Raw genomic sequence first — 115,427 nt, 5'->3', positions numbered from 1 at the left:
GAGTGTTCACTCTGCCAGGCCCTTTAAGGCATTATCTCATTTAATCCCCGCTGTCTTCTGCTAGCATAGGGTGGCAAAGCTTACTTCCCTACACCAAGTAGAGTAGATGTAAGCTGATATAGAGGCAAGAGTACTGGGTTTGGAGTTAGAAGATTTAGGTTCACATCCTAAACCCTCCACTTCTTAGCTTGGCCACCTCGGGCAAGTGACTGAAACTGTGAGTCAGCTTTCTCATCAGGGCTAATATACTTCCTTCAAGATTGTTGAAGGATTGGATAGAACAACAGAATAATGTTGTCGTGGACCGGATAGCACATTGTAAACTGCCAAGTGTGCTCAGAGTACAAGGGAGGAATCATAAGGAGAGCCCCCTCTCAGAATGCTCAGGGTGCAGTAGGATTGAATGGGACAATGGGTAAAAAGGTGTAGCCCAGGAAAGTTGCTAGATCATATTATTAGTGGAAGGAAGACATGAGCATAACTAACACCCCAGTTGAATATTAGGACATGACAGAGGGCACTGCTGGAGTCTGAAGGAGAGAGGTGTTTTGGGATTGGGGTGGGGGTGGGCACCCTTGGAGGGAGTGCTGTTGGAGCCGGTCCTGTGACTCAAAATCTTCAATATACATGAAACTCACCTGAGGTCTCATCTCAGACTTACTGAGTTAGAACCTTGGGGAAGGGTCCAGGAATCTACATTTCTTAGAAGCTCTCAAGAATATTCTGATGGAGGTGGCCTGGGGAACAAACTTGAGAAAAACTGAACCAGGACTTCAAAGGATAAGGAAGAATTCCTTTCATTGGATTTTATTGACCCCAAACTTGCCAACTTAGAGCCTTTCCTCTGAGGAAGAAAAGAAAATGTCATGATGAAGAGTGCACGTGCTGCATTCTAGCAAACTTGGCTTTGAGTCCTGGCTCTGCCACTGGACTTGGACAAGTCCATTTAACCTTGGACAAGTCACCTGGCCTCTCTGTCTCCACTTCCTTACCTGTAAAAGGAAGGAAATAATAGTATCTGATTCAAGGCTGTTGTGAGATATTATTCACTTGAAGCATTTAGCACAATGTTTGGCACATGAAAGCATTTGATAAATGTTCCTGGGGGTTATTGTAAAGATTAAATAAGAAACATCATATGTAAAACATCTAGACTGGCTCATAGTACATGCTTAAAAAGTGTTTGTACTTATTTTTATTATTAGAGAAAGTTGGTGTTCCATGGTGGGACTTGGTCCCGCAATACACTCACAAACACACACAAATACCCAGTCTTGCTTATCTTCTATTTTCACAGTGACCCACAGTTCTACTTCTGCTGGAAGACTCCCTAGGTGACATTGAGCTGTTGACATTATCTTCTATACTAAATCGTTTCCTCTGAATTTCCTGGGCATCTTAGCCAGGAAGTGTGGAGAATTACCCAGCAGGTCTTCCTCTTTGGGGGCTGGACTTAGTCCCCTGTCCATCCTGATAGGCCTCACTTTTGGCCTAGGACATCAGCTCTTGGTGGAACTGTGTCAACAACCTTCTTCCTGAGATTCTCTCCCTTCTTTTTCCCTCCCCACTTCCTTCTTTCTCAGGCCTCCAGAATGACTTTTTTTTTTTTCCTAGCAGAAAGACCAGATTTTGTCTTTCCCTTGCTTAAAGTCCTTCCATGATTCCTCAAAACTCAGGGAGAACCGTAAACTACAGTTCTTTGTAGAACACTGTGAACTGTTGATATATTAAACTTGTAAATAAAACTATGATTCTATGCTAGTTCTAACATTCTCTCACACTACTAACACATTCTAAATTCTTCAGAAAAATATGTGGAGGAAAAACACCTTAAAATGACAACCAAAACTTTCTATTCGTTGTAATTAATCTACCTTCTTGCAAATTAGAAAAATATGGCTGTGGTTTTAATTCAACAGTAGGACGCCTCAGCTTGGCTTGAGGAACACCAGGGTTTCCGCAGGGGCACAGTTTGAGAACCACTGAGTGAAAGGTTCAGGTCCAATTGTCCTGGCCTTGCATTTAAGACCCTTTGTACCCCAACCTCCACACTGTCTTTATCTCCTGCTATTGGGCCATGTAGAGACTATGATGCAACCATACCTGACACCCACCTTTCCCAGTACTTCCATGTCTTGTGCCTTTATTCAGTCTGCTCCTTCTGCCTGAAATGCTCTTCTCTGCCTTGCCTGTCTAGGAAACTCCAGGCTCAGATATCCCTTCTTTGATGTTGTTTTCCACTCCCCTAGGCTGAGTTAACCCCTGCTGCCTTTGTGTTTTCTTTGGACTGGTGTTATGACCTTTAGGACATAGTCTCTTATTTATTTATGTGCCATTTCCCCCTCCAGGCAAGAGTGGGGCCATGTTTAGCGCATCTCCATGACACCAGCACCCAATATGGGGCCTGGCACAGGGTAGGTGTCATGAATATTCCATGAGTTGAAAGTGATTGAATTTCCTCATGGCCTGGCCCTGTCTGTGGTACCATCTCCTTTTCCCTAGATTTGGGCCAGTGACTCCCGGCCAAGACTTTCTGTTTCCCTTCCTTCTTCTCTCAAGGATTATAGAAGCTTGTGGTCTTTTTCAAGTGGAGCAGAATGTTCTCTTTTCATCTGTCCATCTGTTACTTGTGTTCCTTTTCTCCCTCCATCACAGTCTCTGCCCATAGTCTTCCCCTGCACAAAGAGCAGAGAGCTGTGGAATGTCTGATCTAGGTCTGAGCTCTGGACCCACCATTTACTAGCTGTGTGACCTTGGGGAAGTGCCTTATGATTTCTGAGCCTCAGTTTCCACATCCTCCCAAATAGGACCAATGGTAAACTCCTGCCATGAGGCTCCTGCAAGAGTCCTCTGGAAACAGCAGCATCCTTGGTTGTTTCTTTTTTTCATCAGATGTTTCTCCTTGAGTTTCCTTTTCTGGATGATCCTTTCTGTCTCTTCTCTGCATGTTTGCTATTGGTCTCTCCCCCTAAAATGTAGGCTTCATGAAGGCAATAACAATGTCTACATTCATTCATTTATCTAATCATCCATTCAATATTTATTGAGTGCTGACTACATGCCAGATACCAAGCAGTGGGATATAAGACAGAGTCCTTGCCCTTAGGGGGCTCATGTTCTAGAGGTGCAGACACATAATGAATGTGTCATATAGCAGGTGCTCTGTTTAAAACTACAATAATTCCCTTCCCCCTTACTGTTTCTCTCCCCCACTTCTCTAGTATATTACTGTCTCACATACCAGATAATTTGCTTTTTTGGGTTGTTTATTGTTCTTGTCTTTCCATTGGAATATAAGCTCCGTGAGGGTAGGGATTTTTGTCTGTTTTATGTCTCCACTTCGGCTTAGAGTAAGTGTTGAACAGATGAATCAGTATCCAGTGTTCGTTGATTTGTTCCATATGGAAGACAGGTCTCAGCTTCTATTCAATTCAAGCTGGATAGCCTTGATTCAAATCTTGGTGCTGCTGCATACTTCATAACCTTGGAAAAGTCACTTTCTGTCTCTGTACCTTAATTTTCTCAAGTGTGTAATGAGAATAATAGTGGTGGGGATTAAATGAGTCTATGTGGGTGAAGCACATAGAAGGTGCCTGGTCTTATGTACTAATGGACAGCTAGTTTGTGGTCATTGTACAAGAGCTTATACTGGGCAGATGCCCAAATGGACTTAAGCTGTGTATCCAGGGGATAGACTAGAATCAATGAGAGTCAGTGAGGGGGCCAGATTTCACGGCATAAAGAGGAAGAACTTTTTAAAAGCCAGCATTGCAAGGAGAAATAGCTGAATCCACTATTACAGTTGGAGACTTCAACATCTCTCTGTCAGAAATGAACATAGGACTTCCCTGGTGGCGCAGTGATTGAGAATCCACCTGCTGATGCAGGGGACATGGGTTTGAGCCCTGGTCTGGGAGGATCCCACGTGCCGTGGAGCAACTAAGCCCATGCGCCACGACTACTGAGCCTGTGCTCTAGAGCCCATGAGCCACAACTACTGAAGCTCGCATGCCACAACTACTGAAGCCCACATGCCACAGCTACTGAAGCCTGCACACATAGAGCCCGTGCTCCGCAACAAGAGAAGCCACTGCAAGGAGAAGCCCGTGCACCGCAACGAAGAGCAGCCCCCGCTTGCCGCAACTAGAGAAAGCCCATGCACAGCAACGAAGCCCAGCACAGCCAAAAATAAATAAGTAAATAAATAAATAAATAAAAAGAAATGAACATATCCAGCAGGCAGAAAATCAGAAAGGACGTAGTTGAACTCCACAACACCATCAATCAACTAAATATAGAGGTCATCTAAAGACTACTTCATCCAACAACAGCAGAATACACATTCTTCCCAAGATCACATGGAGTTTTCACCAAGATAGACCACCTACTGGGTCATAAAACACACCTTAACAAATTAAAAAGAAAAGAATCATACAGTGATTGCTCTCAGACCATAGTGGAATTAACTAGAATTCAATAACAGAAAGAGAGTTGAAAAATCCCCCAATATTGGAGATTAGCACACTTCTAAATAACACATGGGTCAAAGGAGAAATCTCAAGAGGAATTTTAAAATTTCAAACTAAATGAAAACTGAATGAAAATGAAAACACAACTTATCAAAATTTGGGGGACGTGGGGAAAGCAGTGCACAGAGGGAAATTTATAGCACTGAATGCATATATGAGAAAAGAAGAAAGATCTGCAATTGGTCGTCTAAACTAGCTTCTGCCTTAGGAAACTAGAAAAAGAAGAGCAAATTGAATGCCAAGGAAGCAGGAAAATAACAAAAATTAGAGCTGAAATCAGTGAAGTGGAAAATGGGGAATCAATAGAGAAAAATCAGCCGAACCAGAAGCTGGTTCTTTGAAAAGATCAATACATCGATAAGCCTCTAGCCAGACCAAGAAAAGACGAGAGAGGACACAAATTACTAATATCAGAAATGAAAGGGGGGACATCACTACTGATCCCATGGACTTTAAAAGGATGGTAAAGGAATACTATGAACGACGTTAAAAGCTAGCTTTCCCAAAGACCCCACCACCCGCTTTTGGTAGGTGATGAGCTCCCTGTCCTTGGAAGTATGTACGGATGTGCATTTGACGGGATCTAGGTAGAGGGGATTCAAGCGTTGGATGGAACTGAGAGGCCGGGTGTCCCTGGTCTCTGTCCTGGAGAGCTGTGTGGGAGCTAGGCGCGGGCAGTGAGCAGAGGCGTGGATCTGCTCACCTAAGAATGTCGGTGCCCGGTGGGTGCAGAGGCTGGTGGGCGTCCGGGCCCAGCCCGGGATCTCCAGGGGGTCCGGGAGTGGGGGAGGGGCGCGTCAGGGCCGCGGGCGACCGAACCGGGCAGCGGCGCGCGCGGCTGCCAGCAGGGGGCGCCTCGAGACCGAGGAACGCGCGTCCGAGCCTGACGTCAGCGCCCCGCTTGCTTGGGCTCCCGCTCTGGACTCGGCGCCAGTCCCGCTCCGCGCCGCGCCGCTTCGCTCCGGCTTTGGCTCGCCTCGGGCCCGGCTCGGGCTCCGGCGGCTGCGCCCCCCGCGCCGGGCCCCCGGGGCAGCCTGCAGCGCACCATGGCCCGCGCCCAGGCTCTCGTCCTGGCGCTCACCTTCCAGCTCTGCGCACCAGAGACCGAGACTCCGGCAGGTAAGCGCGAGTCGGTCGGACCCATCTTGCCCCGCGGAGCCCCCGGCGCCCGTGGCGTAGCTCGAAAGAAAGTGGGAGTGTTGGGTGACCGGACGTTGCGAGCCTGCTCCCTGTGTGTCTGAGTGTTGGATGTGCGATCGTGTGCTCAGGGTGTTGTGTGCCTGCGAATGGTGTGTGTCCTGAGTTATGTGTAAGAAGAGGTGCTGTGTGTGTTGTGTGTCCACGAGTATGTTGGGGTGAATGTTGTGTGCATCGAGGAGGCATGGAGTGTGCGCTGAGTGTCTTGTGTCTCTGCCACTGTGTAGTGTGTGTGGGGCCAAGTAGGATTGTGTGCCTGTTGTTTGTACATTTGAGTTTGGTTGTGTGGCAGGAGTTGTGTCTGCTAATGTGTTGCATTTGTGGGCATTTTATGTGCCCTAGCCCGGAGTGTTTGCTGTGTGTCCGAGAATGGCTCGTGTGTTTGTGTTCTGCGTGTGGCGAAGAGTGCTCTGTGGATTCTGCCCGCATGTGGAACAGGGAACGCGTGTGCGGTGTGTGTGCTTGTGAGATCCGTGTACGTGTGTGAAGGCGTGGGAACGGGTCCGGAACGTGTGTGTCCGTGCGCCGTGTGCGCAATGTGTACGTGTGGGAGTGTCTGGGGTTGGTGGTGTGCGCCGCCGGGGGGCTGCGCGGGTCCGAGTGAATGCCAAGTGTGCCGGGAATGCGTGTGTAGGAGCGTTTCTGGAACGGATGTGAGTGTGTTCGTGCGTGCTGGCTGCGTGTCCGGGAATGTTGCGAGTGTGGTGTGCGCCTGGGCCGTGGCTGAGTGTGTGCACGGGGCCCGGGGCCGCCCGAGGGGGCGGTGGCAGGGTGTGTGTGTGTGTGTGTGTGTCCCTCGGGTGTGCGTGTGGGGCGCGCGGGCCCGGAACAAGTTGTCGTGGCGGCGCCCCCTCCCTTCTCCTCCCCTCTCCTCCCGGGTCGGGCCGGGCCTGAGGCTCGCCAGGGAGGGGTGGGGGCCCGGCGGCCGCCGACTCCGACATTTCGGGCTGTTTGTTGTTTCGCAAGTTCGGCGCGGCGCTGGCTGGCGGCAGATCCGAGGCGGCGCCGGGGCTGCGGGGCGCCCGGACCGGGGCTGGGGAGGGCCCGGCGCGGGGGGGTGGCGGACGCGGGGGGCCGCGGGACGAGCCGAGGCCGGCGGGAGGGGAAGGCCGGGCGGCCGGGCGCTCCTGCGGGGGCCGGGCCGTGGCTGCTCCAGGGCAGCTGGGCGGGGGTGAGTCCGGGCGGGCCGGGCCTGGCTCTGGGCGGCCGGACGGCGCCCCCTCCCGTTGCGCGCTGGGGGCGCCGCGAACGCAAGGGTCTCCCGGGACATCCCCTCAGTCGACTCCGCAACTTTGTGCGGCCTCCCCGCCGGCCGGGACGGCCGTGAGTGAGTGTACGTGTGTGAGCGTGTGTCTCCGTGCTTCTGTGTGCTGTATGACCGCGCTGTCTCCGGGTGTGTTTTGGAGTCTGAAGTCTTTTGGGCTGTGTTGTGTGTGTGTGTGTAGTTGTACGTGTGATAGCGTTTCTGAATGTGTGTATCTAAAGCTGTGTCTGTGTACCCGTGTGTGCTGTGGGCCGTGTGTGGTCTGTGTGTGTGTTGGTGTGTCTGTCCACCCCCCTCCCAACCCCCCATCCTACCCTGAGGCCTGGGATCCCAGACTGCGGCCCTCTCCTGCGGAGTAGCGCCCGATGCCTCCCCTGGGGCGGGGGTGGCCGGTCCCTTACCGGTGGCGGCCTCAGCACCCCTACCCCCTCCAGTTGGGCGGCTTCAGCCTGGTACCCGGGACGCTGAGTAATGGGGAGACGCCCCAGACGGGTACCCGAGCCAAGACACAGGCAGAAGCACGTCGGACCCAGAGACTCCTTCAGGCCGCCGGTCTCCGAGGAACTGGTCTCTCCCGATCGCGTTCGCTGCCCCGCTGCTCCCTCCGGCCCCTCGGGCGGAGCTCCCTGGGCACCTGCAGCCGCTCCGGCCACCGGCTCTGAGCTCGGCCGGGCCCAGCGGCCCCAGACCATCGCGCACAGCTTTAGCTTTGACCGCTCGGTGCCTGAGAGGACGCCTAAGGCGACCTCCCTCCTTATCCTGCCCCAATCCCTCCACCTGTCCTGCAGCAACTTTGTCCCCCTCCCCCACCCTGAGATCAAACCAAGGGTACATGCTCCCCCATCCCTGCCACCATCATCTTGATTCCAAGAACCCTCAGGTGCCCCAACTCCTGCCAGTAGGGGAGACTGTCAAAGACTGAGGTTTGGGAGTGAGATCTTGAGTGGGTTACTTCCATTCTTGGGGCCGCCGTTTCCTCACCTGCCCCATGGGCTTCATAATGAAGGTGTATGGTACTTGGTAGATTGTAAACTAAAGCTCTGTTTGTGAGTACCAGGGAACAAAAGATGATTTTGAGGACTGCTACAGAGCCAGAGACTGTGATTTGAAGCCAGGGGGACCTGGGTGCAAATCTGTCTCTGCCACATGCTGTCCCTGTGACCTTGGGCAAGTCACTTCACTTCTACAGTTCCTGGCACCTGTAGCTATTACTGTTGAGCTTAATTCAGAAGCCCTTAGTAGAAGGGGTGTGATCTCCCCTTGTCCCCAAGTTGGTTAGAGTCAGCCCAGCTCCCTGAAGGCCTCCTGAGTCTCCCTCCCCACAAAGGGTGGGTGGTGATGTCTCTGAGCCATGCAAATCTGGCAGTAATTTATTCTGCTGCGTTCTAGCTCTCATTTTGTCCTTTTGGTTGCTGGAGTTGTGGACAGCAGGAATGAGGGAGAGGCTGCCCAGTGGTTTCAGGTTGGGCAATAAAGGCTTGTCTGGGCAGCTGGCCCTTCTCCCTGGGGGTGGGGGAGGGACTCAGCAGGAAGATGTGCGAGTGGCCAGAGTGGGGGTGGTGCTGAGCTCCTGCACGGCCTCCCTCCTAGCTCTGGTGTCAGGGAAGATCCAGGGTGGACACCCTGCTTGCTCCAGGCATGCTGCCATCCTTCCATGCCTTCATCAGCTAAGCTAGAATGGGGTGGGTGGTGGCTTTTCATGCAGGGCTGGGTTAGCTAGAGTTGCTGGGGTACCTTGTGCCCTCCTTCCTCTTTTAAGCCCCTCGCTCCTCCAAGCTGCTCTCCCTGCATCCTGATGCAGCCTACCTTTATGCCATCTCAGGATCTCTCTCATCTGTCCCCTTCTCTCCATCCTCATCCATCTTTCACAGGCAGGAAGGCTCCAGCCTCTTCCTCCACCCCTCCCTCCATAGTGTCAGGGATCTTCCTAAAACATATGTTTGAAACCTTGGTTTGAAACCTTTTGAAGGCTCCCCGTTACCTCCTGGGTTAAGTCCCTCCCCCATGTCCTCTTGCCTGCTCTAACCCCTGCCTGCCTGTCCAGTCCCATCAGCTTTGCATTACTTGCCTTGCATCCTATGCTGTGACCAGTCTAACCCACTTACTAATACCCACTAAATGTCCACTCCTGCCATCTCTCTGGGCCTTTGCACAAGCTATATTTTCTCCCCAGAGCTCTCTAACTCCACCTCTTCATTGGGTGAGCTCCTGCTCCTCCTTCGGATTTTAGCTTAGACATCACCTCCTCTCTGAAGTCTTCCTTGGTTACTCCCCCTTCTAGCCTAAAAAGGGAGGGTGGGGGTTGATTAGATTTTTCCATAACACTGTAATTATTGTAATTACAGTTTATTTGTCCTTTCTCCCTTACAGACCATGAGCTCTGTGGGGACAGGGACTGGGTATTTAGTTCCCTTCTGAATCTTTAGTGCCAGGTACGAGGCCTGGCCCACTCCTGCTGAGTAAATACACCCAGCATGAAAGAATGAGTGATGGGCTTCCCTGGTGGCGCAGTGGTTGAGAGTCCGCCTGCCGATGCAGGGGACACGGGTTTGTGCCCCGGTCCGGGAGGATCCCACATGCCGCGGAGCGGCTGGGCCCGTGAGCCATGGCCGCTGAGCCTGCGCGTCCGGAACCTGTGCTCCACAACGGGAGAGGCCACAACAATGAGAGGCCCGCGTACCGCAAAAAAAAAAAAAAAAAAAAGAATGAGTGATGTCCAGTTGGTCAGGTTCTGAGCTGGAGATGCCAGATGGGGGCGCACTGACTCCACTGAAAGTAGAGATTACAGATAATAGGTTTCCCTCCAGGAATCTGGAAAATTCTGCTGGGGGATGGTGTGTGTGAAAAGGCCATGCAGAGAGTGTTGTCTGGGAGCTGTGAGTTGGAGAGATCAACTCTCTGCCTGCCAGCCCCTCCCCCCAGCCACCGTCCTCCGTGCCCCCCTCCCCCAGCCCCACCCCCACTGCCCTTGCCCCCCAGCAGCTGGCAGGGCCTGTCCGGCCCCTGGTCTCAGCTCTTTGTGCTGGAGGTTCGGCAGTTGGTGAGAGGCATCTGAGTCCCAACTGTCAGTCTGAGCGTCTGGGGAGGAGGGGGAGGGCCCTGCAGTGGGAGCACAGACTCTGTCCTCTGTCTCAGCCCCAGTCCTGGCTGCTTGTGAGCCCAGGAAGGGAGGAGAGCTGCCCCCTGTGTTGACCCCTGCAGGTGGGGTTTGGGGAGGAGGCTGAGGTGTGATTCTGACATCTGGGCAGTCAGAGAGAGAGAGAGAGAGAGAGAGAGAGAGAGAGAGAGAGAGTGTGTGTGTGTGTGTGTGTGTGTGTGTGTGTGTTTGTGATTGCAGCCTGGGGCACAGGACACATGTGTGGCTTCTCAGGGAGTCCAGCCATCTGGTTACCCTGTGTGGCAGGATCTGAATTTGGAGTAAGGAGGCGACAAGCTGGTCTGAACCTGGGGAGCCTGATGCTGGGGTGTCTGGGTATCCAAGTGTCAGATTCCAGGAGTTTGGGGGTGGAGCTATGTGGGTGGGTGGTGTCTCAGGTTCTGGGTGTGGGTGTCCCAGTACCAGGATGTGGGAGGAACCGGGTGTGTCAACATAAGGATATCCCAGTGTCTCTGGATCTGGAGGTGGGTGTATCCAGGTGTCTGGGAGTCCTCAGGTTAATGGGTGTGTGGGAGTGTAGCCGTGTTGTGTCCAGCTGTGGGGCTGCCCAGGCTGCCCAGGTGCCTGGGTGTCTGGGTGTGGGTACCCAAGTGTCCGGGTGTGGGGTATCTATGTATCCAGCAGTGGGATGCGCATGCATTGGAGTACCCGGGTGTTTGTGAGTTTGGCTGTGGGGTGCCCGGTGGTCTGTGTGTCTATTTGTGTATTTAGGTGTCTGCGTCTCCTGGAAAGGGATAAGCATGTTTGGGTGGGGAGTGTCCCGGTGACCGTGCGCAGCTATGGATCAGGGACTGGGGCTGTGCCCGCTCAGCCTGTGACACCGCCTGCCCTGGGGCTTGCCTTCTCACCTCCCTACAGCAGCCAGAGGGTGCTGCCACTGGAGGAGACCCCAGCGGTTCTGCTTCTCTATGGTTTGTCGTTCTAGAGCTGTGTTATCCAATAGAACCTTCTAAAATGATGGAAATGTTCTCTACCTGCTCTCTTCAGTATGGTGGCCACTTACATGTGGCCACTTAGCTACAGTTCATTAAAATAAACATTCGGTCCCTCAGTTCACCAGCCAGATTGCAAGTCCTCAAGAGTCGCCTGTTGCTAGTAGCTATGGAATTGGTCAGTCCGTGAAGGTAGAGAGCATTTCCATCACAACAAAAAATTCTATAGACAGTGCTGGTCTAGAGGTGCAAGGCCTACAGCATCTTTAGTGAGGCCTGGGCACCTCAAGGAGTGGATGGCCTGTCACTCAGTGGCCACTGAAGAAGGTTTTGCTGAATCCATGTCCCCTTCTCTCCAGCCCCATCATTTCTTGCCTGGACCATTGCAGCAGCCCCCTCCTTGGTCTCCATTCTGCCATCAGTTTGCCAGTGCTTCTACCACCCCAGGATCTGAATGACCTCTCAGGCAGGCATAGGATCCTGCCACTCCCTTCTTCTAAGCTGAAGGCTCTCCAGCACCCAGGGACCAAAGCCTAACATGACAGATAAGGCCCTGTATGACCCAGCCTCTGCTTTCCATGACAGCTTCATGCTTATGCCTCTCCTCCCCTGACCCCACTCCCCACGTCCGCCTTATGATCCAGGCTCACCAGGCCAATGTTGGTCCCAGAACCTGCCAGGCCCTTTCATGCCTCTCTGTCTTTGCACGTGCTGTGCCTTCTGCCGAGAACACCACTCCCACCCGTCTTGCTTCCTGGAGGCCTGGCTACTCGCTCAGCCTTCAAAAGTTCAGCTCTGGGCTTCCCTGGTGGCGCAGTGGTTGAGAGTCCGCCTGCCGATGCAGGGGACACGGTTTCGTGCCCTGGTCCGGGAGGATCCCACATGCCGCAGAGCGGCTGGGCCCGTGAGCCATGGCTGCTGAGCCTGCGCGTCCGGAGCCTGTGCTCCGCAACGGGAGAGGCCACAGCAGTGAGAGGCCCGCGTACTGCAAAAAAAAAAAAAAAGTCCAGCTCTGATGTCACTTCCCCAGGAAAGCCTTCCCAGACGCCAACCGATACGGCTGGCCAGGTTTCTTCCACCATGCACATGTGTCAGCGGGCTGCAGTGTTTTCCGTCTCCTTCCCCACTAGGCTGGGAGGAAAGGCTGGGCTGGGTCATTGTCATCTCCCGTCCCCAGGGCCTTGTACATGGCATGTGCCTACTCAGTGTTTGCATTGATGTGGACCCCTGGGTACACAGGGAAGGCTCGGAGTGGGAGTGGAGCTGGGGCTCCAGAGGGCAGTCATGGTTGGGGGCCGGTATCCCCCCTTGGCTGGCCCTGGGTGGGGCTGCCATTGCCTGAAGAATGGCTGGGGAGGACCCCTGGGGTTGACAACTCAGAAGGCAGCTGTTACTGGATGACTCAGGAGGTCTTGAGCAGATTCCCAGGGTGCAGACCCCAGGACCTGGTGGTGAATCTGAAGGGATGAGGAAAAGGGGGGCCTGAGGTTTGGGAGCTGAGTATAGGTGGGGAGGATGAAGGATTGGGATAGGGACGTTGGGAAGGGGTGTTGGAGATATTTGATGAGCAAGATCACAGCTGGGGTGGGGTGACAACTTGGGGGTGGGGGACAACGGGGGGGATGGGAGGTTACTTGCAATAAAGATATATCTGGGGGGTGGGAACAGCTGGGAATGAGGGGACAGGTGGTGTTGGGGGAACAACTGAGGGTTGGGGGACAGGTGAGGGACGGATAGAAGGGGGATATGGGACAGCTGAGGGGGGATAAGAGGTGACAACTGGGAGGTATCAGAAACCTATCTGGACAGGACAGGTGGGTCTCAGCTGGGAGAGTGGGAAATACATTGCTCAGGATGTGTCTATGTGCGTATGTGTGTGTTTGCATGTGTGTATGTGTACACCCTTGTGGTTGTGCGTGTGTGCCTGTGTGTTTGTACCTAGAGTGTGGTGGTGAAAAGCATGGACTTGGGAGCCACACCATCTGGGTTCGAATCCTCACTCTACCACTGCTAGCCATGTAACCCTTGGGCAAGTTACTTGACCTCTCTGGGCCTTTAGTGTTCTCATCTGTGAGATGGGGATAATAATGGAACGAACCCACTGCATGGGGTTGCTGTGAGGATATATTTTATATACATACGTATATCGTTTAGAACAGGTTCTGGCATGTAGTAAGCACTGTATGTACTAAACTATTATTAAGGGTGTGTGTATGTGTGCAGCATCCTGTGTGCTCAGAAAAGTTTGTTCTTGGCTTCTGATGAAATCCAGGCCTGGGAGGGGTAATGGTGGCTGGGAGTGCTGGAGTGACCATCCAGGTCATTGGGTCTGGCTCGCCTCTCACCCCCTCCCCTCCGTTCATTCCACTTCCTGCCCACCCTGTGCCAGGGCCTAATTCAATAGGTCTCCCTCTGCGTCTCTCTCTCTCTTGTCCTGCCCCACACTGCCTGGCCCTGGGCTGGTGGCCAGGGGATGTGCTTTAATTGTCCAAAAGCTTTTCAGCAGAATCTGAATTCATTGTTCCCCTGCCTGCGTGCTGGGCCCTGCTCAGATAGAAATACCTGGACAATGTGCTCAGTTCTGGCTGTCTGCCCCACGGGTGGCAGTGGCTTCATCCTGTGCCCTTGGAGAGTCCCTGGGGTGGAAGATACTGGGAGCGGGAGGTGAGGTGGGGGGAAGCCCCCGGGGCAGATGAGGCCTCACCCCAACCCATGGGGTAGCCAGCCCACCCAGGCAGAGCTGTAGGCACAAGGGTTTCTGGGGGTCCTGGCTTCCCTGCTCTCCAGTGCATCATAGGGAGAAGTGTGCCACGTCTTCACCTCACACTAAGAACTGCTCTGCATCAAAGCCCTGGATAGCTCTGGGTGTGTGCTCTCTGGGGAGTCCTGGACCCATCACCTCAGGACTGGGCCATTGCATTGCATCCTTGCACTGCACTGCATCTCAGCCCTATGCTGCATGGCTGCACTGTGTGAGATTCCGCATTACATTGGCTGTGTGGACTCTCCTGCGTGTCTGTATGCTCCACCCGCATTGTCCCATTGTGCTGTACCTCTGTTCTGCAGTTGTGCTGCACCTCTGTTCTGCAGTTGTGCTGCCATTTGTGTCTTTGCGGCTCTCTTCTGTGCTGTGTGACTCTATTGGATGACGATGTTGTGTTGGGCTGGTGGACCCTCCTGGGATTGTGCACAGCCCCTGGCAACGCACCACTGCACTGTGCCAACAGATGCCGTGCTACCACGACACTGCATCTGCATCACATGGCCTCTCTGTACTGCACTGCATTGTTGTAGTGGGCATCTGCACTGCATCGCGTATGGCTGGGCACAGCCTGTCTGCAGTCCACCGTCGCGCTGTACAAACACAGTGCCCCTTTGCCCGGCACAGCACTTCTGTCCCACTGCTTCACTGCACTGCACTGGAGATGCGCATCTCCTGGCCCAGCCCGTCATACTGTACCACTGCCGCTGTAACGCCGCCCTCTAGGTTACCTCACCCTGTATAGCCACTGAGGTGTCAGCTGGTGTCCCTCCCCAGGTTTCTGTTGGCAGCCCCAGTTGAGCAACATCTTTGCTTCAAGTGGCCTCACTGCAGTGTTCCTCTGGCCCCCACTGCTCACTGCCTGAGGAGTCAGTAGCTACACTGCAGCCTGAGGCCATTTTGTTGGGCTCGGGACTGGCGTGGGTTTTTGCAGGCATTACCTTTGCAAGTAGCTGGTGTTGCGTCTGTGCACTGCACATGGTCACTGTCCTGGGCCTCTACCCTGCACTATACCTGTTCACTGTTGGGTTGTGTGCATTCTACTGGATTTCAAGATGCAGAGCTCTTGCGCTGAATTCCCTGTTTCACATGGTGTCTTTACTACATTCCATTTTGGTGCCACTTTCTACCCCTGCTCTCAAGTCTACACTTACTGTACTCCTTGGGACTGTATTGAGCACCCAGCAATTCCGCACTGCACCACGTCTTTCTCTTCCCTATATCTCTGCATGTTCTGCGTGCCTCCACTAGACGTCCTTTCAGTGAGAATTCATGGAGCTCCAACTATGTGCCAAGCCTAGTGAGGCTTGGACATACCCCCTCGGTGTTCCTGCATACACCTATCCCTTGGTGCTGAGCGCCAGCCCAATGTACCACTAAGTGCTCACTGCTGCACTGTGCCTCTGTGCAGCTCTGGGTCATGGCCACGATGGATGGGACACCTCTCCACTGGCACCGACCAGTCCTGCCGTGCTGTGCCAGGTGTTGTGTGGGGGACTGTGTACACTTCTCTGCTCCCCTGCATCGTATAACTGCGTTCTGAGGAGCTGCTGCATTGCACCTGCAACATGCCACACCACGGCCACGTAGCCCTCTCTTGCCACTGGACCGTTAGAAAGTTCAGATCTTTGCACTGTACATGTTCGTGTACAGCCCTCTGCCTCTCTACGCTGCACTGTGTTTTTGTATGACACACGGTGTCTGCACTACAGGGGTCTGTGTACCCTTTGCCCGCTGTACCTCTGCAAAGAACAACCCTCCATTCAGCCCTTTGCCTCTGTATGGAGTCTGGCCCCGCCCTGTGCCTTCCCCTTACACTACCAACCTGGCAGCCCTGCTGTTAACTTTGGGATTTGCTGGGCATGTTGATCCGGGAGATGGGGAGTGAGCCTGGCCGAAGTTTCCCCTGCTGTAGTTGGCTTCCTTCTATTCTCAGTAGAGATGGAAGGATGTTGGCATCGCTGGGTTCTGTATTGGCTCCTGTAGGGGATATCAGCTCAGCTTTCTCTCCCTGTGGCCTGGCCCTGGGTGTTCTTGGTTGCAGCTCTGCTGAATGCTGGGTGATTAAAAGGTGGGCATATTGCTGCCAGCCCTGCCCTTGTTAATTGCACATCAATTATTCAGGGCTCTGGAGGGCAGCTCCGGGGAGCCCTAGCCAAGGTCTGGTTGTGTTGATCTGGACCAGGAGAGCAGTGAAGTGGGCTGGGCCAGGTCTCTGGGCTGGAGTCATGGTCCTTGAGCCTGGGTCCTTGAGCCTAGATCAGACTAGCTGGAATCATGGGGTCGATAAGTCCAGCCACTGTTGGCATTCTACTATACACAGGGCTTGGGGATGGGGCTCAAAGGCATTAAGAGACAGTCTCTGATCTCAAGAAGGGAGGAGGTAGGGGTTAGACAGGCCTGAGACGGAGCTGTTGTTGTGGTGGAGAACATGGGATGAGGCTGGGTTGGGCAGGAATGTGCAAGGGTGAGCCTGTGTTGGTTCTAGGGTTGGGTTGGGCTACCTAGAAAGGGGGTGTGGCTTCAGGTGGTGAAATAGACCAGTGTTATCCTTGGCGTTGTATTTGGGTTCCCCAGGCAAGGGTTGGGGCTATGCCAGGGGTTGGGTATGGTGCCAGCCCCTAAATTTGTAATCTGTTGGGAGGAGTTTTGTTTCTCCTGGGGCCGTCCCTTGGGAACTGAATGTTCTATTGACAAACCAGAGGGAACAAAAATCTCATTGCAAACAGCCTCTGTTTACCTAGGGTCTTCGGAAAACACTGATGGTGGCTGGCAGCCACACTTGGCACAGAACACCATTCCCTGTCTGGTGGCGAGGAAGTCTGGTGCTTCCATGCTTGTGGTGCCCACGTGCACACGCGCACGCACACGCACACACGCACGCACGCATGACTCCCCTCTACCTGCCGTGTACGCTCACCTCCCCCTTAGGCACATGCTTACTGCTGAATGTGCCCATATATCTCTGCAGATAAACGTACAGCCACACACCCACAACTTCACAGCACAGTGCCTGAGGGACCTACACTTTGAGAGCCACACTCACCCTCACCTCTCCCCTATAGTATCTCTCTGCCTTCAAGTTATTCTTGCCCACATGCATGCTCACACGAATGGAATCAGAATTCTAGAGGTGGAACAGCCTTAGGGGTCACCAAGGTCCCCATTCTCATTTCATAGGTGAGGAAGCAGGGCTTCGGAAAGGACAAGCCACCTGCCCAGGGTCACACAGGAAGTTAGAGGCTCAGCAGGAATTAGATCCAGGCCTTCTGCCTCCCAGTCGAGTACTCACAAGTCAGTACCAGGCTATCAGTCTCACAGCCATGTACACGTGTACTCACGCGCGCGCGCGCACACACACACACAGGTCTGCATATGGAAGTACAAGCATATGGAGGGGTGGAGACCCTCACTCCAGGGAGACGCCCTCCTGCACTCTGGCTCCTCCTGCAGAGGTTGCTTTGCCCCTTACCTCACCCCATCCAGAGCCCAGCGGATGTGGATAAACCATCATCCTGCCTTCCCAAATTGTGGCTGACGGTTGCTCAGGCAACCGCCTGCCAGATTGTGGAGATTAGCTGAGGAATGTAGCTGGGCCAGTTTGCGCTGAGTCTGGGGGAGCTGCTGGGGGTCCTGGGTTGATTCAGCCCACCCTCTCAGGGAGGCCCTGGCAGAGATGGCGTACCCACGGAGGGGTCTGGTTTTCTCCCTGTCCCCAGCCCAGCTGAGACTGTGTCCCCAAGGCTTAGACGAGGCTGGGGGGAGAGAGTGTGTGTATGTGAACACTGAGTGTGTGTGTTGTGCATCTCTGTCGGTGTGATTGGAGCGCGTGCCATTTGCACCCAGGAAAGGGACTTGAGGCCCCTTCCTCACCAGTTCCTGACATCTGACTCCAGACCCCTTGATGGCTTGTCCCACTTCTGATCCTACAGTGCCGTCTGGAGAAGCCACCTGCCCTCCTCATGGCTTATAGGATGTGTCACTTGTCTCATCTGAATCCAGGTGCTTCTCTGCTCAAATACCTAGTGTGGTTTCCCCCCTTAAAATGAGGCTGGACTTCTCACCCTGGCACTTGGCTGTCCGTAATCTGGCCTCAGCCTCCTTCCCTCCCATCTTATCTACCATTGTTTGGCCAGTTTGGGCTCCTCTCTGTGCCCTGGACCACCTGTGTTTACTCACTACCTTCCTTCGCTCCTGCTGGGCCCTTTACCTCAGATGCCCCTCTCTCCATCTCTACTGGCCAGAATGGTACCTATCCTTCCATCCCTCTGCTCAGATGCACCCACCTCCAGGAAGCCTTCCCCCTGTACCCACCCTCCTCCCCGGACTCCCCTTGTGGCCTTGACCCTTCTCTGCTTTGTCTCATTCCCTTACCTCCACTCAGACTAGGGGGTCCTTGAGGGCAGAGCAGAGTCTTAACCATTCTTGTGCCTCTACTAGTGCCAACCTGGGGCCTGCTTTGTACTGTCAGTGAATGAATGTCCAATGAATGGAACCGAATTTGCACATGTGGCCAGCAGAATACCAGGGCCTTGCTTTGTTTGTGCCTAGTCTCCTTGCATAAAGATAGGTGGTGTAATTTCCACTAAGATCAGGAACAAGACAAGGTTGCCCACTCTCACCACTCTTATTCAACATTGTTTTGGAAGTTTTAGCCACAGCAATCAGAGAAGAAAAAGAAATAAAAGGAATTCAAATCGGAAAAGAAGGAGTAAAACTGTCCCTGTTTGCAGATGACACGATACTATACATAGAGAATCCTAAAGACGCTACCAGAAAACTACTAGAGCTAATCAATGAATTTGGTAAAGTAGCAGGATACAAAATTAATGCACAGAAATCTCTGGCATGCCTATACACTAATGATGAAAAATCTGAAAGTGAAATTAAGAAAACACTCCCATTTACCATTGCAACAAAAAGAATAAAGTATCTAGGAATAAACCTACCTAAGGAGACAAAAGACCTGTATGCAGAAAATTATAAGACATGGATGAAAGAAATTAAAGATGATACAAATAGATGGAGAGATATACCATGTTCTTGGATTGGAAGAATCAACATTGTGAAAATGACTCTACTACTCAAAGCAATCTACAGATTCAATGCAATCCCTATCAAACTACCACTGGCATTTTTCACAGAACTAGAACAAAAAAATTTCACAATTTGTATGGAAACACAAAAGACCCCGAATAGCCAAAGCAATCTTGAGAACGAAAAACGGAGCTGGAGGCATCAGGCTCCCTGACTTCAGACTATACTACAAAGCTACAGTAATCAAGACAGTATGGTACTGGCACAAAAACAGAAATATAGATCAGTGGAACAGGATAGAAAGCCCAGAGATAAACCCACGCACATATGGTCACCTTATCTTTGATAAAAGAGGCAGGAAGGTACAGTGGAGAAAAGACAGCCTCTTCAATAAGTGATGCTGGGAAAACTGGACAGGTACATGTAAAAGTATGAGATTAGAACACTCCCTGACACTGTACACAAAAATAAGCTCAAAATGGATTAAAGACCTAAATGTAAGGCCAGAAACTATCAAACTCTTAGAGGAAAACATAGGCAGAACACTCTATGACATAAATCACAGCAAGATCCTTTTGGACCCACCTCCTAGAGAAATGGAAATAAAAACAAAAATAAACAAATGGGACCTAATGAAACTTAAAAACTTTTGCACAGCAAAGGAAACCATAAACAAGACAAAAAGACAACCCTCAGAATGGGAGAAAATATTTGCAAATGAAGCAACTGACAAAGGATTAATCTCCAAAATTTACAAGCAGCTCATGCAGCTCAATAACAAAAAACCAAACAACCCAATCCAAAAATGGGCAGAAGACCTAAATAGACAGTTCTCCAAAGAAGATATACAGATTGCCAACAAACACATGAAAGAATGCTCAACATCATTAATCATTAGAGAAATGCAAATCAAAACTACAATGAGATATCTCACACAGGTCAGAATGGCCATCATCAAGAAATCTAGAAACAATAAATGCTGGAGAGGGTGTGGAGAAAAGGGAACACTCTTGCACTGCTGGTGGGAATGTGAATTGGTACAGCCACTATGGAGAACAGTATGGAGGTTCCTTAAAAAACTACAAATAGAACAACCATATGACCCAGCAATCCCACTACTGGGCATATACCCTGAGAAAACCATAATTCAAAAAGAGTCATGTACCAAAGTGTTCATTGCAGCTCTATTTACAATAGCCAAGAGATGGAAGCAACCTAAGTGTCCATCATTGGACGAATAGATAAAGAAGATGTGGCACATATATACAGTGGAATATTACTCAGCCATGAAAAGAAACAAAATTGAGTTATTTGTAGTGAGGTGGATGGACCTAGAGTCTGTCATACAGAGTGAAGTAAGTCAGAAAGAGAAAGACAAATACCGTATGCTAACACATATATATGGAATCTAAGAAAAAAAAAATGTCATGAAGAACCTAGGGGTAAGATGGGAATAAAGACACAGACCTACTAGAGAATGGACTTGAGGATATGGGGAGGGGGAAGGGTAAACTGTGACAAAGTGAGAGAGTGACACGGACATATATACACTACCAAATGTAAAACAGATAGCTATTGGGAAGCAGCCGCATCACACAGGGAGATCAGCTCGGTGTTTTGTGACCACCTAGAGGGGTGGGATAGGGAGGGTGGGAGGGAGGGAGATGCAAGAGGGCAGAGATATAGGAACATATGTATATGTATAACTGATTCACTTTGTTATAAAGCAGAAACTAACACACCATTGTAAAGCAATTATACTCCAATAAAGATAAAAAAAAAAAACGATAGGTGGTGTAAATCCCAGCTTCTGGTACTTAAGATGTGGCCTTGAGCAAGCCACCTCATCTCTCTGTGCCTCGGTGTCCATCTGTAAAATAGGAATAATAATAGTACTGACCTTGTGAGTTATTATGAGGAATCAGTGGCACAGGGGTCATGGTGGTAAGTGGCAGCCCTCTTGTGATGGTGTTGATGTGTGTGTGCATATCTGTGCCCACGTCTGTGTTGATGGAGTCGAGAGGTATTCCCTGACCATTCTTGCTCTCGACAAAGTCTGGTCTATTTTTTTTCCCCCTGGGCTGGCGGCCCCTAGCAGGAGTTGAGTCTCTAGTAGAAGCGGGGACTTGGCATTGGGACTCCGAGCTCCTGAGCCATCCAGACTGGAGGTGATGGGGCTTTTCCCAGGATCCAGGAGGGCTGATTGTTCCCATCCCAGGGTGAGCTGGGGAGCAGGTGGGGGTGGGGCTCACCTTGGAGAACCTGGCCCCAGAGATGTTACCCACTGAGAGCTGTGGCTGGAATGGGCCTGGCCCAGAAACACAGGGCTGGGGATGGGCATGGATCAGGGAGAGGGAATCATTCTGCCTCCGGAAGGGGGTACTCTGGATGGGAATGGTCAGCTGGGGAGATCACCCTGGCTTAGGACAGGTGCAGGACTTCCGTTTTGACAGAAGTCAGGGATCACTCTGGACATGGTCAGCTGGTCTGGGCTCAGTCAGTCAGTCTGGTGGTCATTCTGGCCGAAGTCAGATGGTCTGGTGGTCATCTGGATGATGATGGGGCCACTCTGGCTCAGGTCTATCTGTCTGGGGGTCACTGACCTGCATCAGGCAATCTCAGGGTTACTCTGGCCAAGGTCAGACAGTCTGGGGGTCCCTCTGACCAGGTCAGTCAGGCTGGGAGTCCTGGAAACTCACGTGGCCTGGCTCAGAATGGATGGGAGGAAGCCAAGGAGCTGGCATTCCCAGGCTCGCCGCAGGGCCATGGGTGAGACATCTGGGGCAGCTGCCTTGTTACTTGAGAAGGAACAGGAAGGATCTGAGCCCCAGCAAGACTCTAGATCCTGGGGTTCCCTCTCTGGTAATTTGGAGGCTCAGGGAGGCCTTGGCTAAGACCCTCAGGCACAGACTCAGCTCAGGCTGAATGAAGTCAGCTGTCCCCTCCTCCAGGAAGCCCTCCCTGATCATCCCTACTAGCTATGTTCTCTCTCCATGCTGTGCTATGGATCATTTTCTAGGGGGAGAGCTGAGGCCTCCCCAGCACAGATGGAGTTAAAACCCACCTCCACAGGCCATAGGGCACATGCTGACCAGGGGTCTTCACACAATGAGGCAAAGAGCTCAGCCAATGTCCTACCCCAGCTCTGGAGAGAGGCTGCTGTTATTTCATCCCATCCACCTGGTGCCAGCCTTTTGCCCACCTTTTACTGTTTTACACTCTGATGGGGTCCATAAAGAGGAAAGGGAGACCCCCCCCCACCACCAATAGTGGCAAGCCCCTTGTGCCTGGCTGTGCATTTCGAGATGCTGCTTCATATGATCCGCAAAAACCTGGAGAAGTCCCTGCTGCAGATGAAACAGCAGAGCCTCCTGAAAGTGAGGTCACCAGCAGTGCGTGCAGATGCCCACCGTTGTGCCTGGCATGTGGCACTCACTCTCCAGTTACTCTCTGTTTCTTGTCCCTCCTCTTCTTGAGGCTGGGAAGCAGCTAAAACTTGCTGCTTCTCACAGTGAAGGCTTTTCTGGTGAGAAATGCGGACTTCGGCCTCTGACCGCCATGGATGCAAATCCTGCTTCTGTTACTCAGGTGGCTCAGGTGGAACAGGTGCAGAGCTGCTATCTCCTGAGTGCTTGCATGTGCTAGACATTGTGCTAAGTGGACCCCGCACTGAAACCTCAACATCTCCACTTGTGGGTAGGGAAACTGAAGATGAGAAAGGATCACCATCACAGGGCTGGCAAATTGCAGAGTCAAGGTTCAATCCCAAGTCTGTCTGATGCCAAAGCCCACTTGCTTATCTACCACCGTATACTGTGGATGAATTCCTTCACCCCTCAGAGCCTCAGTCACCTCATCTGTCAAGTGGGGAGAAGTACCAGTGGCTGATAGGCACCCAGGACAGGGCCTGGCACGATTTGTGCCTGCTTCCTCGCCACTTGTCCATGCATTTTTCCGGGTCTCAGATGCCTCCATTTACCCCTGATGGGGCTCCAGACACTAAGGTTCAGGAGTGAGTGCAGGGACCTGTCTGCAGTTACTTTCTGAACCAGTGGTGTTCTCAAGTGTATTATGTCCAACTCAGGGCTTTGATGAGCCAGCTAAGATACATGGACCTCATTACCAACCAAAGGACTCACATCCATTTCAATCCCCGCCTTATTTAAACTATGTATATTGGTTCCAAATCATGGAAATTTGCTTCCTCTAGTCATATGTGTCCTCAGTCCACACATGACTGTTTTGCCTGCCACATTCCTGCAGGCAGAGACCTCAGTTGGGTGACTTTGGATAATGTGCATCATTTAAGCCTATCTGTCAAGTAGGAATAAATACAGTAGTGGTACCTCCTTAGAAGGCGAGGCCTAAATGGGACTCCATGCTTAAAGCATTTAGCACTGTGCAGGGCTTGTCGTAAGCCTGATGTCATCAGTGGACATTGTTCTTATTTTTAAGGAGATACCATCAGGGCTGACCTAGGGCATTCATTACCCTGCCAGTCCTGGGGCCCACTGTCTGTCCTCTCTGCAAAGATGGAGGGGCGGGTGATGGAACACTGACCAGCAGTTGGCGGATCTTGGTCCAAACCCCATCTCTGTCATTAACCTGCTGTGTGACCTTAAGGAGGTCACAGCCTCTTTGGGCCTCAGTTTCCTCATCTGTAAAGTGGGGATAATTCTAGCTTTGATTTCATGAGTTGTTGAGAGGCTTTAATGGATAGTAATGATAACTGGTTTTTGTTGAGGAGGGTCTTTGATTGGTGGTTGAGCAGTGGGGGGTCCTGGGGAGTACTGGGGGGTGGGCAATGTGGGGAGGTCTTGGCATTGGGAGGAGACAATGAAAAGAAGGAGAGGGTGGGGGAGGGAGTGTTTGGTTAGAGGGAGGGAGCAGTGGGGGGAGGGCTTGAGGAGACGGAGGGGATGAGGGTGGGCCTGGGTAGGAAGGGACAGTGGGGGGCACCTAGAGGGTAGCCCCAGGAGCCCTTCTGGCTAGCAGCCCTGCTCTAGCCTGGGCTAAGCAGGCCCTTCCCTCACAGCCGGCTGCACCTTCGAGGAGGCGAGTGACCCAGCAGTGCCCTGTGAGTACAGCCAGGCCCAGTATGACGACTTCCAGTGGGAGCAAGTGAGGATCCACCCTGGCACCCGGGCTCCTGCGGACCTGCCCCATGGTGAGCCTACTCTCAATCACCATTCCCCCTTCACCTCCTTCCAGGGGCATGCTGCCCACCTGCTGTGTTACCTTGGGTACATTGCCTAATCTTTCTGGGCCTCCATCTGCTCTGGCATCTGTAATGACACAAATGACACTGTGAATATGGAGCTCTCCGGACCCTAACTAATTGTGTACTTCAGGTAGTTTTACCTGTAAAATGGGTGCAGGTTCAAGTAATCAAAGACCCTTGCAAACTGTAAGATAAAGCCCACCTCCCATTACTCCTATGGCAGCTTAGTTCAGGATCCACCTTCCTCCTGCCAGGTCTTCGTAAACCCTCCACCTTCAGGGAGGCTCTCTTCTCCCTGTGAGCCTCTGAATCCTGGTCTCCCAGGACTTGAAGATGCTGACAGAGCAGTAACCTTGGGGGCTGGCTGTGTGTAAAACCTTTCTGCCTCTGCCCCTTTCTTCCTGGATCTTTCCCGACTTTGGCCCTGCCCTGCCCCTCTTTCAGGATGGGGAATATTTGGCGTCGTGAACACTGGACTGAGAGGAGACTAATCATGTAGATTCTATTCCTGGCCTTCTACCCTGATGATGGCCTCTAGTGTACTGGTTCCAGAGTCATGAAGGCTGGGCTTCAGATCTTTGCTTCATCACTTACCATCTTTGTGACTCTGGGCAAGTCACCTAACTTCTCTGAGCTTCCATTTCCTTAACTATAAAATGGAGAGCACAATAATCCATTTCATAGGATTATTAGATAATGCCTATAAAGTACATAACATGGGGGTGGCATGTAAGGGTTCAATTAATGCTTAGATGCTATTGTTGGAGATATTTGAGGGGGTCCAACTACTAGCACTCCTCTTCACTGGGTACAGAAGCAACTGGGGATTAAGAAAAGGATAAGACAGGTGGAGGCCAAATTATCGCCTTTATTACGATGAAGGCTGAGTCGGAGGACACAGCATAGTGCGAGGACCAAAAGGGCTTGCTGTGGGAAGCCAGAATGGGACAGCCTATGGCCCCTGCCCTTTGCCCTGTCATAGTAGTGGGCCAGGGCCTTTGCTGCTCAGCTCACAGCATGGCCGAGATCGCATCTGCTGTCAAGGGTGCGTGGGAGGGGCAGCAAAGGTTCTCAGTGTGGGACCAGGACTTGAAGCCAGCAGGAGAGAGGCCCTCCACGACCTGGCACAGGCAGCCTCCGCAGCCTGGGCTCCTGCCCCTCACCTCGACTCCCGGAGGCCCCCCTGCCTCCCCTCTTCTGTGCATTTGCTCACACTGTGCCCTCCCTGGGGCATTCCTCTCCGCCTTCCCAGGGCTCTCAGCTCCTTGTTTGACCTCTGTCCTGGCAGGTATCAAAGTCTGACCTGTGTGACAGTGATCTGTCAAGGTGCCCACCATGGCAGGGATGCTGAGCGGGCCGATTCCATATCCCCAGGGCCCAGCCTTGGCCTGGTACAGGTTAGCATTCGGGTACAGGTTGCTGATTTGAATTCACCTCTTACAGTCCTGACCACCCTGTGTGGGCTCTGCTTCTCTCTCTCCCCCACACAAGCAGAGACATACCCAGTGATGAAAAAGGGAGAGAAATTTTGTATGTAGTGTGGGCCTTGGGCTGGATCCTGGGGATGCAGTGGTGAGCCAGATGGACAGTCTCTCTGCTGTGTTGGTGCTCACATTCTGGGGAAGAGTTGGAGGTGGAGAGAGGAGGAAGGAGGGAGATTCACACTCAGAGTCAGAGAGCAGGAGAGAGGAGAAGGAGGGGTGACGGATGAAGGGAGTAAATGGAAGAGAGGTGGAGGGATGCAGAGTGAGAAAAGACTAGGGAAGAAGAAGGGAGAGAGGCAGGGCGAGCAGGAGGAAGAGGCAAGACCAAAGTGTCAGGTTGAAAGGGGGAGAGAGACACACCCACAGCTCACAGGGAGAGGAGAGAGGATGGAGGAGTGGGCCAAGGGAGACTGTGCGGGGGCTGGGATGCGCCCCTTCCTGGCGGGGAATGGGGACCTGGAGTTTTGTTTACTACCCCACCAGGACTGATGCAGGAGCTGCCTTCTTCACAGGCTTCTGGCTCCCAGAGATGAATGCGGTTCCCTCCAGCAGAGTCCCTGGAGAGCCCTCCTGGAGCAGGGAGCCTATTGGTTTGGGATCTGAATGGGCTTGTGTGGGCTGGCAGCCAGGCCTGGGAGGGGGCGGCCCTGGGTGGCTGCAGGCACCCCGTTAGCAGCTGCTGGGGCCTTCTCCCCACAGGAGGGAAGCCATAATCCCCCAGCCAGGTCCTGAGGAGTCCAGCCCCCTTTCTCCCTCTCCCCCTCTCCCCCACTCCCAGCATACAGCTTGGATCTCTGGGGAAGGGGCAGGGCTGCCTTTCTCCAGGTTCGAAATCAAAAGAGTTGTATCCTAGGAGTTTAGATTGAGGGGCTGGGGGCTGGAAGGGAAGTTAGAGCCCTTTCATTCCATCTGTGTTCTGTAAGTTCATTCAGCTTGCAGACCTGTGCTGGGGACGCAGCGGAGCCCTGAGGCATCACAGGCTGGTGGGGAGAGCGATACATACTTTATTAATGATCCAAGGGCCAGGAGAGACACCCATAGAGGGTTGGAGTGGGAGGGCTTCAGAAGAGGTGGATGTTGAGGGCCTGTCATGTGCCGGACTCTTGACTCCTGAGATGAATGTCCTAGTCCTTGCCTCCCAGGACAGCTCAGAATGTGGGGAAAGCTGTGGATTAGCACAAGCTTGGACTGGGATCATAAAGGGTGAGGTGAGGAGCCAGAAAGGGGTTTTGGCACAGCCAGATTTGTGTGTTTTTTTGCTGCTCCAAGTCTTTACTTTGGGAAACAGATGCAGGGAAATGAAGGGACTTACCCAGTGAGTCAGAGCTGGGACCAGAACTCAGGCCCCTGACTCCAGATGGGTCCAAATGCCTGGACTCCTTTGTTTCTGCCTCCTCCTCTGTGCCCACCTGACCCTGGTCCTCCCCTGAGTTCTCAGCTCCTGCCTCTTCCTCCTTTCTTTCCAGGCTCCTACTTGATGGTCAATGCTTCCCAGCATGCTCCAGGCCAGCGGGCCCATGTCATCTTCCAGAGTCTGAGTGAGAATGACACCCACTGTGTGCAGTTCAGCTACTTCCTGTACAGCCGGGATGGGCACAGCCCGGGCACTTTGGGCATCTATGTGCGTGTCAATGGGGGTCCCCTGGGCAGTGCCGTCTGGAATATGACTGGATCCCACGGCCGCCAGTGGCACCAGGCTGAGCTGGCTGTCAGCACCTTCTGGCCCAATGAATATCAGGTGGGCTGGGTTCAGTCTGCGGTCAGTCTGTGCTTGGGGGTGTGGGTAGAGGGGTGTCAGCATGAGATCAGAGTAAGCAAGTGGCCAAGGTTGGAATTAGTTTGTGTCAGCATCAGGAGTCAGTCTGTGGTCAAGGTCAGTGGCCAGTCTGTGGTCAGCACTGGGTTCTTCAGTGATGGTTCAGTCTGGTTCAGTGTCAGAGGTCATTGTTATTAGGAATAGTTTATGGTTGGGGTCGAGGTGAGTTGGAATAGTGCTGACTTGGAAACCCTGTCTGGCTGGGAAGTTTTGTGGCTTGAAGGTAACTGTCCAGGATTGGGATGGAACCTCTGGCCTTGACCTTGTTAGCTCTGGGTGCTGACACCCCCTTCCACAACAAGCTGTCTTGGTATGGAGGGTAACTGTGAGCTGGGCTGCTTGTTGAGGAGGATGGGGCTGGAGCACAGCTGAAAGGGGGCTCTTGTGGGCATCTCCCCAGGCAGGGCTGGAGGGATGTCAGCATGACAGGGACCCTCCCACCTCCCCCAGGTGCTGTTTGAGGCCCTCATCTCCTCAGACCGCAGGGGCTACATGGGCCTAGATGACATCCTGCTTCTCAGCTACCCCTGCGGTGAGTCCCAGCCCACTGGGGTGCAGGGTGAGGGGTACGGGAGGCTGCGGCTCCTGCTGACAGGGGGCGCGAGCCCAGCTCACGCCAAGGCTCTGTTCTGGCAGCAAAGGCCCCGCACTTCTCCCGCCTGGGTGACGTGGAGGTCAACGCGGGCCAGAACGCCTCGTTCCAGTGCATGGCTGCTGGCAGAGCAGCGGAGGCCGAGCGCTTCCTTCTGCAGGTGAGGTGGGTGGGGTGGGAGTGCGGGGGCACCTTGGCCAACTTCTTATGAAAAGTTCTGGCTCCTCTGCGGAATGCTGAGTCCTTCCGTTATTCTCCAGCACCCAAACACATGCGTCCTGGCTCTCCCTAGGCTCTGCTCTGCCCTCTTGGGTGCCCCATCCCCCGAGGACAGAGAGCGGCTCCAGGATCCTCCAACCACACCTTCCATCAAAGGCAGAGCGACCACATTCCCTTAATCAGACCCACACCTTCCTGTGGCAGAGCTGGTTCCAGGAACCCCAAATGCCCCTGTGTAGTAGGGATGGCTAAATGGGGCCGGGACATTTACCACTCCCCTCGCCCGGGTCACAGCGAGATCTGGACCTTTCTTCCCCGGCGCCCATGACCCATTGGCCCCTCTCCCCGCTCAGCGACAGAGCGGGGCACTGGTGCCCGCGGCCGGCGTGAGGCACATCAGCCACCGGCGCTTCCTGGCCACCTTCCCGCTGGCCGCCGTGCGCCGCGCGGAGCAGGACCTGTACCGCTGCGTGTCCCAGGCCCCGCGTGGCGTGGGCGTCTCCAACTTCGCAGAGCTGATCGTCAAAGGTGAGCTCTGGGACGCTTGCGGAGGGCGGGCCTCCGAGGGGCGGGGCGAGCGGAGGGTGGGGGCGCAGTTTCTACCAGGGGGCGGAGTCTTGTCAGGGGGCGTGGCCCATGGACGGGTAGGGAAGGAAGGGTTTGACCGGGGGCGTGGTCTGACCGCGGGGCGGGGCTTGCGGAGGGGCACAATCTCACCCGCGATCAGGTTCAACTGGAGGTGAGGGGATGTGACTGAGAGGTGGGCCCGCGTGGGGACTGGGTCAAGGTGTGAGCCCGGCGAGGCGGGATCTGGATATTGGGCCCTAGGGTTGACCGGAGCGGGCAAGCGGTCAGTCCTTGCAGGCGAGGACTTGGGGATTCAGAAGGGAGTGAGGGAGAGGGTGTAGGCTGAGGGGTGAGGTCGGGGTCAGCTTTTGGAGTGGGGAGCTTCTTAGGGCCTGGGGATGTAGTGGGGAGAGGCAGTCTAGTCTAGGGCTTGGGGGCTGCGTGAGGAGCCTGGGGGGACAGGAGGGCTCTTGGGTTTTTGGGTGTGGTGGGGTGCGGAGCTGAGGGCCAGGGATTCATAGCGGCATCCGCGGGCTCCGTCTCTCTCCCATCTCCTTGCAGAGCCCCCTACCCCCATTGCGCCCCCGCAGCTGCTGCGCGCTGGTCCCACCTACCTCATCATCCAGCTCAACACCAACTCCATCATTGGCGACGGGCCGATCGTGCGTAAGGAGATTGAGTACCGCATGGCGCGCGGCCCGTGGGCGGAGGTGCACGCGGTCAGCCTGCAGACCTACAAGCTGTGGCACCTCGACCCCGACACGGAGTACGAGATCAGCGTCCTGCTCACGCGCCCCGGTGACGGCGGCACCGGCCGCCCCGGGCCGCCCCTCGTCAGCCGCACCAAGTGCGCAGGTGGGTGCCTCCTGGCTCCACTCCCTCCTCCAGATACCCGGGTATGGACTCAGGGCAACCGAGGGGCGAAGGGTACATTCCGAGCGGTAGTATGGCCTCGATCTGTGCTTCTAAAACTTTCTAAAACATCGTGACCTTCCTTCAATCCTAGTTATGGTAAAGAAAATAATGATAGCTAACATTTCACTTTGTGATGGACATTTATACATATATTGTGTGTGTGTCATTTATTGACTTAAAACTCAGAACAACACCATGATCTAGGTAGTCTTGTCATACCCGTTTTACAGATGAGGTGTAAAATCTGTAACCTCTGTACAGATCATTATTAACAGAGATGTTAAGTGACTGGCTCAAAGTCACACAGCTAGTAAGCAGCAGAGCAGTAAGGGATTGGAACCCTTGACCGGCTGTCTTCAGAATCTGTGTTCTTAATTCTACATTATATCATCTAGATAAAATAAACAACTAAACACCATAAAATAAAAGTGTTATTAAATTCTAGCTGGGTTCTCTTGTCTGGGCAATTGAGCCTGAAGTCTGCTTTTGCTTGTTTCAAAGGGTAATGCAGCTGTTACGAGCAATGGCACACCTGCACCAGGGGAGACTTTATTGTTTAATCAGAAGAGAAATTGACAACAGAACAATTTTCTTACTCTGTGATTTCAGCGTTTTTGTTGTTGTTGAATTTTTATTGAGATATAAAAGATTCATATGTGGTTGTAAGAAAAAATGTAAGAGAAATTTCCTTATACACTTTACCCTGTTGCCTGCATTTTGCAAAACTGTAGTGTAAATCACACTCAAGATACTGACATTGTTAAAATCTACAGATCTTATTCAGACTTCCCCAGTTTAATTTGTCCTGATTTGTGTGTATCTGTGTATATTTAGTTCTATACAGTTTATCACATGTGTTGGTTGCTTTGTGTATTTATCACCACAGTCAAGATAGTGAACAGTTCAATCAACTTAAGGATCCTTTGTTGCTCTTTTTTTTTTTTTTTGCGGTACCCTGGCCTCTCATTGTTGTGGCCTCTCCCGTTGCGGAGCACAGGCTCCGGACGCACAGGCTCAGCGGCCATGGCTCACAGGCCCAGCTGCTCCACGGCATGTGGGATCTTCCCAGACCAGGGCACGAACCCGCGTCCCCTGCATCGGCAGGCGGACTCTCAACCACTGCGCCACCAGGGAAGTCCCCTTCGTTGCTCTTTTATATCATTTCTGTCCCTTCCTCTACCCCCAACCCCTGGTTACCACTAATTTGTCCTTCATTTCTAAAATTTTGTCACTTTAGAAATGTTATATAGATAATGAAATCATACAGTGTATAACCTTTTGAATCGGCTTTTTTATTTGGTAACAGCTTTATGAGATATAATTCACACCTCATACATTTCACTCATTAGAGTGTACAATTCAATGGTTTTTAGTATATTCACAGAGTTGTGCAACCATCACCACAATCAATTTTAGAACATTTTTCATCTCCCCCAAAGGAAACCTTGTATTCTTTTGCAGTCCACCCCTCCCCTCATTTCCCCCTAATTCCTTCGGCTCAAGGCAGCCACTAATTTACTTTTTGTCTCTATAGATTTGCCTCTTTGTGGACATTTCATATAAATGGAGTCATACAATATGTAGTCTTTAGTGACTGGCTTCTTTCACTTAGCACAATTTTTCAAGGTTTATCCACGTTGTGGCATGCATTAGTATTTTTTAAAATACATTTATTTATTTTATTTTTGGCTGCGTTGGGTCTTTGTTGCTGCACACGGGCTTTCTCTAGTTGCTGCAAGCAAAGGCTACTCTTCTTGTGGTGCACAGGCTTCTCACTGTGGTGGCTTCTTTTGTTGCGAAGCATGGGCTCTAGGCGTGCGGGCTTCAGTAGTTGTGGCTCGCGGGCTCTAGAGTGCAGGCTCAATAGTTGTGATGCATAGGCTTAGTTGCTCCACGGCATGTGGGATCTTCCTGGACCAGGGCTCGAACCTGCATCCTCTGCATTGGCAGGCGTATTCTTAACCACTGTGCCTCCAGGGAAATCCTGCCACCAGGAAAGTCCCAGTACTTTTTTTTTTTTTTTTTGCGGTATGTGGGCCTCTCACTGTTGTGGCCTCTCCCGTTGCGGAGCACAGGCTCTGGACGCGCAGGCCCAGCGGCCATGGCTCACGGGCCCAGCCGCTCCGCGGCATGTGGGATCCTCCCAGACCGGGGCACGAACCCGTGTCCCCTGCATCGGCAGGCGGACTCTCAACCACTGTGCCACCAGGGAAGCCCTACTTTTTATTGTTGAATAATATTTTGTTTTGTAGACATACCATAATTTACTTATCCATTCATTGGTAGGCATTTGCGTTGTTTATACTTGTTGGTTATTATGAACAGTATTCTTATGAATATTAAAGTACAGGGTTTGGTATGGACGTATGTTTTCATTTCTCCTGGGTGTGTGTATATATATATATAGTATGGTAACTATGTTCAACCATTTAGGGAACTGCTGGAGTGTTTTCCAAAGCAACCACTCCACTTTACATTCTCATCAGCAGTGTATGGGAGTTCCAGTTTCTCTACATTCTCACTAACACTCGTTATTACCTGTCTTCTGATTATAACCGTCCTAGTGGGTATGAAGTGGTGTCTCATTTTGGTGTTGCATTTCCCTGATGGTTAATGATATTGGACTTTTTTCATGTGCTTATTGGCCATTTATATGTCTTCTCTGTAGAAATGTCTATTCAGATCCTTTACTCATTTTTAAGTTCAGTTTTTTATTATTGAGTTGTAAAAGTTCTTTATATGTTCTGGATACTAAACCCTTTTCAGATATATTTGCAAGTGTTTTCTTCCATTCTGTGGGTTGTCTTTTAGTTTTCTTGATGGTGTCCTTTGAAGCACAAAGGTTTTTAATTTTGATGAAGTGGAATTTATCTATTTTTTCTTTTGTTTGTGCTTTCAATGTCATATCTAAAAGAACATTGCCTAATCCAAAGTCACGAAGATTTACCCTTATTTTTTTCTAAGAGTTTTATAGTTTTAGCTCTTACATTTAGGTCCTTGATCCATTTTGAGTGAATTTTTGTATATGGTGTGAGGTAGGAGTCCAATCTCATTCTTTTGCTTGCAGATGTCCACTTGTTCCAGCACCATTTATTGAAAAGACTATTCTTTTCCCATTGAATTGTCTTGGCACTGAGATTTGCTTTTTTGCTTATTGTAATTTCCTGGAGATTCATCCAAGTTGTTGTATAAATCAATATTTCATTCCTTTTTAATGCTGAGTAGTATTCCATGGTGTGGATATACCAGAGTGTGTTTAACCATTTATCTGTTGAAGGACACTTGAACTGGTCCCAGTTTTTGGTTATTACAAGTAGAGCTGCTATGAACATTTATTTACAAGTTTTTCATGAACGTAATTTTTCATATTTTTCTGGGATAGATGCCTGAGGGTACAATTAATGGATCATATGGTAATTGAATATTTAGTTTTATTGGAAACTGTCAGAGAGGCTGTATTGTTTTACATTCTCACCAGCAATATATGAGTGATCCAGTTTTCTACATCCTTACCGGCATTTGGTGCTGTCATTATTATTATTTAAAAAAAAAATTTTAGCCATTCTGAGAGGTGTGTAGTAATATCCTATCCTGGTCTTAATTTGCATTTCTTTAATGCCTTGTGATGTTAAACATCTTTTCATGTGCTGTTTGCCATCTGTGTATCCTCTTTGGTGAATTATTCATGTCCTTGCCCATTTAAAATTAATTAATTAATTAATTAATTTTTGGCTGCATTGGGTCTTCGTTGCTGCACGCGGGCTTTTCTCTAGTTGTGGTGAGCGGGGGCTACTCTTTGTTGCGGTGCACAGGCTTCTCATTGTGGTGGCTTCTCTTGTTGTGGAGCATGGGCTCTAGGCGTGTGGGCTTCAGTAGTTGTGGCAGTCGGGCTCAGTAGTTGTGGCTCGTGGGCTCTAGAGCACAGGCTCAGTAGTTGTGACGCACAGGCTTAGTTACTCCGCAGCATGTGGGATCTTCCCGGATCAGGGCTTGAACCCATGTCCCCTGCCTTGGCAAGCGGATTCCTTTTTTTCTCTCTTTTTTATTGATCTTTATTGGAGTATAATTGCTTCACAATACTGTGTTAGTTTCTTTTGTACACCACAGTGAATCAGCCATATGTATACATATGTCCCCATGTCCCCTCCCTCTTGAGCCTCCCTCCCATCCTCCCTATCCCACCCCTGTAGGTCATCGTAAAGCTCTGAGCTGATCTCCCTGTGCTGTGCAGCTGCTTCCCACTAGCTAACTGTTTTACATCCGGTCGTGTATATATGTTGATGTTACTCTCACTTCACCCCAGCTTCCCCCTCCCACCCCGTGTCCTCAAGTCCATTGTCTATGTCTACATCTTTATTCCTGCCCTGCAACTAGGTTCATCAGTACCATTTTTTTATTTTTAGATTCCATATATATGTGTTAGCATATGGTATTTGTTTTTCTCTTTCTGACTTAGTTCACTCTGTATGACAGACACTAGGTCCATCTACCTCACTACAAATAACTCAATTTCGTTTCTTTTTATGGCTGAGTAATATTCCATTGTATGTACGGCAGGCAGATTCTTAACCACCGTGCCACCAGGGAAGTCCCTGTCCTTGCCCATTTTCTAATTGGATTATTCACTTTATATTGTTGAGCCTTGAGAGTTCTTTTCACATTCTAGATACTAGTCTTTTTTTGGGTGTGTAGTTTGTAAATGTTTTCCCCTGGCTTTTAGCTTGTCTTTTTATCCTCTTCACCTGAGCTTTCATGGAGCAACCATTTTTAATTTTGATGAGGGCCAATTTATCAAAATTTTCTTTTATGAATTGTGCTTTTGATGTCAAATTTAAGAACTCCTTGCCTAGCCCTAGATCCCCAAAATTTTCTCCTTTAAAAAAAAAAAAAGAAAAGTGTTATAGTTTTACATGCAAGTCTGTGATCCATTTTGAGTTAATTTTTGGATAAGCTACATGCTTAGGGTCGAGGTTTATTTATTTTTTGCCGATCAATATGCTTAAGGGTTTTAAAAAGCTGATCCGGGAACCATCTAAAATATAGTTTAATGCCATATTTAGAGAGACCCTTGGGTGTTGGGTAAGAGTATTCCAGTGGAAGTTACTTTCTAGCTGAGTCAGGTTACTTAACCTCCCCAAGCTTTAGTCCCCTTGTTTTATAACATGAGAATGATAATAATCCTTACCATACAGGGTAAGTGTGAAGATTCATTCAACACATGTTTATTGAGTGCCTATTATGTGTCACGTACTGTTTAGTTGCTAGGGATATAAGACTGTGACCAAGACAGACAAAAGCCACTAGTGAGTGAGTTCCTCGTGCCGGAGCTCTGCATGGACCTCACATTCTGGCGGAGGAGACAGTAAACAAGTGAAATATATGGATAGTCAGATGGTGACCAGGGCTGTGAAGGTTAAAGCAGGAAGGGGGATGGGGTGTGGGGGCAGGAGAATTGTCATTTCAAAAAGGCTCAGGAACCCTTTTGCCGAGAAGGGGACATTTGAGCAGAGACCTGAAGGAGGTGAGGGACAGTGCCACGCAGGAAGCTGGAGGAATTGCTGGGGGAAGGGGCATTCCAGGCAGATGTAATAGCAAGGAAGTCTGTATAGAGTGCTTGGCACGTGTGAGGAGCAGCAAGGAGACCAGTAGAACTGTGGTCCAGTGACTGAGGGGGAGCTGGCAGGAGAGAAGGTCAGAGTCACGCTGGGGATGTGGGACTCAGAGCCATTTTACGCTGGGTGGGCTGGGGAGCCATTGCGGGTTTGGAGAGCAGGAATGACATCACTTACTATGTTTAAAAGGATCACTTTGGTCCTTTTGTGGAGAACAGATTCCAGGAGGGCAAGGGGACCAGAGGAGAGACCAGTGAGGAGGCTACTGCAACAATTCAGCTGGGACATGGTGGAGGCTGGGAGCTGGGAGGAAGTAGTGGTGGTGGTGGTGAAAAGTGGTTTATTTTCTGGGTTTGTTTTGAAGGTAGAGCTAACTGCATTTGTTCATGGATTGGATGTGCAGTGAGAGAAGGAAATAGAAGTCAAGATGGCTCCAGGGTGTTTTGCTTGAGCAGCTGGAAGGATGGAGTTATCATTTACTGCAAGGGAGCTGACTGCGGGAGGGGCAGGTGTAGTAGACGGAGTGCCACAGATAAGGAGTTCTGTGCTGGAAATGTTGACTTTAAAATGCGTATTAGACGTTCAAGTGGAGATATCTATCAGGTGGATGGTTTTACGAGTATGGAGTTCAGGGAAGAGGTTCGGGCTGCAGATATAAATTTGAAAGTCATCAGTATAGACATGGTGTAGATGGTATTTACATCCATGACACTGGATGAGATCTCTTATGCTGGTGGTCCTCAACTGGGGGGTGATTTTGTCTCCCAGGAGACATCTGCAGGGTCTGGAGACATATTGGTTGTAACAACTGGGGGTGGGGTGTTAATGGCGTCTAAGGGGTAGAGGAAGCCAGAGAAGCTGATAAACATCCCACAGTGTATAAACAGCCTCTTCAACAAAGAATTATCTAGTCCGAAACGTCAATAATGCTGAGGTTGAGAACCCCTGATTTAGTCCTTAGATTTTAGGAAATAAGTGTAGGTGGAAAAGAGAAAAGCAGTGAAGCCTGAACCGGGGGACCCTCCAGTGTTTTGGGTTAAATGCAGGTGATGGCATGCAAATGCATTAAATGCCTGTGAAGTATAGCACCTAACACACAGTGAGCACTCAGTAAATGACAACTATTGTTGCTATGGTGTTTTTAACTCTTCAAAGCCAGTTCTGGTCAGGTACTTAGAATAAAAGAAATCAGAGCCTGGGATCCACAGAGAATCTCTCTTCTACTCTCCTTAATGTACAGATGAAACCCAGAGAGAGGAAGGCACTTGCCTGTGATCATACAGTGGGTTAAGAACGCATGTTTTATGGTGACAGCTGTTGTTCGTTCCCATTTCACAGATGAGAAAACTGAGATTTAGAGATTTAGTCACTTGCCCAAATCTACGCAGTGAGCCTGTAGCAGAGTCAGAACCAAAGTTGGAATGTCCTGCCTTCCAGTCTAGTGTTTGAAACTACCACCACCATCATGACCACACCATCAGGAACAGCAGCAGCAGCTGCCATTGTGGGCTGAGTGCCCACTTTGTGCCAGCACTGCTGAACACTTTACATAGGCTGGCTGGGATGGGACCTGGGGCAGGGACCAGGCAGACAGGATCCGGACAGCTCACCCTGCCTTCTCTTCGTTGGCATCACCACCCCTCCTTGCTTAGGCGCCTTGGCCCATAGTTGTTTTGCTATTGGCCAGCTGTGTAGTCATCTCCCTGGTCCCCATGAAACTCCGCTCCCACAATATTATTTAATGTAAAAACAATAATGTGACGTCAGTAGAAGGCATTTAAAAGAAATCACTCTAAATCTTACCATCCTAGCCCAACAGCTGTTTTAGTTTTCCTGCCTTCTTCAAATCTCTGCCCACATGCCTACAGTACACATTTCACACCCTTGTCATTGGGATGTAGAAAGCATTCTGTATTCTGCTTCCTTTTCTTGGTGGTGTTACATGTGTTATGTTGTTTATAATTATGTTTATTGGCTCTAGGAGTCCACTGAGTGTCTCCATATGGCTGGGCTATTTGTCTCTAGATTCCTATTATTGTGAATAAGACTGTATTGAAAAATTTAGTGCTTATCGTGCTTTGTTTCCTCCTTGAGTTATTTCTTTCAGATAAGTAGTCAGGGGTGGTTTAAGAAAGGACTTTGACATATATTGCTTTAAAAATGGTTGCACTAATTTATACTGTTACTATAAAGGGTGCTGCTATATAGAAGGGTGTATCTCACCCTTAGCGTGCACATATTAATTAATTAACTACTATAAGTTAGACCATCTCGTGTAACTCTCACACTTGCTTTTCAAAGTAGGTGTTACTATATCTCCATCTTTTAGTCAAGGAACTTGATGTTCAAAAGGGGGTTAAATCACTTGCCTGAAGTCACAGAACTAATGAGAGGTGGAGATGATAGGATTTGAACTCTGGAGCCCCCGACCCCACTCCAAAGGCCCTTCCTCAAGAAACAGTTAATGTCTCAAGGTTATTGAATCCTCCTTAACATCATTAAAATCAACACATTTTGGCCTAATTTAACAGATGTTAACTGTTAGCCTTCTTGTTTTAATGTGCATTTTGACCTTTGATCTCTGAGTAGCCTACAGCCATATGGAATTTAGAGAGATGGGGCTTTGAGGTCCCCAAGTTCTGTTTTGCCAGTGTGTGCTGGCAGCTGAAGAGAGTGTGTCTGGGTGCCAGATGGTTTTTGGAAACACAGAGAGACTCATGAATTCACACCCCTCAATCAACATATCAGCCTTTAGTCAACAAACTATTTGAGCCCCTGGATCTGCCCAGATTTGCTCAGGGTGGGGAGGGAAAGAGAAGTGAGCTTTCTTTTCAAGGACCCCTTCTTCTAGCCAGGCGGATGGCGGCTAACACAGCTGTTGGAGAATGAGATACCCAGCCACAACCAGACCATCCAGGAATGTGTGACGATAGAGCGGAGTGTCAGCCGCTACACCATCAAGAACCTACTGCCCTACTGGAAGCACGAGGGTGAAAGTTTCTTCCTCCAAGTTAGAGGTTACCATTTTGTGCCCTGCAAAGTGGTTTTAAGAAACCTGAGTAGGTTGCCAGTATTTAAAAATCTGGAGATTTCACACACACAAATCGGAATTTCTGGCTTCTCTTAAGAAATGGGAGGATCTGGCAACCCTGAGCCTGTAGTCCTGCATGGCGATATCGCCTGGAACTGAGTGGCAGCTGCCCCTTTTGGATGGGACACTTACAGTGTTGTTGGTCATAGTCCCCACCCAGCCTGTGTTACCAGTTTATATTTAACGTTTCATGTCCTTCTCTAAATGCTGCCAGATGGTGAAGGAAGCAGTGCATTTTGGCCAAACCTGGAAGGATGGCAAAGAATGTGGAGCAGGTGTTCCCGGGGGTGGGGATGGTGTGAGCAGAGCTGCAGGGAAACGAGATCCACTCTCACTAGTGCAAATAAAGCCATGGTACTTGGCTTTAGTAGACATAGACACAGACATAGACATAGACATAGACATAGACACAGACATAGACATAGACACCGACATAGACATAGACACCTTGGGACAGGACACATTGGGCAGCCAGGACCAAAGCCAGAAAGGAAATAAAGCAAGGATCTCTGAACAAGATGGCAGAGTGAGCACACACAAAATCCTCCCACTCCTCTCCAAACACATAAGAACGATGGGTTAAAACAAAACTATATGGAAAACCATTAGGAAAATCTCTGTGGGCCAGGAATGGGAGAGAAAACACAAGTGTGGTAAGTGGGCTTGCAGCCAGCAACCCTCAGGCTGCAGTGAGCAGGGAGCCAGCCCTTTAACGTTTTTGTCGGGTGGGGATCTGGTCTGCCTCGTTTGTGGGGAGAAGAGAGCCAGGCTCTCTGTAAGAAGTCAAGAGGTGGGCCTTGCTCTTAGCATGTGCTGAAATCTCTCTTTGGTGGTCTGATGTATGACTGGAGACTGCCACTTGCCTCTGGTCCAAGGGAGGAAGGAAAGCTCCTGGGCGGAAACAAACTTGCATTGTGCTGTCCTTGGGACCAGTGTCTAAAGCTGTGCCACCTACCCAGGCATTCCCAAGTAAAGAGCAGCCTGATGTTTCTCTTTGTGTCATCTTTGTAAAGAGCATTCTGAGCAAATTAATCATATAAAAATGATAATAGGGTCATATTTAATGATCTTAAGAGGCCAAGCAGTAGTGCTTTCTTTCCTGTTCATTAAGGTGTGTCCTGAGGTCCTCTAACTGGGGAAACTTTGCAGGTGTCACAGAACCTGCACAGTCAGGGGGCAAGAGAGAAGAGGATCATTAGTAATCTTGGCTTTTTCCATCATTTTATAGATGAGGAAACTGAGGCCCAGAGATTTGCTTAGGATCACACAGCTGGTCAATGCAGATGCAGGACGGGGCTGAGCCCCCTGGGCTCCATCCTGGCTTTGCTTCAGAAGCCTTGATTTCTTTACTTATAAAATGAGGATAACTTCTGGTTTTATGGAATCATCAAGAGGCTGTAAAGCAGAGTAATACACACCTCCCTTGTGTTGGGGTAGCTGCCTCTCCAGAGGCATCGGTGTGATTTATTTTTATTTTTTGGACAGTGAATTCCTCATGGGGAGGCAGGGTAGTGGTGGTTAAGAGTGTGGATTCTGAAGCCAGCCTGTCCAGGTTTGGATCCCAGCTTTACCACTTACTGTCTGTGCGACTGTGGGCAAGTTACTTATCTTTCCTGTGTGCCTCCATTTCTACATGTGTGTAACAGGGCTAATGATCACACCTGTCTATTGGATTACAGAGAGGATTAAATAAGATAAAGCATTTTAAAGCCTCTGAACAATGCCTAGCACATACAAAGCCTCTAATAAATGTTAACAGCCATTATCATCATCATCATCATTATCATCATCTAACAGATTGTATTTCCCTTTTTGCTTTGGCAGCCAGGAAACTCACCACCTAATTTGAATCTTATCTTTAGCTCCACATAGAACCTAATGACATGCATTTCTATTTTCCTAACATTCTCTGGCATTATTTAACTATTTGCCTCTCATTTCCCCCATCATCCTGACTTCTCTATACTATTGTATCGTATATATTACTATAAGCTGTTTTAGAACAAGTTTGGAATTAATAAATAAAGGAAAATACAGCAGTTGGTTGATTCAGACTGTCTTGACGTCCTCCATCATGATCTTGAAATAGGAGGTGAACTGTATTATTAAAAAAATTATAGCTAAAATTTTCGAGGGCCTGTTGTGTATTAGCCATTATTGCACATGCTTTGCATGTATTACCTTAAACCTCACAGCCATCCTATGACGTAGGGCCTATTATCCCATTTTGCAGTTAAAGCTCAGAGAGGTGAAGCAGCTTAGCCAGTGGTTGCCAGCTGCAAGTAGCAGAGCCAGGATTCAGATGTGGCCCCGCCTGACTCCAAACACACTTTTACGCACTGTTTGCTCTTCTAGGGGGTCTCTTGGACTCTTGGGGGCAAAGGAAGGTTGATATCAGTCAGCTGAATGATGTTTTCTCTCCCATCTACTCTTCTTTTCCCATTTCTTCTACCTTTTCTTTCTGCTTCCTGGGTTGCCCAGAGCCCATGAGGGCCCCCAAAGGCCTGGCTTTTGCTGAGATCCAGGCCCGCCAGCTGACCCTGCAGTGGGAACCACTGGGCTACAACGTGACACGTTGCCACACCTACACTGTGTCCCTGTGCTATCACTACACCCTGGGCAGCAGCCACAACCAGACCATCCGGGAATGTGTGAAGATAGAGCAGGGTGTCAGCCGCTACACCATCAAGAACCTGCTGCCCTACCGGAATGTCCACGTGCGGCTCGTCCTCACTAACCCCGAGGGGCGCAAGGAGGGCAAGGAGGTCACGTTCCAGACGGACGAGGATGGTAAGAGGCCCCCTTATTCCCAGTGTCCTCAGTGCCTCCCACAGACGCTGCATGTCTGAGACTGAAATTGCTATAGGAAATTATTTGCTTAGGATTAAACCGACTGTGTAACAGTAAAGTAATACCGATATCTATTCCCCTGAAGACTTTGGGTTAAGTTGGTATATTTCTTCCTTAATTGTTTGGGAGCATTTAGCAGTGAAGTCATTTGGGCCTGGAGTTTTCTTTGTGGCAGGGTTTTTTAATAGTAGTTTTAATTTTCAAAACAGATATTGGAATATTCAGGTTTTCTACTCTTGTATCAGTTTTGGTATACTGCGTTTTTAAGGAGTTTGATCATTTCACCTAAATTGTCAAATTTCTTGCCATAAAGTCGGTTATAATACTATCTTATTATATTTATTGAACATCGGTAGGAGCTATAGCGCTATTCCCTTTTTCATTCCTGATATTGGTAATTTGTGTCTTCTCTCTTATTCTCATGTTTCTCATGGTAAGGGTGTATAAATTTTATTAATCTTTCCAAAGAGCCAACTTTTGGCCTAGTTATTTTCTTTCTTTCTTTCTTTTTTAAAATTTGTTTATTTTATTTATGTATTTTTGACTGCGTTGGGTCTTCATTGCTGTGCACGGGCTTTCTCTAGTTGCAGCGAGCAGGGGCTACTCTTCATTGCAGCTCACGGGCCTCTCATTGTGGTGGCCTCTCTTGTTGTGGAGCACGGGCTCTAGGCTCACCGGCTCTAGAGTGCAGGCTCAGCAGTTGTGGCACACGGGCTCAGTTGCTTCCACGGCATGTGGGATCTTCCCGGACCAGGGCTCAAACCTGTGACCCCTGCATTGGCAGGCAGATTCTTAACCACTGCGCCACCAGAGAAGCCCCTAGTTTATTTTCTTTATTGAATATTTTCTATTCTTTATTTCTTTTTTTAAAAAAATACTTTCTTTGGATTTGATCAGCTTTTCTTTTAGCTTTTTGAGATAGAAACTTATTAGATCATTGATTTTGAGCATTTCTTTATTTCTAATATATACATTTAAAGCTATAAATTTCCCTCTAAGCCCTGCTTTAGCTGCATCCCACAGGTTCTGATATATCCTATCTTCAGTATCATTCAGTTTAAAATATTTTCTAATTTCTGTTATGATTTCTTCTTTGACCCAAGAGTTATTTAGAATTACATTGCTTGATTTCTAAGCAATTGGGATTTTTCTAATTATCTTTTTGTTATTGATTTTTAGCTTACTTTCACTATGGTCAGAGTATATACTCTAGTTTTGGTCTTTTGAAATTTGATCCTTGCTTTATGGCCTGACATATGGTTAAATTTTGATAAATGTTCCATATCTATTTGAAAAAAATAGGCGTTCTGTCCTTGTTGGGTGTACTGTTCTACTTATGTCAAGCTAATATTTATTAAGCACTTACTATATGTCAAGCACTATTCTGAATGCTTTTCATGTATTAATGCATATGATCCTCATGACAACCCTATTTGGTTATTTACTATTACCATTCCCATTTTACAGATGAGGGCACATAGCTAGTAGATGGGTAGCAGAGCTGGGTTTCAAACCTGGCCATCTGTTTGAGAGTTGTTTTTCTTAACAGCTACACTCTAATGCCAGCAAAAGCGTTCTCCAGATTGCTGTAAAATCCCAGGTAACCCCAAGCTCCTTGGTTAATAGTTTTTTGTTTTGTTTTGTTTTTTGCTTCCTCACATATGCAGTTTTCTGTTCTGCACAGCAGCATCCCAGATATAAAATTCAACTCCTTCCTTGATTTCCAGAAAACCCCACTCACCTGAGGCAATGTGTATCCACTATGCCCTGCACTGATGCGCTGAGGATTTGCTGGGGATGGGAGTGAGGACTAGAGGCGTTTACCCTGAATCATTGCAAATGTAGGAAAGGAAAAACTTAACTTTTTTCTTCTACTCATCTTAGGTTCATTGGTTGGGGCCTTGTAAATTAGATGGAGAAAAGACAGATTAACAAGAGAAAAATAAACAGGAGTTTATGTTTATTTTTATTTATTTATTTTATTAAAAAGTTTTAAATTGAGTTATAATTGATTTACAATATTGTGTTAGTTTCAGGTGTACAGCAAAGTGATTCAGATATAAGATATATATATATACATATACTTATTTTTTTGGATTATTTTCCATTCTAGGAAATAGTAGTTTATGAACACATGCATCACCCATAACAGGGAAATGCTCAGTGATTAGTAACTCAAAGGGATGGTGAGAACTTGGACTTATATAGTGTCCTAACAAAAGAACAATGAATTTTTAGAGAAGTGACAAGACAAAGGAAAAGGACTTTGAGCTTCTAGGGGCAGCAAATTAGGGTAAGTCAAATATATGGGGAAACTAATGGTAGTCTGTAAAGTTTGTTAGGTAGATTTCTCCAGGCTGATAAGGGTCTAGTTTTCTCAGTGATTAACTTCTCTCCTTCCTGGCAGAGAGGGGAAGGGGGCACCTTTACAAATTTATGTCCTACTTTTAGGCAAATAGGGGGAGGGCAGAGAATTTTTTCTCATGTATGCTCCTACATTGCCTTCTCAATTCAGCTCAAAATAATCCTTATACCAAGTGGCATATTTTGGGTAGCATATACTGATACCCTTATTAAGTAACCTCAAACTGAATATCAGACTGCTCCATTCTTAAAATCTGTTGACCTTTCCCCTCACCCCCTGCTAGGTACGTTGTTGTGGCTGCTTTACACCCCCTCCCCCAACCCTGGCCAGGCCTCACTTGGGTTACTTGGTTTTCTTTCTTCTTTCTCTGTCCCTCTTCTCCCCCTCCCTCTGATAACTGCTCATTATTTAATATTTTTTACTTTTCACTGAAGTACTAGTATCATACTTACGGGAAGTGTGCTTATCTTAAGTGGTCAGCTCAAAGCATACTCAAAGATGGCACACATCAGGATAACCACACCCAGACCAAGAAAAAGCATTACCAGCAGCCCAGAAGCCCCCCCTTTATGCACCTTCCCCCTCACAACCTTCCAAAGGTAGGCATTATCCTGACCTGTAATGCCACAGATTAATTTCTGCTTGGTTTTGAACATTGCATCAGTGGAATCATACAGTGTGTACTCTTTTTATGACTGGCTTCTTTCTCTCAGCTTTATGCTTGAGAGATTCAGCCATGTTGTGTGTACAGTTCTAGAGAATTCATTCTCAATGCTGAATGGTCCATTATGTGAATATGCCACATTTATTTTTCTTATTTACTATTGTTGGGCATTTGGGTTGTTTTCAACTATTTTAAATTGTGCTGCAAATAAAATTCTTGTAGATTCTCTTTTTTTTGGTAGATATATACATTTCTGATGGGTTTATGCCTAGGAGTAGAATGGCTAGGTTATAGGGTATGTGTTCATAATAAGTAGATACATCCAGTTTTCCCAAGTGGTTGTATCAGTTTATGCTCCCACTAGCAGTGTGTGAAAATTTCGGTTGCTCTGCATCCTCACCAACACTTGGAATTGTCTTTTTCCTTTTATCATTTTGTTGGGTGGATAGTGGTGTTGCCTTGTTAACTGTTCATTTTAACACAAGGCACTTGAGCTGTCCCTGATTGTTACCTGGGTTTCTGCTTTCCTCTATCTTAGGAGTTCAGCTTCCCCACAATGGTTTATCAAGGTGTCTTCCCAAACAAAGGCTGTTCACTTCCTAGAAGAAATTCCTTGAGCCTGCTGTTAAGATGATTCCTTAAAACAAAACAAAACAAAAACAAAACCATACCTGAAAGGGCTTCTGCTGAAATGTTGACAGTATTTATCTCTGGGTGATGGAATTGTAGGTGCCATTAATTTTCTTTATGCCTCTTTTGATTTTCTACATTGAACATATTGTTTGTGTAATTGGTAATTTTTAGACAAGAAAACAGCTCCACCCATAATCCTGCCACTCTCATGCGGTTGTTTTCATTTTTCTGGCAAATGTTTATATTTTCTGAAAACCACTCAACTGGAACAAAATAGGAGCATTCATTCTTCTCTGCCAAATGCATCCTGCACAGTGATGAAAGTGCCAGCTGCCCTTTTCGAGTACTCAGGCGTAGACTGAACCATATGAGAGTGCTGATATTTATTTGCCTTGGGGCTTTATGTACATCACATCATTTAATTCTGGTGAGGGAGGTGTTATTATCATCCCCATTTCACAGATGAGGAAGCTGAGGCTCAGAGAGGCTGAGTGGTCCAAGCATTCCAGCTAGGAAATAGCAAAGCTGGAATCTGAACTCAGGTATCTTGTTCCGAAGCTTGCTTTTCCCTGCCCCATATCGCCTGTCCCTTGCAGTGCCTGGCGGGATTGCGGCTGAGTCCCTGACCTTCACTCCACTGGAGGACATGATCTTCCTCAAGTGGGAGGAGCCCCAGGAGCCCAATGGCCTCATCACTCAGTATGAGGTGGGTTTGGACCCTATTACAACTGGGGCCCCTGGTGGAAGGTGGGCCCACAGGTTGGAGAGGGAAGTGTATGGGGCGGAGGAACAGAGGTGATCATCGGGATTCCTTCCACTATGGCTGGGGTCTGTGCCCCATGTGTTATGGGGACAGGGGCCCTGAAGGCAGAAGAGAGAGGCAAAGGTGCCCAGAGGCCTGGACTAGGGGCATCCACGGTCCCCCCACCAAGCTTCTCCCCTTTGCCCAACCTTATCCCTAGCTCACCTGAACCATGATGGGTGGGAGGCTACGGGACTAGTGATGCCCTTCCCCATCCCTGTGCCCGCCTACCTGCCCATCCTGCCCCCAGATCAGCTACCAGAGCATCGAGTCGTCAGACCCGGCGGTGAATGTGCCGGGCCCACGGCGTACCATCTCCAAGCTCCGCAATGAGACCTACCACGTCTTCTCCAACCTGCACCCGGGCACCACCTACCTGTTCTCCGTGCGGGCCCGCACGGGCAAAGGCTTTGGCCAGGCGGCGCTCACCGAGATCACCACCAACATCTCAGGTGAGCCCCGCCTGACCCGCCCTGGCCCCTTTGGAGGAAGCACAGAGTCTCAGGGTTCCATGGGTAGGGGGTGAGGCTTCCTGGGGGTGGTGATGGAGGGCTCCTGCTGAGATAAACATACCATTTAGAGGTTGAGGCCAGGGGTCAGGGAAGATTAAATCAGAGGAGTCTAGAGACTACGATCGGTGGAATCCAAGGGCTGAGGTCAGGGGTCAGGGAAGCTCAGGTCAGAGGGAACAAGGAGGTGAAGGCTGAAGGGGAAGAGATCTGAGGACAGGGGTCAAGGATGCTGGAGGCCTGACCTTCCTGGTCCAGTGGCCAGGCTCTGTGCTTATGTCCTGTCCCCTTCCCCAGCTCCTAGCTTTGATTATGCCGACATGCCGTCGCCGCTGGGCGAGTCTGAGAACACCATCACCGTGCTGCTGAGGCCGGCGCAGGGCCGTGGGGCGCCCATCAGGTGGGGATGCCTGCACGGAGGGGCGGGGGGTCAGGGCCATAGGGAAGAGGCCCCTCCTCTGACCCAGAGTCCCCACCCAGGCCAGCTCACCCTTGTCCTTCCTCAGTCTCGCACTAAGGGTTCAGAGTGTCAGGAGGAGGACATTCTGTGATCCTGGGCAGGCAGGATGCCTGCAGTCACTCCCCTCTGAGGCTGCAGGGTGCCTGGTGGTGACTGTCACGAGATCTCTGGACAACATCCAGCCTGGAGAGGAGACTGTGCAGGCCTCTCCAGAGGGCCTCCTTCTGACACCTTGGAGAAGTGAACTCTGGGGGCCTTATTTTTCCCAGCATTTTCCCTGGAGGATCCCATCCAGGGAGACACAGAGATGGGCTTTCTGGAAGGCTAGTGCAACCAGCCAGATGGGGCCATCTCTCTGGAGTGGCCAAGAGCTTGGTCTCCCCACTTCTTTGCAGAGAAAGCTGATGCCATAGTGGCTGTTTCTATTGGGGGGAAGGTGCTGGAGACAAGATGTGTGTGTGTGTATGTGTGGTGAAGACACGTGATGTGTGTGTGATGTGTGAGTGTGTATGTGAAAGAGAGTGAGCGTGTTTGTGGAATGTGTGCACATACTTCCTGTCAGCCAGACATCGTGTTACAGGCTTTAGCTGCATGAGTCATGTTATCCTCGTGGCAGCCTGTGGAGTGGGTATTAGTACCCTTACTTTACACATCAGGAAACAGCCTCAGAGAGCCTGAATAATGAGCCCCCATGGCCACAGAAGCCAGGTTGGAAGCTTCCAGGTTTGGAAGGCAGGTTTGTCTGCAAAGCCTGTACCTTTCCTTGAAGTCACAGAGCCTCCCTGCCCCTCTGGTCCACCCCCTCCTACCATAAAGTTTCATGCACTGGGAGAGGGTGACAGCCTGCATTTGGGCATGGGAGGGTCCTCTTAAGCCCCCCAAGAAGGCAGTGGGTTTCCCAGGTGCCCTTGACACCCCCTCATTTCCTCACTCCTCCCCCCTTCCACTCTTTTCTCCTGCTTTGGCTCCCCTGTATTTGCCACTGCAAAGCCTGCCCTGGGCTGATTCCCAGACCCCAGGAAAAAGTCTGGGCATCTCAGGGGCATTTGGCGTTTTGCAGGAGCCTCAGGGCCCTGTTGCCTCTGAATCTGGGAGGAGTTGGGAAACCAGCATCACCTTCTCCTTTCCTTTTCCCTTGGGGGATCCTGTGAGCAGGCCTGGTCAGCGTCTCTCAGGGATGATGATGGCAAGGCTGGGTCTGGGCGAGGGGTGGACCATGTGAGGGGGAGGGGCCTGATGGCTGTGCAACCTTGGGCATGTCCCTTCACCCCTCTGAACCTCCCTTAGGTGCATCACGGGGATCATCCCAGATCAAGATGTGCTTCGTTCATGGCTAATGATGATTATCATCTCCTGGTGGGACTTTGGGCCAGGAGAGGCCTCACATCAGCCTGGGAAATGGAGGGTTGAGAAGGGCCTGGGCTGGTTAGTGATGGAATGAACCTGTCTGGCCCAAATCCCAGGGTGCTGGGGTGATTCCCTCCCAACTTGGAAGCTCAAAAGAAACAGCTGGAGAGCAAGGAAAAGGCATTTCTACTTTGCCAGAGTGCAGGCTGTCAGTATGGGGTATCCCATGCCAAGACGTGACCGAGGCTGGGACTGGAAATATTTAAATTTGTCAGCATTCATTTATTTACTCTTGGCTTTGTTCCACTGAGGATGTGGAGGAGTTCACAGCAAGGCCATTCAGTAAAGTGATGAAAATAAATAGAAACACACAAGTCGGGATCAGGAGACACAAATCAGAGGGAATACAGCCCAGGGAACACAAATCAGCCATCAGGACTGGGAGATGGCACGCTCAGAGTTGCAGTCTCGAGGCTGCCTCCGGGTTGGGAGGGTACTCGAGATGTAGGGTTAGTGTGACCTCATTTGCCTGCTAAGTGACCGGCTCCCCCACTGGAGGGCAGTTCCAGGAAGCCTACATCCCCCAAGTGCCCAGCACAGGGCCCATGTCTGAGCTTAGTAAACACTTTCTGGATGAGTGAATGCATCATGTCTTAGTCGAATTTATCGTGGCCTAGAGGGACCTGTCGGGAACCTGGCTGGAGCCTGAGGCTTGGGGTTCCCAGGCCCTGGAGGACTCATTGAGGAGTCAGGGTGGGGCTTTAGGGCTTGGTTCCCTTAAGCAGGGCTCACATTCTTTCAGCCTTAGTTACAGTAATAACAGCTGACAGGCACTGGCTGCTTGCTAAACTTGCCTCCTTCCTCACCTCTACCTTATGTAACAGTCCTGTAATCACTCCCATTTTACAGAGGAGGAAACTGAGGCCCAGGGAGCTTAAGTGACTTGCCCAGCTAGTAAGAGGCAGAGCTGAGATGAGAGCCCTCTCCTGGGCCTGACCCCAAAGCCCGCGCCCTTAGCCACCGGACGGCTCTCCCTGTTGTCTGGCAACCATGACCACTGCGCTTTCCCCTCCCCATGGCCAGTGTGTACCAGGTTATCGTGGAGGAGGAGCGACTGCGGAGACTCCGGCGGGAGCCAGGCGGCCAGGACTGCTTCCCAGTGCCTCTGACCTTCGATGCGGCGCTGGCCCGAGGCCTGGTGCACTACTTCGGGGCCGAACTGGCGGCCAGCAGTCTGCCTGAGGCCATGCCCTTCACCGTGGGTGACAACCATACCTATCGTGGCTTCTGGAACCCACCGCTTGAGCCCAGGAAGGCCTACCTCATCTACTTCCAGGCAACAAGCCACCTGAAGGGGGTGAGGGGCCGGCCGGGGTGGTGGCGGGGACGGCTGGGGGGCAGGATTGGCGACACCTTGGAGCAGGCTGCTACAGAGGCCAGAGACCCGCCCCCACCAGGCCCTACCCGCGTCCTGATCCCGCCCCTGCTGATGAGCCTTGCCCTCCGATAGCTCCTCCCACTCCCAGCCCCGCCCACTCACCTGAGCCCCGCCCTCCTAACCCCAGCCAGTTTCTCTCCAGCAGTACCCCCTTCCTGAACCATTTTTCCCCAGACTCTTTTCTATGCAAGCTCCCAGCCTGGTCCCTGCTGCCCCCTGAGGCCCTGGTCTTCTATCTCAGGCTCCTCTTTCTCCAGAGGGAGTCCATCTCAGGTTCCCACTTTCACCAGACCTTGAGGAGGCCTGGGAGCCGCCTCCTCCCTGAAGCCCCGCCCTTCTCCAGGCTCCTCCCTCCTCGGATCGCTCCTTCCCAGGTTGCCCCCCTCCTAAGCAGACCCCTGGATCTAGGCCCCACCCTCATTTCTGAGCGCCTGCCCCAACCAGCCCTCTTCCCATGCTGTTTCTTTCTGTTTCCACCCATCTCATCCCCCTTTCCTAAGGCATTACCCTATTGCGGGCTCCTTCCCTCTTGGCCCCTCCCTCCCTGGTTCCCCCCAGGCCCTCTTGCCAGGTGGGGTGTCTTTAGTAACAGTCCACGCCAAAAAAGCCCTGACCAGGCCCAAGACACGCTGTCTAAGATTGCCTCTGGGGAGGGTCAGGTCTTGGCTTCAGCGGTGCTGAGACCCCCATCTGTGCCTCCAGGAGACCCGGCTGAATTGCATCCGCATTGCCAGGAAGGGTAAGTCCCCCTGGGTTCAGTCCTTCAGTAGCGGGTTTCTTACTTGCTGGGCTCTGGGGATGTGGACCCTGGGTCCCCAGGCCTGTGGGAGCAGAGGAGGGTGGTCCGGCAGGCTTGGGGGTCAGGAAACATTTCCCTTTCTTGCTCCCTATGTGCCCCATCTCAAGGGCTCCTTCTTCCAGACTGGGCAGTGGGGACAAACCCTCATCCTGCCATGGTCACAGAAGGGGCCTTGGCAGGGGCCTGGAGGAGGGGGAGCCATGATGGTCGGGCCACGGGGGTGGTGGGTACTGGACACTGAGGTCTGTATCTGCCCCTTTCCTGTGGTGGGGAGAAGTGGGGACAGCATGGACCCTGTGGTGTAGGGATTGTCCCTGCTCCCACATGGGGAATGTGGTTGGTTCCCCATCCTGAGATGCCCTAACCATGCCCTGGGTACATAATTCTCTCCCCCCATTGCCTCCCAGGAGGGCAAAAGGGTGGGGTCTGAAGGCCCCACACATCCTCCATCTCCCGTCCACTGAAGGATGGGGAGGATTTGAGGAAGAGTGAAGGGAGCTAATATCCCTGATAGGGGCACAGGGCACGTAAAGCCTCTGACACGGGAATGCAGAAGGTGTGAGGGATGATGAGGAGATGGGTTTGATTGAAAGGCGGGACACGTGCTGAGGATGAGGGGCAGATGTCTTTGTGTACCTGTTTGTGCAGCCGGGTTTATTCCTTGGGGCTTAAGGTGGTCCTCATCTCCCCTTTGATCCTTTGTTCTGCTTTGTTCTTCCCAGCTGCCTGCAAGGAAAGCAAACAGCCCCTGGAGGTGTCCCAGAAGTCGGAGGAGATGGGGCTCATCCTGGGCATCTGTGCAGGGGGACTTGCTGTCCTCATCCTCCTCCTGGGGGCCATTATCATTATCATCCGGAAGGGGTGAGTGAGGCCGGTGCCCTGGCCCACCCGAGGCTTCTCTCCGTCAGAGGCCTGGTGAGCAGAGAGGAGGCTGGGGGCTGGTCAGGCAGTCGCCTGGCCGGTGTGTGGAGGGCTGCCAGCCTGGGCATCAGGCCTGTGGATGGACCCAAGCTGGGTGGGGTGAAGCCCGAGACTCTGCAAATGGAGCTGCCTTAGAGTGGCTTGGCTGGAGCTCACTTCTGGCTGGTGCCAGGTGCCACTGTCCAGGCAAGGGCACTCACTGCCGGCTGCCAAGGAGCCGTGCTGGGCGTGGGCACCACCCTCCTGTGCCTGCTGGGCTGTTCTGATGGGGATGGTGTGGAGGTAACCTGACTTCGAACCCTCAGCCCCCCGAAGGTCTTCTGCTCTCTTGTCTGCCCTAACCACGAGGTTGTGGTGTTGATCCTGAGGTGGGGGCAGGGTTCACTGCACTTCAAAGCAAGGACCCTCTGCGCTTCCCAGGCCCCACCTTTTCTTGGGCTCAGCTTGCCCTGGACTCTGTTACTGTTGATCCCTGAGGAGTCCTCCTGGGACCATGACTCAGAGGAGACCTCCTTCCTGCCCGTGCCATCTCCTGGGCCTCAAAGGTCCAGTCCTTGTGTTTGTGAGGGATGCATTTTCCCAGTGCATGTTGCAGTGGGCAGAGTGAATCCCAGCATATCTTAGAATCCAGAATTTACCATTTTGGAGTTTTAGAAATCCAGGATTGGAGATTCTGAGAATCTCAGAATTTAGAATTATAGAGGCTCAGAGCCCAGAAACTGAGAGCTGCCATGTAGCTCAAGGACGTCTAGTCTAGTGGTTTTCCAGTCTTTAAAAAGCAGCAGAACCCATCTTCAAAACACCAAATAAACCTCTCCTGGGAGCTCAGTATATGGAGCAGCTGAAGGCTGAGCCTCGGGTTGGAGCCGAGTAGGGACTTCTGAGACCCCTTTGCTCTCCCTCCCCACCCCACCGCATTCCCCACCAGGCAGCCCTGGGACACTGTGGTCCAAGCCCCTTAATTGAGGGATGGAGATGCTGAGGCCCAGAAGGGGCATGGACCTGCCCAAGGTCACCCAGGGAGCCAGAGGCAGAGCCTGCTCCACCCTCTCCCCGCCTGGGCTCTGGCTTCTGTAGCTCTTGCTGCTGCCAGGCTGGGCACACATGGGTGTGTTGGCCCTGGGTCTCTGGGATGCCAGGAGCAGATAAGCAGGATCCAGGGAGATGAGGGAGAACTGGCCAGGGCCCCCTTGCCTGAGGCCAGGCAACGATAGTAGAAAAACTCTCCTAGAGCGTCTGGGGGTGGGGCATGCCACCGCTGGGGTGGCGTGGGGGTGTCCAGTCCAGAGTGCTGGGCTCTGATTTTTCCCTTCCCGTAGTCCCTGTACAGATTCCTGAGACAAAATATTTTAAACTATCATTTAATGAATATTACTCTGTGCCAGGAGTTCTATACACATCAGCCATTAGAACAGGAGTTATTGAGCACCTACTGTGTACGAAGCACTGTTCTGGGACTCAGAATACATCAGAGAATTTTTCTTTCTTGGATCCTGGCCCACGAAGCAGGTCTAAGTCCCTTAGACAGGTCAGGAAACTATCATTAAGCGACTTGCCCATGTCACTTGGCTAAGTGGCAGGTCCTGAGTGAACCCAGGCCTGACTGCAAAGCCCATCCTCCTCACGGCTGGGCATGTGAAGGGCCTCACCACAACTGGCACACAGTAGGTTCCTGTAAGTGGCAAGGCCCTGGGGGCTGGGTAGTGGTGCAGATAGAGAGGGCTGTAAGGGAGGGGTCAGATCTTGGGGGTTGCAGGTGGTATTTGAGGCTCTAGAAATTTACCCTCAAGGGAAGATTGGCAAAGTAGGGGATGTTACCCACCCCTGCAAAGAGAGTGCTAGGCCCAGGAGAGGATGGGTCAGAGATGCTGCCAGAGCCTCACTAGGAAACCCTCCACTTTATGCAGCTGCTACTGGAAGCCTCTAGGATCCACCCCACCCCCCACCCCCCTGCCCCTCCTTAGGTCCTCTAAAAGCCATTCGGTCCCATTCTGTAGCACCTCACTGCATCCCCTGAATCCTGCCCGGCCTTCAGGGTCCACTGTGCTCCTAAGGGCTCCCCTAGTCTGCATTGTGGGGTGCCATGGGACAGAGCAGCTCTGGCAGGGATGGGGGTGTTCAGATCAACCGGGGGACAGGTGTAATGGACAGATTAGGAGGTTGCGGAGGGAGGGCAGCTCCCAGTTAGCCCCCGTGCACCCTGGTCCGCCCTGCGGACAGTGAGGCTGGATGCACCTGCCCTGGGGAACTCCGGGGTGCCCCTGGCCAGTTGGATCCCTTGGCTCCGCTTCCAGAGACCCTCCCCACTTCCCTTTGCAGCCCTCCCTGCCCCGGCCCCCCCAACCCTGGCACTTCATTCACATGCTTGCAGCGCTTTGCTCAGTATTTCTCTTCCCTGCTGGACTGAGAGCTGCATGGGGGTGGAGGAAGTTCTGTCTTGTTGGCTGTGTGTCCCCAGTGTCTGGCCCAGGGGACTTGGGTCCTCCTGAACCGCCCCCGCCAACCCAGCAGGAGGAGGGGGCAGGGAAGGGCTGAGCGCGTGCTTGCCGTGGGGGGATTATTATTAACCTCACTTGTTTAGAGGAGGAAATGGAAGCTCATAAAGGTGGAGTTCTTTTATTTATTTTTCCTCATTTATTGATTACTCAATTCAATAAAATATCTAGGGAATATAATGTGCTGGGCACTGTCCTGGGCCTTGGGGATCCAGTGGTGGGCAAAAGCGACCAAGATGCTGTCCTCTTGTGCTTTGTGGTTATAAGTGGGGGGCCTGGCATTAAACTAGAAAAAGCACAAATGCGTAATTACAAATTGTGAAAAGACCAGGGTGTCGGGGTGGGGGGCAGAGAGAGGGTAAAGGGGGACATAATGTAGTTGGTGACTGTGGGGGACTCCTTAGGGAAGGCTCTCTTAAAGTCATGATATTTCAGCTGATACCAGAAGAACGCTACTCCTTCAGCCCCTCCCCCCTCCCCTCAGGGCCTCTGTGACCAGCTCAGGGCCCTGGACCCTCCCTCTGTCCCTGGGGTGGGTGACATGCTGTGTGACCTCTGAGCCAATCTCCTGCCCTGGTTGGGCCTCAACCTTCCCCTCCCCTCTCCTTCCCTTCCCTCCCCCACTGATGGGTGATGTGGGGTGGGTGAGTGGAGGACCCTGGAGTGGGCCTGGACGGGCCGCAGGGGGAGCTGGCTCTGGGGGCAGGGTCCTGGGCCTGCTCTGGACTCTCGCTGACCTCCAAGAGCCCCAGGCAGACCGTGACTCTCCGGGACCGGCTTCCCCACCTGGGAGCTGGGAAGCAGACCTGCCCCCCCTCCTCGCTGCTGGTGCCTGGCGGTCAGGTCAGGGCTCTTGACCCCCCTGTGCTCTGAGTGCCCGTGAGGGGGTGATCTGGCTCCTTTCATGGACCCCACACCCAGGGGCAGTCTGGGTGGATGATGAGGCCTCAGTGTCCCCTGCCCTGGCCACTTGTTCCCTCCCAGGCACAGGTGCGTGCAGAGGGCTGTCCCATCAGGGGCAGAGGGGCCTGCAGGGGTGGGCGGCACGGGGACCGCAGTGGGGACTGTCTGCAGGGGAGAGTGCGGCAGTTACCTTGAGTGTGTGAGTGGGGGTGTCCGTGTGTGTGAGCGCAGGCGTCTGTGTGTGAGCGTGTTTGTGAATGTGTGTTTGTGTATGTACCTGTGTGTGTCAGTGTGTGTGTTTGAATACATGTGTACGAGTGTCTGCATGTGTGTAAATATCTGTGTTTGTAAGTGCATGAGTGTGTCATCGTGTTTCTATGTATGAGCGTGTGTATCCAGATGAGTGTGTCTGCATATGTGAGCGTGCAGTGCATTTCTCTTTGTGAACGCATGTGTGTATGACTGTGTGTGAAAGCTCTGCTTCCCTCCAGGCCCTTTCCCCACCTCCTTCTCACTCCAGCAGTGGGCTTGGGGAAGGTTCTAGAAGGGACCTTGGGTCCTGGTCCTCAGAGACTGAGCCCGGCCAGCCCTTGGGTCAAGGAAGGCCCTTCTGACCTGTCGGTCCCCGGCCAACCCCGTCCCCAGCACGGAAAGCACCAAGCCCCTCCCTGCTGGGGGTGCTGCCCTGGGCCCAGCCTGGGGAAGGACTGCGGCCCACCTGTGCTGTTCTCTTTGCACGCTGCCAGGAGAGACTACTATGCCTACTCCTACTACCCGTAAGTAGCTCACCTGCCTCAGAGCCCCGCCCCTCCTGGGGAGCCCCTGCCCCCACCCCGGCCTGGCCGGGCATCAGCCCCTCCTCCACGGCCACCCTGTCTCTGAGCTTCCCTCCTCTGCTCTGTCTCTCCTCTCCCTGTCGTCCTCCTGCGTGGAGGTTACAAGGGCTGGCTTTGTGGTCAGAGTCTCAGGTTCAGACCTGGCTCTGCTGAGCCACCCCGGGCAAGTCACTCGACCTCCCTGAGCCTCTGTGTCCTCTCGCCCCCGAGGCAGCCCCTTGTGTCTTGAGCCACTCCTGCTGGGTGGGACCTCCTGACATCAGACCGCAGTCCGCATCTAGGAAGGTCCTCACCCGGGTTCCGCTCTGGATCCACAGCTCTGTGCGCGTGTGTGGGGGGCAGACAGATGGCAGCTCTCCACATGGTGCACCCAGCTCCCAGGGTGCCACCAGTCCTTCTCCAGCTGGTGACCCCAGCTCCTCAGACCCACCATTTCCTGGGCACCTCCCCTGGGCTCAGTTCTTCACACAGAATTCACACAACAACCCTGAGAAGAGGCACCGTGATCACCCCATTTTACTGATGAGGAAACTGAGGCTCAGGGAGGTTAAGGGACTCCTCAGAGGCCACAGGATGGGCAGAGCTGGGGTTACAACCCAGGCCCCGTCGGACTCCATGGTCTGTCTATGCTGCTCTGTTTCCTGCCTCTGTGATCGCTGACCCTGCAAGCCTTCCAGAACATTCCCCTTACCTGTGCTTGTCCCCTCCTTGCACAGCAGGCTCAGGTGGCCCTGGGCCAGCCCAGAGGATAGTGGTCTCTCACCTCCTCCCTGGACCCTCTTCTTGCATTGAAGTCACCCACCGTCACACTGGCTTTTCCAGCAACCACACCCCTGTCAACTCATGTGGAGCCTCCAGCTCGGCTTTTCCAGGAGCTGCTGACAAGGCAGCTCGCCCTCCCTCTCTGCTTTGCAGCTAATTTTGAACCTAAATGCAGAACTTTTCCAAGTGTCCATGTTACGTGGCATCTGCTTGATCTCACCCTGAGATCGGCTGGAGGCCTCAGTGTGAGGTGTCCCTCCTGGCTGTGTCTGTGGCTCTGGATGGTTGGTGTTTCAGGTTCTTCTTCCAAGTGGACCAGGAGGCCTGGGTGGGAACAGAGCCCTGGGGTACACCACTGCAGACCTTCTAGGCCAGTATCCATGGTGACAGGTCCTCCTTGGGCACCATTGTTCAGCCAGTTTGACGGGCTGTCCTCTGTCTTCCCTGTGGTTGCTGGTGTCTGACCTGTCCCTCCCTCCCTCTGTCTCCTTCCCTCTCTCTCTCCTTGTCATTGTCCCTTTACTCTCCTCCTCCTGTGTCAGTCCTCTTGCCCCTCCTCACCTCCCTTCCTCCTCCACCGTCTCTCTTATGTTGATGGTCAAGGTCACAGCCACAGAGGCTTCTTCTCACCTGCCCCCAAAGGGGTCTTTGGCTCTACCCTGGGCAACAGTAAGGGTGATGCCCAGAGCCCGCGGGTGGGGCTGGGAGCAGGAGGCCTGGGCCTGCTGAGCCATCTCTTGTCCAGACTGGGAAGGCCGCACCCACCGCACTGCACGGCAGCACTGGTCCCCAGCGTGGACACAGAGCCATCTTAGCACAGGAAGGAGGTCGAGGTCCTGGCAGGAGGGGCATCCAGAGGTCATCCTGTCTCCCTTGGGCCCCAGGCGGCTCTTGAGCCAGGAGGGGCTGAGTGGAGTTTGCCTGTTTGTCTGGGGGATCCCTGCACTGGCCTCTTCATCTCCATGGATGACCAGCGTCCCTGAGCCCACATGACCCGGAAGTCCTCTCTCAGGTCTGCCCCACACCCTGCATGCTGTAGGGCCTAGAGGTGAACGGCTCTCTCGTCTCGAGCCCCGCCCTGTGATTGGGCCCTGGCTCTTCTCCAGTCTCAGTGCAGGTCCCGAGTCCTTTCCCTTTGCCCGTTGCTCAGCCCCTCGGTCTTGGAGCTGTGGCCCTTGCCTCCCCACCCCCTTCTCCCTCCCACTTTCCTCCGAGTTCCCTGGGGTCACAAACTGCCATCCTCATCTGTAAAGCTGGGCTGCAGGCCTGGACTGTGTGTGGCCCCTGCCCAGGGGCTCTCCAGAAGCTCTGCCCTCTCAGGAGGGACCGGGGCCTCTCGCCTTCTCTCTCTGCTGCTTCCGGTGGCTGGATGGACTGGTGGGAAGTGACGGGAATAGGGACCCTGTGTGGATTTCTTTATAAGTCTGGTGTGGCCTGTGGTGCAACCATCCTGGGGGTTCTGGGGGGGTAAGAAGAAGTCATGGTTGGAGTCATTCTGTGCCCAGTGAAAACTTATGAGACTGACCGAGTACTAGCCAGACTCTTTGCCATGAAGGAGTGTAGTCCAACCCCACTGCAGGAGGAAGAGTTCCCAGGGCAGCTGTGTGGTGAGGACGGAGGAAGGAAGGTTACCTATGGGGCTTGCTGGGGCTGGAGCTGGGGCAGGCACCTCCCTTGTTTGGGGTGCAGTGACTGTCTGCTGTGACACCAAAATAGTCAACCGGAGTGACTTTCCTCCCCTTTCCTGAGCCCTCGGGGCCAGTGAGAGTTAGGAGGCAGATCCCAGCCTGAGGCCACTGCTGTTCCAGCCCTTGCTGTCAGCAAAGGTCCCCAGGACAGGGACCCTGCCCGGTCCCTCTTGGGGGAGGCAGCAGCTCACTGGGTCTGGTGGCCAAGGATGGAGGCAGAGCCCCCTCAGCACCCAGAGATGCTTCTAGACGGGCTCCTGGCCTCAAGGGCCCCCATCAACCTCTGGCTGCTGTCCTGCCCAGCTGAGCACCCATGTCTCCCATCAACCCTCCTCTGCAGGAAGCCAGTGAACATGACCAAGGCCACAGTCAACTACCGCCAGGAGAAGACCCACATGATGAGTGCCGTGGACCGGAGCTTCACGGACCAGAGCACCTTGCAGGAGGATGAGCGGCTGGGCCTCTCCTTCATGGACGGCCATGGCTACAGCCCCCGGGGTGAGTGCCCGGCCCTTCCTCGTGGCCCCCAGGCACTCCTTCCCCAGACTTCTGAGCCAACAGCCCAGACAGAGCCCCACATCAGATGATTCTGTAACACCCCGAACCAACAGTACTAAGCATCCTGCTGGGTACCAGCACCAGCCCTGGGAATACAGAGAAGGCACAGGTATTATCTTTGTACTGGAGGAGCTTTAGGAAAATTGAGGACTTAGACACAGATTCATCTAAGAGGAGTGTGAGTTCACAGTTTAATTGTGGGAAGAGTTCTGGGGACTTAGAGGAGGGAGCGCTGCTGTGGGATCAGAGCAGTCTCTTTCTTGCTGTATGAGATGAAGTGCTTGGGAGTCAGACCTCAGTTTGCATCTCAGATCCCCTTAGGTGCATGACCTGGGGCAAGTGGCTTAATCTCTCTGGATGTCTGCTTTCTCATGTATAAAGTGAGGATGAAGATCATCTCTGCTGGTAGGGCTGCTGGAAGACTAAATAAGAGAATGTGTGTACATCATTTAGTGCTGTACCTGGCCTGCAGGGAGAGTATAGTGAGTCAGCTGTATATGCTAGGAGCTTGTCATAAATTGCTCCATCACATATCTTTTTATTCTACTTAGTGCTAATTTGTACAAAAAATAACATTTATGAAAATCATAAAGTCATAATAATACACCAAACACCGGTGAACCCCGCTAGTGAACTTGAACGTCATCTGGGTGCCCCTTCCATATCCCCTACCTCCCTCTTACATGTAAATATTCCCCTGAAATTTATGTTTATAACTTTCTCGCCTTTTTGGGAGTAATTTTACCATATGTGCATGTGTCCCCAAACAGTGCATTATATAATTTTGCTCATTTTCGAGCTTGATAGAAATGAAATTGCTCTCTAGTTTTCAACACAACACCATGTTTCCAATATTTACCCAGGTGGATGTTTTGCTGTAGTTCATTTATTTTCTCTGATGTATAGCTTTCCGCTGTATGACTATATCACAATTTATTTCTTCATTCTGACATCCGTGGGCATTTGATTTGTTCCTAGTTTTCTTTCTTATTTATTTTTATTTTTATTTTTTTTGTGGTACGCTGGCCTCTCACTGTTGTGGCCTCTCCCGTTGGGGAGCACAGGCTCCGGACACGCAGGCTCAGCGGCCATGGCTCATGGGCCTAGCCGCTCCGCGGCATGTGGGATCTTCTCGAACCAGGGCACAAACCCGTGTCCCCTGCATCGGCAGGCAGACTCTCAACCACTGTGCCACCAGGGAAGCCCCCTAGTTTTCTTGTTATTACAAACGAGGCTGCTGTGAACATTCTTAAATGAATCTCCAGATGCACCTGCACAGCAGATTCTGGAAGTAGAACTGCTGGATTATAAAGTATGTGCTTGTTCTGCTTTATAAGACAGTGTCAAATTGTTTTCCAAAGTGTCTTTGCCTGTGTTCACTCCTAGCAGCAGGGTGTAAGTTTCCATTGCTCCACATCAAGATCAAAATTTGCCAGGCTTCTTCACTTTTGTCAAACTAGTTTGTATAAGATGGTAATTCTCTATAGTCTTAATTTACATTTCTCTGATTACTAGTGAGGTTGAATATATTTGCAAATCATCATTGGCCATTCAGGTTTCTTCTTCCATAAAATGCCTGTTCATGTCTTTTACCTAATTTTCTGTTCGGTTTTCTGTTGCTATCTTAGTGGTTTTTAGGAGTTCTTTATATATTTGGGATGGGACTCATTTGTCCCTTATGAATTGCAAATATCTTCTCCCAATTTGTGGCTCATCTTTGCACGTTATTTATAGTATCTTTGGAGGAACAGATTTTTATTTCAATTCAGTCATCAATCTATTCCTTTTTGATTTCTATTTTTTGTGCTTGCTTAAAGAATTCTTCCTTATGCAAGGTCGTAAGATATTTTTTACTTTTTTCTAAAACTTTTAATATTTTGCATTTCACATTTAAATCTTTATCCATCTGTAGTTAATTTTTATATGTGATATGAAAAAAAATTAAGGATTTTATTTTTTCTATAGGGAAAACCAACTGTCCCAGCATCAGGTATTATAGTTCATATTTTCACCACTGATTTGTAGTGCCACCCTTATCATATATCACATTCCCATACATATATGGATTGTGTTTTGGCTCCCTATTCTCTTTCATCAGCTGGTTTGGTGATTCCTGTACCAATAGCAAACTACTTATCTAGGTCTTGATTTTTTGACACATCAAGCCCTCCCAACTTAGTTCTTCATCAAGGGTGTCTTGGCTCTATTTGCACTCATACTCTTTCTTACAGATTTTAGAATCATCTTTTCAAGTTCCTTGGAAAACTTTGTTGGATGAATTTGCTTTGAATCTTTGGATCAGTTTTCATTTTGTAAAACTGAAACTCTGTATCCATTAAACGCCCCTTTCCCTACCTTCTCAGCCCCTGGCAACCAGCATTCTACTTTCTGTCTCTATGACTTTGATTACTGTATCTCATATTAAGTGGAATCATACGGTACTTGTCTTTAGGGACTGGCTTATTTCCATTAGCATAATGTACTCAAGGTTCATCCATGTTGTAGCATCTTTCAGAATTGCCTTTGTTTTCTTAAGTGTTTTTTAAAATTGCTTTTTAAAAAATATTTTATTTATTTATTTAAAAATTTTTGGCCACGCCGCACAGCATGTGGGATCTTTAGTCCCCCAACCAGGGATCGAATCTGTACCCCCTGCAGTGGAAGCACAGAGTCCTAACCACTGGACCGCCGGGGAATTACCAGAATTGCCTTTCTTTTTAAGGCTGAATAATATTTCATTGTATGTATACACATACTTTTCTTATCCATTTGTCTGTTGATGGACACTTGGATTGCTTCCATGTTTTAGCTCTTGTGTATAATGCTACTATGAACATGGGTGTATACAAATATCTCTTTGGTGCCCTGCTTTTAATACTTTTGGGTATATACCCAGAAATGGAATTGCTGGATCATATAGTAGTTCTATTTTTAATTTTTTGAGGAACTGCCATACTGTTTTCCACAGTGGATGCACCATTTTACATTCCCACCAATAGTGTACAAGGGTTCCAGTTTTCCCCACATCCTTGCCAACACTTGTTTTCTGTTCAAGACAGCTTTTTTTATAGCAGCCAGCGTAATGGATGTGAGATGGTATCTCATAGTTTTTTTTTTTTTTTCTTTTTTTGGTACGCGGGCCTCTCACTGTTGTGGCCTCTCTCGTTGCGGAGCACAGGCTCCGGACACGCAGGCTCAGTGGCCATGGCTCACGGGCCCAGCCACTCCGTGGCACGTGGGATATTCCCGGACTGGGGCATGAACCTGTATCCCCTGCATCGGCAGGCGGACTCTCAACCACTGCGCCACCAGGGCAGCCCTTCGTAGTTCTGATTTGCATTTCCCTAATGCTGAATGATGTGCTGTTGGGCATCTTTTCATGTGTTTATTGGCCATTTGTGTATTTTATCTGGAGAATTTTTGAATTGGGTTGTGTGTCCTTTTGTTGTTGAGTTTTAGGAGTTCTGTATATATTCTGGATATTAATCCTTATCAGATGAACAATTTACAAATATTTTATCTTATAGTGTGGGTTGCCTTTTTACTCTGCAGATAGTGTCTTTTGATGAACAAATGTTTACATTTTGTTGTAGTCCATTTTGTCTTTTTTTCTCTTTTGTTGCTTATGCCTTTGGTGTCATAGCCCAGAAATCCTTGCCAAATCTGATGTCATGAAACTTTTCATAAACTTTCTTTTTTTATTGAAGTATAGTTGGTTTAGTTTCAGGTATATAATATAGTGATTTGATATTTTTATAGATTATACACCATACAAAGTTATTACAATATTATTAACTATATTCCCTGTGCTGTATATTATATCCCTGTGACTACTTTATTTTATCACCGGTAGTTTGTACCTCTTAATCCTCTTCCTCTGTTTTGCCCATCCTCCCACCCCTCTCCCCTTGGGCAACCACTAATTTGTTCTTCATATCTGTGAGTCTGTTTCTGTTTTGTTATATTTGTCTATTTGTTTGGCTTCTTAGATTCTACACATAAGTGAAAACATATAATATTTGTCTTTCTCTGTCTGATTTATTTCAATAAGCATAATACTCTCCAGGTCCATCCATGTTGTCACAAATGGCAAGATTATATATATATATATAATATATATGTATGTATACCACATCTTCTTTATTTATTCTTCTGTCATTGGACATTTAGGTTGCTTCCATATCTTGGCTATTATAAATAGTGCTGCAAAGAACACTGAGGTGCATATCTCTTTTTGAATTAGTGTTTTCATTTTCTTTGGGTAAATATTCAGAAGTGGAATTGTTGGGTCATACGGTAGTTCTATTTTAAAGTTTTTGAAGAACCTCTGCACTGTTTCCTATAGTGACTACACCAATTTACATTCCTACCAACAGTGCAGGAGGCTTCCCTTTTCTCCACATCCTCACCAACATTTGTTATTTCTTGCCTTTTTGAGGATGGCCATTCTGATGGGTGTGAGATGATATCTCACTGTGGTTTTGATTTGCATTTCCCTGATGATTAGTGATGTTGAACATCTTTTCATGTGCCTGTTGGCCATCTGCATGTCTTCTTTGGAAAAATGCCTAAGGCTTTAAGGCATTTTGAGTTTATTTTTAAATATGGTATGAGAAAATGGTCTAGTTTCATTATTTTACTTGTAGTTGTCCAGTTTTCCCAGTACCACTTGTTGAAGAGACTGTCTTTTCCCCATTGTATATTCTTGCCTCTTTGTCATAGATTAATAGACCATATGTATGTAGGTTTATTTCTGGACTCTCTATTCTGTTCCATTGATCTATATGTCTGCTTTTGTGCCAGTACCATACTGTAGCTTTGTAGTATAGTTTGAAGTCAGGGTGCTTGATACCTCCAGCTTTGTTCTTCTTTCTCAAGATTGCTTTGGCTATTCAGGGTCTAAACTTTCTGATTAATTCTAATTTGTCTGTAGAATCATTTAGATTTCCTGAGTACAAAGGATCTGTGAATATTGACAGTTCTGTTTCTTATTTCTCATTTCTTATCCTTTTTTTCCTTATCTTTCTGCATGCCACTGGCTGGAACCTCAAATGGAAGTGGTTATAGCAGAAATCATTGTCTTGTTTTCCTGGTTTTAAAAGAAATGCTTCTAACATTAAAACAGTGAGAATGAAGTTTGCCGTAGGTTTTTGGAAGAAATGTCTTATCAGATGAACAAAATTCCTTTCAGTTTTTAGTTTGCTAAGAGATTTTATTTTAAATGGGCATTAAACTTAGCAAATGCTTTTTTTCTGAATTTACTATGATGCCATATTTTTTTCCTTTAGTTTGTTAGTGAGGTGAGTGACATTTTTAGATTTTCTAATGTTAAAATAACCTTCAATTCCTGGGGTAAATTCAACTTGGTCATCATACATAATTTTTTTAAATGAATTATTGGATTCAGTATAATTATAATATTGTTCAAGATTCTAAAGTTGTATTCCTGAGTGTGATTGGCCTATAATTTTTCTTTTTTTATACTGTCTTTGTCTGGTTTCTGGTATCAAGATTCTGCTTGTATTATAAAATGCATTGAGGTCTCTTCTCTTTTTTCCTTATCATGGGAGATTGGAGTAATTGACTCCTTGAAAGTTTGGTGGAATTCACCCGTGAAACAATCTTTTTTTGTTGTTTCCTTTATGGAAACATTTTAAACTTTTAATTCAATCTATTTAAAGGAGTAAAGGACTATTCAAGCTTTCTGTTTTTTTCAAGACACTTTGAGTAAGTTATATTTGTCTAGGAATGTGTCCATTTCATTTATGTTTTCAAATTCATTGACATGCATTTATGCATCACATTCTCTTTGTGACCTCCCTCATTAAATTTACACACACGGTAGTAGCTGTTATCAACCCTTCATCTTACAAATGAGGAAACAGAGACCCAGAGAGGAGAATCACTTGTCCAGATCAAGCAGAAGGTGGCAGAGTCAGGATTTAAATTCAGGTCTTTCTGAATTGCAAATTGCTGTTTCTGCTGTATCATGCTGGGCCTAGAGGACCGGGTAGGATTTGGACCAGCAGAGATGAGAAGGAAAAGGCAAATGTGCATGAAGAACAGCATGTGTAAATGCATGGAGGAGGGCACAGAGGACGACATGGAGAGGTTTGCTTGGGCTGAAAACTCAAGTGGGTGCTGGGGAGAGTGGGAGGTGAAGGTGGTGTGGGCACATGCCTTGCTGCTGAATCTTATGGAGAGATGCGGTGAGGCAGGAAACATGGGTTCTGCTCCCAAGGAACTCACTGACTAGTTGGGGAGATGAGATTGACCCAGGGAAGTCCACACTAGGCTAATTGTCGGGGGGTAGTGGGGACAGTTAGTGCTGCCATAGTCTTGAGAAGATACACCTTTGGGCAGGGAAGGTCAGGGTTTCGGCTGAGATGGATAAGATTTGACTGATGGTGAGGAGGGCGTGGGCACTGAAGGCAGGGTGCAGGACACGGGGAAGGTGTGACGGCTGGGAAGCTCAAGGTGTGTTCAGGAGACTGGAGCTCAGTCTCAAGGCTTCTCTCTCTTTATGCCCCATGCTGGTCTAGCCGCCACTTCCTTCTTTTCTTTCCAAACAGTGGAGGCCAGAGTTTTGTGGTTTAGAACAGAAAGCCATGTTGATTTTGATGTATCCTCAATATGGAAGTTTTAAATGGGGACTTCCCATGCTGAGTAAATGTTGAGCTGGGATGTTCCCAAGATGTTGGAATGTGCCCCTGTCGTCTCTGATCTTGGCTATGAAAACCCTCAAACCCTCTGGGCCCTTGTCCATCTGGAGCTCTTGACCTGGGTGGGAACCAGTGGGTTCCGGCCAAATGGTTTGTCAAATAAGTGCCCCTTACTTGACACCACAAATGCCCCTTTATCAGGGAGGCGAAAACAGAGAAAGACAACAGGATCCCAGAGTCAGTTGGGCCTGGGTTTGAATCCTGATGCTTCTACTTAAGGAGCAGGTAACTTAACCCTTCTGGGCCTCAGTTTCCTTGTTTAATAGGGGGGATAACAATAGCAGCTACTTTATAGGGATATTCTAAGGATTGAATGACTTAAGAATCATGCTAGGCATATGAAAGCACTCAGTACGTTAGATATTGTTAGCTATTATTACAGACTGTGTTTCTTTAAAGTTATTTGCTAATTGCAGATAGTGAAGGAAAAATATAATATGCTGCTAGATTGTACCGGTGGCCTGTCTTCATCTGAGGGTGGATGGGAATCGGGGAAAGTGCCCATCTTTGAGGAAAGTCTGAGGATCTCCGTTTTCAAATAAAGAAACTGAGGTCCAGAGAAGTCAAGTGGCTTGAGTCAGAATTCAAATTCAGGCTTCTCCTGTGCTCCGCAGCAAGAGAGGCCATGACAGTGAGAGGCCCGTGCACCGCAATGAAGAGCGGCCCCCGCTTGCCACAACTAGAGAAAGCCCTCGCACAGAAATGAAGACCCAACACAGCCAAAAATAAAAATTAATAAATTAAAAGAAGGCTCAACATTAAAAAAAAAAATTCAGGCTTCTCTGACTCCACACCCAGTGTTCTTTCCTCTGGGCCTCAGCCCTCCCCGCAAAACATCCGCTGTCCAGTGGTTACTCTCCAAAATTGTCCGACAATCATAATGGAGCTGGAGAGAGCCTGGGAGAGCCCCTGAGTGGTGACCTTGAAGCTGATGGCTGGCTCTTACCTTCCTTCCTCTCTTCCTCCCTTTCAGGGGCTTCCAGCTGTTGGCAAGCTGGTTCTTAGGGTATGTGTGTGTATGGGAGAGGCGCGGCGGTGGGGGGTGGGGAGTGTGTGTGTGTGTGTGTGTGTGTGTGTGTGTGTGTGTGTGTATGTGTATGAGTGTGAGTGAAATCCCATGGTAATTCATGGGTGAGAAGAGTAAGGACCTGTCTTCTCTGGGCCCCAGGAAATGGAGGATCTTCTTGGCAGCATAATTGTTCATCATCCTTTGTCTTCTGGTGGTCTTATTTGTAGAACATCTTGTGTTGCTCTTGGGCTCAGCTGGAAGCTGCCCAGCTTTGGCTCTGGCTTCCTGTCTGGACCCCGAGCAAGTGGGATTTTTGGCTTGTCTTCACCCATTGCAAGATGATTCCATGCCTACTTGTGAGGCTGTATCAGGGCTTCCAACCCTTCAAGATCTCTGGGATGAGCTGTTGGATTCTGCACCCAGAGAGCTCTCTGTGGAGCTGTTGGCATGGTTTCCACGAAGAACACTTAGGACTCCTTCATTTCTGAGTTCCTTGAGCCAGCAGAAATCTTTTTTTCTTCAAACCTTTGTGCTTGTCTTGTGTGTTTGTGGTAGATGGTCTTTAGAATTGTCAGGTCCTGGACCAAGATTCTACAGTGGAGAAGGACCAAGACAGAAAGGCCACCTCTTTTCAAACAGCTGCCCTGGCTTTCTGGGACTCCAGAGGTTCCTCCCTTTCCTGGAAGCTCCTAATCATGTCAACAGCTCCATCTGCAGGTGCTCATGTGCCAGGCACTGGGCTGGGTGCTTTATACACATTATCTTATTGAATATTTACATCATCATCTTGGAGAGTAACAGTTTTAATCTTCATTTGTCATATGAAAAGGGAAATTTCTGGAGAGTAAGTAACATCCCCAAGGTCACATGCAGAGTTGGGATTTGATCTGAGGCCTGTCTGACTCCAGAGCATGTCTCTTAATCACCATATTACATTGTGTTCCCCTGAGGATGTTTCATGAAACAAGCTTTCCGTGGTGAAAGAGAGAGGTGAAACATTGCTATTTTCCTCCATCTCTTGGAGATTTAAAATACACACTAACTTGTTGGAAGCCTTGAGAGGTTTAACAGGGAAAAGAAACCTACTTATTTTTGTTTAAAACCATTTCACAGACTCCTTTAAAACGTAGAACCCCTCCTCATCCTCCTTCTCTTCTTTTTAATGGAATACCGTTGAGTCATCTGGCACAACCAGTATTTTCTGGAACACACTTGGACAACTACTGCATCAGGCAAATCTCTCCTCTTTGGATCTCAGTTTCCCTATCTGAAAATCTAAGGGTTTGGGGCATTGGACCACGAATGTGTACCTGGCACATGACTTGCCCTCCAGCTGTAAGCAACTAGAAATCTGGATAAAATACGTGAAACAGTTGTTTTCAGACATCGGGTGCCACGCACCTCATGACTGTGATTCCCGAGAGAAGAGAAACAAATGAGGTGAGCCTTGCCTGGCATCACCTTTCTGCTTGGAGGCAGTTTTCAAACCTCAGCACAGGAAGGGGAACCCAAGCAGGGCCTGCAGTCTCCCTGATTTGAAGAGGCAGAGGTTGGACTTTGGGGAAGTGGAGCTGCACAGAGGAGGGGGGTGGTGGCGTCCGGTGGCGTCCGTCCCGATGCTGCATTCATTCTGTCTGTGAGTCATGACTAGGAATTAGAGGCCAGGCACCAGCCAGAGAAGGCTCCCCAAGGAGGGTCATTTTAGCTGAGACCTGAAGGATGAGTATGAGTTCGCCAGGCATAAAGGGGAGAGTGTTTGAAGCAGAGGAACAGCATGTGTGAAGGCACAGGGCAGGGAGAGAGCTGACATCTAGGCCCCGCTGGGCAGAGAACAGCGGTGAGACGTGCGGAGAACAGGCCCCTGCACCTCTCCCAGGCCAGGAGAAGGGAATGAGTGTGTGGGAGTGAGTGTTGGAAGGTGGGTGTGGCTGAGCAGGATTGTTTTTTCAATCCCAGGACCTGATCTAAGGACCAGGGTGGGATGTCCTTGGGGATGCTGACCAGGAGAGCCGGGGAGTGGGTGGTCTGGAGGGAGAGGATAGTTTCCTGGGGCACGTGGGGCACTGTGAACCTCTCTGCCTCTCCCCCACGGGCTGAGCCTACGCACAGGCTGACAATGGAAACGCTTACGCAGGAGAAACGTGTCTATTCAGGTGCTTCCTGTTAATCTGCAGAAGGGATGGCAGCAGCAGCTAGTTTCGGGACTTGCTTGTCTTTGAATGGGGGTAATTGCTGGGAGTTGTCAATGTTCCAGATTGTTCCCTGGAAGAGGGGAAGGGAGGAGGGATGTCATGGGCTCTGCTGAGCACTTCCCCCTGCAGGCAGCAGGTGAAGTCACAGAGGGGTGGGCCCTGCAGGGGAGCCCAGGAGGGTGAGGGGACCACGGGATCACAGGTGGCGGGGCTGAACCAGAAGGGTCCTCCAAGTACATATGAACCAATCCCCTCACTTTACAGATGGGAAAACTGAGATGCAGCAGGGAAGGGGCTACCCAGGGTCACACAGCCAGCTGCTTGGCTCCAGCAAACAACCCAGGCGTCCTCCACGCTGGCCGTGCTCCCTTCCCTCCCTTGGCCCCCTGAGTCCATCTGGGGTTCCCCAGGCTGGGGCCCGCGTGTATCAGAAACCCCTTTGCCTTTCTCTGACTACAGGAGACCAGCGCAGTGGTGGGGTCACTGAGGCCAGCAGCCTCCTGGGGGGCTCACCGCGGCGTCCGTGTGGCCGGAAGGGCTCCCCGTACCACACGGGGCAGCTGCATCCCGCGGTGCGTGTGGCCGACCTCTTGCAGCACATCAACCAGATGAAGACGGCCGAGGGCTACGGCTTCAAGCAGGAGTATGAGGTGCACGGCCCCAGTCCAGCCAGGACCCCTCGTCAGGGCCTTGCCTGGTTGCTCCTCCCTGTGGACCCTGACAGCCCTCAGCCCAGCCCTGGATGGACCCATGCTCTGACAGTCCCCAAATTCAACCTAATTTTTTGACCTTGACCTTGACCTTGATCCTAACCTCAGACTGACCTGGTTTCTAACTCTCATCCTAACCCTGACTTGAAAACTTATCTTGAATCTTATCTCATTCTCCATCTGGACCCTGCCTGGATCCTTATTCTATTCCTGATATGAACCTGACCACCAACACTGACCCTGACCTCCAACCTAAATCCCAATCTGACTTTGACCCTGACTCTCAATCCTAAGCTCTGTTTGGACTCTGACTTGAATCCCATCCTACCTCCACCTGGACTTAATTTGACGCTCACCTTTACCTTCTTCCCAGCTCAAACCTGGAGTTGCCCTAAACCTGACCCTCATTCTAAAATGTCTCTGAACTCTAACCCTCTTTTTCCCTCTTTTCTCTCTTCCCCCTACACAGCTTGGTCTTGAACTTAGTCCCTCACTTACAAAGGAATTTACAGTGACTTTATTTCAGGCCCCAGGTTTAACCCTGAACCTGGCCCTTGTCGTGGTCCCACTCCCATCCTCTTGAGGGGATAGGGCTCTTATGAGAGAGGGGCTTCCCTCCCTCACTAACTACCACTTTCCCTTCTGGCAGAGCTTTTTTGAAGGCTGGGATGCTACAAAGAAGAAAGACAAGGTCAAGGGCGGCCGGCAGGAGCCCATGCCTGCCTGTGAGTCCTGGGGGAGGGCCTGGGGTCTGGGGAAGTGGGTGGGATGGAACAGGGAGCAGGAGGACAGCAGAGTGAGCCATTTATTGAGGGCCTGTCTCATGCCAAGCTGTGTGCTGAGCATCACACCTGTTATCTCACTTGGTCCTCTCAGTAACCCTGTGAAGTGGATGTAGTAGAACCCCCACTTTACAGATAAGGAAACTGAGGCTTGGGAGGTTAAGCGCCCTGCTCAAGGTCACACAGCTGATATACTTGTGTGAGCAGCACAGGACCTCAGGCCTTGACGCTGCAGCGCAGACTCTAACCACTGGCCTGCCCTGCCTCCAGCAGTACCAAGGGCCTACTCGTTGGTCCTGAGCCTCTAGGTTCCCTGGCTGACCTGCCTGTGCCCCACCTCTGGCCTCCAGGAAGCTTCCCCCACTGCCTCAGCTCTGGGCTCCCCAGTTCAGCCCCTGCCCACCCCATGGCCACCTGCTCTGTGTTTCCAGATGATCGGCACCGAGTGAAACTGCACCCGATGCTGGGAGACCCTGATGCCGACTACATTAATGCCAACTACATAGACGTGAGTGCCTCGCCCCGTCATCTCTGCTGACCGGCCCTGCCCGCTCCAGGCTCACTGTCCAGGCAGGGCGGGACCTGTCAGGGAATAAATGGGGGTTCACGTGGCTGGGTTCTGAGTGCCCCCACCTCCTGCAGTCAGTGCCGGGGAGCTCAGCCTAGGGGAGGAGAGGGTGGGCTGCAGCTGTCAGGAGGGCTTCCTGCAGGCCAGAGTTGGCCTGAGGGACGGGGGGATGGGGATGGTGCGGGGGAGTGTCAGTGAGGCAGAATGAAGGGAAGAGGGCAGACAGCTAGGCCTAGATATGAGGAAGGATCCCCTCTCGGTGAGGGGCCAAGAGGCTGGGGTTGGGATTCTGGGGATACACAGCGAGGCTGAAGGCAGACAGGGGCTGGGCTGAAGGCCACGAATGGCAAGCTGAGGAATTTGGCCTTTTCCCTAGGGGCACCAGGGAGTCATTAAAAGTGTTTACCCATGATCAGAGTGGTACTTTAAGAATAAGAACTCAGGTTTATTGACCATGTACTGTGTGCCAAGCACTGTGCTAAGCACTTTATACCAAATAATTTTATATAATCCCTACAACCACCCTATGCATTAGTTAGCATTGTGTGGCCTCACTTAACAGGTGAGGAAACTGGGGCTCAGAGAGGTGAAGCTACTTTTCCCAGATCACACAGCTAGGGAGTGGTAAAGAAGGGATTCAAATCTCAGCCTGTCAGGGTCTCCAAAGCCTTTGCTGCTAACCATGAGACTGTCCTGCCAGCCACAGCAGCAACTGGTCGGGCTGGACCGGAGGGAGGGGCCAGAGACAGGACAGGCAGCCAGGGGGCCTGAGCTTGAGTGTGAAGGAGAGGTGATGGGTCTGCTCCCCAAGTGTGGATGAGGGTGAGACAGGACAGGCCCAGGAGTCGGACCCTGATCAGACTCCCTGACCTGCAGCGAGCCAAGTTTGGTAGAGAGTCGTTTATTCATTTGTTAGCTATGTTTTGAGCACCTACTGTGTGCCAGGCATTGTGCTGGGCACCAGGGATACAGCAGTGAGCAAGCAGACACAGTCCCTGCTTTCCGTGAACATACAGATTCTAGTTGGGGAGACACATAAGCGTACAAGTAAAATAAATTCAGACTGGATGGAAAAGCACAGGCCAGAAAAGAGGAATGACTTCCTCAGCGTCACACAGCAAGGTGGTGGTAGTGCCAGGGTTAGCTGTGGCCGGCTGCATGGAAGCAGAGGGCTTGTGTTGGCCTTGGGTGGCTGGAGAGGGGAGGGAAGGGTGGCCCAGGTAGGAGCGGCATGACCGGCTGGAGGTGGAGGAGGCATGTATCTGGGAGGGGGGTAGTCAGGGACTCTGGAGGTGACCTTTCCTTTCCTTTGTCTTCATTCCCTCCTGGTGGCCAGATGCGCTACCCCGTATTTCCCAGAATTCCTTGCCTTCTCCCCCACCTCCCATCCTCTCCCCTGACTGGGCTATGGGGCTGGGCCTGGCCTCACCTCTCAGACTTGGGCAGTTTTGGTGACAGGGGCCTCGCCTCGGTCTCCTCAAGGTCCTCGTCGGCTTCTCCTTGGGCCCCGGCAGGGACTTGCCCCTCCCCCTCTCTTGCCCAGCCCTCACATCTCTGCTCTGCCAGCCCTGCTGGCATCACCCATTCTGGCCACTCCTGTGCTCCGTCCACCTCCATCTGCCTCTGGCCTAATATCTGTCTCTTTTGCTTTGTACTGTTCCCTCACTGGAATCATTAAGATTCGGATAAACCGTGAAGTAAGTATGTCTCTCTCCATCTCCTCCTCCTCCTGTCTGTCTGGCTGGCTATGTCTCAGACTCTCTCACAGTCTCTGGCTGTGTCTCTCTCTGTCTCTGTCCTTCCCCTCCACCCGTGCACCCAACACCAACCGTCCACTTCAGGGGCCGCCCAGGGCTGAAGATTCGACACGATCCCTGTTTAAACCATTCCCATCATCTCCTCTGCCCTGAGACGGGCCGGCAGTGTTGGGGTGCCTCCGGGTGCCTCCCCAGGCTCTGTTCTTCACCGGCCATCACCTCTGTCACCCTTGTCCCGGGCTCCCCATGCCTGATGAATCCTCACTAGCCGCACCTTTTGCAGGCCTGGGAGGGGTGCGATGGGAGGAACTGCCCTGGGTGCCGCGTTTCCACTGCTTGGGGGTCAGGGCCTTCCAGGAAGCAAGGATGGCCCCAGGCAGTCCCCTTAATACTAGTTTCCCTGGTGTTCAAATCCCTTTGTCATCAGTTTGCTTGAAACTCAACCCTCGCTACTTTGCCCTCAATGTAGCCCTAATTTGAATGTTTTATTTTGGGGGAGCAGTATGGGTATTTTATTTTCAAAAATTGTGCTGTGTTTGGGCCTTTTAAGAATTAAAAATACCCCAATTCATCTAGCAATCCTCTGATTTATCTTCTAATACATATTATTTTCGTAATAGTTGATGTCCGATGGGATTGTTTTCTTTTTTGGGTAATTTGTCTGTTTTTATCTCCTTTTTTCTTTTACAAATATATTTCTTGCTTTTTTTATGCTTGCAAAAATACAATTCATTATTAGACGTTCAGACAGCACGGAGATACCTAATATATAAAGTGTAAGGTCCCGGCTGTCGCACCTGCTGGAGATGACAGTTGTCCCAGATGTGCTTCTAGACACCCTCTGCCTTGTTTTGAGTTTGTTTGAACAGTTCATTTGTAAAGTTCCTAAACTTAAGTGGAATATTAGGCCCACAGAAGGCAGTGGATGTGCTCAGCCCTAGCGCCCCCCTTAGGAGGGGGATGAATATAGGTCATTGTATCAGTACTTTACATCTCAGTCTCCACAAAACACACTACTCATTAAGTTATTGTCAGACTCTTACGAAATGCCCTGAGGAGACTTGGCTCAAGTAATCTTCAAATGTCCATTAACAAGAGTGTCATTGGCTGAGCACCTGCTCTGTGCCAGGCACCTCAGGCACATCATGCCATCCTTATCACACTCTGCAAGGTTGGGACCTGCATTTGGCAGACGAGAAAATTGAGGCTTAGAAATGTTGAGTGGCTGACTCATGGCCCCATGGCTCTGGATTAGCTCAAACCCAGCCTGAGCCCTCCACCCTTACACGAGACCCTGGATCTCTCCCTTCGGGGGCATTGGGATGCCCTGGGGTCTTGTCCACCATGCAGATCTTCAGTCTCCCAGCTCCACCCACTCAGAGGTGCCAGGGAAGGGTGGGTGTCTGCCGCTCAGAGGCGCCAGGGAGGGGTGGGGGCAGGCCCCTAGGACATGCTGATGGCCCCGAGTGTGAAGACCTCCGCTCTCTAATCCTGGTCTCTGAAGCGGGTGTGCTCAAGGTGTCTCCTTATCTTCCTTTAACATCTGATCATTTAAATCTTTCCATTTCACTGTCCTCTGTGTGATATAATTGTGTAATACATGTATGCAATTAAAAAGTTAATATGCAGATATTGAAGGCCATCTGTCTAAAACCTTGTTCAGTTGTTTGCTGTATACTGACTAGCAATTGGGTGCTGGCAGTGTGCTGGGCACTGGAGGGACAGAGATGGGTGAATCAGAAGAGACCCTGGCTCTCTCACGTGAGATTCTCAGGCAAACCGGTTTTAGGTGGAGTAGCCTGTTCCCCACTTGACTAAGGCTGGGGGTGGAGGGCAGCACTGGCAGCACCTCTGCTGGGCGCCCCTCTGACCCCAGATGCCCAGCAGCTCCCCTGAGGACTTGAAGCAGAGGCAGTGGCTGGGGAGATGGCAGGAGGGAATTAGGCTAGACCCAGAGAGGTTCCAGTAGTGAGGGCTGAATGACTCTGGGAGGCTTTTCGTTAGTGGTAACGTTGACTGTGTTTTGGTCATTTTCATGGGAACGTGTAGGCATACAACATGTGCATGTCTTGCTATTATCCTCATATTCTGGAGGAGAACAGAGGCTTACAGAGCCTGGCTACTCAGAGTGTGTTTTGAAGCCCAGCCTTGGCACCACCTGGGATCTGGTTGGAAACGCACAATCCTGGGCCCTGCCCCAGACCTTCTGAATCTGAATCTGCCTTTTAACAAGATCTCCAGGAGATTGGCACAGTAAAGGCTGAGAAGAGCCCACTTAGTGCCTGGAATCACACAGCTGCTCCGTGGTAGAGTTGCAACAGAGACCCAGGTCAACTTGACCCAAGACTCAGTTTCTTGACCCCTGTTGTAAACCACTGTCTGCCCAGGAATTCTTTTTTTTTTTTTTTTTTGCGGTACACGGGCCTCTCACTGCTGTGGCCTCTCCCGTTGCAGAGCACAGGCTCTGGACGCGCAGGCTCAGCGGCCATGGCTCATGGGCCCAGCCGCTCCGCGGCATGTGGGATCTTCCCGGAGCGGGGCACGAACCCGTGTCCCCTGCATTGGCAGGCAGACTCTCAACCACTGCGCCACCAGGGAAGCCCTGCCCAGGAATTCTTGACATTCACACCATTTAGATCTCCAGGAATTCTTGACATTCACACCATTTAGATATTCAGGGGTACTCATTGGCCTTTAAAGTAGTAGTAATAGTAATGGCTGTTATTGATTAAGTACTGGCTTAGTGCTTGCCATGGTGCCAAGCCCTTGGCATATGTAACTCTATTTACTCCTCACAAGAGTCCAAGGAAGTAAATGCTATAAATATTCCCATTTTATAGATGTGAAAATACAGGCATAGAGAAGTAAAGGGATTTGCCCAAGGGCACATACTTAGCAAGAGCTATGCAGAGCAGGGATTTGAACTCTGGCAGTCTGACTCCAGGGCCCCTTGGGCCTGGGAAGCCCACAGGGCCAGAGGATTTGCTGGGAGCTGTATTGAGGGTGTGAACTTGAGGCAAGTGGCCGAGCTTGGTTGTTTCTCTTGCACCGGCCCTGCAGTACTTCTTACCTATCCCGTGTTGCCTACATTGATTCCCTGGGTGTCTCCTGTGGGCAGGACCTCATAGGTGGCTAAGGCCCCAGGGTGGGAGTGGAGTCTGGCTGGTTCCACTTCTCAGCCTGAGGGCTCTGGGGATGGAGGACGAAGTAGCTCTTGGCCTCTCTTTTGTGGGAAATAATGTAGGTAAAGTGCTTAGCACAGTATGTGACCATAATAGGGCCTCAAAAATGTATTATTATTTTAATAAATAATTATTTTAATTATTTGTTATTGTTTTTATTATTGATTTCAAAGATTTTAAAACACATTTTATCTAAGGGCCATGAGCAACTCCTGTGCTCATTTGCTCCTAACCTGAAGCCTTCCTCTGGCCACCCAAGCTCTGGGTGACTGGGGTAGTCGGGAGGGACATTGCCCATCCTGGTTGCCCTGAGTGGGGGGCTGGGATAGCTGACAAGACCCAGCCTAGGATCTGGGATTGCTTAGGGTCTCTGGGGCTTTAGGAACAGGGCAGGGTCACCCCGCAATTTATTTGTCTTCAAACAGCAGCCAGGTTGTAAGCAGATTGTGGATAATTATCCCCAATTTAGGAATGGGGAGACCCTCTAGGCCCATAAAGGAGTTGTGTCCTCCCTAGGGTCACATAGCAAAGATGGGTTTAAACCTAAGACACTGGTGTCTAAGCTGTACGTCCTTCCTTACTTGGGGACTGGGAGGACAGGGTCACCCTGGTCAGGAGGGTGGGACAGTTCCCTGGGGGGTGTGTGCAGCTTCTGGGAGAGGAGGGCAGAGGGGGCCTGAGCAAGTGAGGGGCTGCTCCCTGGGGTCTTAACACACCCTCTTCTCCTCTTCCAGGGTTACCACAGGTCGAACCACTTCATAGCCACTCAAGGTACCTGGCATCTCCGCCCATGTGCCCCTCAGTGTGCTGAGTGCCCTCTGCCTGCCTTCCTGCCTTCCCTGCTTATCTGCCTGCCTCCCATCTGTCTCTCTGTCTGTCTGAGCCCCACTCTCTGACTGAGTGTCTGGAATCTGGCCATCCGTCTCCGCCCCCTCTTTGTGTTTTTGTTTCCCTGATGTGCACCATCCATTTGTAGCTCCTGGTCCAGCTGTCCTGTCTGCATGCAAAAGGGCCAGCCAGACTCGGTCCTCACGGGTGTGGATTGTGCCTCTTGGTCTGGGGTCCCTCTGGCTGCGTCTTCCCGCCCAGCCGTCCATCTGTCCATCCCGCCTGGAGACTTGTGCCGTGGCCCTCTAGCTCTGCTTCTTGGGTTGCGCTCAGGATGAGGGGGGTCTCCAGGCAGGCCCTCCCTGATAATGCCCACCCCCAGGGCCCAACAGGCATGAGTTGGCCGTTGGTGGGGTGTGTGTGGGGTGAGCACGAAGCCCCCATTTGGGGCTCAGGTGTCTCCTGGCCTGGGGTGGTGGTGCGGGGCAGCCGTGTGCTGGGCCTGGGTGGAGACCTGGCCTCAGGGACAAGCACCCTCTGTGCCCCCAGGGCCGAAGCCCGAGATGGTCTACGACTTCTGGCGCATGGTGTGGCAGGAGCACTGTTCCAGCATTGTCATGATCACCAAGCTGGTGGAGGTGGGCAGGGTAAGTGGGGCCGTGGGGGACGGGTGTGGTGGGCCAGGGGGCAGTGAAGAGCCCGCTGAGCCTGCCCCGCGGGGACTCCAGGTGAAATGCTCGCGATACTGGCCAGAGGACTCGGACATGTACGGGGACATCAAGATCACGCTGGTGAAGACGGAGATCCTAGCAGAGTATGTCGTGCGCAGCTTTGCCCTGGAGCGGGTGAGTCTTCTGTCGTCACGGGGCCCTTCCCAGGCTGCCTGCGAGGTGGGGCAGAGCCCACCTCCCCCAGCCCAGGAGTGGAGGGTGGGAAGGGCCCCGCTGCCTGCCCAGCAAGGCAGTAACTGCTCGGTAACTTCTGGGAGCACCGTGGACGGGTGGAAAGGTGGCCGTCTTTGCTGGCAACTCCAAGAGGAAGTCGAGGCGATGAGGATGATGAGGGTCGCAGCCCAGGTGCCGGTCCTGTTCTTTGCTGGGCGCTGTTCTAAGTCCGTTGCACATATTGTTTCAGCCCTGGAAAGCTCTGTGGGATTAGGCCTTTGCCCTTAGACCCATTTTACAGTTAAGGAAAGTGAGGCTCAGAGTAGTTACGTCACTCATGAAAAGCCACAGGGTCAAAGATGACCAGATCTTCCTAATCATGGTCCCACTTGATCATCTGTAAAATCCTCAGAAGAAAGATAGTTTTCCCCCTTTGAACTAAGACCCGGAGAGTCAAAAAGATCTCCTAGGTCTGTTGTGTAACCCAGGCGGTAGAGGTGGGTGACTAATAACACAGGTTTGGCATCAGGAAGATCGCAGCCCAACTCCTGTATAATATCTGTCTCGTCTAACTTCGGGCAAGTGGTTTCTCCTCTTTCGAGCCTTAGTTTGCTCACCTGTACAATGAATCATTAATACCCACCTCATAAGTCTCATTGGGGTGAACTGAGTTCTTGCGGTGAGACGCTCACCCCAGTGCCCGGCACACAGCAAGTGTCTGACAAACGCCAGCAGGGACTCTGACTGTTACTGCTCTTGTCTCCCCAGAGAGGCTACTCTGCCCGCCACGAGGTCCGCCAGTTCCACTTCACAGCGTGGCCGGAGCACGGCGTCCCTTACCACGCCACGGGGCTGCTGGCCTTCATCCGGCGCGTGAAGGCCTCCACGCCCCCCGATGCTGGGCCCATTGTCATCCACTGCAGGTGGGGTGCCAGGAAGCCCAGGGAGAAGAGGGACGGGGAATGGGGCTGTTGGAGGTCCCTAAACGAGACTGGGCTTGGGTCCTTCCTGCTCAGAGACAGAGGACAGGGGAGAATGACCACCAGGGGCCCTTTGCCCTTTGAGCTTTGGCTCTGGGGTTGGTACCCTCGTGTGCACCCCAAGACCTGGGGAGGCCCTTCTCTCAGATGCCGAGGCGGCGCTGGAGACATGGAGGGGGTGAGGGGTTGGCGAGGCACCAGGCAAGACTGAGATCCATTTGCTTCCTTTGAGCAAGTGTGCCCCTGGAGCCCCCTTCTGGTCTGTACCCCCCTCCTCCCTTCCAGAGCAATCACTATCCTGACTTCTAAACCATAGATTCATTTTGCATGCTTTTGAACTTTGTGTAAATGGAACCATACATCAGGTGCACTTTGGAATCTGACTTTCCCTTAACCTTATGTTTATAAGGTTCATCCATATTGTATCCTATTCCACTGGGTGAATAAACCACAATGTGTTTATCCGCTCTGCTGTGGATAGGCATTTCCAGCTTTGAGCTATTATGAATAGTGCTACTAAGGACATTCTATTACCTGTCTTTGGGCCGACACACACACACCTTCCAGGGAGGCATGTACGTAGGAGTGGAATTGCTCTGTGTGAGTGTTCAGCCTTACTAGGTACTACAAACAGTTTTCCAAAGTCGTTGCACTAATTCAAGCCCCCAGCAGCGGCGTACGGGAGACCCGGTGGCTGTGTGTCTTGGCCGACACTTTGCTACTGCCATTTTCAAGCTTGAGATCTTGGTGTCATCTTTGTCCTCCCCCCTCCTCTCAACTCTGCTCAACCTGGTGCTGAATGTGAGGATCCCAGAGTTGGGTCCGACCCAGCCCAGCTCGCAAGGAGCTCCCAGTTGGTGAGGGAGACAACCACATAAACAATGACCATGGAGCAGGAAGGAAGGTTTTGATAAAAGCCCACCCAAATTGCTCTGGGAGCTCAAAAGCATGACGTCTGCTGGAGGATCCACTGAGTATGTGAGTGGGTTTGAGTGCCTAGGGCTTTGAAGGATGTGCAGGAGATTTTGGGACATCCAGGAGACCAGAACATTCTTGGATTAATGTTCTCTGAGTAGCACCTTTGTTCCTCTTCCCCAGTCACAGCTGCTAAGTTGGGCTGGTTTCACATCTGCATTTTCCTTACCCTTTCTTTCCTCTCCTTCCCCAAGGCCTAGCCTCCCCCTGCCCCACCCCCGTCCTCTGTCACATTCCACCGGAACCTTGTCCCTGGCTCCTCCTGTATCCCCCATCCCCTGTGTGGTGTAGATACGGCCAGGGGCCCCAGGCACCCTCTTCTCTTCTTCTGCTTGGTCCCGGGCTTCCTCCCCAAGGCCCTGACCTGGCCTGGGCCGCTGTCTCCCCAGCGCGGGCACTGGCCGCACGGGTTGCTACATCGTTCTGGATGTGATGCTGGACATGGCGGAGTGTGAGGGCGTCGTGGACATTTACAACTGCGTGAAGACCCTCTGCTCCCGGCGTGTCAACATGATCCAGACTGAGGTGGGGTTGCAGCCCTCTCCCCACTTCCCCTCCCGCAGGAGTGTCCCTCGTGCAGGAGCTCGAAGCCGGTGGAGTGAGTCAGAAGGGTGTCCTAGGATGTCCCCTTGTTCTTTCCCATCCCTGAACTTGGCCGGCCAGCCTCTTAGGGCTTTCCCAAACTCAGCTCCACTGTGTTCAGTTGGGTGAGGTCAGACAGCACTGCGCCAAGGTCCTAGGTTCTACAGTCAAGTCATCATGCTTACTGGGTTTGTCTCCTCACTAGACGTGTGACCCTGGGCTGTCCCCTCACCTTCAGAGCTGCTCGTAGGGTTATTATGGGGATGAAATATGGGATAAGTGAGCAAACATCCCTGAAGGTTGTTTCAGGTACAGTGGGTCCAACCTGTAGTAACAGGTGGTTGGACTCCACCTCAGAGCAACCCGGCCTCAAACATGAGCTTGCCTCCCCCCTCAACCCTAAAATCTCTAACTTCTGCTCCCCTCCTGGTTCCTCCTATTCTCGTCTCCTGCTCCAGGAGCAGTACATCTTCATCCATGATGCAATCCTGGAGGCCTGCCTGTGTGGGGAGACCACCATCCCTGTCAGCGAATTCAAGGCCACCTACAAGGAGATGATCCGCATTGACCCTCAGAGTAATTCCTCCCAGCTGCGGGAGGAGTTCCAGGTGGGGCATGACTGTATGTGTATAGGTGTGGTTTGTGAGTGTGTGAGTGTGTGTGTGTGTCTGTGTGTGTGTGTGTGTGTCTGTGTGTAGTATTGGGAGGTCCTCAGTGCTGTAGGAGTCACCGAGGGCCAAGCAGGATGCACAGAGCTGGGTTACTAGGAAGGACTTAGAGACAGTGGAGGAGGTGGTGCATCCAAGAAATTAAGAGCCCAGGCTTTGAAGTCAGATAAACCTGGGTTCAAATCCTGGCTTACCTAGCTAAGAGCTGTGAACAACCTTGAACCAATCACTTTACCTCTCTAAACCACAGTTTTCTTACCCAGAAAAGAAAGATAGTTAATATTGTTCTTGCAGTCTTTGTAGTCATTAGGATTCTTTTGGTTGCAAGTGATAAAAGTCCAGCTCAGTGGCTCCTGTAACTGAAAAGTCTGAGGATGGTGCAGCTTTAGTTATGGCTGGATCCAGGGGTTCGAATGATGACGCCAAGATTTAGTCTGTGTCCATTTTTGGTTCTGCTTTCTTCTGTTTTTGGCTTCATTCTCAGACCCACACTCTGGCCCCTCATGGTGCCAGGCTTACGTTATCTTTGCTGTCAGAAGACTTTGGAAGAGAGCGCTTTGCGTTCCCAACAGCCCCAATAGAAGTCCCAACCAGAATCTCACGTGCCCATTTCTGAGCTGATCACTGGGACCAGAGGGATAGAGCACACTGATCAGCCTAGGCCTGGTTCTGGGGGCAGGGCCAGTCTCACCATGTCACATGACTGAGATGGGAGAAGGCTGCTTCTCCAGAGAAGTTTGAGCATGGTCACTGGGTACGGAGAGACCCCAGATGTCCTTTCTACTCCAAGGTTCCCGTGAGGGTTCGGTGGTACATGCCGGGTGCCTGGTGCTCTAGGACCGGCATAGAGTGATGTCACAGGAAGTGTTCTCTGTGATTCCTGGAGAAGGATGTTGAGCCCTGAGAACCGTGAGCCCTGAGATTCCCTGATAGGGAGCCCCAAGAACAAGAGAAGAAATGGAGACCCTGCGAATCAGGATGCATGAAGCATGAAGGCAGGAGGGTAGGGGAGGTGACTTGCTGTTGTGCCAGGTGTCCCTTGACAGGGCCATGATGGAGGAAGGTGACCACCTGTGTCAGGTCCCTGGAGTCTGCTTTGTGGAAGATGTGGTGTTTCAGGGCTTAGCTCCTTGCAAGCACCTGGTAAAGATCCTTATGGCACCAACTGCGTATTGAAGGCTGTGCATGTGCCAGGCTTGATATTATCTCACTTATCCTCCCAGCAGCCCCTTGAGGTAGGCACATTATTATCCCATTTTACAGTTGAGGGAAAATGAGGCTGAGAGATACAGTAGCTTGTCTGAAGTTACATAGGTGCTGAGGAGGCAGACTCCAGTCTCCAGAGCTCTGTCCAGGCCCTGTGCATCCTGGAGACAGGGAGCCTGTATCCCTCCCTCTCTCCCTTCCCTCTGGACCTCAGTTTCTCCATCCATTAAATGGGCCTAATAACCCAGCCCCATCTCCTTCATGGGGCTGGGAGGAGGCCCCACAAACACAGGAGTCGCCCCCCTTTCCTCTCCCCACTCCTTGCAGACGCTGAACTCGGTCACGCCGCCGCTGGACGTGGAGGAGTGCAGCATCGCCCTGCTGCCCCGGAACCGGGACAAGAACCGCAGCATGGACGTCCTGCCGCCTGACCGCTGCCTGCCCTTCCTCATCTCCACCGACGGGGACCCCAACAACTACATCAACGCAGCTCTGACAGATGTGAGGGCACGGGGGTGGGGTGGGCTCTGGGACTCTCCCACCCAGCAGCACCTGGGAAGGTCCAGGAGCCAGCGGGACAGAGCTGAGGGCTCTGATTAGGGGGACCCTCTGCCTTTCTTGGGACCAGGCCCATTGTGTGGTCCTCCTTCCCCCAAGGATCTTCCATTCAGGGCACTTAAGCCAGTGCTCCCCCTCAGGTATTACCCCTGGCCTGAATAGAAGTCTGGGTGGTGGAGTTCAGACAGGGCTGTCTCCAGGGTCAGGCCCAGCAGAGCCTGGGGTAGGATGAGTAATTCGAGGGCTTTGACTGGGGAGGCTGGGAGGGTTTGGGGTTGGGACTTGAGATTTGATATCTGGAGCCAGGTGAGCTTGTCTTGGGGTGGTCGAGCTAGAGCCTGCCCAGGACCTGGCCTGGAGTAATGACTTGTTCCCTGGGCCCAGCCTGGCCATGGTCTGAGGGCTCAGGAGCTGTTTAGGAGCCCCTTCCCTTGCTCCCAGCTCAGGGGGCTCCACCACCTTTATTGGGCATTGCAAGCAGAACAGGGGCTTTAGGGTCCAGTGAATAACTCCCAGGTGCTGCTACCTGAGGGGGATGAGTCTGGGAGTGTCCCCTCACTCCTTCCCAAACTGGATCCAGTTGAGAGAGAGGTGTAGGAGCCAGACAGGTGGAGGTAAAATGTTACCGTTTTAAGAAAGCCAGTGACACCGGAGAGTGTGACTTCAGCAATGTGGCGAAGTGCACTGGCTGCTCCTTCACCCCTCAGGCAGGCAGACCGGTCCTCCTGGCCACAGCTGTCCAGCCTCAGCCCCACACATGCCCCCTACATCAGGGATAGGCCTTTCCTGCGGCAGGGAGCGGTAGCAGTTGAATGCACACCTCTGAGGCCTGGCTGGCCAGCAAAAAAGCAGGGAAGGGGCCGAGCTGAGCGCGCTCGGTCCTCATCCCAAACTCGCCCATGGGAGGAGTGCATGAAGGTGGGCCGAGGCCAGGTGTGTCACCACTGGACGTCTCTCCACGTGGAAATGAGAGCCGTGGAGAGGGAGGTTCCCCTACAGCAGGGGCGAGGGAGATGGGCCTTTCTTGGCCTAGTTCCTAGCCAGGGACCCTTGGCACGCTGGTGCAGGGGACAGTGGGGTTTCTCTAAGGAGGGAAAGCTCCCACACTTGCTTCCCAGGGGCTTCCTGGAGCGAGCTGAAGGCAAGTGGGGGAGTGGCCCCAGCCACTGAAGGGAGTGAAGGGAGAGGGGGCCGGGGCCCTGGAGAGGTGGCAGAGGGTGCTGGCGAGCTTTGGATGGGGACGTAGGAATCTGTGGCCTCCCTCTCAGCTTGCTCTTTGGCCTCAGTGTGCCCATCTGCACATGGGGAGATGGAAAGGAGGCTCTCTGAGGTCCTGAGAGTCTCTGAACTGGAGAGGGTCACACTGGCTCCCTGGCCTTGGATGGGAATGGGCGAGTAAGGGGGCAAAGCTTCCCTGGGGCCATGATATCTCAAACACGTGATCCCAGCCATGCAAAGCCTTTTGCCTCATGAACCATGAGTCCCAGGAGCCAGGAGGCCCTGATGCTTAGGTTGTAGTGAGCTAATCTTGGGGCCAGCTGGGGTCTGCTGTGGGTGGTTAAGTCTGCAGGGAGCTCCACTGGGTGCCCAGGCCTGAGGTTTAGAGTCTGGCTGGGCCTGGCCTTCAGGAACTGGCAATCAGGGAGCCTTCAGTGAGTCCTGGGGAGGGGATCGGAAGAGAAGAGCATCAGGAGAGGGAGGGGGACATGGCACAGGTGGGTCAAGGCAGGGCACCAGGAGGAGACTTGGGGCTGGAGCACTGAAAGGGGTGAAGGCTGGTGCCAGCCCACCTGGAGGGGCAAGGTTGGGAGCAGGGAACAGAGTCAGTACCGGTCACTGGTCTGGGGTCCTGGGTTGGGGTCTCAGACCTTTTATCTGTGGAGTTGGAAGGGACCTAGCTATTTATCTAGTCAAAAATATTTATTGAACTCCTACAAAGTTCTGGGCACAGGCCACACCCTGAAATCTCTGCCCTCCTGAACCTTGTATTTGGGGAATGGGTTGAGACAATCAACAAACAAATATGCAATGGAATGTCAGTCGCTGGTAATTTCTACAAAAACAACCAGGCAGAAAAAGTATTTAATGTGGGTCTTGGGGTATGTGTGTGGCAATTTTTAATGAGTTTGTAAGGAGGGCCACTTTGAAGAGGTGAAGTTAAGCAAAGACCAGAAAGAAGTGAGGGAGAGAGCCATGTATACACTTGGGAAATTTGTTCCTGGCAACAGGAATAGCAGGTGCAAAGGCACTGAGGCAGGGAGCAAGCTTGGCCAGCCTCTGCCTACCATACCCAAGCTCCCATTGCCACCCACTGGGAACCGTTTGCCGTTTAGCTCCTGGGGGCCATGGGCTTGGGCATTAGAGGTCCGAGGGCTCACCCCATCAACTCAGGCCTCAGTTGCTGGCCAGCCTCCAAATTGGGCCCCTGGAGGCAGCCTGGTCCTTTGGGGGCAGAGCTGTGGTGGGCAGGGCAGGAGGACAGTCTGTTGCAGAGGCTTGGCGATGTCGGGGCACTGAGTCCTGGTTTCCCTGCAGAGCTACACGCGGAGCGCAGCCTTCATCGTGACCCTGCACCCGCTGCAGGGCACCACGCCTGACTTCTGGCGGCTGGTCTACGACTACGGGTGCACCTCCATCGTCATGCTCAACCAGCTGCACCAGTCCACCTCCGCCTGGGTGAGGGCCCCGCTGGCCGGGCAGGCTGGCTCCCTGCAGCCTAGGACCTCAGTGTATTCAAGGGCACGTCTCCAAAGTCAGTGGCTGGAACCCAGCTCTGCCACCTACTTGCTGAGTAGCAACCTTAGATGTGTCCTACTTCCTCCCAGAGCCTCAGTTTCCTTGTCTGTAAAACGAGGCTCAGACTAGAGAAAAATAGCTGTTCTTTATGGAGCATCTGATGTATGCCAGGGACTCTGCTTTGCACTTATGGGCCTCAGGTGAGAAAATTAAGACCCAGAGAGGTGAAGTGACTTCTCCAAGGTCACATAGCTGGGCAGTGGCAGAGCTGTGCCCCCTACCCTGGGCTGCCTCCTCCCAGAGCCTCTGCTTTTTCAGTCACTCAACGAAACTGCTCATGATGGGGGGGGCTTTGGGGCAGAGTAAACTTCCAGCCTCCTTACCTTCTGACTGTTTGATCTAGGGTAAGTTAATCTACCTCTCTGAGCCTCAGCTTCCTTCTCTGTGAAATGGGGACCATCACAGCACCTGTTCTCTCAGGGGTTATTGTCAGGACCAAGTGAGAGGTATGCTTAGCACTGTGTCATGCCCGGCACATAGCAGGTGCTCAGTGCATGGCAGGGGTGAAGATGATGAGGGTGACAGTCGCTTCTGAGGTTGGTCCAGACACTGGTCAGTGATTTCAGCCTAGGGGCAGCTACCCTCATTTCCTTTCAGGGCTCCCAGAGCTGGAACTCCTGGGAGGTACAGATGCCCAGCCTTCCACCCTGCATGACCATCTTCTCTAGATCTCTGGGCCCCCGCTCTCCCCAGGTCCCCATCCCAGGAGGCCCAGGAAGATTAGCTGTAAAATGAGCATGACAGCCTCTTAATGGCTGCCTGGGGAAGATTGTTAACTGGGTTCTTTGCAAGTCAGGCGCTTGGTATAAATGACCTAGAACGGCAGGGTAATGGGCTCCAGCACCTGGACAGGGAATCCCATGTGGCAAGGACCTGCCCTTGCTCAGATGGAGGTGAGGGACCCATAGGGAGTCTCACACAGATGTCATTCACTGGTCACCCATTTGCTCATTCATTCAACCACCTTTCCTCACGGGCCACTCCCTGTCAGCCTGGTGGGGAGACAGAAGAACACACGGCCCCTCCCAGATCTCACGGTCCAGGGGTAAGCAGGTACAAAAGCTGATCATGACAGCAGAGGGAGAGGGCTATCGTGGAGCTGGCACAGGGACACACAGGAGCCTGGGGGGATGATGGATCAGGGAGGGCTTCCTGGAGGAGGTAATATCTGAGCTGACATGTGTAGGAAGGATAGAGTTAACTAGGGGAAGAGGTAGGAGATGAGTGATCCATGGAGAGGGAATAGCATGTGTAAAAGCCTGAATGCAAGGAGTTGCCAGGCCCCCAGGCAAAGGAGGAAGGTAGTGTCCTCTCTTCGTGGTCAGAGAGGGAGGCAGATGGAGCATGGTGTTGTCTGGGAGGAGTCTAAGGACCATTTCACAGATGGAGAAACTGGGGCCCAGAGAAAGGAAGAGCCTTGCTAGAAGGCTGCTAGAAGCTGGGGCCTCGGACCAGCTGCCCAGAGGACCCGTGTATGTACGTGTGTGTGGGCTGCTTCTCCTGTGTCCCTCCACTGTCTTGAGCCTGTGGCCTGGAGGGGGTACATTTAGGACCCTGACTGCACGGAGGGATCTTGGGGCAGGAGTCGGGGTGCTGAGCTGTGTTGCAGCACAGGGACACCTCACGCCTGTGAGCTGATGCTGGAGGGCCGAGGCAGCAAGAGAGAGGGCCGTGGGGCAGGGGTGATGGCGTGGGTGGGGGTGATCTGAGGCCTGTCCCTGGAAGAAGGCAACTTCGTGTAGGTGTGTGTGCTGGTGAGTGTGTTGGGTGTAGCTGTCTCGTGGCACGGCAGTGAGTGTCTGTGTACCACTATAAAGGGTTTGCCTCTGCTGACCTGAGTGTGTCAGTACAAACGCACTGGGGCGGGCATGCACTGCGGTCTGATGGGTGAGCGGTGGGATGTGGGGGGCACTGAAGGTGAGTCTGGAGTGAATGGTGGGCCCCGGGCAAGCGTGTAAGTCTGGGGGTGGGCGTGGGTGGCAGCTGCCCAGCTGGCTCAGCTCAGCTCCGCTCCGTCCCCTCTGCCCGCACTCCCAGCCGTGCCCGCAGTACTGGCCTGAGCCGGGCCGGCAGCAGTATGGCCTCATGGAGGTGGAGTTCGTGTCAGGCACAGCGGACGAGGACTTGGTGACCCGCGTTTTCCGGGTGCAGAACATCTCTCGGGTGAGTGATCTGGGAGCTCCAGGATGAGAACCTGGGTGGGGGCTGAGTGGCTTTGAATGACCCTCTTGAGGTCCCCAGGGGGCCGTGCAACCCTTGGCACTCACGTCCCCTGGCTGATTACCTGCACCTTCAGCTGCAGGAGGGGCACCTGCTGGTGCGACACTTCCAGTTCCTGCGCTGGTCTGCGTACCGGGACACGCCGGACTCCAAAAAGGCCTTCCTGCACCTGTTGGCCGAGGTGGACAGGTGGCAGGCGGAGAGCGGGGACGGGCGCACCGTCGTACACTGCCTGTGAGTGCCGGCCCTCCCTCGGCTGGGAGGAGGGCTCAGGGCCCCACGGGACCGGGGCAGAGGCCAGTGTGAGAGAGGGCCTCAGGGCTGGCACCCAAACCCTGAGCTCCTACACAGCGCAGCCTGGACTCTGCGCAGCCGGGCGAGGCTGGCCCAGTCACTTTCCAGGGTGTGGACTCAATCCTGAACACTCGCCCAGTACCCTCTGTGTGATGTTTGACTTTGCCAATTTAATTAGAGAGAGTCTTGTCAGAATAGTTAGTTTAGCCCACGATACGGTAATATACTTTTCAAATCAGCGGAATTCTGGTCTTTGTTCATGGCTGCATGCGTGTAGCTTTTTTCATTCATTCATTCACATGCCTCATTCACAGATTCATTTATTCACTCACGTCTGGGTGCAGTCACTTCTTTGCCTCCCACTTTTCTCATGCTTTCAGCACTTACCCTTCCCTGTGTCAGGCTGGGCACATGGCGGGCAGGGCAGGGAGCTGAGTCAGGCAGGGCCTGGCCCTCGAGGGCTTTTGGTTCTGGTGGGAGAGACCCCTTGAGAAGGGGACAGAGGGCCTAGACCGTCCCCCATCTCCCAAGAGGAACCCCACACCCCAGGTCACAGGGGACGGTGGAGGGAGAGGGCTGGGGACTGGGGGAATGGGAGGGTCTCCGTGTTGAGAGGCCATGGGTTTGACTGGGAGTGTATCTGTGTTACTAGGGGTGGCTGGTGTTCCCAGTGTTTGTTTTCTATCCTCCTCTCTGGTTTTTTGCTTGCTGCTCTGCAGCCCTCTTCTGTCGCTGGCTTTGTCTCAGTGTCTTTCTCCTGGAGTGTGTCTGGCCTCCTTTCTCTCGAATCTGCTCTGTTTCTCTTGGAAGCTCTGCCTTCCTAGATACCTTCCACTTTGGATGCTAGTCTTTTATCCCCTTAACCTTCTCTTCCTGCTGCTCGCCTCTGGGCTCCCTGACTCCTCCCATCTGGGTTCCCTGCCCCGCCCCTCCCTTCTGGATTCCCTGGCCCTTCCCTGACCTTCACCCTTGAGTTCGCCCTACCCACCAAGCCCAACCCCAAATCTTTCGTGTCTCTCCTTTAGAAATGGGGGCGGCCGCAGCGGCACCTTCTGCGCCTGCGCCACAGTCCTGGAGATGATCCGCTGCCACAACCTGGTAGACGTTTTCTTTGCTGCCAAAATGCTTAGAAACTACAAACCCAATATGGTGGAGACCCTGGTGAGGCGCCATGTACCCCTTGCCCAGCCACTTCCAACTTCCCGGTCCACGCCCAGCACCCCTCTCCCTTATCTGGCCCCCACAGTTGGGCCTTGGGTTCTAGTCCTCTGGTGCCAAAATGTTACCCCCATTTCTCCCCTTCTCCCCATCGATGGGGCAGGGCTCATGCTTGCCCCTTTTCCCCAGTACTAGGGAGGGACCAGGCTGGTGATTCCTTCTCTCCCTCTCCCAGGATCAGTACCACTTCTGCTATGATGTGGCCCTGGAGTACCTGGAGGGACTGGAGTCAAGATAGCAGGGGCCCCTGGCCTGGGGCACCCACTGCGCACTCAGGGCCAGGCCACCATCCCGGACTGACAAGGAAGACCTGCGCCCCCAACTCTGCTCAGCTGTAGCCCTCACAGGGAAATTACCGGAGTGGGCGCTGGGCCATCCTGGTGCCCCCTTCCACTGTGGGCAGGGCCTTTCAGCACCTCTGTGGGTACGCTGCGGGCCAAGGAGGAGCTTAGCAAGACTGCAGCCCAGCCCACCTCCGCGGGGTCCTGCAGGCCTGCTGAGAGGCCTGGCGCTGCCCGGCAGAGTGATGGGCTCAGAACTGCCGGCTCTGGGAGACCCAGGCTCAAGCCCCTGGATTGCATCCCAGCCCTTGGCAGAGATGAGTGAGGCCCTGTAGAGCAAGTGCCAGGCCAGGGTTTCCACCCAGCTTGTCTGGACATGGGTAGAGAGTGCACTGGGGCTTGGCATCTAGCATCCCATCTGGCTCAGCCCCTGAGGGTCCTGGGGAGACTGGACTCTGCCCTGATTTGCCAGTGGGCACTTCAGACTCGTCCTCCCAGGGGGAACTTCAGCTCCCTCCTCCACCCGCTGCCTCCCTGCAGCCCGGGGGATATTTTGCTCATGATCCCCACCCCCCCCTCCATTTCTGCTTCCCTGAATGTGCTCTGAGCTTCCCCGAACCAGGATCTGCCCATCCCTACCCTGTCCCGTTTGGGGTCCCTTCCCTGCTTGACCCAATGTCTGCAGAATGAAGTCACCTCAGCCCCCACTGCCTATAACTTTCAGGCCTCACTGGCTGGGTCCTGCTCAGCCTGGGTCAGTGACAATCTGCAAGGCTGAATGACAGCCCCTGGGGTTGAGGTCCCTGTGGCTTCTGGTCAGGCTGACCACTGGGATGCTATTAAATCAGGGGTGCTCAGTACCCCTAGAGTTTGGAGAAAGAAGGTATATTTTGGGATGGAGGATGTATGCTTTTTTTGTTTATTTTTTGATGGGGGGTGGGAAGTTCTCTTTAAAATGGGGCAAGCCACACCCCCATTCCGTGCCTCAATTTCCCCATCTGTAAACTGTAGATATGACTACTGACCTACCTCGCAGGGGGCTGTGGGGAGGCATAAGCTGATGTTTGTAAAGTGCTTTGTAAATAAACGTGCTCTCTGAATGCCACAGAGCAGCCTTATGTGTGTCTGGCCTGCCTGACTGGGGCCTTCTCACCTGCCCCCAGCCTCCCAGTGCAGCGGGAGGGCCCTGGTCTGGCCCTCAAATTTTCCATCCAGCAAATGGGGGGAGGAGCATGGACCAGGGCATCATTCAGGGGCCTTCCACTTGCAGAGCTGCTTCCAAGGGACCTTGGCTGTTGCTGTCTCCACCCAAGCCTCTGAAGCACTTACTCAGACAGGGGGCTTTATCCTGAGACCTCCGAGGGCCACAGAGCTGCCTCTCAACCCCTGGGGGCCTGGATCTAGGTTGAGCTCCTTCGCCTCCAGCATGGGAAGCTCAGGCTTCAGTGTCAGGCACATGGTCCCCACCATCTGTGAGACCCTGGGCAAATCAGCTGCCTCTCCTGGCCTTGGTTTCTCATCTGTAAAATGGGGACAGTTCTATCATGATGAGATGAGGTAGTGGTTAAGTGCCTATGTGGTGCCAGGTGTGTAGAAAGAGCAGACACATATCTGGTGGGGATGATTGTCCAGCTGCCTGAGTCCAGCCCATTCCCAGTCTCTGGCTTCCTCAGGGGGTGGAGTGGGAGGAGGAGTGCCCTGACTGGCAGGGACCTGAGTCACTCCTGGCTCTGTCACAGACTTGCCATAGGACTTGGTGAAGACAATTCCCGTTTCTGGGTCTCAGTTTCTTCATATGAAGACTGGCTCTGTGATGTACTGATTCTGTTCACACACTGGCTGACTCTGACTCAGTTTCTCCACTGGTTAAAGGATATGACCCATTCTAATGACCTCGCAATTCAACATCCTTTAATCTGAATTAAACAAGTTTTAGACAGTTATGATCCCATTTAGCTGAGGCACAAACTGACCCCCTCACACTCATTCTGAACTGACCACTAAGCCTTACCTGATGGGCTGCAAATGTATGTCATAGATACTGGCCAAGCAATAGAGTATAACTTGCTTTGACCAACAGAATGTGGCAGAATTGGCATCAAGTGAGCTCTGGCTTCTAGACCTCAAGGGTCATTGCAGCTTTTGATTTTGCCCTCTTGGCACTCTGCCACATAATGAAACCTATCTTGCCTACTGGGAGCTTTGAGGGCATGTGGAGAAGAACCAACATGTGGTGAATGAGGCCATCTTAGTCCCTCCAGCCTGGCTGACCTGTCAGGTGAGTGTACTTATATGATTAAATGTAGCAGAAACTGCCCAACCAACTCCCATACCTGGAAGAGATAATTGTTCTTTCTTTTAAGCCAGTAAGTTTGTTATGCAGCAAAAGCTAACTGATACATATGTGTTCTGTGCAGTGGGTCAGCGGCCCTGCTTCTCCCTCCATCAGGTGCTGAGTTCCTTAAGGGCAGGAAGTGTTTCCGTGTCCATCTGAGTGTATCCACTGCTCAGCAAAGCACTGGACTTGGAGCTGATGCTCAGGAAATGTTGGTGTGAGGGAGGGAGGGAGGGTATGTGGTTCTGCCTGTCTGTCTGGCCTTACTTGACCTTTCAGAGGAGCTGGGAGGGTGGGTTGTGTATTAGGAGAAGCACCAGCTCCAGAATCAATAAGCCAAGCTCCCACATCCCCCCAGCTGGTGACCTTGTCAAGTCCCCGAACCACCCCAGGTTCAGTTTCTTAATCTAGAGAATGGACATAGCATTACCTACTTGCAGGATTGGTTGTGAAGTCTGGAGATAAAATTGTTTAAAAAGAACTAGCAGAGTCCCTGGTGACATTACTGGCCCTCAATAAATGCCATCTCTTACCATAATACTGAAGTCTCTGGGGAGTAAACGTGCTCACCATGGCCTGTCGCTGAGCACCTGCAGGCTTTGTCTCTTACTTAATCCACACAACAGCTTTTCAAAGTAGGGGCCACTTCCCCTTCATTTTAGAGGTGAGGAGACGGAGGCTGAGGGAGGCATTTCCTCACCTAAAGTCACAGCCATTGCACGGCAGAGCCCGGACTTGAACTTGAACACACGCCAGGCTGACTCCAAAGCCTGGGCCTTTAACTGCTCTGCTCTGTGCCTGTCCGGGTGGCGTTGAAAGCCAGACGATCCCTTGATACAACACCAAATGGGTGATCTGTGGCCTGGGCGCTGATTTTCAAATGCTGTGAAATGTGTCAGAGGCAGTGGCCTCTCAGACAAGGCTGCCTGGAGCACAAGAAGACGAATGGTCCAGCCTGGCTCTGCCCAGGGCCACGGGCAGAGCAGATGTGGGGTAGAAGCCCCCGCCGGCCCCACTCCAGTAAATAGGATTTCCACAAGTACAGAGGGGCCAGGAGCTAAATATTTTTCTTTATTTCATAATAAATCTGGCTGTAGGAACCTGCCAAGGCAATTATTACTTCTCACAGCCTCTCCGCCGGGTGCTGATTGGCACATGTTATATATCCCGGGCACCCAGGAGATGGAGCCGTGACTTTGACAGACGCTAAGGCCATTTGCAAGGCCCTGACTGAGAGCGGGGCCTGGCTGCTCCCTGTCACTGGGCTCCCGCTGACCTCCCCCAGCAGCCTCTGCTGGACAGGGGCTTAATAGACACCCCCAGGGCTGAGGCCAGTGCAGAAATAACAGTGTCGTTATGTGGGCAGAACCTACCTTGTGATGTGGTGACATGAGCAGGGACGACGGTGTCCAAGGCTCTTGGTCCGCGGGCCTCCTACTCTCAGGGGCACTGAGACCGGTCCTGACCTTCAGTGAGACTCGGGGGCCTCATCCAAGAAATGGGAGAAGAAAGAACCAGAGGCTGTGGTGCTCCCAGGGCAGTGGGAGGCTGGGTGGTGTTGATGGAATTGGAGGGACCTATGGTTTCAACAGGTTCAGGCCAAGCGACGTCCTGCTGGTGAAGGACGAGAGCCTTGGACATGGTGATGTGAAAAAGCAGAGCTCCACGTCCTGGCTATTGTAAATAGTGCTGCAATGAACAACCTAAATGTCTGTCGAGAGATGAATGGATAAAGAAGATGTGGCACATATATACAATGGAATATTACTCAGCCATAAAGAGAAACGAAACTGAGTTATTTGTAGTGAGGTGGATGGACCTAGAGTCTGTCATATAGAGTGAAGTAAGTCAGAAAGGGAAAAACAAATACCATATGCTAACACATATATATGGAATCAACAAAAAATGGTACTGATGAACGTAGTGACAGGGCAAGAATAAAGACGTAGACAAAGAGAATGGACTTGAGGACATGGTTGGGGGGAGGGGGAAGCTGGGGTGAAGTGAGAGAAGCGTCGACATTTATACACTATCGAATGGAAAATACGTAGCTAGTGGGAAGCAGCAGCATAGCACAGGGAGATCAGCTCGGTGCTTTGCGATGACCTAGAGGGGTGGGATAAGGAGGGTGGGAGGGAGGCTCAAGAGGGAGGGGAGATGGGGGTATATGTATGCATATGGCTGATTCAGTTTGTTGTACAACAGAAACTAACACAGTATTGTGAAGCAATTATATGCCAATAAAGATCTATTAAAAAAAAAAAGCAAAAGAAGCTCTATTCAGCACTTAGAAGGCACAGGGCGGGTTGCCAAGTGCTCCTTGTGGATTGCCCTATCGTCCTCCGAGGAGGCTGGTGAGGCAGGAATCGTTGTCACCCCCACTTTATAGGTGAGGAGATCGGGGCTCTGCGAGCTTAAGCGACCTGTCCAAGGTCACAGAGCCATCGAGTGACTGACAAATAGAAGCAGCCAGAGTGATCGCTTGAAAAAATACGCCAGGTCCCATCACCAGCGGCTCACACCCTCAGTGACCTCCCACTGCTCGGTGGGCGGAGCTGAGTTCCTGGCCGTGGCCTCCGAGGAACTGCCTGACGGGGCTCCGCCCTCTCCCTGCGTGTCTCTCGGGCTCCTTTTCTTACACGGGCATCACTTCTCCTCACTGCCCTGAGCTCTCAGCCTGGACGCCCTGCAGCAGTCTCTGTGTGGCTGGTCCTTCTTGGTGTCCAGGTCCCAGCTCAGATGCCCCCTAGAGAGGCCCTCCCTGACTGCCCTGGGGGACCCCCTGCCCCACTGTCCTGTCTCAGGGCCTCACCCCTTGTATGTCCCTCCTTCTCTCCCACAGTGGGTGATGAGCTTATTTATTCATTGGTTATTTGTTCACTGTCTCGCCCTCTAGACTGTGAGATGGCGGGGGCCATGTGAATCGGGTCCCCCTGTGTCCCCAACACTGAGCACAGGTGCCTGGCATGTGCCAGACACTCAATGAATATTTGCTGAATAAATGAAAGTTGCAGAGGGAGAACACGAACTCAGGCCTGCCTTGCTCCAGAACCCATACTCTGAAACACATTATTTTAGTCTTCCAGATGGTCAAATGGCTTGATGCCATTTGAGGCCTTGTTCCAGTGCTGGCTTGGCCACCACCATGCTGTGTTGCCTTGGGTAATCACCTGCCTTCTCTGGGGCTCTGATCTGTCCAGTGAGTAGGTAGAATCAGGTAGGGCACCGATGGTTCACTATTAGTGACAATGGGGCTGGCATTGTTTGGTGGTGGTGCCAAGCCACTGGCCTGAGCATCTGCTCTCTGAGTCTGGTGAAACCTTGGGTGTGGTTTGGGCTTTGGTCTGATGGGTCTGGCCACCTACCCTAGCAGGTCCTTGGATTACATTTAATACAGACATTATCCCTAATCTTCCCAGCAACCCTGAGGTAGATACAGCCCAAACCATTTGATATATGAGGAAACAGGCTCAGAGAGGTGAGGCGAATTGCTTAAGGTCACACAGCCACTAAAGAACCAAGTCAGAATTAGAACCCATGTCACTTGACTCCAAAGTCCTTGCTCTTGTAATCCTCACAGAATTCTGGAGAATCTGAACGTGAACCACATTAACTACTTGCAATTTCTCTTGTCCATGGATCAATCTTCCCTCTCAACACTTGCTCAAGCCAGGCTCAGCCACAGACAGCTGTAGACAGGCTTAGCTGAGGCCCACAGTCAAAGAGCCTCCCAGACTCAGTGCTTGTCACCTAGGAGGCCTGCTGATAATGCTGTTGGATGAACATTTGAATGTCTGTTGAATCTGCAGATGGTGGGGCTGGCCTGAGTCAGCAGGAGCCAAGGAGCTGAGAAAGCCTCTTCAAAAGAAATGAAATGCATCTCAACTCATTTCCTACTTTCTCCCAGGGGTGGGGAGAGGGAACCTGTCCAGGAATTTTAGTTTCTGTTCATTTGAAAGCTGAACAATGTGGCTTTCTTGAGCTGTGTTTATTATAGGACTCCCTTCTCTTTCTGAAGAGCACTGGGGGGGCAGAGTTCACTCCCCAGGGCTACAGCCCCTGCCTGCCCCACCCTCTGCTAAAGGCAGAGAAACCCTTGCCCCTCTAGCCTCTTTCCCTGACAGCCTCGTTGCTCCCTTCCATTTCTGTCTCTCCCACAATACCAGTTATCTATTTTTTTGTCTCTGAGCTTCAAATACATCCTTCTTTGCCCTGCTTTGAGATGCTGGAGCTGGACCCTGTAAACAGTTCTCTTTTGCCAGCTGAGCAATGTTAGGCTTTGTCAATAGGGGGCACTAGAGGGACACTGTAGGTGATAGCAGGAGTGCAATGCCATTCCAGCTTCTGATCCTCCACCCATCTTTTTCTTTTTTCTCAGTACGGGAGCCATGACCTCAGTGGCCCTTGTGGACCAGCTCTGGATGTATCCTCAAGCTTCACTCTCCAGAGCGCCTTTTCTACAGACAAGTGCTAGCCCATGTTCCCTGGCATGTTTCTTAGGCACTGGAGGCTGCATGTTCCTGTGGTCCTCATACCCTCCCTGAAGAGGTCTGAATCTCAGTCTTGGGGGAAGACTTTCTCCTTAGTCTTTTAGTTCCATCATTATTCACTCTCCCTCAGCCTAGACATATTAGCTGCGTTTTTTTGCAGACCACTTTTTCTTCTGGGTGTTTCTTTCTTGCTGCTTCCAGGTTCCTTAGAATCCTCTTTCACCCCCTGTTAGTAATTAACTACCTTTGCTAGTTAACAATTCTTTATATTAAAAATTTCCATGCTCAGTTTATGGGTTCTGAACTCTGTCTCTTGACTGGATTCTAATGGATATAGAATTGGGAGCAGGAGTGGACCCAGGAACAGACCTTCAAAGGTGGGATTTTGATTGGTTTCGTTGTGCCCTTGGGCTTGAGCACAGTGCTGTGCTCCTTGCCAATGGGACATGGGATGTTACTAATCAACAGCATAGTGGCATTGTAATTATGCTGTCACCTGTGATGGATTTTGATGCAATGCTAATTGAAGCAAGTGTCTGGGGAGCCCAAGTGATTAGTGCAATTGACCATCGTATCAGTAATTATGACTGCAAAGACTGTGGTGTGACATGGATTTTTTTTAACAACTTTATTGGAGTATAATTGCTTTATAATGGTGTGTTAATTTCTGCTGCATAACAAAGTGAATCAGTTATACTTATATCCCCATATCCCCTCCCTCTTGCATCACCCTCCCACCCTCCCTACCCCACCCCTCTAGGTGGTCACAAAGCACCGAGCTGATCTCCCTGTGCTATGTGGCTGCTTCTCACTAGCTATCTATTTTACATTTGGTAGTGTATATATGTCCATGCCATCCTCTCACTTCGTCCCAGCTTACCCTTCCCCCTCCCCATGTCCTCAAGTTCATTCTCCACGTCTGCATCTTTATTCCCGTCCTGCCCCTAGGTTCTTCAGAACCATTTTTTTGTTTGTTTTTTTAGATTCCATATATATGTGTTAGCATACGGTATTTGTTTTTCTCTTTCTGACTTACTTCACTCTGTATGACAGACTTTAGGTCCATCCACCTCATTGCAAATAACTCAATTTCATTTCTTTTTATGGCTGAGTAACATTCCATTGTATGTATGTGCCACATCTTCTTTATCCATTCACCTGTGAGTGAACACTTAGGTTGCTTCCAGTGACATGGATTCTTGAATGTACTGGAGCACTCACTCAAAAGAAAATGATAAGTTCAGGTCATTTAATTCTCAGCTCAAACCACGATTTGAGAACCACAGAGCTTCCATGGCATCTTTAAAAGAAACTTATTTCATGTAGCCACAGGGCTGATACTGCTGAAAAGAAAATATAAAATTTAATGGTGTGGGTCACAGAATTTAAACGTCAGTTAAATTTACAGTATTGCCAAGTTTCTCACGTGAGAGTTTGGGCATAAGTTAGGCAAGAATGGGATCCTGAAACGTCTGGTAGAGACATCTGGTTGGACTCAGATGAAATGGAGAGCCACTCTGAGGCTCACTTTACCAATGGAAAGAACTCTCCCTGGCTTCCCTGGTGGCGCAGTGGTTAAGAATCCGCCTGCCAATGCAGGGGACATGGGTTCGAGCCCTGGTCTGGGAAGATCACACATGCCGCGGAGCAACTAAGCCCACGCACCACAACTACTGAGCCTGCGCGCCACAACTACTGAAGCCCGCGTGCCTAGAGCCCATGCTCCGCAACAAGAGAAGCCACCACAATGAGAAGCCCGTGCACTGCAACGAAGAGTAGCTCCCGCTCTCCGCAACTAAAGGAAGCCTGCGTGCAGCAATGAAGACCCAACGCAGCCAAAAATAAATAAGTAAGAAAGAAAGAAAGAAAGAAAGAAAGAATTCTCCCTCTTGTATCTAAAGAGACTAGTTTTCCTTTGTTTGAAAACCCTGTGATACAGGGCATATACCTTGAAAAGGGATGACCATTCTCCTCAAGACATAACACAAACATCCTTTGTTGCCATTAGATCCATAATGAAGGTCAAATCTCAACATGCTCCAAAGGGCCAGGTATATACTGGGATCCAGAAGGAGACAGTTTATACAGTAGAAGAATGGCAAGCTTTGACATAATCCTGGGGAATATATATGGACTTGATTCTAAGGGTGGAAGAGAATACTAAATCATTCTGAATTCATAGATGTAGAGTCGGGATTTAAAGTGTCAGCTTGTGCAGCTGAAGGTGGCTCTAACATTTTAGCTGGTTGACTGAAACTTGGACTTGAAAATGACTTACATTCAATGAGTGGAGATACTAGAGTTTCCATGGAATAATGTGGAAGGATTCCAAAGTCTTCTTTTTTTGAAGGATAATCTATTTTATTTATTTTATTTTTATTTTTTATTTTTACAGTAGGTCCTTGTTGGTTATCTGTTTTAAATATAGCCGTGTGTGTATGTCAATCTGAAACTCCCAATCTATCCGCGCCCTGCCCTTCCCCCTGGTAACCATAAGTTTATTCTCTAAGTCTGTGAGTCTGTTTTTGTTTTGTAAATAAGTTCATTTGTATCATTTTTTAAAAAGATTCTGCATATAAGCGATATCATGTGATATTGGTCTTTCTTTGTCTGACTTACTTCACTCAGTACGGCAATCTCTAGGTCCATCCATGTCACTGCAAATGGCATTATTTTGTTCTTTTTTATGGCTGAGTAATATTCCATTGTATATATGTACCACATCTTCTTTATCCATTCATCAGGAGATGGCCATTTAGGTTGCTTCCATGCCTTGGCTATTGTAAAGAGTGCTGCAATGAACACTGGGGTGCAAGTATCCTTTTGAACCATGTTTTTCTCTGGATATATGCCCAGGAGTGAGATTGCTGGGTCATATGGTAGCTCTATTTTTAGTCTTTTAAAGAAGCTCCATACTGTTCTCCATAGTGGCTGTACCAATTTACATTCCCACCAATAGTGTAGGAGGGTCCCCTTTTCTCCACACCCTCTCCAGTATTTATTGTTTGTGGATTTTTTGATGATGGCCATTCTGACTGGTGTGAGGTGATATCTCATTGTAGTTTTGATTTGCATTTCTCTAATAATTAGTGATGTTGAGCATCCTTTCATGTGCCTCTTGGCCATCTGTATGTCTTCTTTGAAGACATGTCTATTTAGGTCTTCCACTCACTTTTTGATTGGGTTGTTTATGTTTTGAATATTGAGCCACATGAACTGTTTGTAAATTTTGGAGACTAATCCCTTGTTGGTTGCATCGTTTGTGAATATTTTCTGCCATTCTGGGGGTTGTCTTTTCGTTTTGTTTTTGGTTTCCTTTGCTGTCCAAAATCTTTTGAGTTTAATTAGGTCCCATTTGTTTATTTTTGTTTTTATTTTCATTACTCCAGGAGACTGATTGAAAAAGATATTGCTGCGATTTATGTCAAAGGGTGTTCTGCCTATGTTTTCCTCTGATCCAAAGGCTTAAGGATAGAGGATTTTGGACTGGATTTATCATATGTGACCTGCACAGCCACCCTTAAACTATGCTCCATAAAATTCCAAGAAGACACTTTCACACACAAGGCTTTGAAAAACATGTTAGTGAGTTGAGAACATACATCCTTAAGATACTCTGTGGATGTTCACCTTTGCAGACCAGATATTATAATGCTGTCATTCAGACAGGCTCCCTGATTTCATGGGGATGGTAGGATCCTGGAGTGGTAGAGGCTAAGTGGCAGTACTTAATAGCCAAAGACAAGGTGAGTGCATTTACCATAAATGGCAGCAGGGATGTACCAGTAATCAGAATGCCTTGGCTAACAGAGATCTTTGGTAGTGGCTAATGAATCTGTGCATCCCGAGGAAGGAACTAGGTGGACAGCCTACTAGAGTATGGTTTGATTTACATAACAGAAAAAAAATCAACCAACCAACCAGCCAAAATCTGAGCTGACTCACCACATTGGTGAGTGGTGGCCTCTCTTCGTTTTGAGACAGGTTAGAGCCCCTTTATTGAAGAGGAGGCCAGGGCCCTTGAAGAAGATTCCTGCAGCAGTGCTATGAGTAGGTACCATCAACCTTCCTCCAAGCCTTCACCAGAGGGAGCTTTGGCCGTTCACTAGATGACTACACTTGGGAAAGGAAGGTACTCAGATCTTTGGAGATTACTAGACACTGCTCTGAATTTTTGATAATTCCTGGGAATGCAAAATGCCACTGAGGCTACCGGTCAAAGTGAAAACTTAGGTAGTCAGGTGATAGATACTCAGCTCAGGTGTGTCCAGTGGGTCACTTCCCCATTTCCTGAATTGTATAATTGAAGTAGACATGCTTGGCAACTGGAAGAATCCCCACGTTGGGTCTCTGACTCATGAAGTGAGGGCACTTGTGGAAGGAAGTGCTCACTGGAAGTTCCTTTTTACCATGATAGTAAATTGGAAGCAATTCTCTATTCCTGGGGAAAGTTCAGAGACTGGTGAAGGCTGAAGTACACAGAGGTGGTGATTCCCATCCCATTCCTATTTAACTTTCCTGTTGGGCCTATGCAGACATTTGATGAGTTCTGGAGAATGACTAGATCATTCATCTATTTCATCGGGTGGTGACTCCAACTGCAGTTGCTGTCCAGATATAGTATGTTTACGGGAGCAACTCAGTATAGTACTTAGTATGTAGCCATTGACCTAGATACTGCCTTTTTCTCCAAACCAACTTGTGAGGACCGCCAAACCAGTTTTTCTTTACCTGGAAAGGCCAAAAATACACCTTCACAGTCTTGCTTCAGAGCTAAGTCAGTTCTCTTGCTTTCTGCCATTATATAGTCCACAGATAACGTGATCATCTTGACATTCCACAAAGCATCACACTGGTGCACTACACTGATGACAAGCTTATTGCTTTTGATGAACAGCAAGAACAACGTATGTGAATGAAAGGGTGGGAAATAAATACCACAACATTTCAAAGGTCACTATCTCAGTAAAGTTTCTGAGGGTTCAATAGTATGGAACACATGGAGATATCCTCTCTGAGGTGAAAGTCAAGCTGCTGCACTTTATACTACTTACCTCAAAAGAAGAGGCACGGCACTTGGTAGGCTTTTTGGATTTTGGAGGAAGCGTATATCACATCTGTGCATGTTTCTTGGACCCATTGGCAAAATCCCTGCAAGACTGACAGTTTTGAGTGGGCACCAAAGAAAAAGAGCAAGTTAAGGCTTTAGTACATGTCCTTCTACCACATGGCTCTTATAATCCATTAGATCTGATGATTATCAAAGATTTTATAGCAAATAGGAATGCCGTATAGTCTCAGGCAAGGCCCCAAAGGAGGATCACTGTGCCAACTTCCAGGATTTTAGAGTAAATCTTTCCCTCTTATGCAGATAACACTTCTTCTTCTGAGAAACATCTTCTAGCTTTCTACTGGTCTGTGGTAAGAGATTGCAGCAGGTGACTATGCTGCCTGAGACCCCATTTAGGATTCCTCTAACACAGCTAGCCATAAATTTAACTTTGTGTAGCAGCAATCTACAATCAGATGGAAGTGGTATAAAAGAGACCACGCTTGGGCAACTCTGGAAGATATGAGTAAGTTGTATGATTCAATGATTCAGATTCCCACTTCATTGCCTCTTCCTCATATCACACCGATGGCTTTGTGGGGAGTTTCTTATGGCAAGTTAGCTGAGGAGTACAAACTCAAGCCTGGTTTACAGATGCTGCTGCTACATGATATGTGAGTACCACCCCAGAGTAGAAGACTGCAGCATTATAACATCATCAGGGGGTGACCCTGAAGGACAGTGGTGAAGGAAAATCTTTTCAGTGGGTAGAACTTTAAGCAGTGTATTTGGTTGTCCGTTTTGGAATTTGATATGAAGTATGAATCTACACTGATTTATGAGCAGTTTTTTTAAAAAATTAATTCATTTATTTTTTGGTTGTGTTGGGTCTTAGTTGAGGCACACGGGATATTTCATTGCGGCGCACAGGCTCTTAGTTGCAGTGCGTGGGCTTGTCTCTAGCTGTGGCATGCGGGCTTAGTTGCCCCATGGCATGTGGGGTCCTAATTCCCTGAGCAGGGATCGAAACGGCATCCCCTGCATTGCAAGATGGATTCTTAACCACTGGACCTCCAGGGAAGTCCCCATGAGCAGTTGTTAATGGTATGGTTTGGCTGGATGGTAAGGGACTTGGAAAGAATGGGATTGGAAGATTGGTGACAAGGAATTCTGGGGAAGAGGTATGAGGATGGACTCTTCAGGATGGGCATAGACTGTGAAGATTTGTGTCCCATGTGAATGCTCACTAATGGGAATCTGCTGCCCTGGAGGCTTTCAATTATCAGATGAACAACATGTCATGCTTTATGGCATCAGTTACCTTGTTTATCCAGTGGTCCTTGTTCTTGTCCATTGGTACTGTGAATAAAGTGTCCATAGTGGCAGGGATGGACGATATGCATGGGCTCAAAAACATGAATTTCCCCTTACTAAGGACAGCTTTGGATACTGCCACTTCTGGGTGCTCAGTCTTTCAACAGAAAAGACCAACATGTGCCCATGATATGGCACCATTCCCTGGAGAGACCAGCCGCTTACCTGGTGGCAGGTTGATTTCATTGTATCTCTTCCATCACGTATGGGGCAGAGATACTTCCTTACTAGAATATAATTTTTTTTCTGGATATAAATTTGCTGTCTCTGCCTTTAATGCCTTTATCCACACCACCATGTGTGTACTTACAGAATGACACCATCATGGTATTCTAACCAGAATGTCTCTTCTCAAGGAATTCATTTCATAACAAAGGAAGTGCAGCAGTAGGCTCATCCCCATGGAATTCATTAGTTTTACAATATAACTTATCATCCGGAAGTGGATGGCCTAATTGAAAGGTGGAATGGCATCCTGAAGGCTCAGGTATGGCACCAGTTGGTAGACAAATCCTGAAATAATGCAGTATATGCTTTGAATCAGACACAATTGTATGAGGCTGCCTCCCTCATCATTAGAATACATGGGTCCATTAATCAACGTGTGGAAATGGGAGTGTTCTGTGTCAGCCAAGGTCCAACCAGGAGACAGAAACTACATTAAATTAACTAAAGGGGAATAAAAAGAACTCTAAAGAATACCACTAAGATGGAAGGAGAGTATGCAAGGAATAAAACTTGGGAGGGAGGGAGGATCCTCCCCACGGGTGGAATTCAGACCATTGGACAGAGCATGGATGCAGCCCACTGGATGGCAGAAAATGTCACTGGGTTGTCCAGGCCAGAGGTAGTCTAATGGTGGGCCAAGTTTAGCGGGCAGAGAATGGCCTGCTGAGGTGCTGATGCCATTCAGAAATTGGCTATGGGGATTGCTGTTGAACATACTGAGAAGCCAGCTAGGGAACTGGCTGCTAAGAAGTTTCTCACAGAGTTGGGGTTAGGGTTAGTGTTAGGGTTAGGGTTAGTGTTAGGGTATAGGGAAGACTGGGAATATTCTTCTTCGTTTTTTTTTTTTAAAACTTTATTCACAGATAATGTGTTAAAGAATGACATTCATTTTTAATTTTTATTTTTGGCTGCATTGGGTCCTCGTTGCACGTGGGCTTTCTTTTTAGTTGCGGTGAGCGGGAGCCACTCTTCATTGCCGTGCACGGACCTCTCATTGCGGTGGCCTCTCTCGTCTTGGAGCACCGGCTCTAGGTGCGCGGGCTCTAGAGTGCAGGCTCAGCAGTTGTGGCGCACGGGCCCAGCTGCTCCGCAGCATGTGGGATCCTCCCGGACCACGGCTCGAACCCGTGTCCCCTGCATTGGCAGGTGGATTCCCAACCACTGCGCCACCAGGGAAGCCCCCTGGGAATATTCTTGGAAGTGAGCTGGGGCTCCCGTCAACCTTGCCTTTCAGAAGCCAGCTGTGGGCTTGCCACTGATGCCATGAGGGGCATGCTCCACTGAGTGTCCTGCACACAACCAGGTGCTGCAGGAACAAGAAGCAGAGTAGACTGGCATCAGGTAGCATGTCCTGTGCCCTGCCGGTGCCACCTATTTTTTTTTTTTTTTTTTTGCGGTACGCGGGCCTCTCACTGTTGTGGCCTCTCCCGTTGCGGAGCACAGGCTCCGGATGCGCAGGCTCAGTGGCCATGGCTCACGGGCCCAGCTGCTCGGCGGCATGTGGGATCTTCCCAGACCGGGGCACGAACCCGTGTCCCCTGCATCGGCAGGCGGACTCTCAACCACTGCGCCACCAGGGAAGCCCTGGTGCCACCTATTGACAAAGATTAGCATCATCCTTGGAAGGAAAAATGTTCTAGTACCACAGACAGGCCTTGAAGGGTGGATTTGGAGCCAAGAAGCAATAAATGACAACTAGTACTTCTCACTGTCATTCTTAATCACCCACTTGCAGAATTGTCGCTTCTTGTAGCAAATTTGAGCTCTACTGGCTTGGAGATCTCTGTTCCTGAGGGGGCATACCAGAGGATGCAACAGTGGTTCCAGTGAGCAGAAGGATGAGACTGCCGTGTAGCCGTTTGAGATCCTTATGTCACTGAACAAACACTGAAGCCAAAAAAAGCGTTACTCTAACTGCATAGAAGGATTGATCCTGATTAATAAGGGGAAATTGGGGTGCTGCTACACAATGGGAGTACAGAGGACTATGTATGGACCTCAGGGTATCCTCTGGGGCACCTCTTAATACTTCCATGTCCAATTGTAAATCTTACTGAAAAACTTCAGCAACCCCAAAAAGCAGAATAATTGAGGATTCATACCATTCAGGAATGAAGTTTTGGTTCACTCTTCCTGGTAAAAAATTCCAACTAGCTGAGGTTCTGGTTGAGGGTGGGGGAAATGTGAAACAGGTAGTGGAAGAAGGAAGCAATAAATATAAATTATGGCTTTGACCAATTACAGAAATGAGGACTGTTGTAGTTTTGCTTGTTATGTTTATAAACTTATATCTCTATGTTAACCATTTTCTTCTCCTCACTCCTTCTTTCCATTATTATCTCTCTATAAGTTCTTGGAAGTTAACTTTAGAATTTACTCTTTAGGAAACAGAATATTCAGTGTGGCTGTACTGAATTTGAGGAGTCATTCATACAGCCAGCAATGGATATAATGACGTTCAACTACGTATCTCCTTATTTTGAGGCAAGTGTGAGAACTTCTTTATTTGTACAAAAGATAACTGTGCCCTGTTAGGTGGAAACAGAGTTGCTGTGTTGTGAATGAAGTTCCAAAGTGCATGGAAGGTGTATGTGGAAGCTGATTAGCCCAAGGTAAGGATTGTGGCTGTTGTCACTTTATTTTCTCTCAGCTCCAAGTCTACCCTTCTTTGCCCTGCTTTGTGATACTGGAGCTGGACCCCGTGAACATTTCTTCTCGGCCAGCTGGTGCAATGTTAATATCTGTGAATAGGGGGCACTGGAGGGACCCGCTCCAGCCACGCCCTTAGTCATTCCTAGAGGCAGTAAAATTTTCCTACATTTGCCATTCCTCTCTTCTTTAGTATCCTTTCTACTCATTTTAGTCCTTAACCCCCTTTTCCTAATTAACACTTGTTTACAGTAAATTTTCCATGTTCAGATTACTGATGTGCTCTCTGCCTCCTGAACTGACCCCAACTCAAATACTCTCCACCCTGGTTTCCTTTGCTATCTCCATGTCAACCCTTGGAAGATTTGGGCTCTCTCTTTCTTTTTTTTTTTTGCGGTATGCGGGCCTCTCACTGTTGTGGCCTCTTCCGTTGCGGAGCACAGGCTCTGGACGCGCAGGCTCAGCAGCCATGGCTCACGGGCCCAGCTGCTCCGCGGCACGTGAGATCTTCCCGGACTGGGGCACGAACCCACATCCCCTGCAGCGGCAGGTGGACTCTCAACCACTGCGCCACCAGGGAAGCCCTGGGCTCTCTTTTGTTCTTATCATCTTTGCCTTTCTCCTCACCTCTGCCTATTTCAGGTCCCTCTTGTCACGGTGCAAAGACAAGGATGTGGCATCCTCCAAGGGTGCCTTGGGAAAAGGTGGAATTTCACAAAACTGGTAGTATGGAAAAAGCCTGGACCTTGGAAACAGGGTGCCTGGATTTTAGACCCAGCTCAGCCTCTGAACCATGTATTTTACAGGTGGAAAATGGAGCAGAAGTTGTGATAAATAACTACTCATACTTCTCTAATCAGCTGTCAAAGATTTACTCCCAGCCTCAGTTCCCATTATTTTATGTGTTCCTCATGAGAACCATTTTCACATGGTTTGGCTGGATAGGTCTTACTCTTCTTATTCCAATTAGTACAGTGGTTCTCAATTGCGGCAGTTTTGCTTCTTAGAAGACATTTGGTTGTAACAAGGGTGTGTGTTTGTGCTACTGACATCTAGTGGACAGAGGCCTGGGATGCTGCTAAACATCCTATAATGCACGGGACAGCTCTCCACAATAAGGAATTATCTAGCCCCAAATGTCAATGGTGCTGAGGTTGAGAAGTCCTGAGTTAACGTATAGAAATGGAGGTCCAGAGAGGGGAAATGACTTGCCTAGGGTCACACAGAAAGTGGGCAGCAGAACTTGAATGACAGTCCAGGGCCTCACTATCACCCATTCTTCTTCCTGGGGCAAGGATAGCAAAGGAGATGGGAAGCCAGTAAGGCCTGCCCTCACAAATCCTGTGCCTGCAGGGGACTGGCATTCTCCTCTTGCCACCCTGCCCTGCCAAACCCCAGCCATTTTCCAATGCAACCATCTGCTTTCTCAACTCCTGTTCTGAGCTGCCAGGAAGCCATCAAGAAAACTGTACTCAATGAGTACACTGCCAGGGAGTCAGTGCCAACGTAAGCTGGCTCCAGCATCGCCCATCCTTCCGGCCTTCCTGTAATCTGCTCCACTCCCCTACCTACCTTCAAGGACTATTCAAGTCCTCCACCTTCACAAGCCCTCTCCCATCCCACTCAGCAGCTCCTTCACTCCCCACAGGTAACTGACTTTCCTGAGGGCTCCCTTCTCTCCTATGGCTAAGCCTATTCTCAGCCAGCTCAGGAAGAGAAAATTTCCCTTCTGGTGGAAGACATCTCTTCTGTCCTCTGGATCTGTTCCTTTCTACCTTTGCCAAGGGTTGTCCCTACTGAGTATTCTCTCCCTGTCTCTGTCTGTCTCTGTCTCTCTCTCTCATTTGTCAACTCCCCCAACTCCACTACCTAAGGCTTCCCTGCATAAAGGCTGCTCAACTCTCCCCCATAATTAATTTTAAAATAAGTTATTTTCTTGAACTCCTCTGGCCCTCTGAGCCACTTTTATTTTTTCCCCTCCCATCCATATACCCTTCATGCTGCCTGGATGAGCTGCTCCGCATGCCTGCTCCAGCTGCAAAACTCCGAGTCACGTTTCAAACCCAGCTCAAATGTCAGCTTCTCTAAGACGCCACAGCAGATGCTGTTGATCCCCCACCTCATCCTCTCATCCCCTCTCATCCCCCCTCGACTTTCTGAGTTCTCCTGCAGCTACAGAAAGTTCTGGGCGTGCTGACATCTTCCCACCTCAAGTACCTGCATTTATTTTATTCTTTCCTCAGAGGGTCCCCAGGAGGACTGAGCCCCAGTGCCCACTGCTGTAAACCACTCATGAGCCCAGGCTTTGCTGACTCTCCTCCCTGCCCTGCTCAGTCTCTCCATGTCCTCACGCGTGCTCCCTGGGCTCACCCCCCAGATGAACTACCGGCACCAGAGCCCTTGTCTCAGGGTCCGCTTTGGGGGCCCCACCCTAAGGCCCATGCCCGCCCCACCTGCCCCTGAGGGAGTTCCGTGCTCCCTCCACCTGCTCCTGGTGTCTCTTCTTGCACTTCTTGAGGCAGAGCCTCTGTCTCCTGCTCCAGACTGTGAGCCCCTTGAGGGTAAAGGTAACCTCTTCATCACCCCTGTGTCCCCTTCACCTGGCACATTACCCGGCCCATCACTGGCCAAGAAGTGTTTGCTGAGTGAGGGAGTGAGAAAGTAAATGGGTAAATGATGACATGAATCTCCAGGGCACCTACGCTGGGTGACAGACCCTGTGAACTGAATTATCCCATCGGTGTGGCCCTCTGAACCCCTGCCTCCTCCTCTCCTATCGGGGGGCCTATTCCTGACCCCCCTGCCAGGTCCTGAGGCACCTCCTTCTGCCATCGATACCTGTTCTGCCCTCTATAACACCGTCGCAGTTGGCTCCCAGGACGACTCCTGCCAGGAAAAGTCCCCAGACAGGGAAGTGGGTCTTTTGGTGGGAGATTCCAACTTCAGTTAAATAAAGGTTACAGGAGCCCAGGGAGATGCTATTATAGTGTGACATAATTCAGTGCCACCAGCCAGCAGATGTTGCTTTGGAGGGATGGATTTGTCCCAGCTGGACTCCAGGGCTTGTGCAGAAGCACTCAGAACAACTACCTGCTTCTGATGTGAGCAGCCCATGAAATGGTAATTTCTAGAAATCAACTTATTTAGCCCAAGTACATGGAGCCGAGTTTCCAGCAGGAGGAGATAAAATCATTGCTGGGGAAGTGAAGCAGATGTTCCCAAGCCAAGAGGTCATGGAGACCATGTCCAGTTTTGAAACTCCTGAGGGAATGGGACACTCTGAGTACATCCAGAATGCTGGGGAACTCAAACTCAGCGGCCTGCTCCTGTGAAAGATCGCTGTATACATAAGAAAACCAAGGTGTGTAGAGGCAAAGGAAAGGCTGTCCAAGGTCATGCACAGTGAGTCAGTGGCAAACCTGGGACTCAAGTCTAAATCCAAACAGATCTGCCCCCAACAGTTCCCAACTTCTCAGAAGACCAGGCAAAATGGGAGTCATGCTGAAACTAAAACCAAACCAAAACAAAAATACAACCAACACCCTGAACTGACTCACAGGCTGTGCCTGCCATTTTGTTACAGACACTGGCCTGAAAATTAGAGACCCTGGGATCAGATGCTTGTTCTGCCTCTCTTGCTGGAGACCCCTCTCTGGGTTTCAGTTTATTGTGAAATAGAAGACTAATGACCTCTAGAATTCCTCAGCTTCCAAAAACTCACTTTGAGCCTCAGTTTCCCCATTTAAGGGGTATAATGCTCTATTTCCTAGGATGATGTGAGAATCAGGTGATGTCCAGAAGAAGTTCCTTGACACAACTGTGTGAAAGTAACCTCAGTGTTATCATCACGTACACATCTGCAGCAAGGTGATGCTGAGGGTAGAGCTAGTTCCACATCTGAGCTGCTAGAAAGAGTGAAGGGAAACCAATGTATCATCTCCTAGACAAGAGGCCCTGGAGCAGCGAAGGGGTTTCAGGGTGGGTTTAAATCTGGATTTTCTCCCCATAAGATGAGGTTGTCTCTGAAGCCATTTCCCTCTTGCTGTCCCAGCAAGTGACATGGAATGTCAAATCTCAGGGTGCCTACCCAGAGGGATCTTGGCAGTGCTGGGCTGTGGGCAAGAGCTGAAGGAAGGGAAAGGGAGAAAGTGGTGATTTACAAAGAGGTGGGGAGGAAGAAAAGGGGGTGAGGGAAGAGGAGGGCAAAGAGGAGGAGATGGAACATCTGGAGGGGGATGACTATCTCTGATCAATGGTGCAAAATGGAAGCAGGAAGTGTGGGCTCTAGAATCAGAAAGATCCAAGATCAAAGGCCAGCTTATCTATTCATCATATGGGGGCCTCTGGGCTAATCATTCAACCATTGTAAGCCTGTTTCCACATCAGTAAAATGGGGATAAGAATGGTGCCTCTGTCTTAGGGATAATCTTGGCAAAGTGCTTAGCACCATGCCTGGCCCAGAGTAAGTTCTCAATACACAGTCACTAGAGTGGCCACATAAACAGAGTAAGTAGCTGTAAATCTACCAATTAGTGTGTTCTTCAGGAGGGGATGTAGGATCCATCCCAGTGACTGTGGCTACAGGAAGACAAGAGAGCTTGTTCAAGTAGAGGAGTAGGTGGGTTTGTCCAAGTTGACAGAAGCCTAAAGAAGCACAGAAACCCAGATAACACATGCAAAGAAATATAGATAACACATTTTTATTGTGTTGACTATAGCAGGAATTATTCTTATTTGGCTAAAAGCAATTATATTAGTGAGGACAACAATACATGTGTTGATGGTGGCTAAACTGATTAAAATAACAAGAAGGTGGGCTTCCCTGGTGGCACAGTGGTTGAGAGTCCGCCTGCCGATGCAGGGGACACGGGTTCGTGCCCCGGTCCAGGAAGATCCCACATGCTGCGGAGCGGCTAGGCCCGTGAGCCATGGCTGCTGAGCCTGCGCGTCCGGAGGCCGCAACAGAAGAGGCCACAACAGTGAGAGGCCAGTGTACAGCAAACAAAACAAAACAAAACAAGAAGGCAAATTTAAAGTCATTATATCCATCAGGAAGAAATGCCAGTGTCAACCATGATCAAATGACTGTCACATGTATAAACAATAGGTATGATGTTAGAGAGATGGGAGAGGGGGTGATGGGGCACTCACCTGGGTCAGCAACGACATCAAATGAAACAACACTCCCCATATCCCACCGTGGGTGAGTGGAGCCCAGACTCCAACCCGGATGTCTGAAGCCGAGGCTCTGACCACCCATCAAAGTTGGCCAGCACCACATCATCTTCAGGCTGGAGTTTCCCAGGCCTCGCAGGCCCAGCAAGATTGGGGGACAGAGCAGTTGAGGACTGAGGGGCTGGGGTGAGGGGACCTTCCCTACAGTCCTGATGGGCTGGTCATGTAGTATAACCAGGGACCCTGTCTGCCAGAAGGATGGATGCACTGAGCTGTGGGCTTTCCAGCTCCCTGGGATTATGAAATCCTTTTAGTCTTTCCCTTCAGTGCCCACCAAGAGGGGAACTCTTCCCTCAGGGATGCCAGATCTTTCTCTTCTTAGCAGATCTACATGGTTGCTATGACCACAAAGCTATGGGTGGAGTTGAAAAAACTTAGGGGGCACACATTTTAAAATTAATTTTTATTTTTTATTAAATTTTTTTCTTCCCATTTTATTGAGATATAATTGACATACAGCAGTGTATACGTTTAAGGTGTACAGCATAATGACTTGAATTATATACATCATGAAATGATTATCACAATAAGTTTAGTGAACATTGATCATCTCATATGATATAGAATTAAAGAAATAGAAAAAAAATGTTTCCTTGTGATGAGAACTTAGGATTTACTCTCTTAATAACTTTTGTATATAACATACAGCAGTGTTAATTATATTTATCATGTTGTACATTACATCCCTAGTACTTATTCATAACTGGAAGTTTGTACATTTTGATTGCCTTCATCCAATTTTCCCTCACCCCACCCGCTGCCTCTGGTAACACAAATCTGATCTCTTTTGCTATGAGTTTGTTTGTTTGTTTGTTCTTGAAGTATAACTGACCTACAACACTATATTAGTTCCTGTTATAAGGATAGTGATTCGATATTTCTATATATTTCAAAATGATCATGGAATGCACACATTTTTGAACTGGAATAAAATGCAAGCTAAAGATTTGTCCTACATTCTCCCTCTTGAGTAACTGAATTATGAGATGCCAATTGTTTAATATGAGAGATGTATCATCACACAGAGAATTTATTACATGCAGTCAGTCAGATACATACCCATGTGTACACACACACACACGCACACACACACACAAAGAGAAGGTCACTGGGGATCTTTCCTTCTTCAAGAACACTGGATCGTTCTTAGGAAGGGAAAAAAAGTCTCCAAACTCAAGAAAATATTTTCCCTGACGTCTGTGAATGCCACACATAATTGCCCTACTCTTGTTCCTCCAGCTTTCCTCATGACCCTCCATCTCTCCCTTGCTCTGAGGATTCTGTCCCCTGAACTGAAGGGTAAGTAGTAAGGAATATTCACTCCCTAGCCTTCAGGGTTGCTCAACTTCTTGAGAGGCTTCTCGAGCCTTCCCCCTTCATCCCCTTCCAAGAGATAGAAATAGACCAGAAGCTTTAAGGTCTGAACTCACCCGTTGGAATGATTTAATCCTGCTTCAGCACCGCGGACAGAGCCCCACCCATCGCGACCCCCCTCCCTCCCACCCCCCGACCCCGGAGGAGAAACTGGGGGTTTCTTGCTAATGGCGTCATGATATGGGAACACCCAGATTACCAAAAGGTTTGAATGTAGACAGTGCTTCATCTAGACCCCTAACCACAAGCTCACAGGTTCTTTGAACTCTCCAATTTAATATTTCAAAAATATGCACATTTTGCTTTCTATATTATACCCATGATTGTTTTAATATAAAATACAAAGCAGTGGATATTTCCGTGTATTAGAGTAAAACTGGAACTGAGGGAGGATGTCCTATGCCTATGTAATGTCTTCTTGTACTGCTGGGCACACCTTAAAAATTCCTCTGGCATGTGTGTGTGCGTGTGTGTGTGTGTGTGTGTGTGTGGTGGGGTACAGTGCTCACAGGATGAAGTTCAAGATACTTACCTTGGGGGCTTCCCTGGTGGCGCAGTGGTTGAGAGTCCACCTGCCGATGCAGGGGACACGGGTTCATGCCCCGGCCTGGGAAGATCCCACATGCCGCGGAGCGGCTGGGCCCGTGAGCCATGGCCACTGAGCCTGCGCGTCCGGAGCCTGTGCTCAGCAACGGGAGAGGCCACAACAGTGAGAGGCCCGCGTACCGCAAAAAAAAAAAAAAAAGATACTTACCTTGGAATTCACATCATCATCTGCTACTTCCTCCTTTTCCTCTACCACTTTCACTGATGCTGCACCCTTACATCTCACACAAGAGCTACATACCACACACACACACGTCACTCATATATAGGATCCCATTGAACCCCTGACTCACCCTTCAGTGCTCCTGGGGTTGTATCCTTTCTCATGGAAGAAGGTGGGTCCCTCCACTCCTTCCTCCTCTGATCCTGCCTGTGAACAGACACATGTCCTGCACTCTGAGATGCAGTCCATGCCACCCAGCAGAGCAGAGCTGTGGCTCTGCTGTTTTAAAGGAATAAACCTAGGCTGACCCCCACTGATTGATTTCACTCTTTGAACCTTGTCGCCAGGCATGGGCTCTTCATCATTGCCTGCAAGGAGCAGACTGAGGAGAGAGTCTTAGAGCTTGACTGCCCAGGTCAGCTGCAAATGGAAAGTAAAGGGTTGAACTTTTGGTGAATTTTTTTCTCCTCCAATTGTGGTTCAGTGAGCCTTCAACAGCACTAGAGGTTCTGTGTGAGCTGAACCAGGCAGGTTGCATGCTAAATCTCTTCCTGCTGCTCTAACATGGGGCTGGGGTCTCCAGGAGGCATTCTGGGTGAACGGGGGAACAGCAGCTGGTCCCTGACATAGGAGGTTAGAGCAGGAAGGTACAGCTCCCACATTAATTGGTCAACAACCCAATTGACATCTGCTCTGTGCCAGGCCTGCCCTGGGCTCTGGGGCTGCTTGGACATTGCCCTAGAGCTCAGTCTGGGGGCTGGTGGGCGAATCACAAATGGAGGACCAGAGAGGGGGTATGATTCACCCTGAGCCCCACAGTCAGGCAACTGGCTGGGTTAGGATAGAACCTAGGACTCCTGACACCTTGGCTTTCCAACGAGGAGCCAGGGCAGTGATAGGGGTCAGGGAATATTTTCTGGGGAAAGATCTTGACTCATAAGTACTGTACTAGAGGGGTGGGATAGGGAGGGTGGGAGGGAGGGAGACATAAGAGGGAAGAGATATGGGAACATGTGTATATGTATGTGATTCACTTTGTTATAAAGCAGAAATTAACACACCATTGTAAAGCAATTATACTCCAATAAAGATGTAAAAAAAAAAAAAGTACTGTACATGGAGATGGAATAAAAAAGAAAGGGGATTAGACCACCCCCATCCCACCCCTGGTCGGAGCACCCCTACCTGCTTCTTTTCCAGCTCTGTCCAATTCTGTCCTCCGGAAATGCCCTGCTCCAGTTAGGAACTTTTCACTTGAAGGTAGCAATAAACGGGTTAAACAAATGTGGGAATTTGGTGGCTCAGCGAACCAGCAAAGGTGGGTCCAGCCAGGCTCCACCTCTCTGACATTCTCTCCTCCTTGGTTGCCTTCACCCCTGGCCCCTCGTGCCCCTCACTCCCTGGAGTCAGAAGAAAAGCTCGGGTCCCTTCTGGGAGCTCCCCCAGACCCCAGAGGAGAGAGAGCGATCCTTCCCCCAGAAACTCCAGCAAACATCTCGCCTCTCGTTGGCCTGAGCTGGGTCATGTGCCCTGCCCTGAACCAATCACGTACCAGCAGGATGGGGTAGGCTGATGGCTTAAGACAATCAGAACCCACCTCGGGAGCTGAGGGCGAGTCATTCATACCACATGACGGAGAGTGGGAAGAGGCAGCTCCCTCAAGGAGAGTGTGGTGGGCTTGTTGGAAAGAGGTGAGATGGAAGCTGGGGGGTGGGGGGCAGCAACGGTTGTGACAGATGCCTCCACCTGAGATGGGTAATAACTTCCAATCAATGAGAAGTCTTCTTTGCCGCTCCAGCCCCATCTCCAATGTCCTGCCTCATGTCCAAGGCTGCTGAGAGGCACGGAGTCCCCCGTCTCCCACCATCGTGGCTCATGACTCCATCCATCTCCCTGGCTGTGCCCCGAGCTGGGATTCTCCATCCTTACTCCAACCCCCTTCCCCCTGTAGATCGCAGCTCAAGCTTCACCTTTTTTTTTTTTTTTTTTGCGGTACGTGGGCCTCTCACTACTGTGGCCTCTCCCGTTGCGGAGCACAGGCTCCGGACGTGCAGGCTCAGCGGCCATGGCTCACGGGCCCAGCCGCTCCGCGGCATGTGGGATCTTCCCGGACCGGGGCACGAACCCATGTCCCCTGCATCGACAGGCCACTCTCAACCACTGCGCCACCAGGGAAGCCCAAGCTTCACCTTTTGCAACTACGAAATGAGTCACCTCTGCTGGGTGCTCCCACCACCATTTGCTGCACCATTATGATCAAGTTTTCTATTGTCCCCCGCCCACCCCCTACACACAGAGCTTTCCAGTTCCTTGAAGGTGTTGAAATAAATCTCTAGGCCCAAGATGGAGCCGCTCCTGCCCAAGGTGCCACATCAGCATAACGAAACCCAGATAACTTTTGTGTCCCTGTAAATGCTCCACTTGACCAGAAATGCAAGCTGGGCTCCACTTGACCAGAAAAGCAAGGCCGAGCCAGCTTTGGGCTTTATGCTTTTTCCTTGTTCCTTATTTATTTTCTCCTTTTCTCGTCCTTGTTCTATATTCATTTTCTGGTTTTCTCTTCCTTGTTCCTTATTCTTTATCTTATAAATGCCTCCTGCCTTCTGCCCAATTTTGCAGTTCTCTGGACCCTTGGGAACGAAGACTTCCTGCTTCATGAAGTGTTAAAGTTTGTTTGTATCAACTACATTGTCTTCTTCAATCATTTAAAAACAAAGGTATGGACCTGGACAAGTCTTAACTAATCTCTTTGTTCCCAACCTCTAGGTACTGCCTGGTTTAGAGCAAGAAGTCAATAAATATTTGTTGAATTAATGAAAATAAGTCTGTGTTGAAGACACGACTTCTGTGAAGTTGTTTGCGTTTTAACAAAGGACAAAGCCTCAAGCCTTAGGAATGGAGCTCAAATGGTAGGGTTTCAGGCACCAGTAAACTCAGGACAGAAGCTTCCTCCATTGTTTAGTGCCTGGAGGAGGAAGTGTCTGTCTCAGCAGGTGGAATTTTCCATTCATGGCTTTCCAGTGCAAAAACAATCACATGGTCTCCTGAAAACATGTGTCATGGAAACAAATGATTTCCCTTTGGCTT

The 115,427-nt window shown here is 50.5% G+C and overlaps 1 protein-coding gene across 5 annotated transcripts; it reads left to right on the top strand.

Moving 5' to 3' along the window:
• Positions 1-5,483: 5,483 nt before the first annotated feature.
• Positions 5,484-89,941, top strand: PTPRU (protein tyrosine phosphatase receptor type U). 5 transcript variants are annotated; one of them, XM_081214328.1, is made up of 30 exons: positions 5,484-5,648; positions 23,913-24,044; positions 27,049-27,320; positions 27,849-27,930; positions 28,035-28,150; positions 28,563-28,737; positions 29,338-29,631; positions 40,876-41,184; positions 45,503-45,612; positions 45,959-46,160; positions 46,515-46,617; positions 49,108-49,381; positions 50,165-50,201; positions 50,984-51,122; positions 58,207-58,364; positions 68,807-68,997; positions 69,707-69,782; positions 70,271-70,347; positions 76,081-76,117; positions 76,724-76,821; positions 76,903-77,019; positions 77,827-77,981; positions 79,403-79,538; positions 80,054-80,203; positions 81,797-81,970; positions 84,563-84,703; positions 86,861-86,986; positions 87,120-87,277; positions 88,363-88,498; positions 88,731-89,941. In XM_081214328.1, exons 1-30 carry the CDS (start codon positions 5,576-5,578, stop codon positions 88,791-88,793), a joined length of 4,311 nt encoding a protein of 1,436 aa, XP_081070454.1. In that variant the 5' UTR covers positions 5,484-5,575; the 3' UTR covers positions 88,794-89,941. The 5 variants fall into 5 exon arrangements, with proteins under 5 accessions (XP_081070454.1, XP_081070451.1, XP_081070455.1 ...); XM_081214326.1 differs by lacking the exon at positions 5,484-5,648 and adding exons at positions 6,332-6,379; positions 17,773-17,842 and having other exon boundaries at positions 76,724-77,019; XM_081214327.1 differs by lacking the exon at positions 5,484-5,648 and adding exons at positions 6,469-6,497; positions 17,773-17,842 and having other exon boundaries at positions 76,724-77,019.
• The last annotated feature ends 25,486 nt before the right edge of the window (positions 89,942-115,427 follow it).

This window comes from Mesoplodon bidens (assembly GCF_964165515.1).
Source record: "Mesoplodon bidens genome assembly, chromosome: 2".
NCBI lineage: Eukaryota > Metazoa > Chordata > Mammalia > Artiodactyla > Ziphiidae > Mesoplodon > Mesoplodon bidens.
The sequence above is the reverse complement of the archived record's forward strand: the minus strand, read 5'-3'. Positions and strand labels throughout refer to the sequence as shown.

Bases quoted from the DNA above. Each gene is read 5' to 3' on its own strand.
- PTPRU (XM_081214325.1), top strand. From the start codon at position 5,576: ATGGCCCGCGCCCAGGCTCTCGTCCTGGCGCTCACCTTCCAGCTCTGC. The intron at 27,321-27,848 runs GTGGGCTGGGTT...CACCTCCCCCAG, and splicing joins TCTGGCCCAATGAATATCAG to GTGCTGTTTGAGGCCCTCAT. The intron at 69,783-70,270 runs GTGAGTCCTGGG...CTGTGTTTCCAG, and splicing joins GCAGGAGCCCATGCCTGCCT to ATGATCGGCACCGAGTGAAA.